This window comes from Polyodon spathula, chromosome 18, assembly GCF_017654505.1.
Source record: "Polyodon spathula isolate WHYD16114869_AA chromosome 18, ASM1765450v1, whole genome shotgun sequence".
Taxonomy (NCBI): Eukaryota; Metazoa; Chordata; class Actinopteri; order Acipenseriformes; family Polyodontidae; genus Polyodon; species Polyodon spathula.
Window position 1 is genome coordinate 15,266,573 of NC_054551.1, and position 144,179 is coordinate 15,410,751.

Sequence of the window (144,179 nt, forward strand, 5' to 3'; positions counted from 1 at the left end):
ACGACGTAAAACATTGTCAATTAAAAAATTGTCAAAAAAAAAAATAGTTTCCAGCAAGTGTACTCAAACTTTTGACTGGTACTATATATATTGTCTGTTTAGACAGTGTTATGCTTATTATTACTTTATTTTATAATGGTATCAATAAAACGTAACTTTTTAACATGAAAACGTTATCTATGCTGTTAATTATATATTTTGCCACGACTGTGTTATACATGCAATTATATTAAAACATTGTACTTGTTTCCGATAGCGTTGCTTCTTTTACACTGAATAAAACCAGTCACTTTAGTGAATACGTGTAGTATAAACTCCATTTTCGCGATTGATTAACTTTCACTTGCGGCAAAAAAAAAAGAAATCCTTCGATAGAACCGGAAGTTGGGATGGGAAAATTTGTACGGTGGGAAATATTGTGTACGACACCGGGGTACCACGTTCAGCCTCACATGTAAAATAATTGTTCTTAACTATATAACACAATTTTTGTTCCTGGGTAGGAAGTGTTATTTCCTAATTGCTTATGCCTCAAAAGTGTAGAAAATGGCTATTATTCCCCACAAACTTTGCTTTTGTGACCAGGACAGTGATATTTCAAAATATCTCTATTTCCAATGGGAAAACGGGCAAATGTGTGTCTTTTCGTTCACATAAAGCCAGAAAAAAACAACATATGAATCCAAATTAACATGTAGTTATACTAAAGTAATACACCAATGACTACAAACGATTTAGAAGTGAGTAGTTTTTCGAGATTTACAATTATACTGTAAATACAAAAAAATAAATAAACAAATAATTGTTACACGGTGTCTCGGGTATTGGGAACTAAAGTTTAGGCGGAACTATTTTGCCGATGGCCAAAGAAGGGAGTGCTGTGTGTGTAACTCACGCAGGAAAAACCGATTGCTTTTGTTTGACAGAGGGTTGGACTTGGTGAGTAGCAACTCGCAAATCCATGCATTGAATTTAATTTCTAACATATTGTATTTCTTATCAGAACCACATTATTTGGTTGTCTTTTTAGCACGAAGTATGTCCGATTGTTGAGGCTGTCAAGTCATTGTTTACACACTGTGGAGAGAAGGGGAACGCCCCGTTGTCAGGAAAGGTGTTCGAGTCTGGGCTTGAAATGAAATGCCACTGGTTTATTCAGTGCAGGTTTGTGTTCACACGGCAAATGGTCATTTTTTAAAATATATCTTAATGTGTGCAGAGATCATGAAACACAGCGTACCCAATATAAGCCGCGCGTACACTAAATAAATAAATAAAGCCTGTACTTTGTTGTGAGCCGGTTAACCCCATCATATTAAATTTAACATCAACTCGGCCTGCTTACTTCTAAAAGTGAGCTGTGGCAAGTGTGTTGCATTTCCCTATATATAATATAGGTTTGCTTCATAAAGTCAGCTGAAACATACGTTAACATATTGAATTACATACTGTTTTGTAGTTTTCCATGTACAAAAATGGAAAGGTGACATTCAAAATCTAACATGAAATCATTCTGTAGTTTCTTTGATTAAATAATGTTTTATTATATATATATATAATATATATATATATCTATATATATATATATATATATTATATTATATTATAGAGCTAGCAGACGATCGTAAAATTCTTGGTGATGCGAAGCTTTTGGCCATGTGTATGGCTTTTTATTTATGGCATGTCATTTTGGTATTGACACCATTAACATGTATTGGAATAGCCAGATACACATGTCATGCCCCTGCAACTCGATTAAAACCATTGCACATGGTTATGTAAATTGGATTGGTAGTTTGTAAATACAATTGAAAACTTACCGACCATGAAGAAGCTATTTTTATTTTTTATTAACATTGTCCAGTTTTGTATTTTTCCTGTCTGATAAGGATTTTTCTGGAATCCATTTATGTATAAATAGAAAATAAACTCTGAAAATAAACTCTTTTGATAATTTTTTTTTAACAACTAAACATTTTGTAAACTCGTCTTAGGCCAATGTGATCCGATATATTTATCAATCGTATCGTTGCAATTGGTCTTTTATCATTATATTTGTATTATTGTTATGCTTCCAGGTCCATATGGCTGGGAAGCCTGTAGATGGTTTTCGATGATGTCATAAATCACCTAGCAACCGTTCTTAACAGGACCCGCCATGTTGATGGGCTCATTTGTGAATTTTACCAATACACGGCAGCATTTAGTGGCAAGCCGTTTTAACATTTAATCCTAAATTGCTGATAACAGCACTTTTAATACTGATATCAGTAATGTATTGCTGATATCAGCAATTCTCAATGTTATTTTTTGATATCAAAAATAGATTGTTGATATCAAAAATACAATTTTTGATATTAGAAATACAATTGTTGATAACAAAAATGCTATGGCCGGATAGTGTTGATAATGTTTCTGCTGTATTAAGGCGTGTTTTTAGATCTGTAGAACAGGCCAGAATGTACATGTCTAACAATGACGAAGTATCAGAGTTAGTGACTTTACATGCAGGTCTTTTTAAAGACGAAGAAAAAGTGATTTAACAAATTGTTGTATGGTCATAACCTATAATGTATAACCTATATAAAAAAAAAAAAAAAAAAAAGTTCTGCATTCAGAATGCTTTAGCTGAACATTACTACATCTGTCTTAAGTATTTGAAACTATATAAGCCTTGCGAGTTCCAGTCCTGCATGGAAGTGCATTTTCTAGGAATTGCTTGTAAAACATTGTCCATGCTATGAGAATTCTCAGACATTTTGCCAAACACAAAAGACATACAGACCGGGTATAATGCATCCCTTAATTAGTATGCATTTATGATATAAAGAATTCAAACCGGATGCTCATTAGTATGCATTTTTAATATCAAGAATAGCAGAAGCCTCTCGTGCTCTTACCCAAAAACTGATCGTTCTCAAACAAAAAACAAAGGATATGTTTTACACTAATGTTATGAGACTAAGGTTGTGTATGGCAAGAACTATGTCGTTAGTCCTAATTTAAAAGTTTTACTTAATGATATCGTGATAGCAAGAGTTGCGTTTTTGATATAAAAAATGTGATTACAATACTGATATCAAAAATACCGTTCTTGATATCAGCAATTGAGGATTAAATGTTAAAATGAATTGCCATAGACTGAGAATAGAAAATAAAGTCTTGATATCAGCATTGAGGGTTAAGAGAGTCAAAATCCTGTTACTCGAGCTTTTCATCTGAAAAAGACTCAGAAAAGATTATATTATATATATATATATATATATACACACACACACACACACACACACACACACACACACAGTCAAAAGTTTGAGTACACTTGCTAGAAACTAGTTTTTTTCATAATTGACAATGTTTTACGTCGTATACATTTCTGTAAACACTTGAAAATGAAAACACATGTTACAATATATAAAACAAAATCATAAGGAGTATCAAAGCAATGTTCAAGAAAATTGAAAATTGTCTCTAAATCTTGGATTCCTCAAAATAGCCACCCTTTGCCTTAATAACAGCTTCACAAACACGAGGCATTCGGTTAACAAGTTTCAGCAAGAAATCACCTGACATGTCTTCCCAGCTCTTCTGCAGCAATTCACAGAGATGTAGGGCACTTGTGGGTGGCTTTGCTTTGACTCTTCTGTCCAGTTCGTCCCATACACAAGTTCTGTGGGATTGAGGTCTGGAGACTGGGCAGACCAGGTCATTAGATTGAGTTGTCCTTCACTTTCCTTCTTTGCCAGATAGTTCTTGCACAACTTTGAGGTGTGTTTCGAGTCATTATCTTTCTGAAGAATGAAGGATTGCCTAACTAGCCGTAATCCTGATGGAATGGCATGCCTCTGAAGTATGCTACGATAGCCATGCTGGTTGAGCTTGCCATGGACTTGGTAAAGATCACCAACTCTGTCACCAGCAAAGGAACCAGAGACCACGACACTGCCTCCTCCATGCTTGACAGTGGGACCCACACTTGCAGAACTCATGCGCTCACCCTCTTTGTGTCTTACAAATACTCGGTGGTTGGACCCAAATATTTCAAATTTTGACTCATCGTTTTTTTGTTTGCTTAACTGAGCATATTTTGCCATTTTCTGCTCCCTTACATTCAGGAATGACAAACTTGTGCCTATGCTACCTATATTTATAGTAATTATGGACCCTCACCTGTTAACAATAATTGGTGACAAAAGGTTAATTAGGTAACATGCAAGTTAACTCAGCGAACATCTAACAAAGACACTTTTATACTTAGGCCAGTGTTCTAATACCGTAATATACACATTTCAGACTTTTAACTGACTTGGCTTCAGACTGAAAGCACCTTGCTTTTGGTGACCATTTCATTGAAATTGACTAGATTTACATTTTCATTTAAAAATTAAATTTATGAAATATTAAGTGTTTATAGACAAGTTTATACAGTTAAAAGCATAGATAATCATGAAAAACCTGGTTTCAAGCAGGTGTACTCAAACTTTTGACTGGTACTGTATATACCGTAGACCGTATTACTTCAATTTGGCACTGCAGCGTTTATTTTAAATTGATCAAAATGACTGCGGCCCTTAAACGAGGGCGGCAATTATACGAGGGTGCCTTTAACCACCTAATAACTTCAGAAGGACTGCTGTTCTGTACGTAGTTTATCTTGGATTTTCTTTTAGAACTGTACCATAAAATAAAATGTGCTTACTATGTGTGTGTGCATTAGTTTGCAATGTACATGCTAAATTGAGGCTCCCGTCTCTTCAGGTGCGTTACATGTACATAGTCAGTGTTGTGCGTTTACTTGTTTAGTGTGTGAGTGTTTTTTTAGTAGTGGGATAAAAAAATACCTTAATGTTTCTTTATTGATAGCGGTGTTTATTCGAGGACGGCCTCTATTATAAAGCTGATCTATGACTGCGGCGTCAATACGAGGGTGTCTTTAATTCGAGGGTGGCGCCAAATTGACGTAATACGGTATATATAATATGTAATTGGTAATCAAGATCCGTATGCTGTTTCTGAGCAAAGATGGAGCCAGGATGTGCAATTATTGCAAAGCGTTTGTTTTCCCCGACATAATAAATTCTATGATTAATACACCTAGCCCATACACCCTCGAAGATTTGAGATACTACAAAGGACTGGAATTATACAACCAGTTTATCTGTGGATGGGTAAGAGAGGTGAAGATGTGCATCATAAACAACCTCTGTGTCATTAAAACTTTTACCTATGTTGTTTTTTTTTTTTTATTACCTTATTTGTGATGTTACATTTACACAAGACCCAAACACTATAATAAAACAAATAAAAAGTTTACAAATGTTTCTTTTCCCTTTTGACTTTTTGCTAAGACATGAAACATATACAGTACTGTGCAAAAGTTTTAGGCAGGTGTGAAAAAATGCTGTAAAGTAAGAATGCTTTCAAAAATAGACATGTTAATAGATTATATTTATCAATTAACTAAATGCAAAGTGAGTGAACAGAAGAAAAATCTACATCAAATCAATATTTGGTGTGACCACCCTTTGCCTTCAAAACAGCATCAATTCTTCTAGGTACACTTGCACAAAGTCAGGGATTTTGTAGGCATATAGTCAGGTGTATGATTAAACAATTATACCAAACAGGTGCTAATGATCATAATCATAATCATCAATTCAATATGTAGGTTGAAACACAATCATTAACTGAAACAGAAACAGCTGTGTAGGAGGAATAAAACTGGGTGAGGAACAGCCAAACTCAACTAACAAGGTGAAGTTGCTGAAGACAGTTTACTATCAAAAGTCATACACCATGGCAAGACAGCAACAAGACACAAGATAGCTATACTGCATCAGCAAGGTCTCTCCCAGGCAGAAATTTCAAGGCAGACAGGGGTTTCCAGATGTGCTGTCCAAGCTCTTTTGAAGAAGCACAAAGAAACGGGCAACGTTGAGGACTGTAGACGCGGTGGTCGGCCAAGGAAACTTACTGCAGCAGATGAAAGACACATCATGCTTACTTCCCTTTGCATTCGGAAGATGTCCAGCAGTGCCATCAGCTCAGAATTGGCAGAAAACAGTGGGACCCTCGTACACCCATCTACTGTCCGGAGAAGTCTTGTCAGAAGTGGCCTTCATGAAAGACTTGCGGCCAGAAAGCCATACCTCCAATGTGGAAGGCCAAGCGACAACTATGCACGAAAACACAGGAACTGGGGTTCAGAAAAATGGCAGCAGGTGCTCTGGACTGATGAGTCAAAATTTGAAATATTTGGCTGTAGCAGAAGGCAGTTTGTTCGCCGAAGAGCTGGAGAGCGGTACACAAATGAGTGTCTGCAGGCACCAGTGAAGCATGGTGGAGGTTCCTTGCAAGTTTGAGGCTGCATTTCTGCAAATGGAGTTGGGGATTTGATCAGAATTAATGGTCTCCTCAATGCTGAGAAGTACAGGCAGATGCTTATCCATCATGCAATACCATCAGGGAGGCATCTGATTGGCCCCAAATTTATTCTGCAGCATGACAACGACCCCAAACATATAGCAAAAGTCATTAAGAACTATCTTCAGCGTGAAGAACAACAAGGAGTCCTGGAAGTGATGGTATGGCCCCCACAGAGCCCTGATCTCAACATCATCGAGTCTGTCTGGGATTACATGAAGAGAGAGAAGCAATTGAGGCTGCCTAAATCCACAGAAGAACTGTGGTTAGTTCTCCAAGATGTTTGGGCCAACCTACCTGCCGAGTTCCTTCAAAAACTGTGTGCAAGTGTACCTAGAAGAATTGATGCTGTTTTGAAGGCAAAGGGTGGTCACACCAAATATTGACTTCTTATAAATATTTTCTTCTGTTCACTCACTTTGCATTTTGTTAATTAATAAATATAAACTATTAACATGTCTATTTTTGAAAGCATTTTTACTTTACAGCATTTTTTCACACCTGCCTAAAACTTTTGCACAGTACTGTGTGTGTGTGTGTGTGTGTGTGTGTGTGTGTATATATATATATATATATATATATATATATATATATATATATATATATATAAAATACAGGAATTATCTCTTTTCTAATCCTCTTTGTGATAACGCTGCATTCTGCTTGTTACAAAGTCAAACATAATTCTTAGTATATTGAGGTATTTATACAAAAAAACTACATTGAGGTATTTAATCATTCAAAAATATATGTTGCTCAATTTATATTCTTATATTACTGTAACTTATTTTTATTATATTTTTGGAACAGTACATTTCAAGTAACTTCTATTAACTACTATTCAGTAATGCGGTAAAAGTAACAAACCTAAAATGAAATGTCGTGAACATACTCTTGAGGACAAGTAGCTACACTCCTTCAGGTCTACCCTTGATAATATTAGCTAGCCACTTGCCCAATCTTCATTGCATTATAGCTTTTATTTTTTCTCCCTGCAATTGTATAACCCTTGGCCACCTATAAAATGAAACGTATTCCCATCTGTGCCTACTGCAACAGCCAATAACTACACAAGCGTTCACCATTTTTTTGTAAAAGCAAACTAAACTCTTAAGGTTTAAAACCACTTTAAGTGAATCAGAGATACGGCTTGCCTGCCCACCAGCTGAAGACACGAGAAGGATCATGTGACTTGAAACGTCATTCGAAAACTGTTGTTGTTGCTTTGATTACGCTATGTAACACAATTTTTGTTTCTGGGTAGTAAGTGTTATTTCCTAATTGCTTATGCCTCAAAAGTATAGAAAATGGCTATTATTCCCCACAAACTTTGCTTTTGTGACCAGGACAGTGATATTTCAAAATATCACTATATAAAAGTCAGAATAAACAACATATGAATCCAAATTAACATGTATTTATACTAAAGTAATACAAAAATGACGACAAAAGATTTAGAAGTGAGTAGTTTTTTTAGATTTACGATTATACTGTAAATTCATACATATGTGTCCTATCAAAAACACTCATTGCCCGTGACCTTTGACCTCACATGATAGGATTATCACTGTTGCTATTTCTTATCATCTACCAAGGACTTTAACAACCCATAAAACAAAAACCTTTTCACTAAAGGTTTGGTATGGTGGTACTGGTACTGGCTAGTTGGCCCTGAAATAAAATGGAGTGAATAGGTCACATGGTTTGTCAGCCATGTTGGATTTTGTATTTTTGGTAACTCTTTTGGAAGACACTAAAACAACAAAAACCATTGCTGCTATTGCACTCAAACTTTTTACATATGTTGAGGAAGGGTGTGCAATTACACATATCACGTGACGTGACACATAGCAATTTTTGGATTCTGCATTTTAGCTTTAAAATGGAACTCCTCCAGAACCACTGGACCGATTGAGCTGAAACTTTCCAGAGATCTTGTTAAACATGAGAGCATAAAAGTTATTAAAATGGTGAGTTTCGTCAATCCAAGATGGCCGACATGGACCAATCTTGCTTATAACTCCTTACAGAGTGCAGATAGGGTCATCGTTACTATGTAATACATATAGTAAGCCACTTCTCCAACCTGATCAATTAACCGCCTAACTAAATAAATAAATATTAGAAGTAGGCTACGAAAGTAATGACATTGGCAACAATTGCAGAATCTGCAATGGAAACAGAAAGCAAGCGTTGTAGCCTTTTGGAGCGTTCCCTTTGAGAGAGGCGAGCTGTGTGGCAGTGACAATTCAATACACCAGTTAAAGGATTTTGCATTAACGTTTGTTTAGTTTTGAAGCAAATGATGTCCCCTTGCTCAAAGCAGCTTGCGTGTTTTTATTCACTAACATTTTATTCACTATTCATTTATTCTATTTATGCAGCATGTGTAAATGACATTTTCTAAATGGAGGAAGAACAGAAACAGTATAAAAGCTTGTCTATTTTTTGTCTGATTAAGTGTCTCTTTAAAAACCATGAGCATTAAGCTCAGACTCTGAGAAAAACATCTTAAACATAAGACATTAAAAACTCTCCAACATAACAGCTTAAAAGCAAGAGAGAATAGTGGTAACTTTATCTTCCATCACTAAAACTAGTGAGTCCAGATTGTATCATGACTTAATGTTTGTCAGGGCTGGGGGGGGGGGGCCTCTATCTAAGTGTAGATTTTCCATAGCGGTGGGTAAAATTAAGCCCACAATGCAATACTACGTTATGCAAATTCTCTTTCACAGACATGGCATGGGGCCATGTCAAATTGTTTTCTTTTTTCATTTAGTTTTTTATTATTTCTAAAACTGTAGAAAATATCTTATTTAAAAATCGAAATGTTTTAGTGTAATTAAATATAAATGTTTGTTAAGTTGTTATAAGTAAAAGAGTTTAAATGGACACCTGTATTGCATTACACCACGCAATATGCAAAGCATGGTCACATGGTTTGGCCGCCATATTGGATTGAAAAAGGGGCATTCCACAGTATCCTGAGCGTAAAAATTGTAATTTATTATTTATAATTGTATTTTTAATAAACATCAACTTAGTTGACTATATGAACAGTAAACAAAAATTCATTATTATTATTATTATTATTATTATTATTATTATTATTATTATTATTATTGTTATTGTTATTATTTTTAAACAGGCAAGTTTTTATTAGTGTCACAGAGGGGACAACAGAAAAAAAGGCCTTTTAAAATTTCAAACTACAATTAAAGTCTGTGAACTTACAATAAACATATAACTTTTGTCTTGTTTTATTAAGATAATGTATATACTTTTAAATAATATAATTCATGCAAGTAAATATGTACAACTATTTAAATAAATTAAAGTATAAGTAAGCTAATGCCATTGCAGAGGAGACAAACTTGTCCTGTCCTGAGTGCTAGTGTTTTTTGTTAATTACATTGTCCTTTTTTTTTTAATGTTGTTTTTATTAAGAATCATGTTAAATGAACATCGTAAAGCTTTTCTTCTTGAAAATGCTGGATAATCTCAGTGTTTCTGACTTCTGCTATGTAATGTTTCTTTGCTATCTAATTTGCAGCATTTGAATTGTGCTTATTTAAATTATGGCAAATGGAAATTAAATTTTATTTTTAAACTGCCTACTCTGTCACATTAACAGATCTAGATGATTGAATCCTTCCTCTTCCATCAATATGACAGTCCACTTTCTCAACAGTTTGATCTATAGATATCCAACTGAAATCCCCCTCTTTATAACTGAACACCTTTCCACATATGTCTTTTTTCTCATAAATTGCACATAAAGTTCTTCTTGGCGATTCTGGAAAGTTTCAGTGTTTTTGACTTCTGCTAGGTAACGTTTTTCTGTCTTATTCACAAAATATTTGATAGTGACAAAGTCTCCAGCTTTAATCACCATTGCTGGGGCCTGTTTATGATTTGCTGTTTGTTCTTCTTTCTCGGGCTCACTTGGGGGCACAGTTATGCCACTGTCATTACCATTACTTTGGAGCTCAAGGAGCTGGTTGTTAGTACAGATATCTTGCAGCATAAAACATTAATTTCTTGCTACTGAGATAGTAGTGCTGTTTGCTTTTTCAACAAAGTGCACAGAGTGAGTATGTGGGATGATGTGAACAAGGTGGCTTTGTCTTGGTGATGTCAGACCAGAAACACCATCCACAACAAGGACTGGCAGGTGAAAACTGAGCCATGGCACTCAGTATATTTATTAAATGAAGTAAACATTTTAAACAAAACAAAAGGCGCATTGGCTAAACAAATAGTAAACAGAACAAGACAAGTATCCTGCTGGTTTTTAGCAAGCACATATAGCAATTCTCAGACTTGCGTCTCTCCTCTGACACTCTCAACCTTGAGCGCAGATAGCTGCAGGCTTTTATATTCTGGCCGAGGGGTTAACTAGCTATCAATTAATTATTTTATTACCCCTCGACCATAGTCTGCACAAGATTAATAAGAATGCCTGACTGAGCTAGTTATATAATCAGTAGCTGATCAGTCACGCGTTCCTCACAAGGTTTTTAAAAATCAAATACAAAACACAGCTTTTCGCTGTCACATTTATACATAGAAATCATAATACAAAATAATAATAAATAAAGGGGAGGGACACTACGTCACAGATGGCCTTTACTCTCTGCCATCTCATTTGCAGCATTTCCATTGTGTCTATCTGCAGTCTGGAATAATAGCGGACATGGATCTTCTTGCACTCAGCCTGTGCAACCTTTGCAAAATCTTCTGCATTCTGGACAACCGCACGGTTCTGTAAGATGGCTCTCCACACAGAACGCTTGACTTCTCCACCAACATCATCAACTGGACCTTTCCCATGTGATGTTTCAAAGAAGCTCCATGTAACTGATGATCCGAAATCTGATTCATGGTATAACATGTTACTTTTACTTTAGATTGTACCGATTTTTAAATAGGGAACCAGCCCCATCACTCCAGTAGGGCACTTTGTTCACAGTAGTTTCTTGCTGTATATTTCTAATAATTGCCTTGTTAAAGGCAAACATGTATTTGTCATCGGACAATTCATCTGAAACAACTGCAAATGACTTGTGTAATAATTCACTGTCATTTATGTAGTAAATTACTGCAGTAAATATGGTTAGTTTCATTTGACCAATGTTCAGACATGATCTCTCGCTGATGTCTCAGTTTGAAGTTTTCAGAAAAGTCTTCCTGCAGAATTTTTTATCCTAGTTTCAGAACTTACTTTAGATATCTTAGCTCCTTATGTTTTCTTCCAGCATTAAAAACATTTCGTGCAAAAGGCTCAAGCTGCCCTGTCAGGTCATCTTTGGACTCTTCTGTGGAGGCATCCACCAGTATCTTTACCCTTCCATCCTCTACTGTCTGACACTGGTAATAAGATACAGCCTTATCTTCACTTAAATTATATGGATGAACCACTGCTGCGTCTGCTCCACAGTTTTTACAAGTTCTGTCAACATATTAACTAGATTCCATGCTGCAGACAGTGAGACACTCTTTAGCTGATTTGGGCAGTGAAGTAATGACTTTTCCAACACCTTCAATGAGCAGTTGTACATTTTCATGGTATTTGCACAGGCATACTTCATGATCTCTGCTTGTCATAGGTAACACATGAGGTGGCCTAGAACACAAAATTTTGATTTCCCAATTTTAATTTTGCCTTTGTATTCATCACTGAAAAGCTTGTATGCCTCAAGGATATTGGTCAAGAGTAGCCGTTTTTGACGATACTCTCGTCCCTCATTTGTTTTAACAGAGATCACATCTTTCCAGGAAGCATTCTCTTAAGAAAAAATTGCGCAACAAGTTGATGTCCTCTTCACTTAGTGCATCATTCCGCTGTTTACGCTCTTGATTGAGAAAATTTACTTTATTTGGCTTTTTCTTTAACAAATACAAGACCTTATTTTGCCTTTCTGGTGTCAGATTTCCTACTATAAATGACAAAACTTTGGCTGCTTTAGTGGGAGATCTTGGAAGTGTCATGTTCACCCTAGAAACAGTTTTACCAAGACTGAGGTGTAATATAAGGAGGTGGTGTTTTAGATGTATAAGCCAGGTTTTCTGTCACGAGTGATATTTTGTGCTTTTGTCGCTGCTTCCTCCTCTTCTCAGCTGCTTTTGTTCTCAGTTTAGTTTTTTGCTCATTGTTTAATCCATCTTTACTTTTGTCATATTTTTTTCTTTTTCTCTCTATTCGTTTTTAGCTTTGCTCTGTATTTTCTTGACCTTTCCATGCTGTTTGACATCTGATAAAGGAGAACCATTAATATGTTAGTGATAATAATAATAATAATAATAATAATAATAATAATAATAATAATAATAATTTATTTTTATATAGCGCCTTTCATAGTGGACCACCATCACAAAGTGCTTTACAAGATACAAGACTAGGGTGTGTGAACGATGCATCAGCTGCAGAGTCACAACAACGTTTCACCCGAAAGACGGAGCACAAGGAAGTTAAGTGACTTGCTCAGGGTCACACAATGAGTCAGTGGCTGAGATGGGATTTGAATAACATATACAAGTTATTTTTGGTTGTGTAATAAATAGGGAAACAGGCTTTAGAAGTTTGTTGAAATTGTTGTTCAAAAAATAATTGATTAAAAGAAGCTGCAACAGCCTAACTATAGGTGTAAATAATGAATGTTATTAGTTAGTGAGTGTATGACACCTAATTTAAGGTATTTTTAATTTTATCAATTAATCATGAGGTCAAATAGCAATCAAATCTAGCAACTTTTTATATTATACAAAATGTGAGGTTCATTTTGTTTTTTACTGGTACTGTAGTGAAAAAGATTAAGCTGACAAATGGTTTTTAATTCAAAAACACTTTATATACAAGAAAGGTATACCTCCAATACAATCATATAAGCACGAGATTTAAACTGACTTCGGAGAAGGCCTCAGTACAGCTCAGTGCATACGTTTGTTTCAGAAAGCACGGATATCCATGGAGTCAATTCGAAAGAGATGAAAAGACTGACAACACTTTACCATTTTGGGTATTTATACCTTTGTAAAGAACTGTTGACTCCACTCCCATTTGTTTTACTTCTGTCCAATGATAGGGGTTTCACCTCTATCGTTGCACCTTCCCTCTGCGGGGGAAAACGGGGGGCTGCATATCACGCTGTACCTAGCAGGGCGCATCCATCTTGTCTTTCAGTTCCCCTCCCCCATCTCACACTATCTCTGCTAATCTCCTGCCTTTTGGCGTTTAGCTCAGACACCCATCTGTGACTTTCAGTCGTGTTAGGCTATGCAAAACTGCATGTGGCTGGTTTTGCCAAATGGTAAATGAAAGAACTCAAAACTTACACAATACTGTATAGAACCTTAATATAAAAGCATATGAAAGCAACTGAATTAGTAAGCACATTAAAACGACTATAAAAACACATTTACACAATTTAAACAATGATTAAAAAGAACCTAACTATAAAAGACACACATACAATTTAAAACTTACAATGAATAACATCATTAATGCAGAAAGCCATCACTACAGTGAATGCCTAAAAGATAATTGCACTCTTATACTTTACACATACATTAGAGAGAGAGAGAGAGAGAGATGCTAATACACACCTTAGTGTTACTATCGTGTCTGAATTATGAATACATCTATGTTGTATTGATAACTCAGACAAGATGGTAACATTTAATTGAATTTTCAGAAACTTAGGTGTTTCTGTTATGAATACTTATTATAATATTTAATAAACCAGGTCAGGACTCTACATTTAAATTTTTTACAACTGACCCCTTGGGCCACTGAGGTAGAGTTTTTACTGGCCCCGATACAATTTTAACTGTTCCAATGAAAAATATAAAACTGGGTGCATTGTTTTATTCACTACTGCAAATGTGTTGGTGAGCTGGAAGTACATCCACCGGTGACTGGATTAAAACAACAGTTTGGTGACATTAAATGTGGCAGCTAGTACTAGAATTGTTCAAATGTTCTGTCGGCCAGGGTGTCCTCAGCTCACCAAGCACCCTTGTAGTCTGGCCGGGCGCCTGCGGGCTTGCCTTTAAGCTGCCCAGAGCTGCATTGTCCTCTGACACTGTAGTTCTGAGGTGGGTGCATGGTGGGCCTGCAGTATGAAAAGAAGCTGACGGCACACGCTTCAGAGGACAGTGTGTGTTTGTCTTCGCCGCTCCCGAGTCAGCGTGGGGGTGGTAGCGGTGAGCTGAGACTAAAAAATAACTGGGTATTCCAAATTGGGAGAAAAAATTATAAAAACAGTTGGCAACCACTAAAAAAAAAAAAATTCCTATCAACTTAAAACGTTTACTTTTATAATTTGAATACTTAATTTAAAGGTTGAAAAGTTCCTAAATTAATGGGATTTGGTAGGGCTTTATTACTTCACAATTTACAGTATTCTTGTCCACTATATTATTTAACTTAGTCTGCCTATAGTCCACATTGACAGATTCCATGGGGGGCATCTATGTTGTCTATACATTGTTTACGGTGAATCTCACCGGCTTTTTTTCTCAGTGAGTCTGGTGGCTGACTTTAATAACAGTTCGGTGAGCACATAGGCTCACCTTTGGAGCAACCGGTGAATAAAACAATGCGCCCACTGTACCACCCTACTGGGCAAGTTGATAGCAGAGTAATGTATTAGGTTGTGTGTTAGCGCCATTCAAAAAAATAAAGTGAACTCTTATGGATTATTTGTTTAACCATTCTGATTATGTGTATACGTTTAGATTTTTAACTACTGGCCCCTCAGGCCACTGAGCTAGTGTTTATACTGGCCCGGATGCAGTTTTATCTGCCGCCTGCAAAATTCTAGAGCCCAGAGATGGTCTAGTTCGGTTTATCACATCAAGGTGGTAAAAACACACAAATGTCTGACTACCTGTCCGTGTAGCAGCATTGCATAACTCATCTAAGGAGGCGCCATGAAGGAAAGCCCACGAAGTTGCCTGGCCCCTGGTAGAATGGGCCTTAATGTCGCCCATTAACGGGGAGTCCATCTGTTCATACGCCAAGCGTGTTGCATCTGTCACCCAGTTCGCTAGACGTTGCTTCGATATGACCTGACAGTACCAGTTCTAGATCCCACTTGGGGACCATACTTTTCATGGGAGGATGAAGCCTCCGAGCCCCTTTAAGAAATTGCACTGCCAGGAATTGTGCCCCAGTGGACACAGAGTCAATTTTGTCATGGCGCACTGATATTGCTGCCAGGTATACCTTCAAAGTGGACACTGATTTTCCTGCATGAAACAGGTGTTGTAAGAAGGTTAACCCTTTGCAGTCAATTTATTCTGCGGCTGTCAGGCTGGTCCGGTCCAATTCATTTTTGTGAACAAAATAACATTTCAGACCACGTGCTGTTCAAATTGAAATAAAGTGACTTTGTTTGCTTTAAAAAAGTAACAAAGCAGTGCAAGTCCAAAGGGCACCCTATACAAAGACAACAGTACCAAATATATATAAATAAATAATCAGGCAAACATTGAAGAAAAAGCTACAATGTCACACAATTTGAGTTTTTGCTTGATTTATATTAATATACTTTATATTATATTTAGAATAATCATACAGGTACAAAACTTTTTACAAATCAATTTCACACTACTACAAACAAAATAACTAAAAACTATTTTTCATCAGTGTTATAACTATTTACACCAGACGAGGTTTGCAAACAAAAAAGGCATTTAGTGACAGAAATTATCTGTATGTGACCATGGTATGGTATCTTTCAAAACAGTCACCTGGGTGTAACCCTGGCTGCCTTCAGCATGTTTTGCAGAAGCATACAGTCTCTCTCCTCCCCCCTTTTGTCTTACTGTCACTGCACACTGCACAGTCTTTGGTGCTCTTCGATTCATTTTTGTAAATGAAATGTGGCTTTCTATTCCATTTCAGTTCTTGATGAAAATGGCATGTCAGGTCTCAACATGGTCTGTTGTTGGGCTACCAAAGTAAGGAACAGTAGCAGAGAAATAACCAGTTTCACAGTCAGCTAAAACAAAAACACACATCCCCCACTCGGTAGGCTTCTGAGGATTGTAGCACTTGAAGATAATCCTTCCTTTGAAGCCAACGGTGCTCTCATCTACTAACTTTTTGTCCTCTGCTAACAAAAGCAGCCTGGGGCACCTGAGTGGGGGGATGGCAAAGGTGTAGCATCCAAAAGATCTGCAAGAAACGTGATCTCCTGAATACATCTTTCAAAAACTGCATTCTGTTAGCCCGTTCCTCTGAGAAATATTCTTTTATGTCCGTTTTTACATTCAGACCCATATTCAGCAGAACACCAAAAAATGCCTTCATCTCTGGTAACGTACCAGGTTTCCAGGAGTTCCAAATAGAATTATGACGCAGCGGTCCCGTTAGTTTTGCACTTGCATATCTATTGGTTTCATTTACAATTTCAGTAAGCAAACCGTTCGTGAAAAAAAGGGGTGAAAAAACTCCAGTGCAGTTCTCAAAGTAGTACTCCCTTGATATGCCCTATTTACCACAGTAAATTGGAGTTTTGTGGAAGCATCTGCACTTACTGATGCGCGTCTCCATTTGCTCTCCGGCTACAAGTCTGGTTCTTGGTCACTTTCCTCAGAGTAAGAGAAATATTTACTTCCTTGTCACTAAATTTATCAAAATCATCATCCAAACTGCTTTTGTCTGTACTTTCTGCCTCACCCATCATTTGTGCAAGTTCTTTAGGCTGCCTTGACTTTCTCTATCTTCTCTGCGCCATTATCACTCTGTGTGTCTCAGTCTCCATCTGTTCAATTCGGCTTTGCTCAGTCTGTAGATGGTCTATTCGGCTGTCTCCGCCTTCTTTCCGATCAGAGACGATTAGGGATCACCTCGGCTTTTTCTGTCTTAAACGCAACACGTGCTGTGTTAGATCATTGTTTTTGGCAATGTCGGACAGAGCCTGACAATGAACCGGAAAGGGATTTTCGCGATGTCGGACCAGGTCCGACATAGGACCGCAAAGGGTTAATATCGTCTCAATCGGGCAAGCCACCGGATTGTGACCTTCGGCAAGGCACCAGTCTTGGAAAACTTTCCATTTGTATGAGTACTGGGCTCTATTGCTCGGCGCCCTAACAGACTCTAGTGTTTCTACTACTGCATCTGGCAAACCTTGTCTGAATAGACGGCTCCGTTCAACAGCCAGACCCAAAACTGGAGCTTGGCTGGGTTCGGGTGCCATAATAGCCCCTCCACTTGGCTGAGGAGGTCCTTGTGCAGCGGGAGCTGCCACAGCTGATCCGACAACATGTCTGAGAGGAGAGCAAACCAGGGGCGTCTCGACCATCTGGGTGCAACCAGCAAAACCTGTGCTTTCTCCACCTTGAGCCTCTCTAGTGTCAGGGGTATTAATGGTAGCAGAGGTAATGCAACAATAGCCCCTGTGGCCAGGGGTGGGCTAGTGCGTCTACTCCCAGGGGGCCCCCGCCTCTCTCCATGGAGAACCATAGGGGGCAATGAGTGGACTCGGCTGTGGCAAAGAGGTCGAATCATGCCAGTTGAAACCTCTCCCAAATCTGTTTCACCACTTGAGGATGCAGCCTCCACTCCAAGCTGTGTGGAGGTTCTCTGGACAGGAGGTCTGCTGCCTTGTTGTCCATACCGGGGAGGTGAACTACCCTGATGGAACACAAGTTTCTGTGCATCCAGGACAGGAGTCTATGCGCTGCGTGGTGAAGGCCCGGTGAGCACAGGCCGCCTTGGTGATTTATGTAGGCTACCACTGTGGTGTTATCCACTCGGACCAGCACGTTTGTTTAATTGCAGGCGAAAATGTGATAACGCCAGGCTCACTGCTTGCAGCTCTTGCGCATTGCTGCTAATGTTTCTTCCACTGACCTCTTATTCCTCTCCCGTTCCAGACCACTCCCCAGCCCAGACTGGAGGCGTCTGTAGTGATCACCTCCCTTCTGGGAGGGGATCAGAGGGGAGATCCAAGGCGCAGATTGCTGGGACGGAGCCACCACTCCAGTGTCTTCTGGCATTGCCTGGACACTCGCACCAGCCGGTACCGATCTTGGACCAGGTGCACCTTGAGCATATTCACCCAGGCTTGAAGCTGGCACATTCTCAGCAGCCCTAGTGGAAGGATTCTCGAGGCGGCTGCCATCAGCCCCAACAACCTTTGATATAGTTTGACCTGTAGGAGAGCATATTGTCTGAATAGGGAGAGTGTGGTCTTCTACGACCGAATCCTGTCTTCCGACAGTGAGGCAAGCATGCTCACAGAGTTCAGTTTGATCCCCAGTAACACTGTGGACTGAGATGGTACGAAGTTGCTCTTCTGTTGATGTATTGAGAGCCCTAACTTCACCACATGATCTATGACCTGTTTTGTTTTCGCCTCTGCGTGTGCTTTTGACTGCGAGCAAACCAACCAATCGTCCAGATAGTTTAGGATCCAAATACCCCGCGGCCTGAGTGGAGCCAGTGCTGCATCCTTGCACTTTGAAAATGTGTGGGGTACCAGTGAGAGGCCAAATGGCAGCATGCAGATTTCGTACACATTAACTTGAATAGTTACAGAAATCGCTTTGTTTATAATGTTTATTAACATTCTAATATTTTGTACGTATATACTCTAAAACAATAAAGTCTTATCTATAAAAATGTGTTGATTACAAACTTGAATTTGAAAAAATGCAAATTGTCAGCATTACCATGGACTGACCCAAAAACATATTATCTAAATGTAAAAAAATCAGCTTTTGAAAACAACTTATTGCAGAATGCTGAAAGTTGGTATAGTTGTTGAAGGATAGTCTAAGATTTACTGGTGTTCTTAAGAAGCTGATTGTGTGGTTGTGTGGTATGGCGGCCATGCTGCATGACGTCAAAATTGTCTGGTACAGATGTCATAATCACAAACTACTACCAGTACTGTTACTGGGACTGGCATTTTGCACTATTTGGTAAAGTGTTTAGTACTGGTACTGGCATTCTGCACTATTTGCTAAAGTGTTTGGTACTGCCATTCTGTACTATTTGCTAAGCTGTTTAGTACTTGTACTGGCATTTTACATTTTTTGCTAAGGTGTTTGGCACTGGCATTCTGCACTGTTTGCTAAAGTGTTTGGTACTGGTACTGGCATTCTGCACTATTTGCTAAAGTGTTTGGTACTGCTCCTGGCACTTTACATCATTTGCTGAAATGTTTGCTACTGGTACTGTTACTGGTATTGGTACTGGAAGCCATAAAGTTGCTAGCAACTCGTTATTGTTGTTGTTGCTATTGTTATTGTCTGAGATTGGTTGTACCTGTCTGAAGAGATGTTTGTAAAAAGGGCTTATAAAAAATTGTACTAGGTTTATGTTAGTGGAGACTAATTTCTCTGCAAGCAACAGCCTCTCGCTGATAATGTACCATAGTTATAGTTGTACTTAAAATTCTGCACTATCCTCCAACTTATTTTTATTATAAAATTGACATAACTTTATGATCTAATTAAATATTGTATGCCTCAGTGTGTTACTTTCTAATATTTTGCATATAACCATACCACATTACTAATAACACAGATTAAATGATTCACATAGCTTGTTTCATATACAGCAAACTAACTGCAGCCCTGGCCAGCAATTGGCATCCTTAAAGCACAAGGAGAAATAGACACTTTTACCATTATCAGTGATTGGTACTGAAAACAACACATAGATTGAATGTAAAAGATGAATGTCATCTTATAATTAAATGTTTTGAATCGGTACCTCCTTGTTTTAAATTATATCTGACAGTCTAAAATGTGTTTAAAGGGAGGAATATTTTGACCACCACTGAGATATTTCATTGACTAATATGCATGGTTTAGCAAACAATATTTATTACACTTAATAAATTAGTGAATAACCTTGTTTCATATACAGGCTGTCAATACGTATGTCTGTGAACGCGGTACCCCATGCAAGTTCGCCATTTTTGACATTGGCCCAAATACATAAAGCAAAACCAAAAAAAAAAAAATGTGTTAACACTTAAGATGTATATTTTGATTGTCAATTTCATGCAATGTTGTGTGGTGTAAGTACAAAATTAGTACACACATGTCCCTTTTACACAGACTTACATGTCTGGAATAAGCACGAGTCGTGTAAATGATATAAAAAATGCATAATGTATTACATGTCATTATTGTTTACATGTATTTGTTTATATATTTATTTTATATACAGTACCTAGCAAAATAGACAGCTGATAATATCTTAGTTATAGCTGTATTATTTGGTATCCCCTGTGCAATTCATACAGTGTGGCTCCTAGAAATGTCCTAGAAAGGTGCTGAGTCTCTGTAGTGCTTTTTCTAGTTTGCACACATAGCCATTTTTGTTTAGCTGGAACCAGGAATATTCTTGTGACATAATATGAACGAGAGACCAGGGTACAATGATACCCACTACCCAGGGGTACTGCGTGGTGTCTCTTATATATTGCATACATACATAGGTCGTGCTAGCTTTTCTGTTCAGAATGGAGTGTGGTAACCAGTGGTGTACCACAGGGATCAGTATTAGGTCCTCTGCTATTCCTAATCTACATTAATGATTTAGATTCTGGTATAGTAAGCAAACTTGTTAAATTTGCAGACGACACAAAAGTAGGAGGAGTGGCAAACACTGTTGTAGCAGCAAAGGTCATTCAAAATGATCTAGACAAGATTCAGAACTGGGCAGACACATGGCAAATGACTTTTAATAGAGAAAAGTGTAAGGTACTGCACGCAGGAAATAAAAATGTACCTTATAAATATCATATGGGAGATACTGAAATTGGAGAAGGAATCTATGAAAAAGACCTAGGAGTTTTTGTTGACTCAGAAATGTCTTCATCTAGACAATGTGGGGAAGCTATAAAAAAGGCTAACTTGATGCTCGGATACATTATGAAAAGTGTTGAATTTAAATCAAGGGAAGTAATGTTAAAACTGTACAATGCACTAGTAAGACCTCATCTTGAATATTGTGTGCAGTTCTGGTCACCTCGCTATAAAAAAGATATTGCTGCTCTAGAAAGGGTGCAAAGAAGAGCGACCAGAATTATTCCAGGCTTAAAAGGCATGTCATATGCAGACAGGCTAAGAGAATTTAATCTGTTCAGTCTTGAACAAAGAAGACTACGCAGCAACCTAATTCAAGCATTCAAAATTCTAAAAGGTATTGACAATGTCGACCCAAGGGACTTTTTTGACCTGAAAAAAGAAACAAGGACCAGGGGTCACAAATGGATATTAGACAAAGGGGCATTCAGAACAGAAAATAGGAGGCACTTTTTTACACAGAGAATTGGGAGGGTCTGGAATCAACTCCCCAGTAATGTTGTTGAAGCTGACACCCTGGGATCCTTCAAGAAGCTGCTTGATGAGATTCTGGGATCAATAAGCTACTAACAACCAAACGAGCAAGATGGGCCGAATGGCTTCCTCTCGTTTGTAAACTTTCTTATGTTCTTATGTTCCTGAAACGTACATGCTCAAAATGTTGTCACATCCATAAAATACTAAATTATTGTTAACACAAAGGCTAATAAACCCCAGGGATGTGCATTTTGGTACATTTTTTTTATGAACGTTTAAACTCTATTCCATATAGTAGTTTAAACAATCTCTGTGTATATGAACCCAGAAACACTTTTTTTCTTTCCTAAACTAACAGTAGACTGTACTGCAATATAGGTACAGTATCTCAGGCTTCATACACTTTTTCAACATCAAAATTACAGACTTTTTCCAGACTTCCATTTATTTTTCCCAGACTTGTGTTTTAGTTAGTTTCTACTAGTTTTTTGATAGTTATCCACATAGGCGGGCAGACGCAGAACATTATAGCTTTTTGAGCTGGTTTTCTAAAAGTATTTGTCAGAATCTGGAGGTGCATATCTAGCAAGAGACAATGCAGGTATGCAAAATAGAAGTAAGATGTCCAATATTTGAGAACTATGTTGCATTATTTACAAAAATAATATACAAAGTTGTATACTGCAAGTATACTTGTGTCAAAATAGGATAGTATAATGCTACCGATAGTATACTAAAACCAGACAATTTTGGCACAAGTATACTTGCAGTATGTTACTTTTTTGTAAGGGATTATATTGGATTCTTGATCCAAACTTCTTTATACCCCCTGTTAAATGTTGAACACTATGGGAGGTGAAAGATAACAAAAATGAAATAAGAAATGTGCACGCATTATAAATTAAAACGTGCAAGTGTTGTATATTAAGCATATAAGTCAAATACTTAATACACTACACCCTCCCTATAACAACCCTGTTTGGGTCCAAAACCTTTTGTTCGCTATTGTAAAAAGACAATCCAAAACGAATAATATAAGCTGCTTGAGTAACTTAAGGAAGTCACCTTGGATAAAGGCACTAGCTAAATTATTAATAATATTAGTTTTATTCTTTGATTGTCTTTATTATTACAGTATTTGTCACTAATAGCACTAATAATAATAATAATAATAGCAACAAGATTGTGAATGAAAGTAGAATTACAAGTACAGTACCTATTTGTGGCATGCTGCATCCAGTACTCTGGCTATATCCTATTCACTGAAGAACACAGTACAACAGGGTTGCCAGATTTCTACAGTGTTTACAGTCCAAAGTCACTTCAAAACTAGCCCTTTTTTTATTTTTTTAAATTTTTTTATTTTTTTTTACTGAAACCAAGCTTATTGCTATTAACATGTAGCCCTATGCATAAAAAAATCTAAAGTTTTTGTAAGAAAAGATATCTAGTATAGATGTGATAAAAATGAAAACAAAAAAAAAAAAAAAAAAATCATACGAAACACTGAAGGCACAATCAACATTCATACCAGCAACCGGATTACAGTGTGATTCCTTTAATGCTGTTACTGTTTCCCAAAGAAGAAAACAGTTCAATCTTTTAAAGTTATACCGCCAATCTAATTAGATGATCACATCAATTAAATCAATTAAACATCCACGTCAATTAAATGCACCTTAACAAATTGCAAAAAAGAGCCAACAGCTTGCCTTTTTTAAAAAATAAACACAAAAAAGTTAACAGTTAATTGAAAGTATGCCCCATACATTGAAATATAACACATAAAAACATTTTTAACTTCTTACCTTCAATCTCCTTGTGCAAGGGCCAGCTGTTATCATCATACAGGTGTATCTCAAGTCCATTTAAAATATGTACAAAGAAAAAAGTCCAAAAGAAAAAAGTATTTACAAAATAAAACATTTTTACTTTGTTGGGTTTTTTTTTCTTATATTTGTTTGATTTTCAAAAAAGCTCCTCTGAGTCACCATCTTCTGCATTATTTGATTCATAGATGTCGTCTGTAAACAGTGACAGCATTGCTCTGGATGGCTGCAATTGGTTGCAGCACATTTTATTATGCTGCATATATATGCTCTGACCCTAAGAATGTTTTCCAACAATTTCTCTTGCATTCGGTTCCTTAGCTTGGTTTTGATTGGGGCCATTTGTGATAAAGCTTGTTCCGCTGATGCATTGCTAAATGGTAGGGCTAAAAGAGATACGGCAAAATGATCAAGTTCATTGAAATCTTTATCACCAGCTACATCGGTGTGTTTCGCCACTTCAACCCCAAATTCTTCTTCAGTGTGCACAGAACGGTAAGTGACTCAAGTTGCTGGATATTGGGAAGCAATCTTTGTTTTATCTCTTTCAGAAACTCAAACATTTAATCTCTGCATCTGCGTTTGACGTCCTCTGCTTTCTGAGGTTCGATTTTTGATTCTGACAGTTCTAACTGGAACTTGATCCCGAAGTCCACTGCTGAAAGTGGCAAGCTGTTTCTGTCAAAATTATGTTTGTGTGGTCTGAATACATCTGGCACAGTAGTTCAGCATTATAGTTCCTCTCAGTGTCCTTTGTAAGCTGAAAGTGCAACTTCAGCTCTTTGTATTGAGAAAGCACTCTATCAACACACTGGCTAATTGCGAGCCATCTTGTATCAGAAAGCTGCAAAATCTTCAGCGGGGCTTCTCTAACATTACTGGTGGCATAGAGATTGCGGTATTTATTTTGACGCTGAGTGCTGTGGTAAAACCACAAGTACGTCTGTGATACCATGTACGCAATGTTTCGAGGAAGTACGTCCATTGCTTTAGATGCACAGAGCTGCAGTGAATGGCAAACACACTTAATGTACACAATTTTTGGATTCACCTCCCTTAACTTTGTTAGTACCGAATTATTTTTCCCACACATTGTACTGCAACTGTTGCTGTACTGTTGCCAGACCAATGCATCCTTTCACTTCCAATTGGTTTTCCTTTAAGAATTTGAATAAGGCTGCTGCAATGCTTTGAGAATCACCGGCAGGCAAGATAACAATCCTGGTAAACGATGTCACGATACGTTCAAGTTTTCTGCTGAAGTACCTTAACACCACACAGAGTTGCTTGTTTGCACTGATGTCTGTACTTTCGTCTACAATTAGAGAGTATGGCTCTTTGCCGATGTCTTCAAGCATCTCCTGATGAACGACGGGCCCGATGACAGACTTTATACATTCTGAGCATTTTGTTCTGTGAAGACTACTATCCTTCTGTGCAACTTCCCTGACTCTGCATCCCAAATGATCTACTGTGAGGATGCTGGAATGGCAATGTGGGCTGCCAGCTTCAACTCACATATTTTAACAGAATTGTCAACTTGTTTCTTAAATCCTGTGTTATATAAGCTTCTTGCATTTGAAAATGGAGCTGCATTTCTAGTGTGTTTCTCTGTCTTACAGTGAACTAACAGATCGCTGTGATGTGCTCGGACTTCACATTTACAGTACACTGGTAATCACCAGGCACACTGCTAATCCACTCTTTTAACCCTTTTTCTTTCTTCCAGTCTTTGCAGTATTTTTTTCTGTATTTAGCCCATTTACCCAGTGGCCTCTCTAGTTGTTTACTTTTCCTGCTTTTTAGCGGTTTCGATATTTCTACGTCTCTCCTGTCCACTTCCATGGTTATATTATTTTATAGGCAAACACAGTTTTACACAGTTTGTGTGCACTGCAGCGGGTAGGCTGCTAAAGTTTATTCATTTTAATAGTTATTATTTTATATATACAGTACCAGTCAAATGTTTGAGTACACCTGCTTGAAACCAGGTTTTTCATGATTATCTATGCTTTTAACTGTATAAACTTGTCTATAAACACTTAATATTTATTATATAATACGTGTACTTATATAAGCTGATAATCATAAGTGAATTGCATTCAAAAATTACATTTTTAAATGAAAATGTAAATCTTGTCAATTTCAATGAAGTGGTCACCCAAAGCAAGGGGATTTCAGTCTGAAGCCCAAGTCAGTTAAAAGTCTGAAATGTGTATAACACGGTGTTTGAACACCTGCCTAAGTATAAAAGTGTCTTTGTTAGATGTTCTCTGAGTTAACTAGCATGTTACCTAATTAACCTTTTGTCACCAGTTATTGTTAACAGGCGAGGGTCCATAATTACTATAAATATAGGTAGCATAGGCACAAGTTTGTCATTCTTGAATGTAAGGGAGCAGAAAATGGCAAAATACTCTCAGTTAAGCAAAGAAAAAAGACAGTCTGTAATTACTTTAAGAAATGAAGGTCAATCTTTAAGACAAATCGCAAGAACTTTGCAAGTATCTGCAAGTGCTGTGGCCAAGACCATCAAATGTTTTGAAGAAACTGGCACTTGTGAGGACCGAACAAGGTCAGGCAGGCCAAGGGTGACCTCAGAATCAGAGAAGTTCATTCGAGTCACAAGTCTGCGAAACCGGTGATTAACTGCCCCTGAAATACAAGCTCAGCTAAATGCTACTAGAAGTACAGATATTTCAACATCAACTGTTCAGAGGAGATTGTGTGAAGCTGGCCTAACTGGAAGAATTGCTGCAGACAATTAACTGGTGTCATGTGACACCAGTGCGCTGACTAGATAGGATTGCTTGAGTTGTCAGGGGTGTTACACGGGGGAATTCTCGCGGGATTTGGTCACAAGTAATGTGTACACCACGTCACCCCGGAAATCACTCAAGCGTTACCAATGAAAAACATTGACCCCTTTAAACGTCTTTTACCTGTGAGCGGAGTCTCGATTTCAGAAACGCTGTTTGATTAAAGCACAGAACGTTGTCTTAGAGTAAAAAATCAGATTGCCCGTTGGGCAAGCAGCCAAAAAAAAACACGTTGTCCGACAGATTTTTTTGGTTGTCCCGGAACATCGAGCTAGCGATTTTGCGAGCCCTGCAGCCAGCTAATGAAATTCAACATTACATTTCGCTTGCTTATTTTTGGACCAGCCAGCAGCGAATCAAATATCTCTGTATTTAATTTGCCTTCAGTTCAGGCTTTGATCTTCTGGATCTGCGTTATGTGATCAGTCTTGTGTTCGTTCAAAATAAACAGGTTATTAACTTAAGTTATGTAAACAGAAAACAAGCTGTAAAAAAATGTGGGCAAGTGAAGTACTTTGTTAATAAACAGTTGTTTGCTGGTTATATTCCTGGATATTAAGAGTTAAGACATTTTACAGTCGACTTGAGAAAACAGCAATGTTTATTGTGTAACACATTTCTTTCATTATATTCTCAATCATGTAACGATTCATGATTTAATTGTTCAGGGTTTTATTTTCTTTGTTATATCCAAAAGAAGCATGTAGAAGTTGCACGTGTTTAATTTGTTGTATTACTGTGAAATGTGCATCCCTATGACAACAGTGTTCCACTGCTTAATGATAGTGTTCATACGTAAGGCTACGATTTTGGCAGAGGTCACAGGTCGTGAATTGAAAACAAGTCTGTAAAATCTTGAAAATGGATATGAAACCAGTTTGGAATAGGCGGTTCCTTTATTTGCTTTAAAACATGCATTATCATGCACTGCAAATAGAATTCTACGAGTATCGGAGACAGTTTGGAGAACAGTTTTACTTGTTTGCTGCTCATAGTAATTCAGTAAGAGTATTCATTTTAGCAAATATGTAGGAGCCAATTTACACACTCACTTCATGAAAGTATGACCAACAGCTACGATAACTTTGCTGCTTCAAAAAGTCTGCGAACTCGGGGATGCTTCAATCCTTGTGGTGTATCCATGTCTGCAGCTCACGTACGGCTTTTGTCTGCGCGAGAAGTATAAACCAGCCTTTAGTCATAGTAATTGATCACTAGGAGAGGATTTTTTTCTGCAAATCTTCTGTTTTAAAACAGAGTAGTGATGCAATAAGAAACATGTAGGTTATGGTAAGTGCTTTGAAGAGGTGTTTGTCACAAAAATGTTTTTTTGGTATTGCCTTTCAAAAACAGTACACCCTCGCTATAACAAACCTGTCTGGGCCCAAGCCTTTATTTGGTTATATGGAGGGGTTTGTTATAGCGAAAGGACAATCAAAATGAATGACAGACTGTAAGTTAATGAGATGAGCTTGTGAATACAAGTAGAATTACATGTACCTGTTTGTCTCATGTATGCAGTATTCTGCCTTTGCTTTATCCTATTCATTTAGAATAGGATAAAGCAAATATCCCGAATTTTAAGCTTTTATTCAAAATCAATCTGACACGAATTGTTTCAAAGTGCACCAAATCTTAATCCAACATGCCGGAATACCAACCTGATATTTTATTCCAAATCAAGCCGACATGAAAAGTTAATCAGCTCCTCGAGTTTTTTTTTCCTTTAATTTTCATTTGCTTTGCCACATGGTTGCTCAACAAGCCCAAAAACAGAGTGCATTTTGACAACCTGTATTCAGAAATATGCCCGTGTTACTCCTTTTTTCAGATGATCAATATAGTTTCCAGCTTTGTTGCAACGTAAAATTATTTTTGTTTTGGATGCATAGTTACACAGTGTGCGCTTTTTATTAAACAAAAGAGTTGACTTCACTGCGGAGGTGGCATCCCATTTGTACAACCGGGATGTTGACAGTGTATGTTTTATATTGTTTTTTTTAATGTTTTTTTATTTGGGGTTCAAGGGCTGGTTACATTATAATGAAGGGTGTTGTAGCGAGGGTGTACTGTATACGGCAGATGTGTAGAGCCCTGGGAATTTTTTTATTCAGTTAAAAACACCACAAAGTTGAAAGGTGGAACAGAACGGAGAAAAAATCAAGTGGCATATTTGATTAAGCCATGATCTCGATTCGCTGCAGTTTATTTCAAATAAACATCACATTAAGTTATTATACTGAATGTAAGTCTGCTCACCCATCGAGATTGTTGGGAAGTGTTGCTGTTTTTAATTGTTTTAAAAAATAAAAAAAAGTTGTAAACTCAAACTCGGGCAAAAGAAAGTTGCAACAGAGAAAAGAAAAAAAATCAATGGAATGCTGTCATTTTCTTTTAAGGACTGCGACAAAGGCATTGTTGTTTCTATAGAAAGGAAGTTGGTGCATTTATTGATACAGAAGTATAACTTGTCAGGCCGTTTTCTTTTTGAGTTTTCTGTATTAAATGCTTTTGTTTAATTCAAGAAAATAAAGACCTATGAACACCAATACAATAGCCTACTTAACTAAAAAAAATTGAACCAGTATTTCACTTTCTTCGAACCAGAACGGAAGATAATCCATTTAGGGTTCAGGTTAGCACCTCTACCAATTTTTAAGATACATACACTGCGGTAAATTAAGAATTTTTCTTATTTGCAGTTTACTGTGCCACTGGAATGAATACTGAACCGAAGCAAGGACAGGGTCTAACTATGCATGGACTTCAGAGAAACCCACATGGAATATTGAGGTAAACGTTTTTGGGGAAAAAAAAAAAAAATTGTTCCCTCTCCAGTGGAATGACAACCATTACCAAATGGGAAGAGCCCTCTCTGACCTTCACTCACTAAGCAGATATAAAAAAGCTGCCCTGTCAGGGCCCTGCTGTAAGGAGGAAGTCCCTCCCACCTCCTGTTGAAGAGGGTCGTCCTCGCAGCAGCATATTGCCGTTTTCTGTCTCAGTCCACTGAGTCAGGTCACAGATTGCCTTGTTCGTCTTTGCTCTGGAAATTGGCTGATTTGTTGGTTTATTGAGCCTACAAATTATTTTTCATATGGTAAGCTACATCTGAGTGTGTTTTGAGATTGCCTTTGCCAAAGTCTTGCGTCAGTTTTACTGATTAGAGTTGGTTTCGACCCCTCTTTTGAGATTGGCAAGTGGCCATTACTCTCTTTACTACCTCGTGTAGTTGCGAATTACCATTGGTTGAGCGACAGACTCGGCGGAGATAGACTCGGCACCGACCGCTCTTTCTTGGCGCTGAAGCCGATACACTCGGCACCGATTGCCAGCCCACTGGTAGAGACACTACAGTCTGCTAGGGCACCGAGCACAAGAGCCCAGTATTCATATAAATGTTTTGCAAGACTGGTGCATTGCTGAAGGTCACGATCCGGTGACCTGCCCTATTGAAACAATCCTAACCTTCTTACAACGCCTGTTTGATGCGGGAAAATCTGCGTCCACTCTGAAGGTATACCTGGCAGCAATATCAGTGTGCCACGATAAAATTGACTCTATGTGTCCCCTGGGGCACACTTCCTGGCAGTGCAATTTCTTAAAGGGGCTCGGAGGGTTCGTCCTCTCATGAAAAGCATGGTCCCTAAGTGGGATCTGGAACTGGTACTGTGGGTGTATATATATATATATATATATATATATATATATATATATATATATATATATATATATATATATATATATATATATATGCTTCAGTGATTGACGGTCAGAGAGGCTCTTCCCATTCGGTAATGGTTGTCATTCTTTTCAGGGAGCCAGGGTTATGGTACTAACCTAATGTTCTTTAATATTTAATTTTCAGGCTCAAATTATTTGTTATAGATAAATAAATAAATAGACAAGGTCGTTGCATCAGAAATTGCATTGATTTACTACAGTATTACTCATCACCACAGCTACTTGTCTCAGGTAAGGTTAGCCTGTAACCTACCGTGATATAGCTACTATTTTTCTGGCTTGCAAGTTAAATTGCTAGAAATATCAAGAGCACAATACTACGTGCTGCATGATTATTGATTTGTACCGAGATCTAGTGGTATTGTGTTAAACTGTATTACAGCTGCTGTTTTGATAGAGCTAGGCTGACTGAGAAATATGTCTGGGTTTGGTCTGTGGAAAAGGTGGCAACCCTGCTTGTGTGTGTGTCAGTATATGTATATGTACATTTCTGTCTATGCCATCATGTCCACAAGGTTATTTTAAGTAAACAAGGATTACGGCAGAATAGCTGCTCAGCTCTAATGATACTAAAAATGTACACTTTTTTGGGGGGATTCTCTATGTATTACTGAGCGATCTTCATTGGTACAATTGTATTTCATAGCCCAAGCAATTCTGGAGAGTTCTGTCTATACTTTTTGTTACGTAAAATAATTAGTTCAATGAAAGATAGGCTCCCAAAGATTCAGGATTTGTGATTATTGTTTTACCACAGTTCTGTCATAAAAATTATTTATTAAATTAATTATTTAAACAAACTGTATTCATGTGACCTGTAAAGCGCATGTATTATACATTTTATTGTTTCATGGCGCACTTTTTTTTTGAGTGGCTTCTGTTCAACTGCAACAGCGTTTTAATAAAAACAAAACAAAAAAAAACAAAACTCAGTTTAAAGAACATTTCTGTACAGCCCGAGATCATAGTAAGTTTTTCTAATGCTTACAGTGTGTGTGTGTGTACAGTTCTGTATGCCAGCATTTCCACAATGTTATTTTAAGACAAACAAAATCATGGCTCATGTATTATACATTTAATTGTTTTGATTGTCTTCTGGTTTAAATAGTCTCCCAAACCCCCCCCCCCCCCCCACACACACACACACACACACACACACACACACAATCGGCAAAGGGTTCTAAGGAGTTGACGTTTATTTGTCTAATTGTTTATCTATTGTTAATAGACATGGCAATCAGAAAGCCTATAAATGCCTCCAATGTTTGTTTACAAACACACTTTCCCTTGATAAAGGTATGTTAAACATACCGAAATGTTGGGAAGTTGGCTTTATATATATATATATATATATATATATATATATATATATATATATATATATATATATATATATATATATATATATATATATATATATATATATATATATATATATATATATATATAAAAATCATGTACATCAGATTATAAAGAAACATTAAAAGGAGAGCAATACATTAAAACTGGTAAAACGAAAAAGAAAAAACGGCTATCTATTTATATGAAATAAAATGCTCTCACAAAAGGAGACTAAGAAATATATAGTATTTGAGTATAAAAACTAGCAACTTTAGTAAAATTACAGTCATAGCAGCGAGTTTCTACAGACACTGCATGCTTCCTGATTCCTCTGTCCACAACAAAAAAGGCAGGCTGTCTCCACCTCTTCTACACTCCCATTGAATCACAGCTGTCTCAACTCCCATTGGCCAGGCAGCGTTTCAGCAGCCTGTTCTGAAGCCTTTAGTACAGTGTCAGTATTGCCAGCAATGGAATACAGAAAAAAACATTGTTTCCTCTACTCCCGCTTAAATTCTGGGAGCGTCTGGCCAGCTCATTGCACAATGGGATATGTCTAGGATCAAGTAGAGTTTACGTTCAAACAACCAATACCTTTTCTTTAATGATTTACAGTTTAATAAATGCGACATATTAGCTACTCATTTCAAGCTTGCATCGCGGTACACAAAGGTGTGTAGTGTCATGTTGTAAAGTGTCGCGATACACGATGAGTCGTCTAACCCCTACTGTACATTATCTAATTAAATTTTTTTCTAAAACTACAAACTTTAGGTCACCAATGGTGTGTCTGTTCCTTGTAAAGTGCTGAACTCTTGGTTCATTTTATTTTAAATTTCTTATATTTGATAAGTGGTTCTGTATTCTTTTCTATAATGATGTACCTCTCTCTCCTACGTGTTTTATGCAAAATAGACCATATACAAGGTTGCTATCTTTATATGATGGATTTAAGACTGAATATTTATTTTCTTTATTTGCGATTTATCTGCACACTTTACATGTGCTTTTACAGGTTTCAGTGTCCCTTCGTGTATGTATGACCCCTTTGTTTACTGTGGACTAAAATGTCAGCTAAATTTGGATTTAAATTATTAATGGTACTCTCTTCCCCTCTCTTCCCTTTTCTCATAATCAAGTAATTCATTCCTATTGAGTTTGTCAGCTTTTCTCAATAATCTGTTCTGTGTGTCCTCTTTTTTTAAGATTTATTTTTAATTCCTTTCTCTGATACCTCGGTGACTACATCCAGGGACATTCCTACCCAGAAGTCAGCACACATCTATACCACTCATTAGCATATTGTGTTACTGTATACTTGGTTATGCCATCTCTTTTTCCTAAATACTGGTTGTGTGCCTTTACCTTTACATTTGGTGTTGGGGCAGAGAGCTCGTGTCCTAATCCTGCTCAGTTGCAGGGAATCCATAATTCCCTCTGGTCACTCCCAGTTTGGCCTATTGTCGACAACCCAAAGAGTGCACTTTGCAACTATCTCTTCATATCAGGTGTGGGCTGGTTTGCTGACGATGGCACGGGAGATGGGAGACCTGACCATTTGTCCCTGTCCAGTGTGGCAGCCCTACCTCAACTGTGAAGTTTAGAAAGGAACATGTATTTTCAGCTTAAAATATGATTACTTTTTAACAGTTGAAGTAACTTACAAAAAATAGATGGTGAGTAAGTAGATTCAAGAAAATGCACAGAGTCCTTGTCTTCAATCAGTTGCCAGGTTTATTGAAATATGCAGGGAGTCTGGTCCCAGGTACAGGACAAACAACACTCAACATTACAATGTTTGCGTGACATTAAATACCCTTCTGTATAGATGGTCCACCTCCCCTTTCTCTGACACTTAACCAATTGCAAAGGTACAACACATTATTCTGTTAATTTAGTATGTGTGTGTGTGTGTGTGTGTGTAGTCTTGTGTGACAACCTCTGAACTCAGTGCATTCTTCACACTCCTGGAGAAAAAAGGTCCATAAATCTGCCCCTTTGATCCCAGTGGCATTATCTCTTTCGATCTCTCTGAGAACCTCTGGGTCCAATGCCAGTCCCTGGGAGCCTTTTAGCCCCTTTATGCTTTGCATTCCAAGTCTTACAGCCTGGCCCCTTCTGGTCCACAGCATTGTTATCTTTTTAGCTTGCAGTCAATGCTGGGCAAGAAACTTGTAGACGCAATGTCTCTATCAATTGTAAGCAGTACATGCAATTTGAACCAAACAGTCTGCTATCTGCAATATTAGTCTCTTTTCAGAAAAGAACACCAGTATAGCTCTGCCAGTCCACATGCGTAGCAAACTGCTAATCAATTCTCAATCCATGTTTTCCAACAACAGTGAACAACAAATATTACCTACCTGTAAATTTGTATATAGAAGCACACACATTGACCTTTCCATGAATGTTTTCAGATTTCTATTTTTACACCAAGGTCAGAGTTCAAAAACAATGGTTAACTTGTTTGTTTTCTAATGCCACACAAATAGTTTTTGAGTACAATTTTGACCTTTTGAAACAGTGTAGCAGGGAAACTGGGTGAGATATTTGTTCTGAATTTGCACAAAATGGTGACTGCCCTAATGGTATACCTGTCTTAGCAGTCACAATTATGGGGACTAACCTTGTATTGCTGAATAGTTGTATTCTCACACACCATATGTAGATCTAGAGGATCACATCATGCAATGCATCACTGTAGATTGAAGCAATGGTAACAAATTGTGTTCTGTTTTTAGGGAATAATACTAAAGAGCAAATGGCCACTCTCAATGAAAGTCAAGAATCCAAGATGGAATGTGTATACATTAAAGAGCGGCGACCTGAAGCTTCTGAGCAGGGAAGTCTCAATATTAAAGAGGAGGACCCTGAAATAGTTACTGTCTACATTAAAGATGAGGACATTGAACTGGAACCTTTTCACAGTGAATCACATGTATCCAAACATGAAAATGTATTAAATAAAGGAGAGCTAGCTGAAGACATAACAATTAATGAAGAGAGGACAGAACTGGATTCCTTGCAGCAGACACTTCACATTTCTCATCTTGAGGATATCCAAATGCATACCTCTTCAACATATAAACTAAGGTTTCCTTTACCCTCTGTAACAGCAGTTCATTCAGGATCTACGTCTGGAAACCATCAAGTAAACACCTTGAATGGCTCATATGACTGCACTGACTGCGAGAAGAGTTTTAATCAGTTAAGATCCCTAAAAAAACACAGACTAATTCACACAGTGCAGAAACCACATCACTGTGTCGAATGTGGGAAGTGTTTCAGTCGGGTTGATCACCTGAAAATACATCAGCGGATTCACACTGGAGTGAAACCACATCACTGTACACAATGTAAAAAATGTTTTAATCAGTTAGGGTCCCTTAAAAAACATCAACGTATTCACACAGGAGATAAACCACATCACTGTAACGAATGTGGGAAGAATTTCGGTGAACTGGCAACCCTTAAAACACACCAGCGCATTCACACAGGGTTGAAACCATATCACTGTTTTGAATGTGGAAAAAGTTTCATTACATTAGGACAACTTAAAACACACCAGACCACTCACACTGGAGTGAAACCACATCAGTGTAGTGAATGTGGGAGGAGTTTCATTTCTTTAGGAATACTTAAAAAACACCAAGGAATTCACACAGGAGAGAAACCATATAAGTGCATTGAATGTGGGAAGAGTTTCACTGAATTAGGAACCCTTAAGAAACACAAGCGAATTCACTCAGGAGAAAGACCATATCATTGTAATGAATGTGGGAAGAGTTTTGTTGAATTAGGAAACCTAAAAACACACCAGAGAATTCACACAGGAGATAAACCATATTGCTGTAATGAATGTGGGAAAACATTCAGGCAATTAGCATCTGTTAAAAAACACCAGCAAATTCACACAAGAGAAAAAGTGTATCACTGTCCTGAATGTGGGCAATGCATTACTCAAACTCATATGATAAAAACTCATAAATGCAACTTTTAAAAATGTAGGTCCCATGCAGATAACACATATGTTTTACAAACTGTCAATGCAATACACTTTCTTAAAGATTATGACCTACAGGTACTTTTTACAGTACTCATTAAGTGAATTTAGAATGTATTCTGCAGTCAAATATGCTGTTTTATGTGTCTTTGTAATGGTTATCTGGAAACTGTTAACACAATAGGTAGACACTCAGCTCTGCCTTTAAAATAACAGCATTAATACCTAATTGGGATGGGCACTGTAGATTATATATCAGCTTCCAGATCTAGCGGGCTTCTATTTTGCATAGATGCCCGCTGGAACGTTGAAGTGCTTAACTGTGAATTCAATTTGAAATCAATCTGCAAGTACATACCGGCTTTTTCCCTTAACATTCTAATCTACAACTAATCTGCTAACATAAAAAGCTACTTAAACATACTTTCTGATGCTGGGCTAGAGACAAGTGAAATTATGTCTGTGACAAGACATCATAATGAAGGCTTAATTTGCAGCTACTGGACAGCAAATGAACAGGGAAGACAATTCTGTCATCGGCTGGACCAAACAAAACTCTTCCTCAAAACCAGCCAGTCAAGCTGCTAACCCTGTTTTAGTTCTTTCCACACCAGCCAATCCACTCCCTGTCTGCTTGAATTAAACCCCGCCTCCAACAAGTTCTGAATCCAACTCAATACTACATGGACTATTCAACAATTGTACATGTCCAGATAAATTATAATAAGAAAGAGTAAGACCACAATAAATAAATATGTTGGCAATAATAATAATGTTTTCTCTACGTGTGTCGTTTTTTCTATTCTGATTATGTTAGGGACTATTTTCCTCGGCGGAATGTTACCTGGTGAAATATCAGATGTTCAAGGTAAATCTAGGTTTTAAAGATTTTTTTTTGTTTTTAAAAAAAAAAAAAAAAAAAGAAAGAAATAATGATGAGAGCTCTATCGTGTGGTAGATGACCTTGACTTTCGTTAGCGCCCTTGTCTACGGCTCGAGACGCATAACTCCAGTCGCGGTCATCTACCACATCGTAGAGCCCTCATCGACAGGCTCTGTCACTTAATTAATAATCTGACAGTAACACCTTCCCTGGAACAGACACATACTGAACAGAATGGAGAGAGACACCTAGTCTGGTGGTTGATCTCACAGTAACACCTGCACACTGAACAGAATGATGATCCCTCGCTCAGAGTGCTAATCAGGGAGAGACACTTAGTCTGGTGGTTGATCTCTCACAGTAACAGCTACACTGGAACAGATGCACACTGAACAAAGGCAAACCAACCTCAAAAAATGGCGATTCCAGGCTTGGACTACTAATCAGACAAAGTAGGCAGAGGGTTAGCAAGAATAACAAGCTACATTGAATGCTTATGAGAATAGATATAGAGAACCAAAAATTGGGAATATTTTGACATCTTGATTTAAATCACTACAAGTATGAAATTAATTTCTTTGGGGGAACGTAACAGATTTAAAATAAAATGTAAAACACATAGCAAGACTGATGTACTTTTAAAGGTTTTTCTATATATTCCGTATAAGTATATCATTAGGGATATACTTAAATCGTGGTAAATGTACATATTTTTTACGGGTAGGTTGTGGAATAAAATTAGGATCTCACGGACCTGTTTAAATAGTGTGGAAATCGATTAGAAACAGCCCCAAAACTTGTTTACTCAAAGGCATCTGGCATACTTTAATAAAGGCAATGTATGCAGCACGTTCATTGTCATGTTATTTGTCCCATCCAATAATTTATTTTATTAGTACTGAATCAAAACAAAAAAAACGTGGCTATTTGGTCTAAAATTCCAACTGCGAAAAAGTAAGCAGGTTGAAGCAAGGTGGTTGTACTAGATTGTTTTAGTACTGATTTAACTTGCCAACAGGAATACTTTTTGTCTGGGCTCACTTTCCAGTTTGGTTTCTGAAAGCTGTTTATTTTACGTTCTGTAGTAGCCTTCTGTTTAATGTGTGATTCTGAAGCTAAATAGCGTTCGATTGTATTTTCTCCAGACACATTGATATGCAAAAACAATTACCTCCATCTGCATGTACAGTTTCTTTAGGAAATATCTTGACACAATCAATCACCGAAATACACTTTGCTTTTTTTGCTTTGTCGTCCATTTCTACTATTTTACCTCCAATGCTGAAAACTAGATTTTAGCAACCTAAATCAAAACAATGCAGCACTAACTTTTTCCACACCCTACTGCACAGTACAGGTCACAGAAAAGCAGTAAAGACGCACTGATAGGCTGATTAAAACTTTGTTGTCATTTGAATAGTAAACAAGAACGTTAACCTCTTTGGAGAATTTTTTTGTAAATGTTATTTGTAGACGTTTTTGTTTGTTTTTTGCTTAAGTGCAATGCACACAGGACGACGAAGGCATAAACAAGGGCTATCTACAGAAGGAAGATATGTAGTTTGCATCGCTAGCATTGTGCAGTAGTTCATTTAAACAAGGTTTCTTTTTTTTCCCTCCCTGTACTTGTTCAGTATGCATTGACCCCTAAAAGAGGTGAATTTCGTGGTGACCCCTCAATTTCACGATTTCCGCAAAATCATGATTTAGGTAAACCTAACTATCGTGAGTCTAAATTCTGGAAGATGAGGTGGGGCAAACGGCAGACGCAATGTCTAAACAATAAGAATGCACCATGGGAAACTTCAATATTTTCTTTCTTTGAAATAGTATGAAAACCACAACTCCACAAGTACAATATGCACAGAATTAATCTACTAAGATTGCTCCAGCCCTGATGTGAGAAGAAAATATAATTCTTAATTCCTCTCTCCGTTAGGGCATCTAGGTTATCGTGGGTTTGGCGTGATTTGTGCATGCTTTTTTGTAACTTCAGTGTACACTAAGGCTAAATTAATTAACATTTGATTGATTTCGTGAGACGGAGAAAAGGTTTATATATTAAAATAGTGACTTTATTATTGTAATAATAATTAGTACCATAAAATACCATGCGGCCCATTTAAGAACAATAATAATATCAAACAATATTACTCACAGCAGAAAATAGTTAATTGTATAATCTGTCTTGTATTGCAAATGACCTGAACCCATTAATAACGCTAAGCCTGCCATTGCAGCACAATACGTATTACTATAGATAAATATTAAATAAATCATGATATCTTTCTATGGCTGTACGTTACTGACGATCCTGACCGATATAAAAATAAGCGTTATTAAAAGTGCAGGGTGATACCAATACTGTAGCTATGGGAAATAGAGGTGGTTGGAATGCATCTTTGCACGTAAATAAAACTATATTTAATTATTCAATTTAATTAATACAGGAGGCTACAAAATAGAGGTATTTTTCCAAAAGAGCTCATACAATACGGTATTGTCTGCAGTCATGGTAAATTACTTAAACCGCTGTGGTTATTATTAATAAGCAAACCTATTCCAAACGGAAGGTGATCGAGATTACAGCCATGTAACTTTTTAAAAATTCCAGTCTGACTTTGGGGGGAAAAAAAAATAATAATAATGTTTTATTTCGGGATATTTTATCAAAGTAGACACTGAAACAATTCATGCTTTGCAGTAGACACTAAAACAGTTCACACTTTGCAGTAGAAGACGTGAGCTGTGTGAACAGCATAGGGGCAATGTTAAAGCTGTGTGATCCGCATGGGGGCAATGTTAATCCACTTACCTGCAGAGAGAGGCCCAGCTGCAAGCCTTGGGCTCTGTTGACTGAGAGTATGCCTGGAACAAGCAGCAGAAGTACACAGAACAGCTTGCTATACGAATAACAAACCGTGAATGGCTGGAATTATTGCTAAAGACACATTGTAGTTTTAATTTGTTCCATTACATACACTCCACTGTTCATTCACTAATATCTATGTTTTTATTTTGCCTTTAATTGTTTTTTTGGAAAACATGCAGAAGTTGGGCTAAACATATTGTACTTGTATTCTACTTCGTGTTAATAAAAAGAGCTACGTATTAAAGCAATGTCAAACTGTACCGTGGTTGTTCTTGCTTTTTTTATGTATTAATTTAATTTTGTTATTATGTAAGCACCAGTGGTACATTGATGAAAAGTATAATAGTGGAATTGTTTAATCGTTTGATTAAAGGATGTATATACGATCATTAAACTATACAGAAATGCCCATCCGTAATACCAAATTTAACAAAATAAAATGTAAAATCATATTTTTTGTTATGTATTTGTACTGTTTCTTCAGTTGTTATAGGTACACAATTAACACATCAAGAGTGACCCCTATGGTTACATGCCAGTCAGTATAGCTCAAGGGGAAGTGTTTGTAATGGATTCTCTCTTTTATCGTTGCAGTGATGTAGTCATGCAGTCAGTATAGCTCAAGGGGAAGTGTTTGTAATGGATTCTGTCTTTCATCATTGCAGTGATAGTCATGCAGCCAGTCTAGCTTAAGGGGAAGTGTTTGTAATGGATTCTCTTTCATCATCGCAGTCAGTCTAGCTCAAGGGGAAGTGTTTGTAATGGATTCTCACCCAAAACAGGACTTTTTCATGCATTCAGGGTATGTTGAAAACAGCATACTGCCGTGAATGGGAAGAATATAAAATGATTCTGCGATGAGATCCCCCCGCCCCTGTACGTAGCTTTTGTGTTTTATGTTGTATGTGGTATGTATGTATTGGTCCATGGGGTGAGCGTTATATAGCATGGGCGATTTAAAATGTATATTTGTATTTAGGCACAGGGATTGCACAATCGCTTCATATGCAGGTTACATAGGTATATTGGTATGTGAGCATGGAGATGAGTGTGTGTGTATGTGTAGAATAATGGGTGGCAGGGAGGCAGTTAAAATCCTCCCTGCAAAAACATGTGGGAAATGTGGCTGAAGCTATAACAAGTTGTGGTAGTGTCTCTGTAAATCTAAGATATATATTGAGTTAAAGAAAGTTTATTGAATTCAATTTAAGAGGACAACTGACTCATTGCTAGTTAGTTGTCTTAAATTACCTAGTGTCAATAAAAACAAATTTTGTAATGTTACCTTTTATTTATACATTTATAAATGTATTTAATATATTACACTTTAACACTAGAACCGCCAAGATTCCAGACTACATACAACCACCGCACCGCAAAATGTGAGGCTCCATTTTAAAACAGCTTCGATATAAAAATGAAAAACAAACAATCGGATACAGCTTAATATTTTTTTTTTTATTTATGAACATCATCATAACATTTTCAGAGCAGAAACTCTGTATTTACATTGAAAGTTAAACTATTTCCTTATTTTGTTCAAAACACATAAACATGAAAAACTGAAATAAATAAACTACGCAATAAACCTCTGTGTAAACAAGTAAATAACTAGTTATAAAAATAGCATAAAAAAAATATAACATAACTTATGCAATGTGAATGACAACCATTACCAAATGGGAAAGCTGTACCAAAGCTGTTGGGGCTTCAGATTACCGATAGTACAGCCCCACGGCGATAGCAACAGAGCCCACATGACGCCTAAGGGCATGCCACCTGCAAAACTCTAGAGCCCAAAGAGGGTCTCGTTCAGTTTGTAACATCAAGGCGGTAAAAACGCATAAATGTCTGACTACCTGCCCATGTAGCAGCATTGCATAACTCATCTAAGAAGGGAGTCCATCTGTTCATACTCCAAGCGTATCGCATCTGTCACCCAGTGCGCTAGACGTTGCTTCGATAGGGCCTGACCTCTACAGCGGGACCCACAGCAGACAAACAACTGGTTAGACTGTCTCCAGGATGCCATCCTATCCAAATAACAGCGCAGAGCCCGAACTGGTTGTCTACGTTCCTCCTCTGACTCGTGCGGGGGAGGTCTGAAAGTTTCAAAAACCACTGATTGGTTAATATAGAATGAGGATACCACCTTTGGCAAAGGATGGATTTGTTCTTAATGTCACATGCGAGCCACTTCCAGTGAAAGCCATACATGTGTCATCAATGGACAGCGCATGAAGCTAACTTACTTGTCTGGCAGACATAATGTCGTGCAGGTTGAAACCTCTCCCAAATCTGTTTCACCACTTGAGGATTCAGCCTCCACTCCGAGCTGTCTGGAGCTCTTCTGGACAGGAGGTCTGCTTCCTTGTTGTCCATACTGGGGAGGTGAACTGTCCTGATGGAATGCAAGTTTCTGTGCGTCCAGGACAGGAGTCTGTGTGGGATAATGGGATAATGCCAGGCTCATTTTCTGTGCACAGGATGGATCGGGACATGGAAGTAGGCGTCCTGCAGGTCGATCGATGTGAACCAGTCGCCCGGTTGGACTGACGGGAGGATACGTTGTACTGTCAACACGTTGAACTTCCTCTGTTTGTGGAACAAGTTGAGGACCCTGTGGTCCACAATCGGTCTGAAACCGGCATCCATTTTGGGCACCAGGAAATACCTGGAGTAAAAGCTGCTGATGGCACCGCTTAGACTTACCAAGCATACAGCGTTCTTCCTTCGAAGATTTGAGATCTCCTGTTGAAGGAGTATCGCCCTCGCTGGTTTGACAGTGGTGAGAAGCACACCCTTGAAGGGTGGCGGACCTATGCGGAATTGTAGAGCGTATCCATGTCTCATAGTCGATAGAACCCAGAAGTCCTGGGTACAGCCTTGCCATGGGTCGTTGCTGTTGGTCAGTCCGGTTGTGGGGGGGTTTAGTGGCAGCCGGGGCCCCTCAGGGGTGGTCTCCCTTGGGCTTGGGAGGGGGCGGATCTTTCTTAGGCCCCGGCCTCGGTCTCCAGACAGAGAACCGGTTACACCTGGCCTGAGATGGTCCCCTGCCCCTGCCTCTACCTGCTTGCCTACTCTGGGGTGTAGGTGTTCAGACCCTTTTACCCCAGCAGGCTGCGCATGCCACCTTGGGTGCTGAATGTAAGCCAGAAGGAGCGAAAACATTGAGGCGACCTCCGTGGCCTTGTGGGACTTCTCAAGGCTCACATAAACGGTCGCCGAAAGTCTGTCCCGGTGTAATGGGGGCATCCAGCAGTGCCACCTTCTCGGTCTCTACGACCTTGGCTTGCTTCAGCCACAAATGCCGGCGAGCGACCACCATCGCCGCCAGTGACCTCCTTGATGCCTGATTGATGGTCAGAGAGGCTCTTCCCATTCGGTAATGGTTGTCATTTGAACTAAAAGGGAACAGACTTTTCAACTGTACCTGTGCATTGCCACAGTCTCAGACATCAAAAGACTGAAGTTGAGGGGTATTTGCCAGCTGGCTTTCATGTCTTTTTATCAAAATGTTTCTGCTGTAGCTCCAGGGCTAGCTGCAAAATGAAATCCCTCTGAGTTATTGTATTGCCGTTGCACTACTTGTACAAAACCAAAGCACTAATGGCTGCCAGTTCCAAAACATTATAAAAAAACAGCCACAGACCACCTGCGAGTACCACCTTTGACAGAATACAGCCATGCCATTTGATCCAGTATATCCACCCCGTACTTTGTTGCGTTGTAAAATGCAACAGTCTCTAGCTTTTGTTTAGAATCAGTCCCGATGATCACTGATTTGTACAGAGATCTTAAACATTCGGGGTGGCACAGACGTTCTGCCTGAGGAGTGTAGTGGAATACATGGGGGGGGAGCTTGTATGGCTTGAGCTGTTGGTTAAAACTATTCAGAGGACAGGCAGATGAGAAAAAAATAGCGAAGCTATATCACACTGTATTGTGATTCAATGTGTATATTTTGTGACAACTGCTAATAAAATAAATAATAATACTATATGATATGTAAAATGACTTTCATTAGTGTTTTGGAACTTGACAGTATGTAATATGTTCTTTCACATTGACTTTGATTTTATTACAAAGCCCAGACTATGTTGTATTGATTTCAATATGTCGCATAAACTGCGGGTCTGGTGGTTGAAGAAGCAAGTGCTTATAACTTATTCATTTTTATGATTCTGCAGCCGAAACACTGCAAGGGTATTCAATTCAAATATTTAGTGACACTTAAGAACGGACATGCACAAGATATTCACATATGCAGAGATTTTTAAATTTGAATTGCAAAAGCCATTCAAAATGCGGCTATGGCGGTGCTAGTGTTAAGAAATATGTTTAGTTTTTGGTAAACAATTGTTCGATTTTTAGTGATGTATTTTCTATTGCTGAACAAAAAATTAGCCTTTTGAGCTCTTTTCAGTGCCAATTGCTGCTTTTCCGTATAACTTGCGTGATATTTCATGCAAACTCTTGAAATAAAATGTGGGGATCTAGAAGCATTGCATTGAAATAACAGATCTATTGAAATGTCTAATAATAAAATACCTTTAAAAAAAATCAATTTCACTTGTACCATAATGTGTGTGTCTTTTGTAATGGAAAGTTTGAGACTGGTATCTATCTATATAACAGTAGAGAACCTTTTTGACCACTATTGGGATATGAAAAGTAAGGATCTTTGCGGCAAAGTGGTTTGCAGTGTGCAGAGGTGATGCACTCCTCAAGAATGATTTAAAACAACACAGTTCATGGTTAAACAGCTCTGTTGGCTGATAAATAATAACTGACTCTACACATCAGTGTGTATCGCTCAGTTATACCACAGGGTTCAGTCCTGAAATAATAAGACATTAAACAAGATACACACAAATACAGACACGATCACTCAATCCAGTAGTGTGCTCTTTGTGCAGGCATGTGACAGGCTGGCGAGTGGATAGAGGCCAATAGACAAACGGCAGTTCAAAAATAATACTTTTATTAACAAACAAACACAAAATAAAAGGGCAGAAGGGCCAAAACGAAGGTATTTAAACACAAATAACAAAACACAAAGCAAAACTTACAAAAAAAAGGTTTCCAGGCTGGGTGATGCCTTCACTGGACTAGAAAATACAAAAAGCTAACCAAAAAACAGCAAGCATAAACATCAGCTAACATCAGCTTGCTTCCCCAGCTCCCTCCTCTCCCTAATAGGAAGCTGAGGCCTCTTTTTATGTCAGGTGGCTGGGTGCTGATTGATTGTTAATTACTCCAATCAATCCCCAGCCACCTGAACACAATAAACACAGGCAGGTAAGGGAATTTAACCCCATCCCTGCCAATCTATACAGGACAGAACTCTGCTCTGCTACAAGGCAATACAAGTTTATAGTGAACAATGGTGCAGTGCAGTCTGGGTTTAATACTGGCTTTGTAGTGGCAGCTCCTGGATAGTTTTTACGTCTAATAATGACAAACAAATATTAGTTAATACGACAAAACAAAACACTTACGGTTCTTTTTCACTTCACTCCTTTACAGGTCCTTATACCCTTAGTTAAATCCCCTCCGATAGCTAGTTCAATCACCTCTCCTCCAATCCATGACTGACACATCGCTTACCGTACTAGGGCGATGACTTCTGATATTGTAACTTCCGATTGACCCTGGAATGAACTGCCGAACCATCCAGTACGAGGCACACTGTTTCTGTTATACAGTGCCCTCACAGGTCAGGAGGGAGATTGTTGACTAGGATTCATTTGCACTCTGTCACAAGGATTTACAACTGGCATGACTAGGAGAGTCGTCTAATTGAATGACAATAATATGAAAGATACACCTATTCTCAAATGTTATAAAAAAAACATGCTTGCTACATGGAAAATCAGTCTCTCAATCGAAAAACAAGCTCTCTATCAATTCTCAACAACTTCTCCAAGCTCTCTTTCAAAGGAAATATCTCTAAGTGTGTACAGTTGGACTGAATTGCTGAAGACTCAACAGCAACTCTCAACATTCTAACTTCAAGGAACAAAAACTACTTCTTGAAGAAAATATCTTAATTCAAAAGATCATTAAAATGACTTTATTGCTATAAAATCTAAAAGTATGCTAAAATAAACAAATTGGTGCTTCCTTGCTACAAGCAGCATATTAAGCACACAGGAAGTGTGCCTTTGTTGTTTCATGGGATATGGAGTCCTGAAAACAAGATGGCTTTTTTCTTCAGAAATCCTTTAACTTAAGAGGACTACTAACGAAGACAAGTTTCTCAATTGAAACGTTTTGACCAAGCTGAAAAAGCCTATATAATTCTTCCTTGCAGTGTTTCAACTTTCATCACATATAAGAAGTAATTAAACAACTTATGAATTTCTATGGTGCATACATCGATTTGTATGATTAATTCTGTTTAAATTGAGTATGCATTAATATTAACTTATATTCAATTACATGATCAAATATGAATGCATTGTTGAATATTGAATATATTTAGAATCTTAATTCCACTGAGTATATGGTTAATTTGTCTTGAACATACTAAATGAATTACTACAATCTAATACAATCTACTCTCATTTTTGTAACTTTAATAAAAGGCATTTACTTTCAACAAAATTTGTTTTGTTTTTACATACTCTTCAAAAAAAGAAATGTATAGGTGTTTTTAATATACTTTTTATAGCATTAGTATGGCAGTTTGCGTAGTGAAATAGACAGTTCCAAAGAACCTTAACCTGTACATAAATCATTAAGACATTCAATAAACTCTTAAATTAAGGATAGTTCATACACTAGTACAGCCAGGGTGGTCCGTCAGCCCCCTCGACTCACTCATATGTGTTTGTGGGTTGCTTTGAGCTCCCTATGAGATATTCGGCTACGAATATGCCCCGTATGAAGCTAATTTGATACAAATCATATGCAGAGTTTGAAATGTACACGTCTTCAGTACCAACCAATATTATTGAGAAAGCATCTTCAAATTCAATTAGATAACTTCTCTGAGCACTTTATTTATTAAATTTTTTACTTTGGTCAAGTTATGCGATTAATAAGGACAATTAAATGGTATTCCTTTCTGAATGTATATTATCTCTTTTCATCTGCTATCGGCAACACAATGGGGGAAAAACATCTTGTTTATTTACTTATATATCTTTTTTAATATAATTTTGTTTGGAGCTGGGGAGAGGAGCGGGAATCACATTCTCTGAACAAAACACAGGCCCTCGCTGTTAAAATATATTGGGCCTAATCTTCGAAAGGTTTGCGCACCGTGCAGAGGGGTATGCGCGTCGCTAATGGCCGTTGTGTCGAAATTGTGCCAAGTTGCCATATTCGAAATGTTCTTTCTGCGCTGTGCAGAAATAAAAAGTATATCTAGCACAATATGGGGGGAGTGGCCGACAATATGCGTGATCCTGGTATATTCAAAGGTATGTACCATTGTCACAAAGACGGCTGAGTGGTGACGTCAGAACCAGGAAATGAATACACAGAGACAGGACAGATGAGGTGAAATAATGAAGATGTTTGCTTGCACCGGTTTATTGAAAATAAAAGGTTTAAACAAACAGAAGACAGGACGTGGCACTTTACGCCAAAATAAACAGACAAACAAAAACGGACTAACACTTAACAAACGGTGAGCAGATAGACATACTAACAAACACGGTGAGTTTAAATAAACAAGTGGCGTGCTGGTCCCATCAGCACGTAATAGCAGTGATCTCAAACTCCAACTTGGTTTCTCCTCTTCTCTCCCGTTCCCTACTCACCGAACACCAAAAAACCCTGAGTGAGTAAAACGTGCATCTATATATAATGTTGTGCTGGGATTCAATTACCAATTAATTATTCACTTGAATCCCAGCACGTGAATTAATTATGGGCAACCTCAAGCTCACATATTAACTACTTTAAATGCACGTGAAGTGATGTACAATCCCGTGCCTAAATACAATTATACATTTCTAAACACACGTGAAACACAGACCCGTTTATATCCTGTGTACCAATGCCTATATACCAACATTTAACACACCACATGCAACATATAACAGAAAATACACACAGGGGGTGGGCACTTTGTCACAGCCACGCACAAAACCAGGTTTGTGACGTGCAGAATAAGGATTGTAAAAGGACTGCGTTAACTCCGTGCACACTACCATTCCAGCACTGACTACCAACAGGCAACATTGGGAAACGCGGGTAGCATGCAGCATGTCCGTCGACATGTGGATGTGAATGATGCAAGGCACACCCAGCAACAGCAACCCCGACATAGGCGAAGATAGACTGAAAGGGTGTACCGGCTTTGGCACACATATGAGGAGCTCAGCAATGAGCAAGTCACGTCCAGGTATCGTCTCAACTGAGACATGCTGACTCATCTATGTCACATGCTGCATGATGACCTGGCCAGAACAAACCTGCGCAGTCAAGCCTTGTCTGAGCAATTGGTAATGTCTTTCTGTATGTGTATCCTGGCTACCGGGACCTTCCAGAAGGTAGCAGTTGATACAGTGGGGATCACCCAGTCAGCCGTGTCCGCCACCTCGACCGGTTCATAACCACATTGTAGCACCGTGCTGAGGAACATATTAAATTCCCCAGTACCAGAGCAAACAGGGAGGAGATAATGCAGGGTTTTTATGAGGTTGTGCACCGGCCGCGCGTGGTAGGTGCAATTCATTGCATCCATATTGCTATCCAGGCATCTGCAGGGGTGGAAGCAACAGCCTTTATGAACCACAGGGGCTACTACTCCCTCAATATGCAGGTTGTCTCTGATGCATTATCAATGTCCTGGCACAGTACTCGGGAGGTGGTGGGGGAGGGGGTTGCTCACGATGCGTACATCTGGCATCAGTCCAAACTCTGCAGTGCATTGAGCCTGGACACATCCCGAATGCATTCCTCCTTGGTAAGCAGGCTACACTGTTCTATTTTAATCATCAGTCACTGCGTTTACATGCAGGTAGGATTCCAGTTGTATTCAGAATAGTACGACATTTGAATAGCTATTCCATGCCATATAAACAGGGTATTGCGAATGAATCCATCCGTATTATGGATACCAGTATTCCGAAAATGTGACACCGACTACACACTTAGTATTAGGATACTATTGGAATACTAGCCATTCTAGACACCTTATTCAGAAAACCAGTTTTTTTTAGACACACAAGTCGTCGTTTTACAATCTATAATATGATGACGGCTTGTGTGCCCAACAAATCATGTTCATATCATAGTGGCGTTTATAGCATATTCCCATGCCCAACAGACAAGTGTGGAAACATGCACTCACCTCTCTCCAGCACACTGCCTTCCTTGTTGTGCAGAGGCCTGTTCTGTTCCTTTAATACGGTCCTATTCGCATATGGTAGTGCATCAGTAATTAGAAACATGTGATGCAAATGTATTCTAGGTGGGCATTCAATATGCACATAGCGCAATCAAATTTGAATTGGGCGAAAGCTATAATTCGTCTGAATATACCAATATCTGCGATGTTGATAATTGCGACGTGCTAGTTCCAATAACTGCGCACCGCTGGCTCAAATAGTGTCAGTGTAACAGTCCATTCTGGAGTTGGGTACCTATACAAAGTATGGGGGGTGTAGAAGCAATGTTTTACACGGAGACCTTGGTACCATGTGCAGTACAATTGCTTAGTGTTTAGGTGTCATCATAATTGGTAATGAGAATATGGCAAACCACAGCCAGACACAGATGGAGCCTGCATTACAGGGAGGGGGATGAATAGTAAGCTGTGCTTAATACGCTACAGCGTTTTTCTGATCAACTGCTTGTTCATGTTATGTTACGATATTGATGATATTTGTATCAACTGCGATGTAATGTTGAACGTGCAATAGTACAGAACCCTAACACACCACCCCCCCCACCCAATCCGCACACACTGGATGGGCGGATCAGTTATGTATTTTATAACTGAGTATTGTATTGATATGATGGACAGCTGTAGTGTATTTATATTTAGTTATATGTTGGAGAACTAACTTTTATAAAGATCCATTCAAATTTGATAACAAGATATTCACCAGTGAGAAAAATGGCACACTAAAATCATCTAAGTTTGAGCTGGAGAGATATTTGGAGGAAACGCATACAGATTCAAAAAGGCAGGAGCCTATGACAATTCCTTCAGACATCCCACCTATCAATCCACCCAGCAAAGAAAGTTGTGGAAGACGCTAAGGCTGCCCTTTGAATCTGAGATATTTTGAGGCAAGTTCAGCATGGAAAAGGAGGTCTTGGTCTCAGTTCAGCTCCTCCTACATGGCACAAGGCAACCCCAGCTCAACGGAGGAAGCTGGTAGTCAACATCGTGCAAAAGCAGGAGATGATCAGGTGTGTAAAGGCCATTTCCCAGGCCAAGTAGGGAGAATGGATGAGATGAGAGTGTGTGGAACAACGCAAGATCGGGTATGGACAACAGAGCAGGATCAGTTTCCTCATCAGATCAGCATTTGATGTTCTCTCATCACCACAGAACCGAACCCTCTGGGTGGGTGAGGATCCCTCATGTCCTTTGTGTTCATCACCTGCAACATTAAGGCACATTTTGACTGGATGCAAGGTGAGTCTTAGCCAAGGACGGTTTACTTGGCGCCATGACCAGGTACTGCAATGTTTGGCTTTAGCATTGGAAGACAAGCGTAACCTGACCAATAAGTTTCCACCAGTTCTATCAAAGCATTACACACAAAAGACAATACTCCTCCATCCAGGAATCCAGGAGAGCAACCACCAAGAAAAGGTGTTAAAACCAAGCCTCGCCCAGGACAACTGGAAGCTGCTAGAGACTGGAAGATGCTGGCAGATGTTGGTCAACGGCTTATTTTTCTACCTGAGATTGCCACCACTAACCTTCGACCAGACATTGTCTTGTGGTCTGGATCAGCATGCCTTGTTCATCTGGTAGAGTTAACAGTTCTATGAGAGGAAGAAACTTCGGTATGCTCAACTAGCTGCTGAAGCAGAACAGCGAGGATGGTGAGTCTGAGTTTACCCAGTGGAGGTGGGTTGTTGAGGATTTGTGGCACACTCTACAATGCGGTTTCTCAGAGATGTCGGGTTCAGTGACCAAGAGTTGCGTGGCACAGTGAAGAACTTATCTGAAGCAGCAGAAAGGAGCAGCAACTGGCCGTGGTTGAGAGGGAAAGATTCTAGATGGGAATCTCAAGCACAATAGAAAGAAACAGTGCTGATGTACGGGTAAGTAAGCTGGGCTGAGCTGAGTGGGGGATGCAGGGGGGTGATGCTGGGATGCCAGAATCACTGTTGAGCCCTATTGAGGTGTCGTGGGCTAGTCAACAAAACACTGAGGACGGAAGGTGTCCACTTGAAGACCCCAGAGATGTACCCTACTTAGCTCAATCCAGATAGTTGTCATGCTGATGCGCTGGGGAGACCGCACTGGGTTGATCCCTGGAGCCAGCGTCACAGCTGTTGTGTGTAATGCGCTGGGGAGGCAAAATAAGCTGATCCCTGGAGCCAGCATTACACTTCAGCAATCAATACCAGATAGAATGATATCTACATCATCAAATGGAAAGCAACATGCAAATCGATGGAGATGCAGATGGATCACATTAGTTTACTGTAAAGCAACATCTTAGTTGGTGCTTATCTTGGCAAGAGCAGAGTTCAAATCAGCATGAAGTTTAACATCTACTTTCATGTAATGGAAATCATCATGTTTTTCACTGCTCCACAGGCATATCGGCATCCAACGTGTACCATCAAAGTATGGAAATGAAGATTGAGAGAAGAATGAAGAGGGGAGGGGGGTCTTGCCTGTTAATTTTGCAATGTGTTGTCACACATCTGTAAATGAATTGTATAAATACGTCACATACCCATCTTGTGGCCATTGCTTTACTTGGCTATTAGATAGGTTGCTGTGTATTACAGGCATAGGGGTGGGCAGCTGCAGTTTGAAGAGCCAAACACCGACTCTTGCTGTGAAAGGCATGCTAACGTTTTCCAAAAGTTAGACCAGTGATACGATCAACCAATCAAAGACCTGTATTTTCTCTGCAGCAGTCCAATCATAAGTTAGCTGAGACGGGACAAACAGTTCTGTTAACTGTAATTTCTGGCAGTTTTTATGCAGCTGTCCAGTCTGCTGAATCTCGATGTTGCCAATTATACAGACTGTTCATTTATTAAGAAATCATAGTAGGCTACAATTAACATTTTAGGAGCGTATTTAGAATTGATTATTATTCTTACAAAAAAAATGTCATAACGAAAAAAATCCATTCCGGCGACACTCAAAACCTTCAAACTGGGCTTAATCATGATGTTAAACTGGGTGAGTAGAATGAATAACAACGCATTTCTGTGTATTGTTTATATAAAAATGCTTGATTGATGTGTACTTTGCAGGTGAAACTCGTTACATTTACAAATCAGAGTGTGCTACCACAGTAGACTGTCACGGCATGACTTGTATAAAAAAAATCATTCAGAAAAAAAAAAGACAGTATAGACTTTGTTTTACTTCAAAAACATACAGCTATGTCGGATCAGCTGGCCTTTAAAGAAACCTATATAGTATTTCCTTGTGATACAATACTGTCCGTATTCAATAAAACAGTGGCGCTATCAGTTCAATCATTTGAACACTCAGCGCCTAGCTATCAAGCCAATTGTGTATTTGAATGGTTCGTAAGTATGTGTGCACGATATATTGTGTGGTCTCGTCTGCTGTCATATCGGTACATACTGTGGCAACAACAATGTTAGCAGCTTGTCGGGGTAATGCCATTACTAATGGTGACTGTCCATCATTCTGCATTCTCACTTGGCTGTCGTTGCCCAAATTCAGAGTGGGTAAATGCGGTTTAGTTGAGGGGGGTTGGGTTCTCCAAGGGGGCCCCTGAAATGTCAATAGCCCCAAGCCTCCAAATACCTCAATACGGGCCTGGCTGTAAGTGAGGAAGCACTAATGTCTTGTTGTATTTTTTTTTTTTTTTTTTTTTTTTTTTTTTTACATGAAACATACTTTTTGTATAGGTATACAAATGTCAATTGCTCTGGATAAAAGCATCAGCCAAATCAATTAACACTAGAAGGACCAGAGATATACTCATAACTAGAAGCCCTGCAGCTGTCTTTCTGACGGCTGTATTCAAAACACTGTAAACAGTAGAACAAAAGGAGAAACAGGTCGGTTTTTTATGCCAAAAACATCTGAACAATCAAAGCATATTATATATATATATATATATATATATATATATATATATATATATATATATATATATATATATATATATACACACACACACACACACACACACACATTTATTTTACAAATCCAAACAACTAAATACAAATAAACATCTGAAATAAAACTGAAACGACAGCAATACATTTTTTACTTTTCAAAAGCAATCGGTTTATTATCAGATGAGCAAAAGCAACTGAACAACATGGATAAATAAACATTTTACAGAAGTGCATAGCACAAGTTATAACAAAAAGTGTAATTTACTTTTCTTTTTTTCTACAAAACGGTATTCCTTTACCTTGAATCAACACACAACCAACATAGATAATGTGCTTCTCCACGCCGTCTTTCTGCACAGGGCACAGCTGTCCAAAGTTTTATTTTTATTGCACTTGCCAATCTGGCATTGGCGTCTCTTGCGGCTCTCAATGGGGTTGCCAGCTTCAGCTGTGGGTACATGCTTGGCAGTCTCCCTCTGTTTCAAATGCTTCTTGTGAAGTTCCTGTGCTAACTGTAAAATTTATTCTCTTTTGGTAAATTCTTCTTCGTGCATTCTGTGTATAGTAGGTCCAATACATTAGCTAGGTCCAATACATTGTAAAACACCTGAACAGAATACTTCCGTGCCATCTGATCCAAAACATCCACTCCATATTTTGTGGCGTAGTAAAACTCCACGGTCTCTGGTATTTATTTTCACTAGTCCTGATGCTAATCGAAGCGCAGCTGGCAGCCTTCAAAGGCTGATTGAAAACAACAGACTGTCAGTCGTCACTCAGACAGAGAGTAGAGACTCATCTGATTACAGCTAAACACACTGCTGACTGGTAAATAAAAATAATAAAAGTAGAATACCGTTCTGTATAATCACAATACAATTGTTTTCTGTGTGGTCGTCAATGCTCCCGGGGCTTTCAGGTATAATCTAATAAATCTCCTTTACTTCTGCACTCCCACGTTTCATGCTTTGTGTGAATATTTAATACATACGGACAAAAAGGCACATGAACGCACAGCCTCGTGTTATACTACTGTATAAAATTACATTTTAAAACCAAATACCACCAAAATTACTGCTGCGGGGCTTCGTGTTAATATGACATTTTTCTGACTTGCTATTTATTAATTTATTTATACATTTATAATATAAATATTAATTTATACATTTATTTATTTAAAACAGTTTTTTTCTAAATATATTTATTCCTCTATGCATTTAAGCATTTATTTATTTCTACCTAATAAATTATTCCTTTATTTAATTTTTAATTAAACAAGGAACTGCAATTTATCAGAGATCAGAGATTTAGACAAGGAAGCTACATGATTCTCTTGTGTACAATTCCATTCTATGGTATCCAAACAGGAAACTAGATATTTTCAAAACAGGAAATAGAGCATTTCTAGAATCGAGCAGAACCTTCAAGTTTTCAGCAAAAGCTGGTCAGGCATGTTTGTAAGCTTACAAAATTAACGCATTTCAACAACTGCCCTGTGACACAGTGGGCTATGGCCGTGTGCTCTTCAAGGACCTCATGCATTCAAAATTCTAAAAGGTATTGACAGTGTCGACCCAAGGGACTTTTTCAGCCTGAAAAAAGAAACAAGGACCAGCGGTCACAAATGGAGTTTAGAAAAAGGGGCATTCAGAACAGAAAATAGGAGACACTTTTTTACACAGAGAATTGTGAGGGTCTGGAATCAACTCCCCAGTAATGTTGTTGAAGCTGACACCCTGGGATCCTTCAAGAAGCTGCTTGATGAGATTTTGGGATCAATAAGCTACTAACAACCAAACGAGCAAGATGGGCCGAATGGCCTCCTCTCGTTTGTAAACTTTCTTATGTTCTTATGTTGCAAGTTCAAACCATGGTATTTTTTTTTTGTGTGATATGTGGTGGTTTAAAACATAAAAACATTGTTTAATATACACTGAACAAAAATATAAACGCAACATGCAACAATTTCAAAGATTTTACTGAGTTACAGTTCATATAAGGAAATCAGTCAATTAAAATAAATTGATTAGGCCCAAATCTATGGATTTCACATGACTGGGAATACAGATATGCATCTGTTGGTCACAGGTACCTTAAAAAAAGGTAGGGGTCGTAGATCAGAAAACCAGTCAGTATCTGGTGTGACCACCATTTGCCTCATGCAGCGCGACACATCTACTTCGCACAGAGTTGATCAGGCTGTTGATTGTGGTCTGTGGAATGTTGTCCCACTCCTCTTCAATGGGTGTGCGAAGTTGCTGGATATTGGCTGGAACTGGAACACGCTGTCGTACACGTCGATCCAGAGCATCCCAAACATGCTCAATAGGTGACATGTCTAGTGAGTATGCAGTCCATGGAAGAACTGGGACATTTTCAGCTTCCAGGAATTGTGTACAGATCCTTGCGACATGGGGCCGTGCATTATCATGCAGAAACATGAGGTGATGGCGGCGGATGAATGTCACGACAATGGGCCTCAGGATCTCGTCATGGTATCTCTGTGCATTCAAATTGCCACCGATAAAATGCAATTGTGTTTGTTGTCCGTAGCTTATGTCTGCCCATAACATAACCCCACCGCCATTATGGGACACAACGTTGACATCAGTAAACCGCTCACCCACACGACGCCATACACGCTATCTGCCATCTGTCCGGTACAGTTGAAACTGGGATTCATCCGTGAAGAGCACACTTCTCCAGTGTGCCAGTGGCCATCGAAGATGAGCATTTGCCCACTGAAGTCGGTTATGACGCTGAACTGCAGTCAGGTCAAGACCCTGGTGAGGATGACGAGCATGCAGATGAGCTTCCCTGAGATGGTGTCTGACAGTTTGTGCAGAAATCTTCAGTTGTGCAAACTCACAGTTTCATCAGCTGTCTGGGTGCTGGTCTCAGACGATACCGCAGGTGAAGAAGCCGGATGTGGAGGTCCTGGGCTGGCGGTTACACATGTTCTGCGGTTGTGAGGCCATTTGGACGTACTGTCAAATTCTCTAAAACGACGTTGGAAGCGGCTTATGGTAGAGAAATTAACATTCAATTCTCTGGCAACAGCTCTGGTGGACATTCCTGCAGTAAGCATGCCAATTGCACGCTCCCTCAAAACTTGAGACATCTGTGGCATTGTGTTGTGTGATAAAACTGCACATTTTAGAGTGGCCTTTTATTGTCCCCAGTACAAAATGCACCTGTGCAATGATCATGCTGTTTAATCAGCTTCTTGATATGCCACACCTGTCAGGTGGATGGATTATCTTGGCAAAGGAGAAATGCTCACTAACAGGGATGTAAACAAATTTGTGCACAAAATTTGAGAGAAATAAGCTTTTTGTGCATATGGAAAATTTCTGGGATCTTATTTCAGCTCATGAAACATGGAACCAACACTTTATATGTTGCGTTTATATTTTTGTTCAGTGTAAATGGTCTGGATATCAAACTGCTTGCGATCCCTGGTGTATTTTGACGTTGACAAACATGTGGAATCACATTATTGGTAGATGTCCAGTTATTTTTCACCTTTTACTTTTTCACCTTCACCATACCATTGGAATATACAGTGGCTCTCAAAAGTATTCATCCCCCCTTGGACTTTTCCACATTTTATTGTGTTACAACATGGAATCAAAATGGATTTAATTAGGATTTAATGGATTTTTTGCCACTGATCAACACAAAAAAAGTCCATAAAGTCAAAATATTTATTTTTCAAATATTTATTTAATTTTTTACAATTTTTTGAGGTTGCATGTTATGTAATCTCTGTATATCAACACATTTCTGTAAATAAACTGATAATTTGAACAATGTTTTGGTTGTGTTTGTGCTTTATATGACGTTCCTGAATAAAACAATGCCTTGGAAATGTTCTTATATCCTACCCCTGATTGGTGCTTTTGAAGAACCTTTTTGCGAATTTTCTTTGAATGTTCCTTTGTCTTCATGATGTAGTTTTTGTTTGGAAATGTACTAACCAACTGTGGGACCTTCCAGAGACAGGTGTATTTAACCTGAAATCATGTGAAACACCTTAATTGCATACAGGTGGACTCCATTCAACTAATTATGTGACTTATTTAGATGTGTCATAGCAAAGGGGGTGAATACATATGCAATCAATTATTTTCTGTTTTATATTTGTAATTAATTTAGAACAATTAATTGTTAGATTTTGTTTTTCACTTTTTGTGTTGATCAGTGGCAAAAACTCCTAATTAAATCCATTTTGATTCCATGTTGTAACACAATACAATGTGGAAAAGTCCAAGGGGGGGGTGAATACTTTTGAGAGCCACTGTATGTTAGACTGGTGTAAAACATTGAGAATAAGGCTCTAAATATTTCTAGACATTCCACATAATCATATAGTCAGGAACAAATATATCTTCAGGAAAGATGTCAAACTTTTTAATGTTTAAATCTATTAGTGCTTTCCACAGGCTTATGCAACTTCTATACTCAGCATTTTGTAAAGCATGTTTAATAAATAAAGATTTGCTTTGGAAATAAAGTGGTATGTTTTTTTGGTGATGGGTTTCAAGAGTGAACCTTTCTTGTTTTTCTTCATGTACAATAAAGATATTTATGCAACACTTGAATTTTTAGACATTCCAAGGTGCTACTCAAAAAGCCTTAATTAAAAAGAGTTATGTAAAGAATATTTTTTTCAAAAAGTTCACTCCCTATACAAAGTTTGGTGCAGTTTAATGCCGCAGTTACATGCTAAGAGGGACGCACAGTGCAAAATCGAGCATGGCCAATGGTGGCTTCTCAAAGACTACTAGAGGAATTGACAGTGTATCATGAAGTGTAAAAGATGAAGGCTCAGTTGAGTGGTTTGCTCTCTTTATGCATCTCGGCAATGGAGTCACACCTGGAACAATACAGAAATGGAACAAAGAGGCTCTGGTTAGTAAAGCACATGGGTGAGAAGAGTACAATGGAAACAGTTTAGTTTTTGTTTGCTAACTTTGTTTTATATTCTCAAACTATCAAGAAGCAACTCAAAATAAAAATAAAATTAGTGATACCTGCACCTATGCTACAGGTACACTGTTTTGAATTGCTGCTGCCTGCACCTATGCTACAGGTACACTGTTTTATCCTAGGAGGTAAAACAGTTTTTACTCTGCTGCAAACATTATTAAAATTGCACCCAGTAACTTTCAAGCTGTGATGGGATTATAACAGATGAGACCAGTCAGAAGTGTCCAATATATATATATAGCCCTCAATAACACATCCCTGTATAAAGCTGTACAATAGCAGTGGCCACAACAGGCTAGATGAAAGTATGCCTCGTTTCCACTGCGGAACGGGGCTGGTGCTGGCCGGCCCTGACTGACTCAGGCCAACTGTGTTTCTTCCTAACGTGGCCAAATTAGGAAGTTCTTGTCCTGCATCATCAGGTCACTGGGGGACTGTGGGAAGGTATTGTGCTGCATTTTAAATAAACCTGTAGTGGTAGAAATACAGGGGAAAAAACTGCCTGAGCCGTGAATGCCGCAATTGAAAAAAGTTTTGTCGTTATTTTTATTTTTGTGCTATACACTATTGTAAACAGCATTCTCAAAACCCAATTTTCCAAGCCAAAAAGAAGATAGATTGAAAGTGAATCAGTTATATGTAAATCTAGCACCACTAGCAAATAAAATATTTCAAAATGGGGCAACAGCAGCCAAAACAAACAGCTAGGTTTTGTCGTTGTCGCATTTCGCCTGGGCAAAAAAGTATTGTGATCTCGCCCTTAACCAGTAACAACTCCCAAGACACGTTTTATTCTAGAATCACTGTAGTGCTCTGAATGTTTACCGAAGCATGATTACTGTTAGCAGACACAGAGAGAACAGTAAAGCTTATATATACTTATCTATAGAAATTTCACATGTATGTTTTATCTACAAGAAAGAAAAACAGCTTATATAAGCTTCTGGTTTACTAAAGCTTTATAAATGCAATTTTTTTTTTAAATGATAATATGTGAAGCCCTACCTGTAGAGTACTGTTCCATCATGGCATTCTCCACACAGGTACTGTTCAAAAGACACTACAACTCATTCCTGGGCCAGCGCCCTAAAACACTGTCAATTTGTTCATAAAGCAAAAAACATTTTGGTTGTTCGCGCTCTGATTGCACCGTGTAACAATTTTTTAATTTTTTTTTTGGTTCCTGGGTAGTAAGTGTTATTTCCTAATTGCTTATGCCTCAAAAGTATAGAAAATGGCTATTATTCTCCAAAAACTTTGCTTTTGTGACCAAAACAGCGATAGTTTGAAATTTACCTATTTTCCAGAACATTCCTGATAGATTCAGTGCTGAGTAAACTTGGAGTAACTTCTAGAACTTTCTAGAACTTTCCAGTAATAGAAATAGTAGTATAAATACAGGGGCCTTAAGCCCACCAGTTCAGTTTAGTTCCAGCTGCCTAAGTGGATACATCTCTGCATTTTTCTGGGAGGTCATAGGAGACATAAAATGGTGGCATTCCTGATGGGTCTCCAAGGCGGTTTTACCAAGTTTCCTTGCTATCTTTGCCTTTGGGACAGCAGGGACACCAAGGAGCACTACCACAGGCGGGACTGGCGACAGCGGACCGAGTTCTCTGTGGGGAGGAACAACGTCAAGTGGAAGCCACTGGTGGACCCCCGGAAGGTGCTGATGCCACCACTGCACATCAAATTGGGCCTTGTGAAACAATTTGTCAGAGCTCTAGATAAGGAGTCGGCAGCCTTCAAGTACCTTCAAGACTTCTTCCCTAAGCTGTCTGAGGCAAAGGTCAAAGCCGGTGTCTTCGTCGGACCACAGATAAAGAAGATCCTGGAGTGCAATGAATTCCCCAAGAAGCTCACTAGTAAAGAGAAAGCGGCTTGGAACAGCTTTGTGGCAGTGGTTCCGGCTTCCTGGGCAATCACAAGGCCGAAAACTATGTGGAGCTGGTTGAGACTCTGGTGAAGAACTACGGCACAATGGGCTGTAGGATGTCCCTCAAAGTCCATATCCTTGATGCTCATCTTGATAAATTCAAGGAGAACATGGGAGCGTACTTGGAGGAGCAAGGCGAGCACTTCCACCAGGATATACTGGACTTTGAACGCCGCTACCAAGGACAGTATAACGAGAACATGATGGGAGACTACATTTGGGGGCTGATTCGTGAAAGTGATTTACAGTATAATCGTAAATCTCGAAAAACTACTCACTTCTAAATCTTTTGTAGTCATTTTTGTATAACTTTAGTATAAATACATGTTAATTTGGATTCATATGTTGTTTTTTTCTGACTTTATGTGAACGAAAAGACACAAATTCGCCCGTTTTCCCATTGGAAATAGGTAAATTTCTAAATATCACTGTCCTGATCACAAAAGCAAAGTTTGTGGGGAATAATAGCCATTTGCTATACTTTTGAGGCATAAGCAATTAGGAAATAACACTTACTACCCAGGAACAAAAATTGTGTTACATAGTTGTTGCTGTCTTAAATTTTTCTGCAGTCAACCGGCAGTTTGTTTATTTTGTCTGTCAGTACTGTTGTGTGTTTGTGTGTTCGTGTGAATCCGTTATCTGCAAGGACTTCTATTTTTGCATAGACATGAATATTCTGCACAGTGCCCATTAATTGTTTTTGTATTTCCGAGTCATCTCATACGGATAACAAAAATGTTGTCTCCTCATTTTCCCACATGCCATCAGAATTTTGTTTGATTGCAGCCACTGTAAAGGGTTAAATGCTTTTCTGTTCCCCTCTCTGCTTCCTATACAAGCACATGCCTCCCTGCTATGTGACTACAGAGTTCATTTGTCAGCAGTCTGGCCACATTAGGTACAATAAAGCAAAGTGGGCCAGAAAAACTGGCCACAGCCGGCCAGGGCTGTTGTTGCTGTGGCCATGGCCGGCAGTGGAAACGAGGCATAAGAAAGGAATTCTCCCAGTTCTATGAACCAACTCAGCACTGAGTGCAGCAGGAAATGTGAGAAGCAGGAGCGCTCTCAGGCTCTCCTCTGAACTCTACCCTCCGTGTTGGTGTGCTGTGCTCTGTCCTATCAAGACAATGCTGGAGTATCAGTGAGAATCAAGAGCGCTCTCAGGCTCTTCTCTGAACTCTACCCTCCTTTGTTGGTGTGCTGTCCTCTGTCCTAGTCTATAGTATATATCTTAGTTCTTTTAAGAGAATACTGCAAGTTTAATTACAGAACTTTAAAAATTCCTACATTTAATTTAGCAAAAAGACAAAAATATTTTGAAATGTAAGCAGTGGTGTGTTTAATACAACTTTTTGGGGTTTTAATTGATTGATAAAAAGAGTAAAACACAAATACTTGTGTAAAGTGAAGAAAATGTATATTTACCTCAGTCATTGTTGATGGAGTTGGGTGATGCATCACTTTGTTCCTTTGCTGAAATAATAAAAAAAACAATGAAACCAGGTACCAGGTATGAAGAGATCTTTTACGGAAAAACAGAGCCTTAAAGAACGTCTCACTTCAATAGCACATGTGGCATTAGAAAAAAATTCACTCCTAAAGCAGTGTAAACCAGTTAAAGACAGCTATTGAGAAAACAAATATTAATACTCAGAACCACAGAGAATGATTAGAAAAGACATTAAGAAGGTATAGGCAATTTCTACAAATCTGTTTTTATATGTAGCTTAAGTTAAATTTCTCACAAGAACGGTATTTAAAAGAACTGCATTCCCAACCACTGTAAAAATTCAAATTAGTCTTTTATTTAATTATTATTTAATTCACAGCTGTTTGTTGTTTTTCTCCAGTCTTAATCTTCAACAAATCAAAGTGTTTCATTTTAAAATTAAGTTACTTAAATCTATACAATTAAAACACATCTAAAAAACTCACTCTGCGCTGGTGTGTAGTCAGGTCTCTTGGCACCTAGGATTGAATTACAAAACTCAGGATTAAAATATTTACAAATTTGCTTCATATCATTGAGAAATGTATTATTATTATTATTATTATTATTATTATTATTATTATTATTATTATTATTTTATTATTATTATTATTAGTATTATTATTATTATTATTATTATTATTATTATTATTATTATTATTATTCCACACACTGCAAAAATCATGTTATTTGTGCACACATGCCAGAGCTGGACACAATCACTTTTCCAGCACCAGTACTGTTTTTTAGAACTATAGTACCTTGTTGAGATTCATTATTACAAGCACTCCCTAAAAATCACCCAAAAATTGTTGACCCATTTTTGGCAGCCAAGAGCATGAAAACCATAGCAGATGTTTTTCTGAAGATTCTATCAGTTACGTCTCTTTAATGCACATGTTTTTTCACGCATTAAGAATAAAAATAGTAGCCAAAAAAATGACTGAGGGCAACCAGGGTGACCCGTCCAGCCTTGAACAAGACTGCCCTGAAATTGTGGGTCCGTGTCCCTATCCAGGGCATCCCAAAATATCCTGGTTTCCCAGCACTGATTTTTGGATTCTTATTGTAAAAGCACTTCCAAAATATGAATGTCCTTTTTAACACCTGTAAGAATCCTGTTGGAATTATAAGCACACATTATTTACATGTTGTTTTCTGAGAGTACAGAATGTGTGTTGAACTCATGTTGGGTAACGTTTCCAGTGCTCTACAAAACTGGTGTGTCATTTGTAGTTAAAGAAACATACAGACTCCTTGGGCAGCTGTTTCAGGAGTTAGGGCTCTATCCCATCCTCAGTAGTGGCAGTAGTTTTTTTCAGAACCTAAACTTTAAGGCCAGCTGAAAGCTGAGCCTGGAGACGACTGGCAGACAGCTCTTCAGATTCCTACAAATCGAGGAATCAGCAGCCCAGTGCAAAGACTAGTACACGTACCCTACAGACAGTTACTGCACGAGAGACCAAGCGTGTTAAAAGACAAGATATGCTAGAAATGGGGGCTTGTTCATGTTAATCTTAGCACACACATTTCTATTTAATTTCTCCATCAAAACTTGTCAACTATTCTGTATATACAGTATACCATTCATAAGAGAATTAGAAATGTAGCATTAGCTCTCTCACCTGATGCTCTTTTCTTCCAGATAAGAACTCCTATGATTACTGCGATCAGAACCAGGGCAGCCAGCACACCACCAGCAACAAACCACATGTTCAGACCAGCCTCTGGAACTGCAAACACACAGACTATTTAGCAAAAGGAATCAGTAAAGATAATGACCAACATCTCTGCAGCAGGCATTATGCTCCATTTAAAGCACAATAACAGTGGTGCGTGCGTGGTGCATTTACAGTAAAACCCGTCTAATCCAGGCCCTCTACTTATCAGCATTCTGTAGAACTCGGCATGATTTTTGGGTCCCGACCAAATCCCTATTGAAATGAATAGTGAGATGCCCTCTACAATCTAGAACCAGTCTATTCTGGAATTTAGCATGATTTTAGGTCTCTTCTGCCTAAATCAATGTAGATCTAGCTGTGCAGGCACTGGGTCATGTAGCTATTCTGAATTGTGCAGTTGTTGAACAGGATGTAAACACAATGAACTCTTTCTTGAATGAAGTTCAGCTTTTTTGATAAGCACAAATTGTTTACCAAAACTAACACAAACATAACTTGAAAAATTCAAAGCTCAAGGCACATACTGTACTTTTAAAAGAAAACATGCCTACTTAAAAGCAAACCTGAATCCCAGCAACAAGTGACTGTTTCCCTGTACAAACGAGTGAATGTCTTTCTATGGGAAATAGTTAAAGTGTTCAAAATAGTTATATTTTGTTGACATTTTCTGTGCTTTGTCATGCTTGCCTGTGTTTCTACACTTAGCTAGTACACAGGTATACCACAATGGTTCCCAGCCTGTGGTCTGTGAGTAAACTCCAGATGGTTTGCAAACAACTCCCAAAATTCCTGTTACACAATTCTTGCAAAAAACCATTTCTACACAATATGTATTCAAAATGGATTCAATTAGGAGTTTTTCACATGATTTCAGGTTAAATACACCTGTCTCTGGGAGGCCCCACAGTTGGTTAGTACATTTCCTAACAAAAACTACGTCATGAAGATGAAGGAACATTCAAAGCAAATCCGGAATAAGGTCCTTCAAAAGCACCAAATCAGGGGCAGGATATAAGAACATTTCCAAGGCATTGAATATCCCCCGGAGCACAGTAAAGTCCATTATTAAGAAATGGAGAGAATATGGCACAAATGTGAATCTGCCTAGAACAGGCCATCCTCAAAAACTGAGTATCCGGGGAAGAAGGGCACTAGTCAGGGAGGCCACCAAGAGGCTTATGGCAACTGTAAAGGAGTTACAGTCCACCATGGCTGAGCTGGGATACACTGTGCATACGGCAACAATAGCCCGGGTGCTTCACAAAACTGGCCTTTATGGGACAGTGGCAAAAAGAAAGCCATTGCTGAAAAAAACTTGCATCAAATCTTGGCTAGAGTTTGCCAGAAGGCATGTGGGAGACACAGACCAAGTGAAAGAAGATTCTATGGTCTGATGAGACCAAAATATAACTTTTTGGCCTCAATGCTAAGCTCTATGTTGGGCGCAAGCGTAACGCCACACATCATCCTGAGAACACGATCCCTTCTGCGAAGCATGCTGGTAGCAGCATCATGCTATGGATAAGCTTCTCTGCGTCAGGGCCAAAATGGATGCAGCAAAGTACAGAGAAATCCTGAAGGAAAACCTGATGAAGTCTGCAAGAGACCTGGGACTTGAGAAGATTCATCTTGCAGCAGGACAATGACCCCAAACATACAGCCAAAGCCGCACTGGAGTGGCTTAAAAACAAAAAGGTCAATGTCCAGGAGTGGCCCAGTCAAAGCCTGGACCTCAATACAATTGAGAATATGTGGAAAGAGTTGAAGAGTGTTTTTTTTGTGTTGATCAGTGGCAAAAACTCCTAATTAAATCAATTTTGATTCCATGTTGTAACACAATAAAATGTGGAAAAGTCCAAGGGGGGGGGGGGGGGGGGGGGGGGGTGAATACTTACTCTCGGTGACATACATCAGACGTAAAAAGGGGAAATAGACAAAAGAAAATAATAGCTGTGTTTATATATATATATATATATATATATATATATATATATATATATAATTACAGCTCCCTTTGATGCAATACTAAGCATCACCTTCATTAACTGAAACAGCCTTCTAATGTGAAACAACTACCAACTAAAACAACTGTTACACATTATGAAGGTGCAGACTTTTTGTTTATTTGGCCAGCATTACTTAACACTAGAACAGCCATTTATAGTGTTTACAAGCATACCTAGAACCACCATGAGCGGTCAATTTGACTGGGGTATTAAAAATAACAAATATTATAATGAAATGACAAATAATTGAATTTAAGTCATAGTTTTATTCCGGAACGTCATATAAAGCACAAACACAACCGAAACTGATAATCTGAACAGAAATGTGTTGATATACAGATAACACGCAACCTCAAAAACTTGTAAAAAATTAAATAAATATTTGAAAAATAAATTGTGTACATACAGGTATATCATATACACACAAAACTGTACAACTGAAACAATGTAAGTATCAAATACATTTAAAATAAATGTGTTTTTGCCTACATAACAAAGCGCATATATGCAACCGAAGCTATGCGTTTATACTCAGACATACTATAATCCAAATTACATGAATAAATAAACACTTGAACAGAATGGGCTTCATTTAGAATGTCTAAGTGCTGGCACAAAAATCACACAGATCCTGCACTTTTCAACATATGCAGCACACTTATCACTGACTGTGTTTGTGCACTTGGCACAGCTATCAACAGCAACCCAGGCTTCTGGCACCAAATGCTCCACATGCATATACTAGTGCAATGACCGGGATCATCTTGTAGCTATCGGTGGACTTCTGCTTCAGTGCAACGTTGTATGTGGGGAAGCGTATGCATGTCAATCAGTAAGCGATAAACACTCAATGCGCTCTCAATGTTGTGTTTTGCATATGGCACGGGCCCTGGAAATTACCACAAAATATTATGTTCACCCCTTCTACCTGCAGCTTCAACACCAGGATTTATAGTGTTCCAAACAGTGCCATCATTACCAGCCTCTTGAATGCCAGGTGGTGCTGGAGAAGCGGCTGCCTGAGGTGAAGTTGCTGGTGGAACAGGTGCAGGGGCTGATGCAGGTGAAGTGACTGGTATCCTTGCAGGGGCTGCCACAGGACTGCTTCTCCCACAGGAACATCTGCACCCTCTGTGTCACTGCTGCTGGAAGATTAATCTTAGCAAACCCAGTCTGCTTCAGAGCCAGATTCATAATTCTCTGTCTCTGCTGCATCAGAATTGTTTGGTAAAATTTGCAGGAATTACAAACACTGCTTTGCTGTCCTGCATCTTCCGCAATCCATTTTCAATGTGTATTGGGATAACAATTAATTTCTTAGAAAAACAAGTGACTTATATAGTAACCAGAGTGCAGACAAACAGCCTGGCGCCATGAGCTGTCAAGGCTGATTGATGAGATATCAGGAGGCTCATTGAAACAATAGAAAAGTCAGAAGACCGCTCACTTGAGGAATGCAGACTGACATGACCAAACTTCAACACATGATCGACTGATAAATACAAATAATACCGCAAGATTTAATTCTTATAATATGTTTTATACGTATCGGTCAATTTGACCGCGCCTGGTCGGAATAGGTATGACAGTATTTTATCTCTTTTATCAGGGTAATTAGTACATATATTTAAGAAGTCAGGAAAGCTCAGCTCTGTATCTTAACACTGCCGAGATTTCGGACTACATACAACCGCCGTACCCACAAAATGTGCGGCTCCATTTTAAAACAGCTTCGATATGAAAATGAAAAACAGATACAACTTAATATTTTTATTTATGAACATTTTCAGAGCAGAAAAACCATATTTACATTGAACCTTTTTCTTATTTTTTCAAAAAGCACATATACATAAACATGAAAAACTATAATAAAAAACCAACTTCTGCAATAAACTTGTGTAAACAGGTGTAGAAAGTTGTACGCACATATAAAATTATAAAACATAAATAACTAGTGATAAAAATAGCATAAAACAAAAATATAACAACTTATGCAACATGAAAGCGCTTTAAGTTAAACAGAGTTCAAAAGGCTCTGTCTGTCTGTTCATAGTTATATTACAGCTTTCTAAGTACAGATGATCCTCGACTTACGACTGTTTGATTTATGACTCTTTTGCATTATTGCCGTGCTTCGACTTTACGATATCGATACGGCACAGCGAGACACGAGCCATGTGTCATGTGCACATGCTCAGTGTCTGAACTGCAGTAGCTGCTGTGGTCACCCTGACTCAGTCTAGCGTTTTTTTTTTTTATGCATGTAACTTAAGAGTAATGGACTCAAAATGAAACCTAAGCTATGAATTCTGTCACATGATGAGAGGCTTAACTTCAGAAGATCGTAGTTCCAGCTATAGGAGTACCGCATACACATAATGAATACGTCATTGGAAAGCCCCTAGTCTGTACTTTTAAACAGGCAAGTAGGCGTCTCAGTAATATGCTCGTAACCACCGGGCTGAGATGCAAATATTTATTTAAATCTTTACAGAGTACAATATAACGGGTCATTTTTGTAAAACTATCTTATCTGGCCAAAGAGTCAGGAACGTAACCCCAATTTATAACATTGTGCCTATGGGAAAATGTGCTTCGACTTGTGACGCTTTGACTTACATTGCGACTTTCAGGAACCAACTGTATCATAAGTGAGAGGACTGCCTGTACAACTGATGCAGAAAACACGCTTTTCAACTGTACCAGTGCATTGCCACAGACTGCCTTTTCACAACGGGCACAAACATCAAAAGTTATTTTTTTATTGCACTTAGCAACCTGGCATTGTGTTTTACTCCATGTGCCAGTGGGCGCAACACTGGCTGAAGGTTGAGGGGCATTTGCCAGCCGGCTTTCGTGTCTCTTATCAAAATGTTTCTGCCATAGCTCCAGGGCTAGCTGTAAAATGAAATCCCTCCGAGTGATTGTGTTGCCGGTGCACTCCTACAAAACCAAAGCATTGATGGCTGCCAGGTCCAAAACATTATAGAAAACAGCCACAGGCCACCTGCCAGTACCACCACCTACCACAGCCGTGCGAGTGTAGTGGAGTGCAGGGGGGCTCGCACGGCTTGAGCTGTTGGTGGTAACTCTATTCAGAGGACAGGCAAATGAGAAATAAGTAGCGTAGCTATATCAAACTATTGTGATTCAATGTGTAGATTTTGTTACAACTGCTAATATAATAATAACAATAATAATGATAATAATAATAATAGGATGTGTAGAATGACTTTCATTAGTGTATCAGCACTCGACAGGAGTATAAAATATGTTCTTTCACAATGACTGATTTTATTACGAAGCCCAGACTAAATTGTTGGCTACGTTGTATTGATTTCAATATGCCGCATAAACTGCGGGTTTGGCGGTTGAAGCAGCAAGTGCTTTTAATTTATTCATTTTTACGATTCTGCAGCTGAAACACCGTATGAGTATTTAATTCAAATATTTTGTAACACTTAAGAATGGACATACACAAGATAGTCACATACGCAGAGATATTTAAATTTGAACTGCGAAAGCCGTTGAAAAAGCGTCTATAGCGGTGATCGTGTTAAATACAGGCAGAGCAATTTAAATTGCAAAAACAGTCAAAATGACCACCTTGGTTGTTCTAGTGTTAAAACAATCTATATCCAGCATTCACGTAAATGCACATCTTTCTAATCTGTGCTCATTCAAAAATAAAGTTATCTGGCTGTCCCAGCATTTACCCTCTGCATAAAAGTAATGCACTGCATTGAATATTCCTAACTCGGTTAGAATGAATTAAACAAAAATAAAAAACATTAAAACCACAGTTTTGGTACTTTTTTATTTTTTAACAATATAAATATGTGCTACAGAAATATCCTTATTCCGATATTATATGTTTTTGGAGATGTTAACTGCAAATAGTAACGGAAGTTAATGGTTCATTTGTGAAATGTATCGTAGCCTGAATGATCGATTCCAGCTCTGTGTTATTATAGGGTTTATTCAGCGAGGTTTAATATCTCAAGACAATATGCCAAAAGGAAACACTACTTCTGGAAATGTATACAGTCTGTTCTTGATGCTGTCATATTTAAGCAAAAAGCCTACAAATCCTATCGACTGTGTGCCACCAATCCCGTGTAATTTGCGCATCACAGCTCACCAGAAGTGGTAAGTACTCTACAATCTACAATGATTTTTTAATTTTTCAAATTGCTTCCCACCCACCTCGTCTTCGTATTCCAGTGTTTTTTATATGTACATTGAGCGAAGTCTGCAACTCAGTGAGTGCAATAGACTACGTTGTGTTAGAAATGGATAGATCAATTTGCTACAGGAGGTAACAGTTGCGGGGACCAGCAGTGGTATTTACATGTACCTGATTACCAAATGCCCCAGTGTGTCCTTTGTCAGGAAGTTTTGTCAAACAAAACCTGTAAACCTTTAAAGTTGAGAAGCCATTTATCTACAAAGCATTCAGAATGCAAAAAAAAAATAAACAAAAGAAACAGGAACTTTGCCATCAGCAACTTTCAATGTGCAAAATGACTTTCTACATGTACTTATACATACATATAAAAATGCGTTTCAAAATGATGTGAAAAAAATGCATGGCAAGTGGTTATGTGGGAAAAATTAAAAACACCAAGGTGGTCCCTACATTAAAAAAGGTTGGGAAGCATCTGTTTTTAAAGCAGACCCCTTTGTGAAATGGTATCAGCAGGTAACTGCAGCTGGGAAATCCCTGTTGCAATAAAGCTTTTGAACTGAAGAGAATGGCTGCAGTGTTTCTGATTGCTCATTTGTCCTGGACTAAACAAGTATTTTAATTTTACACAGCCTCCCTCCCCTTTTCGCTCTATGTATTTCAGTACCAGGGTCTGTGTGTCTCTCTCTCTCTCTCTCTCTCTCTCTCTTTTACCCCATTTCACATCCATCTTCTCATCCAGACTGGCGTGATCCACCTGGCAGGAGTAGCTGTGTTTTTCCTGCTCCTCAGGACTCACTGTCAGGGTCTTTCTCAGCTGGTAGGTTCTGTCCCCGTTGGGTAGCACCTCCCCGCTCCACACCCCCTCCTCCAGCAGATGTTCTCCATCTCTGACCCAGTTCACCTCAACTTCTCGAGGGTAGAACCCCGTCACGTGGCAAATGACATCTGTTCCTGCAGATTTAGGTGCTTTCCTCTGTATTAGCATCACTTCAGGACAGACTGGTGAAGGACAATATCAAAACTGTTACAGTTAGAACCCAGTAATGTTTTATACAGTATTCAATCACACTGTAGAAATATCCTCCACTTTGATTGGCTGTATAAATGAGAACTAATGCATGGCTGATCTGAGTGTAACTCTAGAACACTGGTCAGATTGAAATGAAACTGCTCCTATTAAAACTGATCAGCTCAGTAATGTCTTAGTTGACAGCAGAGCAAACAGGCATTGCCATTTTACAGGTACTTTTGTGTTTATAGTAATTAAATATAGTAATTACAGCCTGTGAATTCTGTCATCTCAGGATAGCAAAACATGTATTTACTGTTTCTATAGAGGGTTTGTTCTCATATTTCAGTATGCTCTCTGATCTTAGCTAAAACACATACAAAAAATAATAGGACCTGTAACAGGGGAGATCTGTGCTGACTGTTTGGCGCATGCATGGTTTTGCAGGAAGAGGGCAGCAACCCGTAAGATCCCCCTGTCAGTCATGGCACTGACACAGACAGGTGAGACGAGGGTGTGTGGTCTCTCCCTCTCTCTGAATGGTTGGGAGGCGGGCCTTGGGTGATTGCTGGGCCTATAAAATAACGCTCTTTTTTTTTCCTCAAGTCGGCCCCTATAGGATGATAAACGAGCGAGTGAAAGCTCTACTGCCGGTCCGTGAATGGCCAGAGAACGAAAACAAAATAAAATAAAATAAATGCAGGTGTGGATAAATAAATTGGTAAAATAAATACATGGTGGAGTGTAGTAAAGACCCGGACCGTGCGGGTAGTGACGGTCGGGGAAACACTACAGAGTGCAGCACCTTTTGTTTTGTGGTTTTGTTAGTAGTGTTTTCTTTTCCCTTTTTCTTTGTGTCTTTTGTTTTCATCATTATTTTGAGCAATTGTATGTGCACTGGACAGTATACCGGTATTGGTAACCCTGTTGACCTGATTACTGGTGTCGGTATGAATACGGACATGGACAACAGCGCCCTCTGCGGGTAAAAATAAAGCAGTGCGCCTGAGTGGCGTTACAAATAAAGTTTTGTCTCCTGTGTATCAGTGAATTGCCCACCACACTTCCACAGGACCATTGTGTGATTAATATATGTTGGGCTTTATGTATCATTTTGTTTGCTGTGATTTGTTCATTTCATACATTGTAAATTTAGGGTTTAAACAAACAAGGTCTCACTTCAGCATGATCATCTGCAGGTTCATTTATTTATTAATGCAGCATCTGCAATTTGAATTTGAGCAGCAAGTAATCATAGGCTGTAGTGTAAGCTTCACATATACTGAGGGTCAGTTAAGCTTCAATGCGACTTTATATATGGACTTAATTATATTAAGAACACGAAAATTATATTATGAACATGCAAAATACGCAAATATTCCATTCACATTTTACTGTAGGCTACATAGTTCATAACTCCTACACACAATCTTGCAAAAGAATGGTGTTTCACACCCACTTCATGCTAATGAGTAAATTAAGTCATGTCCCATTGATTTGCAAGGTATTAATCTCGATTTATGAACACCCAAAATATGCATTAATATTACCCTTACATTGTACAGTAGGCTTTGTCATATATTAGTGCATAACTCCTACAAGAAAACAATACAAGAATGTGATTTCATCCAATGAATGATGTAATGCCAATGAATACATTAAGTCATGTCTCAATGATTTGCTGTAGTTATAAACACGAACAAATCTGCACACATATTCCTTTCACATTTTACTGTATAGGCTACATCACAACAGTTCAAAACTAAAACATACAAACTCGCAAGGAGTAAATTAAGTAATGTTTCAATGATTTGCGAGTTATGGATCTGGATCACGCAAAATGAAAAAGTGTAATGGGTGAAAGCCGGACCAACACAAAAGTGTCCGGACTTGACACTTAACTAGTGCCGATCGTATTAAATTTCTACAGTCTACATATTAAAAACAACTATCACTACAGTAATTGGTATATGTTCTAATTAATGAAAATGTTTCCGGACCAACATAAAATGGCCTGTATGGTGCCCATTCATTATAGTTTGCTCTTTAATGTGCAAGCAATGCAAAGGTTGCCTCATTTGCATTTATTTGTATTGATTGTATTATTAGAATGTAAGGTGACGTATATCACTAGGAACATAAGAAAGTTTACAAACAAGAGAAGGCCATTTGGCCCATCTTGCTCATTTGGTCGTTTGTAGCTTATTGATCCCAGAATCTCATCAAGCACCTTCTTGAAAGATCCCAGGGTGTCAGCTTCAATAACATTACTGGGGAGTTGGTTCCAGACTCCCAGTTTCTCACAGTCTGAAGTGCTTAGACCGATATTTTTCTAAAAACAGGTTAGGCTCGTGGGCTCCCAGAAGAGATCACTGGAAGAATATACAAGCAGAAACAGTACGTCTGAGAAGATGATGTGTCTGAAATTGTTTTTCCTTTAAAAAAAACTACAAACAAAAGATCTGTATTTGTACTGTGTTAGTATCTGATGAGTTAAAAACAAGGAATACTATGAGATTGCTACTTTACCTTTCCTCAGCACAGTCTCCATACCATACTGGATGTACCACTTCAGTGACTGGAAACACTCCTGTTGATAAAAGCCTACATCAGTCTGTTGGAAGGCTGTGTCAGCTTCCCGCTTGTGTTTATAGAAGACAGCCTGTTGCACTGCAGCGACCCAGGTCATGGTCTCTCCATCAAGACTAATAAAATCCTTCCCATCATACGCGTGAACTGAATATGCTCGCCCGGTCCCGTCATCATCCAGCTCACAGCCCCCCGTGTCCTGGTAGGTGTGAACTGAAGTAAACACACAAAGACAAAAAACAAACTACACATTAGTGTCTGTTAAAAATAAAGCTTTCTGAATGTGTTATAGAAGTTAGCACTGGCATTCCAAAGAACACTAAAGAGGTAGTCATTAGGCAGCCCCAGGGGCCAAATGTGGCATGAAAATACTTTGTGAGAGGCCCCACAACTGACCCATGATTATTAGATTAATATATTATTAAAGTATCAACAGACTCCTTATAGAATATACTCTTGCAATGTGGTTAGTCTTGGGTGCAGACATGCAGTTGTAATATAGTATATGCAACATTTGCAGTCCACATGTTGCCCATCAAGAAATCTACTTCATTCACTGCTATAGTCACTGCCGCAGCTTTCAAGGGCAATTTCGAGAGTGCTTTTCTTCTCTTGCATGTCTGAGCATTGAATGTGAAAACATGGAGACAAAGTAGCACTGCAGTACTTTTAGTAAACATTTACAAGTCAATTTATCAGTTGTTAAAATCTACTTTGTTATTAGCATAACAACCTTTTCACTGGCCCCTTTGTAGCACTACCAACAGTTCCCTATTCATAAAATATTTTTCACTGTACTGTTTAAGGAGTGACCTATTGGAATAAGTGAATTATACAATAAATGTTACAACTGCACTGGCTGTGACATCAGCAGTGTCAGATTTTCCGCTTAACATGTCACTGTATGTAATAAAAACCACTTGTTTTTCCACAATATTTGGACTTGTGAATCTGACAGCTTTAGTTCCACCATTGATTGAAAAAAGACAGTGTCCCGAGTTTAAAGATACTAAATATTTACACCTTTTACACAGCTTTCCAAGGCGTTTACATGCCCTAGACCAGTGTTCTTCAATTGGTGGCCCGTTGAGCGTCAACTGTCCTTCACAAAACAAGAAATTGCTGATACGCAAGACTGAAAGGTCACCGCCATATCCAGCATTTTTTTGGGGGGGGAACCCAACACAGGAACAAGTCAGCTGATTGGCCGAGCTTTCATTCTGATGAGATTTCATTTTGGCATGAGTCACAAATCTCCGCCCATTTAGCTTAGTGTCAGTGCCTCATTGGTTGAGCAATGGCAGAAGGCTTTAGTAGTGCGATATGAAAACAGCGGTATGGAGTAATATTGTTTTCTTTAGTGCGGAGAAATCTGAATATTTTTACAAACATTGTTGCACATTAATCCATGTCTGTGTCTAAAATGGCAAGGGATGTGTGGGATTAACATAAAAAACAAGAACAACAAAGTGATGCTTCAGATTTGGCAAGTGAGTCAGAAAATCAGGGGACAAAATCAGAGACATCACTCAAAAATGCTTCACACTTTCCAGACACCGGCCAAACTTGCAAGGTAAAAGTTACGAGGTGATCAACTTTGTTTCGTTGTGATCCTATATTCTGTTATGAGGAAAGTGATAAACGAAATTTCTTTGTACAACATCCCAACCCTTTTCCACATTTATTTTTTGAAGAGTTTAAGTTAAATTTGACAGTTTTCACTTGAGTGCACAGCTAAAAAGAAAGCACAAGTAAACCCCAGTAATGCTATTACTTTATGAAAATAAGTCATTTGCCACTTTGTTTATTGCGAAAAATCTATAATGGCAGGGATAAAATAAATAAATAAATAAATAAATAAGCGATGTCTACTTTTGTACTGTTTCTGCCTGAAATACACACGTAAAGTATATAATTTTAAGTTTGACATCGTCTGCTTTATAGTTAATTCAGTCGAGCAAAGTAAAGCCTTCACAGCCTATTCTAGAATAGTACAGTTTTACATGTAATGTTAGGATAAATAGTATTGGAAATCACTTTAGTTTGGATAGATTTAGCTGGGAAATGTGCAGCATGTAATTGGAACATGAAAGTGAAAGTAGTTTTTGAATTTATTTAATTTAAATACGTTAGCAATTCACTTTAGCTTAGGTATTGTATTAAGTTATATGATTGATTAACCTATTACACTTGACCTGTTGTCAGAGAAATACTTTTTTTATTTTTTGTTTAAATCTTGCAAAACACCTGATTTTTGTCTCCAGTTTAATAAGGTTTGGGAAGTTGTTGAGAGGGGCTGCTGTGTTTTTAAATGAGAAACAGTCTGGTTTTATTATAGAAATGTATGAAAAACTGTGCATATGTCTATATCTTCTTTATTTTTAGGAAAAATTAGCAATACGGCCACCAGTAAGTGTTCAGGCACAGAAAATTGGCCTAAGAAACCAAGCCTGTCAAATATCTTTTTATTTTGGCTTAGAAAAAAAAAATTTTTTTTTAGAAATTTAAAAATGATTTACATTTAAAACACACTGGAGTTAGAACATGCATACTTAGACACAGTGCTACACTTTTAATCAGGCGCTTAATAAGATGCTTACACAACATAAATAAATAAAGCGATCAGTAACTGATGTGCTTTTGTTAGTTAACTTGAATGCCTGCTGAGCAGAAATTTTCAGAAATATTTCCAGTTTTAATATAAAGTTAAAATGAATAACATGCTGTCTTAATAGCATTACACTGGGATTTGTATTGCAAGATGTTGTTTGAGTTATCAGTAATTATTTGTGACATCTATTAGTTGATTGGTGCAAGTGTAGTGGTGCAACGTTCTGTTACTGTATGTAAATTGTGACCCACTGCAATTTACGCCACCAAAGAACGATATATCATGTTAGATAGTATGGAAGAGAGTTATTGAGGCACGTAGGACCCAGAATAATGCGCAAGTAACTGGGAAAAGGAATCCTGATCATTTAAGTAGGGAGACCAATACTAAAATTTACCAGAATGCCTCTGGGGTCAGTGGCCAGGTATTAATAGGCTACTTGCAGCTCACAACCTCACGTTTCAGCTATACCGGTATCTCAGCTCTGGCGAGCGAGTGTCGTATTCGAAATCCAGTTTACATTTTGTCTGATGTTGTGTTCAATGATTTACAAAGATTTATTACTTTATTTTCACTTGCTGAGAGAATGAGAGGAGTTGTACTTCAGGCACAACTGTGAAAACTTTTAATTATCAGCGAGGAGAAGGAAATGGTAGTGATCATTGCAGTAGTGTCCTCCAATGCTTCACTTCAGCACGGCACAATTCATCAGTAAGTTTTCATGCATTTCCAAACGCCCCAAAGTTTGCAGCAAACATTTTGTTAAGACGGACCTAATTGAACCAACACCAGGAGGCCATCAGAGGCTGCATCAAGGAGCTGTTCCAGTTCTGCTTGACTGGAATCCATACTGCTTGCCAGACTAAAGGCTCGGTATGTGGGACCGTAAAGAAAAGCCAGTAGAGTCCAGAAGAAGAAATGCATTATACTTCTGCAATGCTGTCACGATTATTGTCGACACCTCAGCCATCAGCCCTTGATTTGTCAATTTATAAAAACAAGGAATTGTTAAATGTTAGCACTCTATTTAAATACAATCAGAAAAATTCTGTTCAATGCTTCCCATATGCTAGAATTTTTGATATTTTAGAAAACCCTGAACAAGTGTCCACTGTAATTGTTTTTGTCAGCACTAAATGACAGATTCAGAGAATCTGAGCGTCTCAAGATCCATTTTAAATGACTCTGTCCATAAAGTAAAAAAATTAGGCAAGAATATCATTCTTTCAGGCCCTCTACCTGTCGTTCGGAGGGGATGTGAAGCTTTTAGTTGACTGCTTTCTCTCAATAACTGGCTAGCAGATTGGTGTGCCTCAGAGAATCTGGGTTTCACTGATAACTGGGATAGTGTTTGGGAGAGGCCTGGCTTCTTTAGGAAAGATGGTCTGTACCCAAACAGGAGGGGTTCGATCAAATTGTTGGAAAACATTGAGAATTGTGGAAATCTGTGACAATGTATTACTAAGAGAAGTTATTCACAAATTTGAGCCATATGATCAAACCTCCCAATTGAATTGTTCTATTCAGGTTGCGTCTGTCCCCCGCTTTCTATTTCCAGCTGCTTCCTGGGGCTCATATTCTGAGAATTTAATTAAAATCAAGACAGAATCACTCTGTGACAATTTAAGTAGCATCTACTTGTTCAGTGGTCTCCCAGTTCGTAGCCTGTCATCGACAAGTGTGTGTCTGGTTGTACGGTCTCGCTAGGTTTGAAATTGTTGGCTGTGAGCACCCAAGATGGCGAGCCACAGTACGCTGCCCTAGTATAGCCTCCAACATGCTGATTGCATGAAGGTGCTGCTCTCTTGACAGACATGGCATTTTTTCTTTATTGCTTTTATTCAAGCTTGCAATTCAACAGCTGAAATCACTCTACATCCAGTGTCCAATCAACTATCTCAATAATTAGGTGATTAAGTGCATATACTTCGGTCATAGTCAAGGAAGAATGATCAATTGATTAAAAAGAAACCAAAAACTTTGTCAATGTCCATCATTTATATATCTTATTTTTTTCGAAAATAAATGTGTTATAATAGTGATAAGTTTCTTTTGATGCTCAGTATAATAAGATGCGACCTAGAGGAAGAGACGTGGTATTACTGCCATTTTTGGTATTTGCCATCATTTGAAATTTTTGTATTTTGTGGTTTGTAGCCAAATTCCTATTCAGGTTGTGGTTATTTATCGTCCTCCAAAACTTCATTGTCTTTTTTATCTGAATTTGGTGAACTTGAATCGACACTTGCTGTTAACCATGATAAGATTGTGGTGTTAAGTGATTTTAATGTACATGTTGATGTAGAAAGAGATCCCTTTGGAAGAGATGTTATGATATCGCTCGAGTCCCTTGGTTTCACTCAACATGTTACTGGCCCTACTCTAGATTTAGTTATCTCTCGTGGCCTAAACATTCAGAACTTGGCAATCATTGATCTTACAGTTTCAGGTCACCCTGCTATTATTTTTGAAGTATTAATACCTGGCTCGATGCATTGAAACCCGATCTCGCAATTCATCCACTACTGACAAGTTCTTGGAAGCACTGTCAGCTTCATCTATTACTTAATCAGGATCGGCTGAAGAGCTGGTAGAAAATTAGAATGATATTCTAATAAACACCTTAGATTCTACTGCAGCTTGTAAAATTAAAGTGGGTATAAAAAAAATATTCTCCACATGGTTTAACATACAACTATGACACAATGGCTTGTGTGGTGTCAGACCTGGAAGAAACACACAGACAGCAATGGGGTAAATGAAGCGCACGTTTAATAAATGAACAAATAAGACATTTAAACAAAACACTAGAAAACAAATGACACATTGGCCAAAATAAGTAGACAGACAAGACAGTGGACGAACCCAAAGAACTATAATTGTTATATTTTATTTCTTCCTCCTCTCTCTCTATCCAGTTCTCTACTGCGAAAGACCCATCCCCCGTGTGCATAAAACACTGACTCTTATGCAGCTATACTGAGAATAGACTGCTAATCAATCATTCAATTGAATCTCATATGAACTACTTTGACACATCCGTGCCCAAATACAAATGCACACGTTATCTGCATGTGAAGCGATTGTGCAATTGCCATGCCTAAATACAAATATACATTTTAAATCCCTGTACTACACAGCCCAATTTATACATGCACCAATACATAATAACACACCACATAAAACACAAAATACGAACCGGGGCGGGGCACCTCGCCACTAACACGTATGAACAAACACACGTTGTAAACTAGAACGTAGATGGAGAGCTACTACACTTCAGGTCCATTATTTAAATTTGGAAAGATAATATTTAAAAATATAGGGCTGCACTATCCTCAGCAAGATCAACTTATTATTCAAATATCACTGAAATAAACAAGAATAATCCTAAATTTCTATTTCAGTCTATAGCCAAGTTAACTAATCCTCCTCCAAAGTCTGTACAATCAAACACTCTCTCATCATTAAGCTGTAATGACTTCATGAACCACTTTAACAAAAAAGTTACTGACATTAGGAATCAGATATTCAACAGCGTACCAAATTTAGATGTGCATCAAACTATGCTACTTGCAGTACACCAATCCACATTTTGGAGCATTTTTCTTCGATTAGTCAAATGGATCTGGCTAATACAGTTAAGAAGATGAAATCCACTGCATGTGCGTTAGATCCCATCCCTACTCCACTTTTTAAAGAAGTATTCTCCAAAATAAATACCACAGCATTAAATATTGTTAATAGCTCCCTTTTATCAGACATTGTTCCCAACTCTTTCAAGATTGCAATAGTAAAACCACTGCTCAAGAAATCTACCTTCGATCACAATGTTCTTAATAACTACAGGCCTATTTCAAATCTTCCATTTCTGTATAAAGTTTTAGAAAAGTAGTTGTCGAGCAACTTGACACATTTCTTGCAGTTCATAACATGAGAAATTTCAGTCTGGGTTTTGGCCTTGTCATAGCACAGAGACAGCACTTAGAGTGGTTAATGATGTGCTGTTATCCTCTGACACAGGCAGACCTTCAGTTCTTATACCATTAGATTTAAGTGCTGCCTTTGACATTATTGATCATTCAGTTTTAATTAATTGCCTTGAAAATCTGGTAGGATTGTCAGGTTGTGTTCTGTCTTGGTTTCGATCCTATCTCTCGAACAGGTTGCAATTTGTTAAAATAGAGGAGGGGACCTCTTTCTTGTTAAAGGTTACATGCAGGATCCCACAGGGCTCAATTAATGGCCTAACCCCGTTTTCTTTGTATATGCTGCCTATGGGCAATATTATTTGTAGCTATGGGGTTCATTTTCATTGTTACACTGATAATACACAACTATATTTATCCCTGAAACAGGGTGACACCTCGGCTGTAAATATTTTAAGCACCTGTCTTGCTAACATAAAAAATGGATGCTTGAAAACTTTAATTCTAAGTGATGATTCTGGGATCTCAGAAGCAACAAATATGTCTGATTTACTCCTTGGTGGCTTCTCTTATGAACTTGCCGATGCAAGGAGAAATGTGGGTGTAATCTTCAACCCACTCTTTCTTTTGAGACATACATCAGGAATATTATTAAAATTGATTTTTAGCATTAAGAAATATTGCCAAATTTAGAAGTATTCTTTCCCACTCAGATAGTGAGAGATTGATGCATGCTTTTGTATCTTCTAGAATTGATTATTGTAATGCCCTATTCTCTGGTACTCAGTCATGTTACAGCTCGACTGCAACTTATACAAAATGATGCAGCTAGAATTTTAACCAGGACTAAGAGACAAGATCCTGTGCTAGCATCTCTGCACTGGCTTCAGGTCTAATTCAGGATAGATTTTAAAGTGTTGCTGTTAACTTAAAAGCATTAAATGGCCCTGCACCATCGTATTTAAATGTTCTTTTCATACCATGTTCCTAGATGCCACTCAGATCACAGAATGCTAGAAATAAAAAAAATAAATAAATAAACACACACACAGATGGTAGAGCATTCAGTTTCCTTTCAGTGGAATGACAACCATTACCGAATGGGAAGAGCCCTCTCTGACGGTCAAACATTGAGCATATATTAAAAAGCTGCCCTATCAGGGCCCTGCTGTGTGAAGGAAGTCCCTCCCACCTCCTATTGAAGAGGGTCATCCTCACAGTAGCATTTTTCGCCATTTTCTCTCTCAGTCCACTGAGTCAGGTCACAGATTGCCTCGTGCTCTAGGAATTGGCTGATTTGTCGTTTTTTCTAAACCCCCAAATTTATTAAAATCACACGGCAAGCCACTCGAGTGTTTTTAGAGATTGCTATTGCCTTAGTCCTGTGTCAGTTTTACTGATTAGAGTTGGTTTCGACCCCTCTTATTGAGATTGGCAAGTGGCCATTGTTCTCTGTATTACCTCGTGTGAGATTTAACTACCCTTGGTTGAGCTATTGTGGTGCTGTAGAGTGACCCCGCGGGCTCGCGACATCGTTCTCTACGCCGATTTATTCGGCCTCAGCTACCTTACAGCTTGGGCCTACGTGCCCCTATCAAGCCTCTGGCTTTCCTAGCGTGGCTGCACTTCCTATCGACGCCAACGCCGATTCACTCTGCTACATCAGCACGGGACCGTGCTCTTCTCGGCAACGACCCCGACGGCGTATTAAATCGGCACCAGCTTGAACAGCTCCTCACGCCAACCCCGATGCCAATTGTCCGGTATGGGTGAAAAAACATCTTTGACGCCATCCTCAACGGTGAATTAACTCGGCTCCGTTCAGAGCATCGCCGATAGCCTTGGCACCAACAGTCTCTGCACCGACTGCTCAGCACCGACCGCGTGTTCGAAGCCTAAGCTGATATACTCTATGCCTATTATCAGCCTGGCTTCGTCCGCCCTGTCTGGGTACCGACACAGATTACTCGGCGCTAGTTAACACCACTCTGCACCGACACGTCGCTCGACACAGACGTCCTGCGCCATGTCAGTGCGCTCCACTGGGTCCTCCACCAAGTTCCCCAGTGTGATCAGTGCGCGGAAAAGCTCCCCAGGCAGGACAAACATTCGTCCTGCGCCAGATGCCCAGGGCCGGACAACACGGCCAGGGCACTGGTGGGCGAGCTGGACTGATTTCCCTGCTGCAAGTTCACCAGAAGAACTAAGCGCAGGAGGGCAGCCCTCTCCCCAGAGCAGGGGAGAATGAGATCAGTGGTTCAGGGCCCCACCCAAGGGTCCTCAAGAATCCCACCTGCCAAGGTGACCAGGGACCTCCCTCACACTCCTGGATCACCTTCACCCTCTGCGCCACTGGTGCAGAGGCGGAGACATCCGTCCATAGAGGCGAGATGGTCGTGGCCCAGACGACACCGCTCAAGGGGATGTTCCCCAGGAGGCAGGCGGTCACCCAAGAGGTACTGCTCCCCTTCTCCACGGAGGTGCAGGCGCTCTCCGTTGGGGTCACCACAGAAGTGCCATAGCCCGGCTGAGCGGCGTTTCCATGAGCCCCCTACCACCGGACAGCACCAACTTTACCTACTCCCGCTCCCCATCCTTGGCTCCACATAGGCCCCCCAAGCCCAGATAAGCTGTCCTCTGATTTAGAAAGAAAATGGCGATATGCTACTGTGATGACGACCCTCTTCAACAGGAGGTGGGAGGGACTTCTGTCTCACAACAGGGCCCTGATAGGGCAGCTTTTGTATATATGCTCAGTTATTGACGGTCAGAGAGGGCTCTTCCCAATCAGTAATGGTTGTCATTCTTTTTCAGGGAACCAGGGTTATCGTAATAACCTAACGTTATACAGCCTCAAGACTCTGGAGCTGCCTTACTCTGCAAGGGAAGCCAGTGTCGCTGCTTTTAAAACAAGATTAAAAACACGCTTTTATAATATAGCGTTTTTATGCTAAAATGATGTTCCTTTTATTCTGCCTTGTTCTACTGTTCTGAGTTTGTTTTTATTGCTTTTCTTGCATTCTTTTATTAATATTTGACAATAAGCGCTTCGCTGCAATTTTTACTGTGAAAGGCCCTTTATTAATTACGTTATTATTATCATCATCATCAAGGTTTGCAGGCACATTTGTGTATTGGGCGTTAGCTATTTAAATTCGTAGCATACAAATATTAACAAATGCTCTCAGCAGTTTTTTATTTATTTATTTTTTTAAGATAATGTGGTGAAACTGTGTAATTTTGTGTTCTCACATACAAAACAGATTTGCAAGCTACACGCACCTGATAGCCTTTTGGAGCCTGATTAAACCAGCTACTGGAAAAAGCGTACGTTACACAGGCATTGGCTGCTAAAAGATGTGGATGACTTCACCCTACCAACATGCAAATAAATGGCAAGTTTTTATTAATGTTATTATGACCTGTAACAGGGCAAGGAGCCCTGTACAGTTTATGTTTGAGAACGGAGTCTCCCCCTTCGCCCGTGTTACTTTGTGTTTGTGTTATGATTTATTTGTTTGTATATTGGTGACGCTGTACATTTGTTATTGTTTTTATGATGCCGTAGCTTTGCATCTTTTATATTTTTATGTTGAAACATGTTCTCGCAGAGGAGAGGTTAGCAAACTCATTCTCTGCCAGGAATGATTAAAAACCTTGTGCAAAAGGTGGCTATCTCCTGAATTAATTATGTAATTGTTGCTAATCAGGACATGGCCACCTGTATATAAACCCACAGCTCTCTGCACTCCGCGTGAAGGTGTTCAGAAGTGGAGAACGGGAGACTGAGAAGAGAGACAAAAATAAAATAAAAACGGATCAGTGAAGGCCCAGCCTGACCGGTTTATTTGTGTTTGAGATTTGTTTTTGTTAATGTCTTATTTGTGCTCTGTGAGCAAGTGTTTTCTGTTTAAATATTTTATTTATTTTTGTTTGTGTTTGAATAAACGGCACTCCACACATCTTTTGCCTGAAACAAGCAGCGGTTTTAATCTGTGTGCTGGCTTCCCTGCACTAATCTTTCTTAGTTTTTTTTTTTTTTTTTGTCTATTTCAGACTCTAAATACCAATAAAATCTGAATAGATAGGATTTAAACCAGCTCTAATGTTATGAGTATCTAAATATTACTTTAAAAACTTTTAGTTTTGACATTTAAATGAAAACGTAGCCCTGTTTTTTTCTTTCTTTTTATTTAAGAGTTTTACAAATTTCTTTAAAATCTACCGATACAGTCATTGCAGACCTTGGATGATTTGTGTTTATTTATGGGCCATCGCTTTAACATCCACAGATCTACAATAAGTCAGATCATTAACCTGATCCAACTTTCTGTACACATTGTTAGGTTCAATCAGCATATGGATGATGTCTCCAGAAGGCGTGAAAGTCAATTTACCAGATGTATTCATAAAGTATCCAGACACTCAGGTCATCACTGACTACACTGAAACACCTTCTCCAAAGTGAGATGTCCCACAGTCCCATGACAGGTATGCTGGGTATGGCTCCACATGGTGTAGTGACATTTGTGTCCTCTTTGTTTAAATATCTCCTTGTTACTTGCAGAACCAAATCTGGCCTCGCTCCTATACTAAAACCAAAAATGGCCATAATGGTAGTCAAAGGGTTTATTGTGGATGATTTGGTTCCTTGCAAAATCTACAGACCAGCCTTTCAGGAGACCACTTCAATTGCCCGATTTGAGGATTCACACTGAGTGCCTGAACAGAAGGATCAAAAGAACACAAATTCTAACACCATCATTCCTCTTTCCTGGGAACATCAACCAGACATTTACTGTAGCATGCTTACTGTCAATCTACCAGTGAAAGCCCCTAGTCAAGGCTTGGATTATTTAAGTAAAAAGGACACTTTCAGTCTGATGTAAATTAATAAAACGTAGAACTTATTCATACAATATAAACATTGTTCAGTTAAAAAAAGCCGGTAAAACATGTAGTTATTACAATTTTACAAGGCTTACGTTTGGACATTATATAACAACTCTATTATATAACCAGACATAACATTACACACGTCACAGTTTATATGGTCATTGACAGACATACATAAAAGTAGTCCGTTTTAATTTTGATCTCTTTAATAACAGCAGGATCACAGTAAATGTAGTCATCCCTCCAACCCTGTGACAAGCAGGGATCCTAGGAATCCGTTTGCTGTGGAGTAACAAGTGAAAACATGGATTTTCTACGTTGTTTGAGATTTTTTGTTTTACACTTGGGGAAGGGCAAAAAACGTGCAAGGCCATTTTTGATTGTTTAATAACCAAATCAATACACATACCACATATAAACATTAACACAGGCAACTTTGCTTTAAATTTACATAAACATACCTATCTAATAAAACTACTTCTAGTAGTCAAGTTCAGTTTACTTCAGTCATGTAAAATCTTATACTGTAAAAGGGTTTATATAAAAACTCATAAGAGCAGAGGATTTTTTTTAAATCAATTTCTGTCTTTTCTTATTCATGTGTGTCAGGGGTGTGTGCAGTTTTGACAGTGTCTATTCTGAACTTACTGTCAGGGGCATGGATAAGCAGAGACAGAATCTCACAGAAACCCATAACACAGGTGAAAACATATGGTGCAAGGACTAAAAAAACATTCATGCATCATGCCATCCCGTCTTCCATTCTCACGGTATACTATATGCTTCTTCTTATAATAACATTTGAGAGCTACACATGTAGAAATTAAACTACTTATTAACAACCATGCATGGACATTGTTTGTTCTTCAAATGCTGCACGTCTTGTGCTTGAGGGATGAAACTTCTGTATAAAAAGGACGACGCAACCCAGCGTCCCGGGCTCAGGTGTCCATTCTACAGAGATGTTTATGTCCTATTACTACAATAAACTAGACCTTATTTTTACTACCTGTAAATGTTACTGGTGTGTGTTTTTCTTACAGTTTGGCGAGCCGGCATGGAGAGGATTTTTCCGGACTGGAAAGAGACCGTGGCGAGTATCAGTATTTTTTTTAACTTTTCTAACTCCTGTTAGACAAAAGGACAGCAGAGGGGAGGTACATCCCTCTTGCAAACCCATTCTTTTGTTTTTAAGGTATAAATAGTTATTGTGTAAAACTGATCATTTCATATAGGAGCTGTAATAATATGAATATAGGATTGTATGTCCCCACTACACTGGGGCACAGAAGGTTGCTATAGCATACCGGCAGCTGTCAGATGAGCACACAAATAAGTCTTGGGTAGGAACTTTCAAATTAGTATAGAAGACTGTTTTGGGTAAGGCAGAGAGTAAATGACAACTGTTTGAACAAACTATTAGCAAAGAGGAATTTACTGAGGCATATGTTGTTAAACATGTTCCAATGGGCAGTGTCTGAGGGATTACAACACAAAGCTGACCCGTGGGGTTGGGTGATATTGTTGGGTTTGCAGATAAGCAATTCAATATATCAAAAGACAGCTGAACTAGTACAGGGCAACATTAGAATACTTAAGGAGGTAGTTCAACAGGAGGAGACAATAAAGGAGATGTCTGGCAGGCTAAATAAAGGCATGTCTGACGCTACACTCAGCTCTGAGGTACAGCTTAGGCACAGGAGAGAACACAGCACAGATAGAGCAAATCAGAGTTACACAGGAAACGCAAGAACATGTATGAAAAACTGCAGAAAGTTCAGGGTGCATGGGATTGCTTGGTCAGAAAGTAGGGAAAGAACACAACCAGGAGTTGTGAAGTAAGAGATGATCAGGGTATCATATCTAAGATCCACTTTGAAACAGCTCTAATGCTTACATTAGATCAAATGTATCTCACTGTAACATTTGAGACAATTCACAAGTTTCTAAAAATGTATAATGCAGGACTACAAGAAAAGCAAACTGGAAACTTTCAAGCTTCTTCTTAAGCCCCAGCGCTTCATATGCATCTTTTTCTTGAAGAATGATCCTCATCAGTGCTTTCAGTAGCGAAAACACAAGGCTATCTATCAGAGACTCCTAACAGGATGACCAACGCGTTGGACAGTCTTTTCAGGTGCACCCCTGACTCACTCGTGAAAGAGGAAAGAATTGCTCAAAGTGTTTAACACTGTCAGCAAAAAATGTATGGAGTCTTTGCAGCACATCAATAAAACATGAAACTTCATGGAGGTTCACAACTGCATCATTTAGCACCAAATTCAGATTGCGTGCTGCACAATGTACATAAAGTGCATTCGGCTCTTGCAGAGATTCAAGCTTGTACACTACTGTAAACACCACTCATTGCTCCTGCTCCATCAAAGCATTGTCCCTGACATAATTCCAAACCTTTGCTCTTTATGCACTTTAGAATTTCAGATTGAATTCCTGAAATACTTTGATCCTGAATTAACAAAACTTAAAAAAAAAAAAAAAAAAAGTAAATTATCTTTACAGCAGTTGGTCTGTCATTTTCATATTCACTACTGACAGCGAAAAATTTGGCTTGTTTGGTCAACCTTACCAATGTCTTTAGTAGTATCCATTACAATTGAAAAGAATGTTACTTGCTTTATTTCACTGACAATATAATTTTCAATACTTTTAGACAGACTCTTGATAACTTCGTTTTGAATTCTGGGGGCTTAGGTATTTAATTGTGTTGCTTGGTAATTGTATTAGCCATTTCAGCACGGGATCGTACTCAGCTAAGAGCTCAATTACAGACAGGAAATTAGCTGAATATCCATCAACGAGAGTCTCCCTGTGTTTAAAAGGCAAGCTGCACGTAACTAAAGTTAAATGTCACATTAACTAGTCACTTCAGAACTTGTCTCCAAAAGTTCTGTTCTTTCTGTATTTGTGCTTCATTGTGTGCATCCACTGTCTCCAGTGATTGTATACTACACATGCATCTTTAAGCGTTTGAGAAGTTTAGTGTGCCTGTATTTTGGTTGATAAACCTTTCCAATTACTGATTCCTTTTGCTCAAGCTGGTGCAAATCCTAATTTGCTATAGTCCCCAAATAACCAACAGGGCACACAGTACACATAATCAAGTTCAGGTGAATAGCATAGCCATGTTATACACAAATCAGACACTTGCTTTTGTTGTAAGATTATTATAATGTTCAGAAAAGCATCTCCCACCTTGCTCTTCACTTGGTAATCGCTAACATTAAATAGGAAAGTTAGCCCTATCTGTTGGATATTCTGCTCCTTTAGGTAAGTTAACAAATCACAACTTCAGCACTGTCATTTTCTACTAGTACTCTTTCAGCTGTTGCTTGTTTGTCATTCTGTTTACATGTCCTTTTTTTCACAGCTACTTGCAATTGTATCGGGCCTAGACCGTTCTGTATGTCTCATCGCTTTGTTTTGGTTTTTCGGTACTGTGACATACATGTTTAAAAAGAAAAGAAAAAAATTAGGATGCTTCTGAATTTTTAAATCCGTTTTCTTTTTTCTCTTCTGAGCTCCACTTTGGTGATACTGAGACATATTGCCTGCTGCCTGTCTGTTTTGAATACTGTTTCCAGTTTCTTGATTTTATTGACCAATCAGTTAATTGAGAACTTTTTTTTTAAAAAAGAGATTTCGCTTCACATCATACCAGCATGATCACCCTGCTCCCTAGATTCCCTGTATTTCCAGTTTTAGAACTACACCACTGCTCATGATATGGTTCCGTAACATCAGCAATAGGTTTTGCAGAACAAAAACAGTGACCCAAGATGTTGAACATTTTATGACTAAAGAATTGTGAAGTACAAAATATAACTATGTACCGTTTTTGCCGCCCCCTTCAATGTGCCGCCCTAGGAGGCGGCCTATTCTGCATATATGATTGCGCCGGCCCTGCTTTTGTGGGTATTAAATCTAATTTGAGAAAGACCCTAGCACACCAACAGCAAAAACAAAAAAGGGGGGACAGTAGCTACCACACTGCTGGGCATGCACGCAAGTCAAAGTTCAGATTTAAAAAGTAAACAGTGTCAAAACAGTGTGCACAAGCTTAAACAAAATAATCTGTCTGAAGCAGAATTAAATGATGACACTCAATTGGCATTTAAATAAAAAGGTGGCGAAAGCAATACGCAAAAATTTAAGTTCGGATTGAGTTGGAAGAAAAAAAGTTTATGGCCGGACAAAGATTTGTCAGTGTTGAGAGTAGCAGTAACTACTGCTGCGTCTTATGGGTTTGATAACAAAATGACTGAACAAGAAAATGCTGAAATTAAGAGACAGATCGCTCAGCCGAAGCAACAATTCATTGCTGATAACAAAAAGAACGTGTATCACACACAGTGCAAGGCAAAAATAGCAATAACACAGTTTATTTTACTTTCTTTCTGAGAACAGTAGTGACTGTTCACTAAAACCACTGGATTAGAATCTCTTAGTACAACCTGTGAAATAAATACATATATTAATATACACATACAACACAAACTTCAGGACAACCATGAACATTATTATTTACTATGAATACATTCTTAAATAGAAGTAGTATTAATAGTGGAGTTAGAGTTTAGTGTTTGTATTAGTCGCATCAGGGGTCATGCTAAAAGTAAGGTTGGGATGATTGGATGACTGGGATAATTGCATGCAATTACCCTGACTGACACTAGAGGTCACTACAATAATGTCAAAACTTACTATGTTACTGTTTGGTAGAGCCCTCTTGTAAATAGATCTTTAATTGTGAAATATTGTTATTAACAGTCTGCAGTGGGGAAAAAGGCAAAAAACACAAACGACTATTTACTGTCAATTCTTACCGTTATGATGGGTATTAAAATATTTGAATAATATGGCAAACACCAGTTACAGAAATCACTGTTCTCTAGCTATTTTTAGTGGGACGATGGCTATAACAAGTTTTATTAGGGAAGATGGCCAAGAATCCCTGGCTCTGTATCGCCGTTCGCATCAAATTCAAAACTTGTACTCTCCTATCGCTGCCTCTACCTTTCTGCTCCCTCCTATCTCTAAACTAGTATTTCTCCCTACGCCCCCTCCACCACCAGCAGATCAGCTGTACCCCCCCCCCCTCCGCTCCCAGATCCTACTCTTCCTCCACCCTGCCCCTCAGTGGTTGAACAACTTGCCCACAGCTATCAACACTGATCAGTTCCTGACCACCTACTTGCATCAGCTTGTACTTGCACTGAACTGCTCCATATTTTGCCATATTCTACAACTGCCCTTAATTATAACTATTTTCTATATCTTGTACTAGATTTTACTCTGAAAAGTATTTGTATTCACATTTTTTGTAATTGCTCTTATTTGAAATCATTAACCATTTTCAGTACTTGTGCTTTTAATGGAATTTACTCTTATAAGCAAAGCTTTTTATTAAAGTTTACTGCTTAGTCAAATTCACTCTTAAATTATTTACTATATTTATTGTGCTTGTATTTGACTTTGATCTTACTTTCTACCTTTTACTGTACTTTATAACTGCTCTTATCTGTAATGTGATTTCGCAATGTGATAGTGTATTGTGATATCATGCAATGTGATATATACTCTGTATTGTGATATTTTGTAACAACTGTAAGTCAGCCTGCATAAGGGTGTCTGCCAATAAATAAATAAAATAGTAGTAGCTATTTTTAGTGGGAACGTAGCTATTACAGTTGCATGTACCAACTACCATAGGGACATGCAGTCTGTATTCTCAACTATTGAAACTCACCTTCAGCCTAAAGTGAACAGAGAAACAAGTACCACTTTGGCACCAGTATGTACATTTACTAATGCACTTATTTTTATTTTGATGCACAGAGGACCAAAGAAAATCTCTCAAATGTTACTTGTCTATTTACAAACCTTTACTTAAAATGTGGCAATTTCTAAATCACACATTTTTTTTTTAGGATTTAACACCAACATTATTTTTTTTTGTATTGAGGCATGCTAAATCAAAAATGTGAATAATTATACAATTTGCTGAATTATATCTGGATTACTAAAATAAATGTATTGAAATCTTCCACATTACATTTTGGTTTATTGAATTGCACATTAATTAATTTTACCCTGATGGGATCATACTTAAATCAATTCCACTTTTACTTGACCGCTGTATTTGTAATAAACTGTAAGAGTTATGCCTTACGTCACACCACCCCCCACCCATAGGGACTGTCGTGGTCAGCGCTATGACAATGCTTTATGTTCTATACTATGCGCATTCACCAAGTTTGGTTGGTTCTTGTGCTGCAGAATGGGGACGGGTCAGTATACCAGTTCTTCACACGGTTCTTCTAAATCAAGCAATGGTACTTGTAGTCTTAGAAAAGTGTCTGAGAAAGATCTTTTTGTGAACAGATACTGTATTTTAATAATGGTTTTGAAGGAAACCATCAATGACACAGAATACACATATCAATTGCTGTGTTCCGTTACCTAGAGCTTGCTGTGCCCGCTGCTGTCGGCTGCTGTCTTTCTGATGTTACACGCAGCTTTTAGAGAAACACCTTCTCCAAACCTTGCAGCAGAGCATACATTTCAGCGTCCTATATTTACATTTGTCTGGATTATCAACAGTCAGTTTAATGTAACAGATTAACATTAACTATTGTAAAATTATACATCACGGATTTAGTACATTGTTTTTTAAATAATTGATTTATATATTTAATATTGCGTTGACAAGGCTGTTCACGGCTTCATTGTATAATGATAAAATGTCGTTCGCCTCCACTAACATGGTGGCAGCAGTAGTTTTAGTGGTTATTTGCATTACAATTAGCAGGTCACTTGTGATCTTTGCATCGTCCCTTTGGTTGACAGCCACAGCCAGCCTCCAGCAATAACATTTCAAAGCTGCGCTGGGCAGAATCTGCACATATTTCTGTGGATTTTGAGTGACGTCTACAGCGCATTTTCAAGATTCTGTGCAGCACTGGAAATCTGTGCTATAAGAACACAACCAATGTCTCAAATAACACTACCACAGACCCACGACTGCAGCAGTTTTTCTTTAAACAATCTGTAACAGTGTTCCAATTTTTCTTACGTAAGTGAAATCCCCCCCCCACCCCAGTGCACGAACAGTCCACTACAAGAGTCCAAAACATCTGTGTCCACCTAAAACATCTCCCGAGTTTAACACTGGAGCTACCAGGCGGACATACATACCTAGAATAACTGCAGCAGTCTTTTTTACGTTCTATTAAAATGCATATAAAATGACTGCAGAGTTGCATGCTACGAAACTGTTCTGTGTTAAATGTAGTCAAAATAGTGAGTTTATTTCAACATACCAAACATAGTGCTTAACTTTAATTCAGATTTCCTCACTTGTATTTTCCCATAATTTCTTTGTAAATCAGATGGTTTGATGTGATTGTTTGGTTTTCCTTCAGGATATTGTCTGTGACAGTTTTTGCAGTCTGCTTGTTGCATGTGAGGGAAACCTGTTACAACACAAGCACTGACACAAGACTTGGGGGTGTTGTTGGAAGGGGACTTATGATTGCAAATGCTGGGTGGTTTTAGCAGTTCAGAGGCTACTTTTGACATGCAGCGGGAGCTTATGACAAGGCCATATGAAGCAGCAGGAGTTGTGGTATGAATACCGGCTTATAAGTTGGTTAGTTTAAGGGATAGTGATCCCATGTATGTGTAGCGAGGGTTACGTAGTGTGGCCGGTTCCTGAAGCGGGGCACCTTTTATTTGTAGTTTTTGAAGTGTTATATTTTGCCTTTTGTACAGTTTACTGTATGTGTCCTCTGTGCATTACCATCGCTGGTAGCATCACATGACCCATTTATTTATTTTGTGTTAATAAATCCTGTGCTAGAGTTTGATAAAGTTTACAAACGAGAGGAGGCCATTCGGCCCATCTTGCTCGTTTGGTTGTTAGTAGCTTATTGATCCAAGAATCTCATCAAGCAGCTTCTTGAAGGATCCCAGGGTGTCAGCTTCAACAACATTACTGGGGAGTTGATTCCAGACCCTCACAATTCTCTGTGTAAAAAAGTGCCTCCTATTTTCTGTTCTGAATGCCCCTTGTCTAATCTCCATTTGTGACCCCTGGTCCTTGTTTCTTTTTTCAGGTCGAAAAAGTCCCTTGGGTTGACATTGTCAATACCTTTTAGAATTTTGAATGCTTGAATTAGGTTGCAGCGTAGTCTTCTTTGTTCAAGACTGAATAGATAAAATTCTTTTAGCCTGTCTGCATATGACATGCCTTTTAAACCTGGAATAATTCTGGGCGCTCTTCTTGGCACTCTTTCTAGAGCAGCAATATCCTTTTTGTAGCAAGGTGACCAGAACTGAACACAATATTCAACTCCACATCCCATGTCTCTCTGTATTGCCCAAGCAGCGGTTACTCACACACGTGACACGAGCACCCTGTCACAGTATGTTACACTTCATTTAATTTCTTTAGTATTAATAAAGCTTTTAATGTGTCTGAAGTTATGGTATAATACGTTTGCATGTTACCGCAATAACAATGTAATACATCACTCATCACAGACACGTAGTCTCAGAAAACAATAAAACATAACATTTATAATGTTGCAATACATTCAATTTTTTTTTTTGTCTGTGCTTACACCTTCCTGAAGTATCTGCTCTAATAAGTGGACCCTATGTTTATCTCCTCTCTACCAGAAAATAATCCATAAAAGCATTTGAAAATGGAATTACAGCATTATCAGAATATAGGTGGCGTGTTGTTCCTATTTGCTTACATTAATTATTGTAATATGTCAATAGTTTATGTAACTCTTGAAGCGCTTAACACAGAAAACCCGCCCCTTCAACTGTGATTGGTTAAATGTTATGTCAAGACGAAACACAGCTGTCATGTGGTTCCAAGATTTTATTTTTTTTTTCACCTAGCAACACGCAAGTGATCTAGTCTGCTTGAAGCACAATCAATTCTTATTGTTAAAGGCACAGTAGCAGGTGCTTGTGACGGAAAGATGAGTTCTGGTGATGAATCTTCCTCCCAACCTGTGAGGGCGCTAAAGAACGGGAGGAGAAGCATCTGGAAGGGCTGGCCTGACAGTTCGTTTCCGGGTCAGGGAAGTGGGTCAGCCTGGAAAGAAGCGCGACTCTGTTGTAAGACCGTATTGATTTGAAAGGTAAACGAGAGGCAGCTGCAAGTAATAAGGCAGCTGCAACCGTTTATCTCGATATCATGCGGGATTACATATAGGGGCCAGGGTAACGCTGGTCTTCTCCTTCGTTTGGGTAAACGTTCGGAGAGAGAAGGAGCGAGAGAGGAGCTCTCGTTGTTGCAGAGAATTACGTGTTGTGTATTGTTGTGTTTGTTTTGTAATTGTCTGCGTTTTGCACCACCAGACAGTTAACTCACCTATCCGGAGCTGTCGACCAGGGTCAGCACAATCCGGATCACCACTGCACGGAACCGTCACGAAATACAGTGTCTTCACCCACCACAAGCACGTCTGCACTCACCCAGGACTGGTGACCGTGTGTTCGTTTTGTTCGGGACTGTGCCCTGTTATTGCTATCCCCGTGCTTTACACATTGTTGTGTATAGCCGGGGATTTATTATTTAACGGTCACCAGACCTGGATTATAAATAAAAGCACCTTTTCACTGGAAACTGTTGTCTGCCTGTCACTCCTGCATCGCATCACCGTTTTACCTGTTCCCCTCCACTAGCCACTTTGCCACACGTGGTGTCAGAACACGGGACTATGGACCGCAACGCGCTGGCGGAGTTGCTGCAGGCACTGGAGACCAGACGGGATGCAGAGGAGAGACGGAGGGAGGAGCGCTATACGGCGCTCATTGAACGGGTAGGGCTGATCGTTGCTGCAGGAGCGACCCCTACCGGAACATCATTGATGTCGGCCCCGAAGGCACGGGCCATGAAAATGACGGCGGAGGATGATCCGGAGGCATTTTTGGTGGCGTTCGAGCGGCTGGCAACCGCGGCGGGATGGCCTCGGGAGTTCTGGGCAAGCCAGCTAGGACCTTGCCTGATCGGGGAAGCGCAGGCAGCTTACCAAGCCCTGAGCGACCAGTACGCCACTGACTATGACCTAGTCAAGCAGGCTATCCTCCGTCGTCTCAACATCACCGCGGAGACCCACCGGACGCGGTTCCGCGAGTACCGGAGAGCCCCGGAGACACGCCCCAGGGTGGTGGCACAGCGGTTGTGCGACCACATGGTCCATTGGCTGACCCCAGAGAAGAAGACCGCTCAACAAATGGGGGAAGCCATTGTGGTGGAACAATTCTGCCATGTGGTCGGCGCCGAAACTCAGGCGTGGGTACGGCGCCACAACCCTGACACCCTGGAGGAGGCGGTCAAATTGGCCGAAGATTTTGAGGACTCTTTGACGTCAGCCCGGGTCGGGATCCTGTCAGCCCCTGCCCTGCTCAGGAACCAACCTCTCCCTCCCTCTCCTCCAACACCACCACCATCACCCTCGGTCCCGGCACCCAGACCTCCCAGACCGCCGACCCCGTTGGGCCCCCTTGCCTCCCCCCCATGGAGACCGAGGATGGCCCCCAGCTGGGGTAGAGGTGTTGCCCCTGCCCCGTTGCCCTACCAGCAGCGGGACAGATATTTAACCTATGCCCCCTCTGTCCCTCCACTCTGTTTTAGGTGTAACCAGCCAGGACATAGGGCCAGGTCATGCCCCGCTGCTATGGAGTGTGACGTGGCTGCATGCAACTGGACACCTGGAACGGGTAAGCAGGGGGAAAACGGTTGGGAGGGGCCCTGTCTGATTGACGTGGTTTTAGGGAATGTGAAAACCCACGCGTTAGTGGACACAGGGTGTGAGCAAACCTTGATCAGGACAGCTCTCTTGGGCGGTATGTCGTGGCGGCCACAAGGTCAGGTGGCCATCTCCTGTATCCATGGAGACACGGCGGCATACCCCACCCTAAAAGTATATTTATCGGTAGGACCGATAAAACGTCACCTTGTAGTCGGGGTGGCGGAAAGGTTGCCGCACCCAGTTATTCTGGGCCGAGACTGGCCAAAATTCAAAGAATTGGTGCAAATAATGGCAGTCTCAGCCACACACGTAAACGTGGCAGAAAAAGGGAAAAAGGAACGGATTGGTGATGTGTTTCCTTTTCATCCTGAAATGTTTTCCCCTCTGTTCCGTCCTAGAAAAACAAATAAGGAGAGACGGACCGCGAAATGGGAGGGAGCGTCTTTGAGACAAGGCTGGGGTCTGGTGGGAGAGTGCTGTAATGGTAACAAACGCCAGTCGAAGGGAGTGGGAACGCAGTGCGACCGAGAGAGCGAGGTTACTGGGCCGACTAGGGCAGAGGTTATTCCAGCCCCTCTCAATATACCGGACCCGTGGTACTCAAGCGCGGACCTAGTGTGGGGCCAAAAGAACGACCCGTCACTGGTGCACGCTTGGGGGCAGGTCCGGTCCATTGAAGGTAAGGATGTTGATGGCGCTGGGCCGCTAGTATATCCACATTTCAGTATAAAGGGGCAATTACTATATAGGGTAAACCTAGCCGCGGGCACAGGACAGCCTGTAACACAATTATTGGTTCCCCCGTCTTGTCGGACCGAGGTCATGAGGCTGGCGCATGATATCCCTTTTGCGGGGCACCTCGGAGCCGAGAAGACGAGGGAGCGAATATTGGCTCGATTCTATTGGCTCGGTCTTCATACTGATGTGTCGAAATATGTAGCCACATGCCCAGACTGCCAGCGAGTAGCGCCGGGTCGAGTGCGCCCCGCTCCTTTGGTCCCACTGCCGATTATTTCCACTCCGTTCGAGCGCATTGCAATGGACATAATGGGCCCGTTGCTACCTTCTGACTCTGGGTATACGCATATATTAGTAGTGGTGGATTATGCAACGCGATACCCAGAGGCAGTTCCATTGAGGTCCACTAGTGCAGCTGCAATAGCCACCGAGTTAGCGCACATTATGGCTAGAGTAGGGATCCCCAAGGAGATTTTGACTGATCACGGAACCAATTTTTTGTCCAATACGTTACAGCAGGTGTACAAAATATTAAAAATACGTCCCATCAGGACGTCCGTTTATCATCCACAATCGGACGGTTTGGTTGAACGTTTTAATCAGACCTTAAAGTCGATGCTGAGGCGATTTGTAACACAGGAGCAGAAACATTGGGCATCGCTTCTTCCCTACCTCCTTTTTGCGGTGAGAGAAGTGCCGCAGAGTTCAACGGGGTTCTCCCCCTTTGAGCTCCTGTACGGCCGGCAGCCTCGCGGCATTCTCGACCTGCTGAGGGAGGGGTGGGAGGAGCACAAAGGCTCGTCTAAAAATGTAGTGAAGTATGTGCTCCTACTACGAGATCGCCTGGATTTGGTCGGTCGTTTGGCCCAAGACAACCTCAGATCGGCTCAGCACCGACAACAGCAGCATTACAACAAAAATGCACGGATTCGAACCTTTCGACCAGGGGACAAGGTAATGCTGCTACTTCCCTCATCTGAATCGAAACTGTGTGCTAAATGGCAGGGGCCATATGAGGTGATTCGGGCTATAGGGAAAGTAAATTATGAAATTAGACAGCCCGATCGCCGAAATGAACGTGAAATTTATCATGTCAATTTATTAAAGCCCTGGCAGGCAAGGGAGGTCTTATTTATAGCCCCAGGCAATATGGAGGATGATTTAGGTCCCTGTTCAGAGACCCCGAGCACAAGAGCGATTTCTATGGGGGAACAATTGGTTCCGGATCAGCAAAGAGAGCTGCGTAAGCTTATTGAGGAGTTCAGCGATGTTTTTTCTGACGTGCCCGGCAGGACAAACTTAGTTGAATATGACATTATCTCTCCACCAGGTGTCACAGTGCGAGAGAGACCGTACCGGATCCCGGAAAGTCGACGAAGTGGCGTTCGCAAAGAGGTATGTGATATGCTCGAGCTTGGGGTGATTGAGCCTTCCAGGAGCGAGTGGTGCAGTCCGATCGTCATAGTGGCTAAGAAAGACGGCACCAACCGCTTCTGTGTGGATTTCAGAAAGGTGAACGCTATTGCTAAGTTCGATGCATATCCCATGCCTCGGGTCGACGAACTTTTAGACAGACTGGGAAAAGCGAGGTTTATTTCCACTCTGGACCTGACGAAGGGATATTGGCAAATCCCTTTAACCCGCAGCTCCAGAGAGAAAACCGCATTTTCAACACCAGAAGGGCTGTTCCACTTTAAAACCATGCCGTTTGGGCTACATGGTGCGCCCGCTGCCTTTCAGAGACTGATGGATCAGGTTTTACGCCCACATCATGAATATGCAGCAGCGTATATTGATGATGTGGTGATATACAGCTCCACCTGGCGAGAGCATTTGGCTAGGGTTGCAGCCGTTCTTCAGTCTCTAAGGGCAGCCCGGCTGACAGCTAACTTGAGGAAATGTGCGTTTGCCAAAACAGAGACTCAATATTTGGGATTTTTAATGGGGAATGGAAGGGTGAGACCTGTAGTCACCAAAATCCAGGCTTTGGTTGATGCAGCGATCCCCAAAACCAAGACTCAGGTGAGGTCACTACTGGGCTTAGCCGGTTATTACCGCCGCTTCATCCCCGAGTACGCCACAGTGGTTAACCCGTTAGTCGACCTCACCAAAAAGAGTGCTCCAAATTTAATTAAATGGTCAGCTGAGTGTCAGGGAGCGTTTGATACTATTAAGCGTACACTTTGCCAGGCCCCCACTCTTATTACTCCAGATTTCACCAAGAGATTCATCCTCCACACCGACGCATCGAATGTAGGTTTGGGTGCAGTCTTGTCCCAAAAAGTAGCTGGAGTAGAGCACCCGATATTATACCTCAGTAAAAAAATGTTACCTCGGGAACGCAACTACTCCGTAGTCGAAAAAGAGTGTTTGGCCATTAAATGGGCTACTCACTCTTTACGATACTACCTGCTGGGACACTCATTTGATCTGGTCACAGACCACGCCCCACTCAAGTGGTTAAGCACAATGAAGGACAGCAATGCCCGGATAACTCGGTGGTATCTGGCATTGCAGCCCTTCATGTACCACATGGTACACCGTGCGGGGAAAGACCACCAAAATGCGGATTATTTTTCCCGGGAGGGGGGAGTAATGGGGAAGGTAGATTTAGCCGAGTGTTCCTTCGGCTCCACTCTGAGCGGTGGGATATGTGACGGAAAGATGAGTTCTGGTGATGAATCTTCCTCCCAACCTGTGAGGGCGCTAAAGAACGGGAGGAGAAGTATCTGGAAGGGCTGGCCTGACAGTTCGTTTCCGGGTCAGGGAAGTGGGTCAGCCTGGATGGAAGCGCGACTCTGTTGTAAGACCGTATTGATTTGAGAGATAAACGAGAGGCAGCTGCAAGTAATAAGGCAGCTGCAACCGTTTATCTTGATATCATGCGGGATTACATATAGGGGCCAGGGTAACGCTGGTCTTCTCCTTCGTTTGGGTAAATGTGCGGAGAGAGAAGGATCGAGAGAGGAGCTCTCGTTGTTGCAGAGAATTACGTGTTGTGTATTGTTGTGTTTGTTTTGTAATTGTCTGCGTTTTGCACCACCAGACAGTTAACTCACCTATCCGGAGCTGTCGACCAGGGTCAGCACAATCCGGATCACCACTGCACGGAACCGTCACGAAATACAGTGTCTTCACCCACCACAAGCACGTCTGCACTCACCCAGGACTGGTGACCGTGTGTTCGTTTTGTTCGGGACTGTGTCTGTATTATTGCTATCCCCGTGCTTTACACATTGTTGTGTATAGCCGGGGATTTATTATTTAACGGTCACCAGACCTGGATTATAAATAAAAGCACCTTTTCACTGGAAACTGTTGTCTGCCTGTCACTCCTGCATCGCATCACCGTTTTACCTGTTCCCCTCCACTAGCCACTTTGCCACAAAGGCACAGTAGCATCTGAAACATGGTGGATCAGGTTTTTTCAGCCGGGTGGCGACAGCCACTTTGCCAAGCTGATGAAAAGAACCCTGCAGTTCTGTGCATAGAAATATTGCACTTAAGGATTTTATATTCAGGATTGTTTTCTGGAGGAGAGGAGTAAAACGCTAGAGCCCCATGTAGCAGCGGAGGCTGTCATCATGAAGCAGGTACTTCAATAAAATGTAAGCGCACAAAATGTGAGAAGTATTTTTAAATCATGTTTCCGTGGCTTGGCTCCACAGCCTCCCCTTCTACAAGTTTACCACAGTATTTCTGCACAATATTTTAACAGTTTTAGCATGCTTTTCCATGGTTATACTATACATTTACCATGGTCAGTGTGTTGTGTGCGCAATATGCGCATTTTTACATATTACATTTGTTTTTCAGTTTGTCAAGTAAATAAAGGGGGACATGATTTTTTATTTTTCTTACCCAAGGGAGGCTCGCTATCACAGAGTCTGAGAACCGCTGCCCTAGACAATGATCTCAACAACAGGGAGGGACTATGGCATTATATTTCAAAGGCCTAACAATGAAAGGAATATGGACGAAACGATTTTGATATCGGGTACGATATCGGGATTACAAATATTCGTGATAATCATATCGTTAGCTTTTTTTATATTATTCAATAATCGTAGAAAACGATAGTCACATACTCGCTAAAACGTGGCTGGAAACAGAACAGACGCTTTTCTCTCCAAATATGGGTACAACCACCGGTGTGTACTAGGGCTGCCACGATTAAATAAAAATTAAATTTTTCGATCGATTCCATTCCTCGTTATATACATGGATATAAATACTGGATAATCAATTCAATATTTACATTTATGTAACACGCATAGTTAATACAATTATTTAAGTTTATCAACAAAACTGCGCCAGACGCCCTACCTTGCTATTACAGTATTTCTACCAGACAAAGACTTCTAATTTCTGCTCGTTAACTAGCATCTGATTTGCTGGTCCCATCCTACCAGCGAATCAATTTTGAAAATTCTTTGTAAGTACGCCCCTCTGTGTATTCAATGTGCAAAAAAAAAAAAAAAAAAAAGTAAGGATTTTGAAGTAAGGATCAGCTATTAGCTGGTATGCAATTTGTGCTAACTTTCCGCATTGTGTTTCACAGATAGTGAAGGTTAGGTGGTACAGTATTAACTAAATGCAATGCCTGATGAGGCAGCTGTCGCTAAATTAAAACACACACAAAAAAAAAAGTTTCATAAACTCGTCTAGTTTATATAGCTTACATTCCAAAGTACTTCAGTAACACTGATGTATGTTAAACTTGCTAGGCTTGTTGCGAATGTTGTGTTTTGTTTTTCTTTCTTTTGATGGTGGAATTAAAAAACATCAGCTGTCAACAAGCAAGTTCACGTTAATAACATACTTTCCACCCCCCCAGTGCGACTCCCTCCCTATAATGTCCTCTGTTCCATTCTCAATTATCAGTATAGAATTTCAATATGTTCATCAAAATGTAAACGTTATAGGCTATTATGCCACCAGATAAACAGGCTACCTCTGGCAAAGTTGATAACGGTATTGAAATGTGCTTTCTTAAATTTATAAAGGAAATAACGACAAAAAAATGGAATATGCAAAAAGAATCATGCCCCTACTGCTCTATTCCACACTTGCAGGTTGTATAGTACAAAATCATTTGTTTATTTTGCAGACTATTTGAAAAAGAATTGCAGAACAGTTAGCAGTATGTGTATTAACAAGTGCTTTAAATGTATTGAGATGCTTCATATTTTGTAATTATATACCATTTTTAAAATACATAAATAAAATGTGTAAATAAAAGCAGGAGGAAAAAAGCTTGCAGTCCCATTGACAGACTTAAATAAAAGGGAACATGTTTTGCAACTATTAGATGGTAATAAAAGGACCAGTTCATTAAGATTATTTTTCTTCCACCTGTGTGCTAGTAATTTTTTTCATTCTTGTTAGAATCTTGCTCTTTTTTAAAGTCTCTAGCTTCCTTGTGTTGCAGATCAAATTCCACAGTGAAGAGACAACGTGTTATTTTTTCTTTTTATTCAAATAAAAAAGCAATTGAAAAATAACCGCTACTATCGTGATAATCTGTGTATCATGAAAGAGTGGGCTCTCAACTACTTGTATGGCAGAAATCCTAGAATCATCCCTAGAAAGGAATACAGTTTGGCACACAGGTCGGTTAAGCACAGCAATCAATTCCTTCAAAGCTATTAATTCAGAATGGACCTGGCTGTCAACACTGCACAGTCCAGAGTGATTTAAAACAAAACTTAAATAGTGAAATACCTTCATATTGTTTACATAATTATGCATTTTATGTCATGTAGGCTGAATTTCCTCCATTTTATGCAGCATTCCATGACAGTAATCAAATTGTGTCCCTGTGTCTAGCAGTGATAGAAGAGGCCAAGTGTGTGTCTGTACTCATCCTACAGTTCCTGTCTCTAGCAATGCTGATAGAAGAGGCTTTGTGTGTGTGTGTTTGTACTCACCCCCAGTATGGTTAAAGTGCTGGACTGTATTTCTCAAACTCCATTTTATGGCATCATGACCATAGAGAATATACAGAGTACGTCTGGCCCAGAACTCACGACCCCCAGTCTTATTCAACCAGTCGAACAGGAGGATGGGTGTTTTCATGGTGCTGTCATAGTACGAGTATTGCATATCATCCACCATATTCACAGCTACATACTCTGGTATATCGGTCCCTTCTGAGGTCGCCATCGCAAAATACTGCAGTGAATGAGTTCCTGGAAGAGGAATACAAATGAGAATTTATTATAGATTTCAATAACCGCAGAGTAAAATAGTGTCAGTGTGTAGCAATTGCTCCAGATGTGCTTGTGGGTTATGTAGCACAGGTGATGTAAAGTATATACTTGTATTTAGACACAGGGATTGCACAATCACTCCACGTGCAGATTAAAGTAGGTATTAGGACGGAAGCTCAGGGAGAACAATTAGTTCACGTGCAGATGTTGCGATGTGAGATTACAACTGAACGATTGATTAGCAATCAAGTCTCGGTGCAGCTGCATAAATAGTCAGTTTTCATGCACTCTGGGTTGTGTGTTCGAGAGTGGCGATAGAGAGGAGAGTTAAACGAATAACAAATGCTACTTGTGCTGGACAACTCGCACAATACTTGTTTTGGGGTTTGTCCATGGTCTGTTTCGTCTTTGTTTTGGCCACCGCGCCATTGTTTTGTTCAACCTTTTATTTTCTGTGTTACAATAAACAGGCGCATCAGCACATTTCATTCACAATTCACTCACCACTCTGTGTCAAATAAACAGCGCAAGCAGAGTGTAGTGAATTAGGGATACAATTTATTTATATATAAATAAATTAGACTCTAGGCGCACAGTTTAAGAACGTCCAAATGTTAATAACTGAGACATACCATAATAGTTCGGTGAGATCATGTAGAACTCTGATTCCCTTGACAATAACCGGCATTCACACATCAGAATTATAAAACAATTGTTTATTTAAGAAAAAAAAGGGGTGCACAACTAATGTAATATTATAGAAAGGAAAGGCTGTTGGTTAGAGATATCCATCAGTGTATAGTTCATTGATTCCATAGTCAAACGATTACAACGACCTTAACATCATTAGCATACGTGGTTAATATATTAATATTGAATATGTCTTATCACACAGTGTCTACTTTGCATTAGTATTCAATACCCATTTCTCGTTGTAATCGATCTTGTCAATATGCACAAGAATTACTTCCCAGTCAGAACGGAATCCAACATTCCAGTACCTAATTTAGCTTTACCATGTTAACTTTGTTTAGACGTGATGTACCAAACTAATAAAATGTTATCAACCTTAGTTGATTGTATATTCAAATTAACTCATTTACAAGGCAACTCCTTTGAGTTGCACATTTCAACAAATAAAATACATTTCTTACACATTTCTTTTAATAGTAGACATGTTGAATTTTTATCGATTTCCACATAAAGAAGTCAATCTGTGTCGATGAATACTGCAGCTCTCTGGATCTGAAGTTCCAATGAAGACGGTACTTTGCTGTACGCATTGTACTGCATAGAATTGCAATAAAACAAATAATTCAAATGGAGATCAGCTTGAACATTATCTTTGTTGTCAACAGTTTTCCCAGCTGGGAATAGTTCCGTTGATCAGGCGTAACTCAGTTCAGCTAATGCGTTGCAATTGAAAAGTTATATCATTTGTAGAAATATTGCAATTCTCTCGGGATCTTCCAAACGTATAACTGATAGCTTTGCTTCAGTTAGTTTCGTACAGATACGTGGAAACAAAGATCCGCTTTCAGATTAATGCAGCATCCCGTTTACTGATTCAGTCTCACCATAGGACAGATGGCAGGGCCTTCCTCAGAAGATGATTTTAGCCATTATTCAGAACATTGGTTCTTCCTTCCTCCCTTGGTTCTTTCGTGAATTCGAGCTAGTATGCTCCCATGACTCAAACTTCTTTCAGAGCAGTTTAGCTTCCATTTCATTCCTCCGAACTCCGAGCCACTTCGAGGTGTGCTCCAGGAGTGTTCACCCGCTAGTTTGTGGAGAGCACACTTAGGCACTCATGGGCAATAGCACACACTTCAAGTACCTTTCATTTGTCCAGAGCACACTAGAATTACTTTGAAAGTCACACGGCTGTTTTTTGCTGTCCTGACTTCCACCGTGATTGGTTAATTTGGTTATTTTGGGCTTTGCCAGAGTCCATGTGGGGTGTTTCCCATTGGTCGTTCTCGTTCAGAGACAGCCCATTGTTCTCAATTGGTCCATGGTTTCGACCCCCAATGGCGCTATTTACGGAGGGGTACCGTTCACTGTCCGAGGTGTCAAAGCATAGTTAAAACTGTCTGACTTGCCCTCTGCAAGATACTGCTGGCACCTAAATGATTCATTCAATGAATGGTAAAGATAAAACAGTTGTCCATCAGTTAGTTTACGACTCTTTCTAAAAGCATTTTGTCAGTGGGGGAGTTTGTGACCAGAAATCAAGAAGACACAGAGAATGGCTTAAGGCCCCCCCTCTCCCTTTGTATATTGCAATTATGTTATTTTCATACACAGAAAGATATTATGACCCCTCTGATGCTACAAGCACATTCATCAAATCACCTCACAGTCCTGTGTTTCTTCTGGGTCTGACTTCACCGTTCAGGCCAGGTAGCCATAGTGCTGCAATAAACGCAGCATCTGCCTTATTCTTAAATGAATGGCAGTAAGCCTGGCTAGGACAATTTATCCAATTTGTTTAAAAATTAAAGCTCTCAAAATGTATTATATGATTAAATCTAACTAGATTACTGCCTAGTTTTACAAAGAAACTTTCAATTTTTAATAATTTGCTTGCCATATCGTGCTAGTTTTTAGTACATTTCTATATGTCTTGCTGCTACACATTTTTGTACTTTTACACCTTCTGCTATTCATAGTTGGGGCGATGCTCTCTTTCTCTTTGCTTGTTGCCAGCTAGTTGTTAAATGGAAACAGACAGATTAACAGTCTTGCATTCTGAAGCCCCGTTTCATTACAAAAAAGCTGTAGATGATGTCTGCATTGTCTTTCTGCTGCGTTTACATGGCATATCTCGAACTTCCTATGTAACTCTGCTTAAATGCTGGCGGTGCTGATCGCATTTCATGTAGGCCTACACGACTTTCTTGAAGTGTATCATTAAAAATACATGGAGGGAAGCATGCATTTTTTACTTCTAGGGCCTAGGTTTACTCTGATGTATACATTAAATATCCTGACTGTGTCTGATAGCCAGAATCGCAAAAATGATAAAGTTCAACCTAGAACTGCCAAGCAGGTCAAAGTGACCCATGCATTACAATACATGTCTTTTATAAAATATAAAACACAAGATATTCTATTATTTTTGTAAATGTGGCAAACAAGACATGCCCACTTCTAGCACACGTGATTTATTTTTTTTTATTTCAAACTTTTGTTTGTAGGCAGACTACGAGACAGAGATTGCTATGATAGTGGACTTGTCAAGATGTCAGCTTAGTGAAAGCCTAGTTGCTTATTACTCAGTGTACCTGGGAGACGACAATCCTTCGTTTTGTTCCACAAATGCAACTGGGAATATATCAGTAGGAAATATTTAATCTTGAAAGTAGTCATTTTGATTGGAATACGGCGAGCTACACTCAGATGCATACAGCAAAACAAAATGACAGGTAGGATAACAACTTATGTGCCTAATGTGAAACATTTTATATAATCTTTTTTTATATTTTAGAAAAAAACATTTCAGTTTTGCAGGTTTGTATGTACCAGTTTACACATGTTTACACAATAGTGTTCAACGGAACCGCGTCTGTTTACAGCACAGCTCCTGGATGCAGGCTCAGTCAGCTGGCAGACGCGTACGCTCCTCCATAGAGTACAATGCAGCCGTCATACCGGAAGTAGTGTTAAACTTTATTGTTTATGTAGTATTAGAAACAATGATTTCGGTTTTATAGTTTGTGTGTACATATACCCGTTTACACAAGTATATGTACATACCATTTTTTTTGAAATGTGCATTTTATTATATTTCTCTGTTTGTAGTCATGCTGTATATGCACTCATTAAAAAATAAAGCATTTTTGTTTAATTTTATATTTAAATAGTGTTTATGCAATGCAAATGTTAGATATGATGTTCATGAATACAACTTTTCAGTTGTACCCGATAGTATGTCATTTTCATAACGAAGCAGTTTAAAAATGTATTGGTCAAAGTGACCCGCGTGGTGGTTCTAGTGTTAAACCGATTTTACTTTGAATAAAATAACTTTTAAACAGTGCGTGTGAAATAAACAAAAACTGAACTGGATGCGCCTGACAGGCGCGGAATAAATGGACTGCAAAGGGTTGTTGTGCTATCAGAATATCAGTGTACAACTTTGCTGGTTATTGCAGTGTATGCTGGGTATCAAGAGGCTGTCACTTTTAGAAAAGGCTGTCATTTTTAAAAAAAGGTCAACACTTATACAAAAGGTCGTCAAAAAGGCCATCAAAGTTACAAAAAAAAAAAAAAAAAAAAGGTGTGCTCCTAACCAGTGGACCACCAAGCCTCCTAATCAGGGAAGCACAATCTTTCTGCATTCTTTACAAGTACAGTATAAAACAATGGTAAATAGAATTATTAATCATTATACTCATACTTCAATGTTTTTGGTTTTATTTACTAGGCACGGCTGCATTTTAGCTAGAGAAAGTTGAATTTGTTTTCACTGTTTGATGAAAGGGATATATTACTTGCAAAACAAAGGAAGAAAACAAGATTCTACAGAGTGCAAAGCGACAGTTATACTGAATCCCTTTGGATATTTTTTATGTTGGCTTTAATAAAAACATTTATCAATGTTAGTAGTTATTATAGTTTTATCTTGAGGTAAACATTTTAAATGGCACACAATAAATGCAGAGATGGGAAGTAAATGTTGTAATCAAAAGTTTTAAGAATTAAGCCTACTGTTTGTTATTCTGTCCAAACTTATAACAAATAAATAACAGGGGGGGGGGGGGGTCATCAGATTATTCTCCATTTTATTGCAACCGGGGTACCGTTCAGTTGAGCGATAATTGTAAAGGGGTACTTCAGCTAAAACCTCCAGACAGAAAGGATACACCTTCAAGAGAATGCTGACAACCCCTGGCCTACAGTATAAACTATCACGAATAGATAAGGAAAATGTTAACTAATACAATACAAAAAGATTTATTTGAGGTTGTTGAAGGGCACTGGACTCTTAAACCCAGAAGGTCTGACAAACCCCGTCCTACTCTGGCATGACTGCCTGCTGACCAAGGGTTCCCCGCTCTCGCTCTCTCTCTCGGCTGATTCCCGGTCCCGATGGACAGCTTCCGCACTCTTAGCATCTAAGTGGGCAGACCTGAGGAAATAGAGATTATTTTTTTTTTTTTTTTTTTTGGAATACCATGTTCCTTCTCAAATGTGTTTTAATATTAGCTTTTAATAAAGGAAAATGACTGCTTTAATTGATTTTCATGTATATTTCAGTGCAATGTCGTTTCTTCATTGTAATTTTTTTTTTTTTTTTTTTTAACATTTACGTTTTATTTCAATTTCTTCATAAAACAAACAATGTTTTCTGGGGAGAGTAAAAATACATTAACTTTGATTCATGCACTAAGGGTTACCCTTCAATTAATTCACTGTCCAGCATATGGTAAACTGTGCATGCATGACTTAAACTCAGGTGTCAGCTAAGCAGAATATCCCAAAACTGGGCTGAGTTTACGGTTTTTGTATCGACCTGGTGTACCGACCCCGGTATGCCGGCTCTAGCGGTATCGGCGGTTTGTTACAAAGATCCCCTCTCAAATTTAGTGCCGCAGTAAACCATTGATAGACCTAAGTCACGAGGTTGTATTTCCACAATGGGAAAGTTTACATTACGCGCCAGTCGCAACAGCGTCCTGCAGTAGTAACGCCGATTTGACTCACGCTACGGATAGCTGATCATACGAGAAGTACCCACGTGACGAACTTCGTCGTATACAAATTGCTAAGTTTTTGGACGTTATCTAAAAAAATGAAGAGGCCCACAATTTCGTCATTGGGCTGTCTTTATCAGAGCGGTCCAGAATTTGAGACGTTTATCATAAAAACCAAAGCGGCCCATTATTTGGGACAAATGAAAACTGGGGCAATCTATATGTAAAACTGATTACATCAGAGATAAACTAATGCATCCTGTAACAAAACTAATAGTGCGGAAGATATATATTTGATATTAAAATATATTGCACAAATGATTATAGATGCTATTTGAAAGAAATGTACATCACCAAAGAAAGCCAATTCTTACATTCGTGCAGAACATGATAATTAACATAAGACTAAAATCACCCATAGTTTGTTATATTAATACAGCAAAATTCCACAATATATTTTAATTGAAGGGTTGTGGAAAGCAGATTCCTAGCTCTCTCTCTCTCTGATCGCAATGTTAAAAATGCCTGCAAGCTTTCCCACTCGTATGGCAACCTATTCATGTGACAGACATGAACCAATTATGCGGGTCTATCCCAAAATCAAGTGTCATGGGAAACTGGTAGACCGTGAAATAAGTAGGCCATCGCCTTACTGCACATGTGCGAATTTTTTAATTTAAAAAAGGGAGGATACATGCCAGCAATTTATGTCTGTGAACTTTAACATTTGAACACCATGTCTATTTATTTATTTAAAAACCCTGTCTTTATTTTAATTGTTGAACCATCGCCGTCTATTTTAAATGTGTTACCATTAAATCGTAAAATACAATAAACTGTTTTAAACTTAAAAAAACAAAATCTTTATTAAAACCTGCATTTTATGTGCCGAATATTTCGCCAATGTACACTACAGACATCGTATATGATATAGTCAAATGATACTTTATACTGTTTTTTTTATTTTTATTTTTTTTAAATCATTCAACTCATAGTGGTTAACTTTATCTTACCAACCTGTTTACTAAGACATGGTAAACTCTCACAGAATAACCCAAGAGAAACGCTGATGGCAAAAGTTTAAAAAAAAATAAAATTAAAAAAAAGTTACTATTTTACTTGTCCAAAGGCCAGGAACTCTGTGTGTGTGTGTGTGTGTGTGTCTGTATGTGTACATTGGTGACACACCGGGGTACGTGTCACTTGCAGGACAGTCTTCATTGTCTTTCATTGGAGTAAAATACTCACAGGACCACAGAAATTAAATAAAACAGTACAGTGCCTGTATATTTATTTATTTGTACAAAACAAAACACCCAAAACACACTCACTTCACTCTTCCCCTTTATTTTCCACTGGGTAGCTAAGCTACTTACCAGTTTTAAACTTGTTCCACCGTATTTATTTATTTATTTATTTATTTTACTTTTCTCCCCCAGCTCAACCCTGAAAAAAGATCATTTCCTTTTATTGTCAACCAGTCCAGCCACTTACAAAACTAACACCTCTTAAAAACACCAGCAGCTGTGCTGGTTTACATTTCAATTACACCCTATGCACTCCTGGCCCTTGTAGTTTCTTTAGTAACTGCCATTTTTGTAGGCCCTATTAACTACAACTCCCGCATTGTCTCTTGGGAGATGTAGTCTTTCCCTGCTCAATCCGGTACTTTCCAGTGTCCCGGTCCTGTATAACGTAATATGCTAGGACCCACATATTTGACATCCGTGACCAGCCCACATTTATGGTCACATAATATATAGGGTAAGTGTACCCATTAAGCCCACCACCACTTACGATCAACAGTTTAAAAAAGAAAAATCCTAATTTTGTGTGTGTTTTTTTTTCCCAATCTTGATGAATCGAGTGGGTTGGTCTACTTATCTTACTTTTATTTGAAGCCAATCAGAGTTTTTGTTCTTAAGATATAGATAGAGATATGAGTGAGAGAGAGAGATAGATAGATACACACTTCTCTCCATACTTCCTGGCGGCCAAGTTGAAAGGCACAATAAAACTTCAGGTCTCCAAGTAACCAAAGAAAACTATTTTACATATTTTTTTTTTCTGGCTTTAAAAAGGTAAGTATTAATGCTTTTTGTAAATTTAAGAGATTAATGTTCTGAACTGTAGTTAGAAAATCTGTGTAATTAGTACTTTTATAAGTAATACTATCACCTACAAAGCTGGGTTATCTGAAATTTTAGAAATTAAACATGTGATAGGCTTCAGGATTAGTCATATGGTATTATACTTAAAAGAAAAAAGCCTAAAATTCTGCATATCCCATACCTTCTGCTGAATTTCTTACTTTATCATAAAATGAAAAAGACATTAGCAATATTTTATATGCTTTTCTGCAATTTTATGTTTTATCAAGGTGGGCTTAAAAGGTATATGAACACTTCAGATCACAATACCACTGCACATTTCATTGTGCTCTGTACTCAATTTAATAATTTATCCCTCAATGACCATAAATAAATACAATTATATCTGAAGTAAGATGTCTTGTATTTGTATTTTAGATTTAATTAGAAGAGTAAACTAAATTATATAATTCTACCTTATAATTAATAAATGGTGTTGCACCCATTAAGCCCATTTAGGTAAATCCAAACTAAACCCATTTTAAAGCCACGTATTTTACTTTAAGGTACTAAAACTAATCAAAATCACCTGCAATGTATATATTTTTTTAATTTCTAAATTTACATGCCCTTCAATGTTGGAGGCGTGTTGCACCAACCTATCACTGCTAGCCAGGAAGTAACAGTGTAGGTTAAGTGCTTGATTGAAATATCCAACTCATTTGCCAATTCATATTTCTAGAAATATTAGTTTAGTTTATAGTTCTTTTTAAATCATGTAGGTACTACAGTAGCTCATTGGGTTTGGGGGCTTACTAAAGATGACCTTCTAGATCTGTAGCCAACAACACTGAAACTTTGTTTACCAACCAGAGACACGGAAGGAAGTGGTACGCCAGGTTCATGAGAGATCATCCAGAGTGATCTCTCTCATGAAACACTGGAGCACTGGTTTAATGAAATCCTTACAAATGCACTGAATGAAAACAATGTCCATGACAAACCTCAAAACATATTTAATATATATGATACTGGCTTAATCATAGACCCTGCATCTGCATATTATGTCAGAATGGTCCAGAATTAGCAAAGTATGCTGTGTCTGATCATGGCTGGATGGTGAAGTCACTGAAGAGTCCTCCAAGGTCTCAGATATGAAGTTTTCTATTTTTCCAGTCCTCCCTCTAAAACTAGCTCTAAAAGCAAAGGAACAAAATGTGCTCCTCTTGAGGCTCCCATCTCTTCTAAATCATCTTACAACCCCTGGACAAAGCTGTGTCTGGAGAGGTAAAACAGGGGAGGATGAAGCTATGATGTCATGCACGTGTCAGCTGTGACAAGATCAGAAAGATTTTCCATCGACGCTGAAGGACGTGTGTGACGTGGCTTTAAAGTCGCACAATTTGGTAAATGAAATCGGTTTGTATTTATTTTTAAAAAAACCTGTAGTAATGAGCAGTGTGTAAAGGGAAATAATTTATTCATCTAAATAGGTTTTCATATTTTAAAAAGCTAATTCTGAATCGCAACCTTTACAAAAAGGAAACAGTAAACACTGGGCTTAAAAGGAACATACGTGGGCTTAAAAGGTACATGGTCCCTATTAAGACCAGTCCATATTTAGCTCATATTTTGAAAGTTATTTTTTTGTCAAAAATAATATTAGTTTATAGTCATGAAGCAGAAAATCAATTAATCTTTAAATTTACACCACTCTTAACCATCAGGAAGAGCTAAATATCTAAAAAAAAAAAAAAAAAAGGGTTCAAACTAGATTTGGTGGTCTTAAAAGGTACGCTTACCCTAATTGTCCATAAATCCAAGATTACTGAATTGTAGGACATTTTCCCTGAATATAATAATACAAGAACATGTATAAATGATATAACTGGACTAAATTAATGAAACTGCTGTATCTTAGGAAAAAAGACCCCTTGATTCCTGGCAGAAATACTGAACTGAAGATGACCAGGGCTAGGAGGGAGGCATCTGGACTGGGAGAGGCTGAAAGGAAAGTGAAGAGACTGAGAAACTGCAAACACAAGCGGTTTGGTGAAAGGAAGACAAAGTATAGATGTCAACCAGTCCCAACTGCAACAACAAGCTGCTGGATAAAAGGAAGCAGATAAAGGATGAATCTCTAAGATTCGTGAGTTGAAAAGGCAAGATACACAAATGATCTCATGAATGTGGCTACTCAGCAGAGTGAAAAGACAAAAAATCAAAGCGAAATTGAACTGAACTTGGTGCTGTCACTCTGCTAAGCAAAGCTGCAACTCCGGGACTCTGCTTGGACGGACCCAAGACGAGGAATCAAGCTGCAAGCGCGTCAACGACCACAAGCAATGAGACCGAGGCCCGGCAAGAAGACTGCCGTAAAACTTGTGTCTGCTGTACACATAAGCCCCACAGTATCCAAAGAAACTGCCCTGCTACCTGCTAGCGAAAGATTCAACGAAGTGCATAGAGCAGACAGGCGCTGTTGTGGATCCTATACCGAGGACTAGAGACTTTGTTGCAGCTGTTTGTTGATTCTATCGAGAATTGAAACCTTGTTGCTAAGTTTCGATCCAAACGTGGGATTGAAGACTTCGTTGCTGAGGAGAGTTTGTACTGGACACTTCAACAGATTGAGTTTCCAAACCAGTGGACCAAAAGTCTAAGCTTCAAGGAACCCCTGAGTATAATTCCAGTTGCATTTTCCTTTCATAGAACTAAATTGATTGTAACACATTCATATAGAATTGAACTATTAATTATTTAGTTTGCACACTTTGCGTGCAAAATAACTTAGTGAAACTTGATGAAATAACTATAAGTAATCTACCTCACTGTTATATGAAGAATTTCTTAAAGTAAACTTGCCATATACTTAATCTATGTAACACTAATAAGCTTACTGTGATATATTCTTAAGATTGTCAGTATTATCTCAGATGTACTCTGTGCATTGGATGTGGGTGTGTTTGTGAGCGAGTGACTAGCTACCTCACAGCCTGCTTGCTGCTGCTGATGTGTTAGGAGACAGGCGATGTCATATTTCAACTGCCTTCAGTCAAGCACGAATGTAGTGAAAGTTTTTTAATTGTGTTTTGTGTTTGGAGACTAAGATTTACTTTGACTTTTCTGATTTCTGTTTATTACTTGTGTACTTAATAAAATACTACTATTGATTAACCATTCCTTGTGTCTGCATGTGAATGCGTTCATAGTAAATCCTCGATCTCTGAAACATGTCAATTTAAAATATTATTGAGAGAACTAATCAACCCAGACATTATATTATCAATTATTGAATTATTCCTACAGAATATTCACAAAAATCAACTTAACTATGACATGAAAAAAGTCAAATGTGTCCAACCAACAAGAAGCCGACTTCAAATCATTATTTTAAACTTTTGGTAAACAAAGAGAGATTGGTGCAAAAGTTCCCTACGATCGATTGATAGTAGTATTGTGGGAAATAAAATACTAAAATTTCCAGTCACCAGTTCTGGCCTATGATCTAACTGTGACCGTTGTACATAATGTACATTTTTATTTCCTGCGTGCAGTACCTTACACTTTTCTCTATTAAATGTCATTTGCCATGTGTCTGCCCAGTTCTCAATCTTGTCTAGATCATTTTGAATGACCTTTGCTGCTGCAACAGTGTTTGCCACTCCTCCTACTTTTGTGTCGTCTGCAAATTTAACAAGTTTGCTTACTATACCAGAATCTAAATCATTAATGTAGATTAGGAATAGCAGAGGACCTAATACTGATCCCTGTGGTACACCGCTGGTTACCACACTCCATTCTGAGGTTTTTCCTCTAATCAGTACTTTCTGTTTTCTACATGTTAACCACTCCCTAATCCATGTACATGTGTTTCCTTGAATCCCAACTGCATTCAGTTTGAGAATTAATCTTTTGTGCGGGACTTTGTCAAAAGCTTTCTGGAAATCTAAATAAACCATGTCATATGCTTTGCAATTATCCATTATCGATGTTGCATCCTCAAAAAAATCAAGCAAGTTAGTTAGGCACGATCTCCCTTTCCTAAAACCATGTTGACTGTCTCCCAGTACCCTGTTACCATATAGGTAATTTTCCATTTTGGATCTTATTATAGTTTCCATAAGTTTGCATATAATAGAAGTCAGGCTTACTGGTCTGTAGTTACCTGGTTCAGTTTTGTTTCCCTTTTTGTGGATCGGTATTACGTTTGCAATTTTCCAGTCTGTCGGTACCACCCCTGTGTCAAGAGACTGCTGCATGATCTTGGTTAGCGGTTTGTAAATTACTTCTTTCATTTCTTTGAGTACTACTGGGAGGATCTCATCCGGCCCAGGGGATTTGTTTATTTTAAGAGCTCCTAGTCCCTTTAACACTTCTGCCTCAGTTATGCTAAAGTTATTTAAAACTGGATAGGAACTGGATGACATGTGGGGCATGTTGTCAGTATCTTCCTTTGTAAAAACTTGTGAAAAGTAATCATTTAACATATTTGCTATTTTTTTTTCTTCCTCTACGATTTTGCCATTTGTATCTCTTAAACATTTAATCTCCTCTTTGAATGTTCTCTTGCTGTTGTAATATTGGAAAAACATTTTGGAATTGGTTTTAGCTCCCTTAGCAATGTTCATTTCTATTTCTCTCTTGGCCTTTCTAACTTCCTTTTTGACTTGCGTTTGCAGTTCTGTGTACTCTTTCTGCGTACTTTCTTTTTGGTCCTTTTTTAATGCTCTGTAAAGTGCCTTTTTTCGCTGAATATTTTTTTTAATTGATCTATTAAACCATTTTGGCAATTTAGTTTTACATTTAGATTTGTCTACTTTAGGGATGTAATTGTTTTGCGCCTCTAGTACTACATTTTTGAAGAACAACCATCCTTCTTCTGTGGGTGTTTTCTCTATTTTACTCCAATCTACTTCTGTTAGTCTCTGTTTCATGCCTTCATAGTTTGCTTTTCTAAAATTGTAAACCTTAACTTTAGTCATTACTTTTGGGGATTTAAAAAACACTTCAAATGAGACCATGTTATGGTCTGAGTTTGCCAGTGGTTCTCTGACCTCTGTTTTAGTTATTCTATCTTCGTTATTTGAAAAGACTAAATCAAGGCATGCCTCCCCTCTAGTGGGTGCCTTCACAAATTGTGTTAGGAAGCAGTCATTTGTCATTTCCACCATTTCTATTTCATCCTTCGCGCTACCCATTTTATTTGGGGGAAGTTGAAATCCCCCATTAGTATGGCTTCTCCTTTGCTACACACATTTCTAATGTCATTGTATAACAGATTATTGTGCTCACCGTCTGAATCTGGCGGTCTATAGCATGCTCCTATTATTATGCCTTTTGAATTTTTGTCTGTTATTCTGACCCATATTGATTCGGTTTTATTTTCTTTGTCCAGGTTTAACACCTGGGCTTCAAGACTGTTTCTTATGTATAGCGCTACCCCTCCTCCTCTTCTGTCCTGCCTGTCTTTCCTATACAGTGTATACCCACAAATATTATATTCGTCCCCATCACTCTCAGATAACCACGTTTCTGTAACACCTATCACATCATAGTTACCTGTTAGTGCAGTAGCTTCAAGTTCTAGAATTTTGTTTCTGATGCTTCTAGCATTTAGATAAATACATTTAATGGTTGTCTTACCTGAGTTGTTGTTCTTGTTTTGATGCGGTCTCCCTTCTGTTTTTTTGTTGATTTCTCCCCCCTTCCTTTCTAGTTTAAATGCTTCCGAACCTGCTCGAGGATCTTTTCTCCGAGTAGACTAGTTCCCTTGTTATTTAAATGCAGTCCATCCCGTCTATACAGATACTCCTCGTTGTAGAATGTGGTCCAATGATCAAGATAGGTGAAGCCTTCCCGTGTGCACCACGTCTTCAGCCATTGGTTTTGATTTATTATTTCCAGCTGTCCATATGGTCCTTTGCAAGGTGCGGGTAGTATACCAGAAAATACCACAGTTTTGGTTTTCTCTTTTAATTTCCTTCCTAGCTCTCTGAATTTGTTTTGCAGGGATTTTGGTCTGTCTCTTCCAATGTTGTTTGTACCGATGTGGACGACTACTACCGGGTCGTCTCCTGTTCGTTCTAGGAGCCTGTCCACGTTTTCAGTGATGTGCTTGACCGAGGCTCCCGGAAGGCAGCACACTGTTGTAGTAAGGGGGTCCAAACTGCGAACTGAACTTGCTGTGTTTCTCAATATGGAGTCCCCAACAATCATGACCTCCCTTCTTTTTGCTGTCTGGTCACCACTGTCAATGGGGTCCTGGATGTTGTTCCTTTCATTCTCTTGTTGTTGGTTTTGCTCATCAAAATTCTGAAGTGACTCAAATTTGTTGGTTGTTTTGATTTCTGGTGGTTGTGTTTGACGAAGTTTCTTTTTTTCCCTGCTTCTGCCTACCTGAACCCAGCTGTTCTGACCTTCTATCTCCCTGGTGGCTTTCAGTCTGTTAGGGGTGATGCAGACTTCCATGAATTGTGGGTGTGCCAGTTCCTCAAGATCCTGTTGCTGTCTCACTTCTTCCAGCTCCATTTCTAGCATACTTACTAGTTTATGCAAATCCTGGATCGCGCGGCACTTTACGCACACTTGGTTTAGCTCCGCTGGGTTTTCTCGGATTTCCCACATCAAGCAGGTGTCACAGATTACTGGCTTGAAGACCATGTTGAGTTTTTTTTTTTTTTTTTTAAGTTTAGTTTCATCTGCAGCCGTCAACCTGCTTTCAAACTGCTTCGAAACTGCTCTGTACTTTTCCACGCCTGTACTTCCCCCACTCGCTGTCGCTTCCACTCGCTGTCGCTGGGAAGTCTGCCTCGTTTAACTGCGTTGTTCTGCTGTGCTGTTGGCTCCTCCCCTCGCCCGTGTCTCAAAACGGCGCTGAATTTGAATCAGCTGCTCCGAGTTTCAGCTTGTTTGTTATCAGAAAAACACACGCGGCTGTTTGACTTTGAGCTGCTGCTGTGTTTCCCCAATGTCCTCTGTTTTCTGATTAAAGCAATTCAAGATGCAATTTCTCCTTTCTGCTTCGCAACTGCTCTGTACTTTTCCACGCCTGTACTTCTCCCACTCGCTGTCGCTTCCACTCGCTGTCGCTGGGAAGACTGCCTCGTTTAACTGCGTTGTTCTGCTGTGCTGTTACACCTTCATGTTATTTATGATGAGTCAAGGCTTTTGGAAATTCATATTGACCAGGCACAATACTTACTAAGTCAAGAATATCTCTTTATGATGGGCTACAGAGTTGTGTCCTGTTCCAGTCTTTTTCTGATAGGCACAGTCACAAGACCTTTGTCCAAATTTTAAATATACAGGACAACCACTTGATAACAGTTTCAAATATATAACTGCAAGCCCTGATGCTTTATTCTATGTATGGAGCAGAGACGGGAGGACACTAAACTAGCTAATGGTTAAGTAACTGACACTTTCATTGTATTTAGTAATTGCTTCAAATGTAACACTGTGTTCTCACTGGTTTGGTGACGCTGCCCGTTTGACTTTTTAAAGTACATTCACTATGAATATATGAAAGTACATTTATTTTCTGTCTACTTAATACATTTTAAATGGTTTACATGGGAGATAGTGGTTGGGTGTGTTCCGTCTATAGCATTTTTCAGTCTTAAAAATATTTGGGGGAACTAAAAAAAATGTGTGTGTGTTTGGAATGTGTCGTGTAGGCGGGCATTGCCAATATTTATAAAGTTGCTTTCAGCTTCTTTCAATTTACTGTGAATAGGCCTTTTTTTTTTTCTTTACAGTTTTTCACACTGAAATCATACTTATCAGCGCCGTGCATTTGGTTACTATGGCAACGCGATCAAACAAATACCGACTTCATGATTGGTGTTTGAGTCATACTACTGTACAATGACCTAGCGAGCCAGCGATATGTATGATGTTATAATTTATTAATAGTTTGAAGGCATCCGTGGTTTTAAAACTTCATAATTATTCCTACATATTAAAGCAATACAGAAACTTGTGTTTTGTCTAAGGTTTGCCGTTAACTTTTCTCCCGTGTATAAGATTTTGAAATTGCTTCATTAGCGTGTCAATATAATTGAAAGTCTTACAAAACTTGAAAAATGTTGCTTAATGTCACTCAGGGCTGTTTTAATATATATATTTTTGTCTGCTTGTTACGTTTTTTGCAGCCAACGCAATATCTTTGTTTAGCTGTACACGAGAATGCAGTGAAAATGAAAGCAGACATATTTAGCTGGAAACAAGGTATTCTCAGCACAGCTAAGATTTTAGTTTTGGTTTGAAGGCAGCACGAGCTTAGCTTGATTTTTAATTTTTGCTTGTCAGACGCCCTTATGCAGGGCGAGTTACAGAGGTAAAAAATTATTACAATACAGTTTGTTTGGGGATTTTTTTAGTTTCTGTTTATATGAAACGGTTTTTGCAGTTATTGTGCAGTGTGTTTGTTTCTGTAGGTTGTATGCACATGTGCTTTGTATTTGTAGTGTATTCGTGCAACAACGGTTATAAACTGCAAAATACGTTTGCCTTGCTTCACTCTGCGCCATACATTCTCTTTCTTGGCTACTTTGTTCTGCTCAAACCCCGGGGGATATTTGATGTATTCATAGTTTTAATTGATTTAAATCATGTTTGTAATATAAACAATTTCCTATGACGTCAGACCTTAGGTACTTGCCCATCCACCCGATGTTGGGGCCATCCCAAATTTCCATTCCTGGCTAGGCCCCTGCTTAGAACATGTTGATGTTAATTTGCAAATGGGAAGCAGTGACTGAGGCTTGTTAGCCATAGCCAATGCTCTTGCTCTTTGCAAAAAGGAAGATACAATGATTTATACTTGGATCCAGCACCAGAGGAGGGAACGTTTATTGCTTTAAATTTGGAAGGCTAGAAATGTTCCCACATGTTAAAAAGAGAAGCAAATGTTAGTTAGTTATTTCGTTTATTCCTTTAAGGAAACTCTTTGTAGGAAGATCCAGTCTGCATTATGGGGTCTGGCTTAACATTGCAAGGGTTGGTTCAGTTATTTAACTTGTATTATTAATTTACTAATGCATTTGTAATTCATGCACACTATAGCTGAACATTATTTTACAAACAAAACTGCAATTTTCAAAACACCGTCCTTTGAGTTATGTGAGATGTCTTTGTTCAAGTAAAGTTCACATTTTATTCCCCCCATTTGAACAAAAAAGAAAGGATTTGTGTTACTCAATATTAACATCCCACTCTGATGGCGAATACCTTGACGTGGTGATTGGGCTTTTCACACAAGCTGGCCTTTTAATCCACTTGCAAATAATGTATTTAAGTTTTGTATTTCTTGTTTTTATAACTGATGTAATTTATTACACTGCTAGGGGATCACAAAATATCTTACAATCCTTAGTATTGCATTGCAGCGCATATAAAACTTACTCATTAACATTAAAAGGTGTATTATGAAGCCAGCCCTTCCGTCGTGTTTTACCGGTCAGCTAATTAACTTTCTTTTACTCAACTTGAGCTACACCATAAGCGAACAGCCACAGAACTATATTACAACACTAGAACCGTCACGGCCCTGATGCTTGTGTGCTGGAATGCGTGTGTTGTAATGTGTGGTTTATTTATTGCAACAAATAACTTAATACAGTATATAGTTCTGTGCGCACAGCCCTTAACAGCGTCGCCTCTCCCAGCCCACTGCAAGCAGTTTGAGTGGCAAGTTTCGAAACGACTGTGTTTGTTGGGGAGGTGAGTAGACCTTATCCGTCTGTATAAAAATCATATTATTTAAGTAATTTATTTACTACAAACCCTGTCATGAAATTAACATGTTTGTTTAAATCACAAATGCGTACTACTATAAGCAGAACACGTGTTTTATCCATCAAACATGTATACAATATGATTATATACATATCCGTATTTTTTCTACATTCAGTCAAAAACTTTTTTCAGTGCGTGTGTGGTTTATTTATTGCAACCAATCGTCTTTGTATTACCCCTTCTTAATATAGTTTAGTGGAAATTCTCTATCAATAAAAGTCCATGTCAATATTGAAGAATATATATTTTTTTTTATATCGGCAAATGTATATTAAAGCGCTTTGTGATGGACGTCCACTATGAAGGGCGCTATATAAAATAAAGCTTGATTGCTTTATGTATTAAACGTGTTTTATCAATTACAATCAAATGATCGTATTGTTATCGTGAATTTAAAACAAACATACGTGCAAATGATATAAAATCACGTTTCATCTGCAGTGCTACTCACCCCTACTGAATTATTATTATTCCCTGAACACTAATAATAACACTTATTAGTACAGCTCTTATAAACGTTTACTATAGAACAACACATTGCAAACTTAATGCTGCATATTGAAAACAAACTAATTTAAAACAATTGTTAAAAACAGTTTAATAAATATTAGTCATTGAATAATCGTTCAACTATGTTTCAAACAAATATTTACAATTCACCCTTGCGGAATTATTATTTGCTGAACCAAAAACACGACAACACTTCAGCTCTGTTTACCATATAAAATGCATTGCAAACTTGTGTTAATGATGCATTATTTAAACCACTACGATACAACATACTTAAAAAGTGTTAAATGCACAGTATAACTATTTGAAAAATACAATAAAACTATCCATGTAGTTAGCGGTAAAATTTCTATTCCTGCGCACGCCCGTCTGCCGTGTACTTAGTTCAAGAAACTAAATATTTATGAAAAGCTCACCTGCGGCAGCTACATGAACCCAGCAGAGAATCCTGAGTACAATCATTTGGATCATCTTTGGTACCTTAGCCTTCAGCAGAAAGCAATGATCTTAAATCCTATACTCGGTTATAAACAGTGTAGTGTGGTATGTACACGCGAAATATTCCACTTTTTGCCAACCAGGAACTGAATAATCTGCTTTTAACGCAGTCTAGAATTTTGTGATTGGCTACACAAACGTGGTTCTGCCAATAAGAAGTGAGCATCTGGGTAAAACGTTTGTCAGGTTTGTGTCTCTGAAGTGAAACAAACTACTATACCATCGATATACATAGAAGGGGTACTCGGACACGCCCACGTAAACGCCAAGAAGCACTATGCAAACCGGACGGCCATATTGCCTGGGAAAGGAACTTCTTTCAAGGGCCCTACCAAATTCACGATACGTTTTCGTAAATTTCAGTCCTAACATTTTAAAAATGTAAAATTTCAAGGCTTAAGCTGTTTAATTTTTAAATTTTACGGTGGTGTAACAGAGTATGAACATGTAGTTAAAACGGCAAAATGTAAACATTTAAGCTCTGAAGTTAACAAAAGCATGAGATTAAAGTAGAAGTGCTAAAACTGAAATCCAGAGGATCTCTCGATGATTGTTGCGTTTCTGTTATTGTTGTTTTTTTTGTTTTTAACTGTTCTGGTTATAAAAGTCGTTGTATGCAACAGTAACTCAAAAACTATTCTGAAATGCTGTTTGTCTTCATTCCCTGTCTATAGTGTAAATACCTGTATGTATTTAGACACAGCTGTCTGCATCCACGCAGTTTGTTGGAGTTCACACATCCAGGAGCTGAGGACGGGTCTCTAGTTGGACAATATATCTAACACAAACATTGTCATTATAAAAAAAACAAGTTAGAAAAACGTAACAGCCGTTTAAAGGGGTGACATCAAACACAAAAGACCAAGTTAGGAGAAGCAATTAGGCTAATCTTGTTAAGCATCAATCAAATAGGCACAATTGGAAAGGTGGTGGGGCCCAACATTCACACAATTCTTGCTTCTAACTTGGTGCCTTTTTTTGATCACTCCACTGCCAGTGCTCTTTGTATGACTTGAAGTGATTGACACACACACAAACTGACATACACACTTAGAATCACACACACACTACAACACACAGTGTGTGTGACTCAGTCATTTCAAGTCATACAAAGAGCATTTCAAGTGTAGCGAAGCGATCAAAAAAAGGTGCCAAGTTAGAAACAAGAATTGTGTGAATGTTGGGCCCCAGCACCTTTCCAATTGTGCCTATTTGCTTGATGTTTGACAAGATTGCCCTAATTGCTTCTCCTAACTTGGGCTTTTGTGTTTGGTATCACCACTTTAAACTGCTGTTGCATTTTTCTAGCTTGTTTTTTTACACTGGCAATGTTTTTGTTATATATATCACTTCTTTTTTTACTTGATCAAATAATGAATAAAGCGAGGGAAAGCTATTCAAGGATGTGTAAGGTAAATAGACAGACAAGACGAGAGTAATAAGTAGAGTAATAAGAGAAAAGATTTGAAAGTAAAATAATGGTAGATGGGATTTTGACAATATTGAAAGTGTAAATCTTGTATTGTTTTAGTTGCAAATGTACATCTAAGAGTGGTGAAAACAATGTCTGTTTTGAGAGGTATTGATATTTTTTTTATTTACATAGGTACAAAACAATAATGTTATGAATGGTTAAAAAGGTACAAATGCATGTCAGTGCTAAAGGGTAGCATACTAACATTTTAATGCTGAAAAAAAAACGTTGTTCACCTTGTTATACAGGTGTTATGAAGTTAGGCCAATGTAAGGCACTTGTAAAGCATTCGATCTCTTGATAAAAGGCCATGTCCATGTCCTTTGCATTTGTTGGCCATGGTTTGAATTCAATGAGTGCACCCATTTTCCAGTAGCACCCACAGCAAGAAGAGACACAGTGTCCTGAAGTAAAACCCTGTCCTTGATGTATGATAATGAAAGATAACTGGTCGTTCCTGTTGTCCACAGTAATTTTGCTCTTCTGCATAGCAGTAAACTTGGCATTGTGCAACTTTGTAATGGCACTGTCTGGTTTGCACTGCAATCATTCTTCCTGTTGACTGAATAAGTTCACTTATTGTGACTGAAACCGTGCGAGATACTTCAGGACACATTTTAGACAATTTGGTGAGAAACTGCAACATCTTGCTGCTCACCTCTATTGAAGGGTTCTTCTAAGAAGTGACAAATATCCCCCAGTAGTTAGAGATGCAGTGGATGGCAAGTGATCATAGTGGTAAACAAAGCTCCTGCTAGCCTCTTGTTGACTGTGTTTTAATGAATCCTTCAGAATCTGCAAGTGAAGAAGGAACTGTAATTTTGCATTTGCATAGCATGAGGTGAAATTGGGGTTGCTGAAACCTCTGAATGGATGTGTAAGTGCAGGTGTTCTCTTAGAAGATTGAGGCTTTTGCTGTTCCTGAACATTAGTGATGGCTCAGTAAATGAAATGAACTCAATCTTTTACCTTGTGTCCCTTGTGCCCCTTGTGGGTGTTGGTCTCCTTCAAGCTTATCAACTTAGGGCAGTGTAGCAGGGGGAGATCTGTGCTGACTCTGCTGGCATGTTCATAGTACTGCAGGAAGAGGGCGGCAGTCATCCAACAACCGCCTGTGAGTCATGGCAGTGACACAGGGAGGTGGGAAAGTGGGTGTGTGGACTTTCCCTCTCTCTGAATGGCTGAGAGGCGAGTCTTGGGAGATTGCTAGCCCTATAAAAAAATGCTCTGCTGTTTCCTCAGGTCTGCCCTTTTAAACGCGGAGAGTGCGGAAGCGCTGGTCCACAACAGAGAACCAGTCGGAGAGAACGGAACGGAGGTTCAGAGACAGTGAGGGCGGGGAACCCTTGTGCAGACCCCTTAAAAGTATAGCTGAGCTGGCTAGTTAGCCGGCAGCATAGGATGGTGATCCGGGTCGCACTGGCAGCGGCGACCGGGATATTGCTGCAGAGTGCAGCACCTTTTCTTTATAGCTTTGTTACTGTTTTATTTCCCCCCCCGTTTCTTTGTGCCTTCTGTTTTGAATTATTGTTTCGAAGCACCTGCAAGGGCGCCGTTATTGTGTACCCTCGCTTGGTATGCCTGTGGTTCTGTTTACCATCGTTGGTAAATCAGACCACGGACCCACAGCGCCATCTGCGGGCTAAAAAAAAAAAAAGGCACCCTTCAAAATAAAACTGGGCACCTGTGTGGTGTTTTCAAGTACACCTGTCTGTCTTCTGGTCAGTGAATTACCCACAACCCTTCCACAGGCAGTAGTTCCCTCTGAGGCTACTGCACTCTGCAACTGCAGTTTGAGGTGACTTAATGCAGGTGGAGTCAAAAAGTTGACTCCACCTGCCCTATCTACCCTATAATTTGACAGAAAAGGTGATTTACTTGCACTGTGCAGGATCTTATTTTCTCCCATTAGTGCTTGAGCCTCGCAGCATTCACAGAATCGCCGCCTGTGCACCTCTCTATTATCAGTGATTAAAGGCTGTTTTTTAAACAAACTGATTATCGCTCACCAGTACTGTATTGTACTGTAATACTTTAACACTGAACAACAAAAAGTAGGCACTGTGAGATGAATGATCCTCCTTTTAGCTCAGTTTTAGTGCAAATAGCGTATATCGCATCTAAACTCTTCACATATTAGGCCCACCCAAATCTGCGTCTGTGAATGCCAAGTTTAAGTACATTTATAAAAAAAGTAAATAATAAACGTCAATTGTGTGCCCCAAAGGTGGGTGTTTAAGTTTAGGTCAAATAGACTATTTTTTTTAAAATATGCTGGCTTTAGCCAATCAAATCAAAGTAGTAATTGTGATGCAATATTGGGGTTGGATCTTCCTGTCACACAAACAATCATGTGCAAGTCACGTTTGACTGACAGCTTGCAAGGCAGTTGGGGCGGATCGGTTCAAAAGTCACAGACATATATTTTAATGTGCATTGTTAAAGTAAGTTAGTAGCAGTGCGGCTGTGAACATGGCACAATAAATAAACACAATTTTAAGAGTTTATTTTAGTAGAAAGTCTTGAGTGAACAGAATTAAGACAGCAGGCCGAATGCTACCAAATACCTTAAAAATGCTGTCCTTTGAAGAGATATGTGCGATTTTCTGGGGTATCATGACTATATATAACTGCAAGCCCCGACGCTTTATTCTGTGTATGGAGCAGAGACGGGAGGATACTATCTTGGCAATGGTAAATAACTGATTGACTTTCATTGTATTTAGGAATTGCTTTGGTGACGCTGCCCCTTTGACTTTCAATACGAATATATGCAAGTACATTTATTTCTATCTACTTAAAACATGTTAAATGGTTTACATGGAAGATAGTGGTTGGGAGTGTTCCGTCTATTGACAGTTTTCCGTCTTAAATATTTTGGGAACTAAAAAAAAAAGTGTGTGTTTGGAATGTGTACTGTAGGCGGGCATTGACAAAAAAAAAAGTTGCTTTCAGCATCTTTCAATTTACCGTAAGAAAATAGGCTTTTTTCCCCCTTACAGTTTTTCACACTGAATTCATACTTATCAGCGCCGTGCATTTGGTTACTATGGCAACGCGGTCAAACAAATACCGACTTCATGATAAGTGTTTGAGTCATACTACTGTACAATGACCTAGCGAGTCAGCGATATGTATGATGTGTACAATATATATATATATATATATATATATATATATATATATATATTATACACACACACACACACATATACATACATACACACACCAAATTCCATTTTGTCTGGAGCAGAGGAGCAGAGCGGAATGAAAGAAAGAGCGGAGCAGAGCGGTGGATATTATTATGAGTGGTGAACGGAATTGTCACCGCTTTGCTCCGCTCACATTCTCTAAACACAACACAAACGCTCGCCGTTAAAATACATTGTCTTTAACACAGGATTTGCACATCACATGAGATTATAAGTGAGTAAACTTTGTATCCCTTATAAGAGAAGTGGGTAAACGATATATTGCCCAAATTCAAAGTTGGTAAACTCTGTTTAGTATTATATATTATATATTATATATATATATATATATATTATATATATATATATATATATATATATATATATACATACATACATATATACATACACACACACACATAATACACATACATACAGTGGCTTGCGAAAGTATTGACCCCCCTTGGCATTTTTCCTTTTTTGTTGCCTTACAACCTGGAATTAAAATTGATTTTTTGGGGGTTTGTATCATTTGATTTGCACAACATGCCTACCACTTTGAAGATGCAAAACGTTTTTTTTATTGTGAAACAAGAAATGACAAAAACAGAAAACTTGAGCGTGCATAAGTATTCACCCCCCCCCCCCCCCCCCCCCCCCCAAAGTCAATACTTTGTAGAGCCACCTTTTGCAGCAATTACAGCTGCAAGTCTCTTGGGGTATGTATCTATAAGCTTGGCACATCTAGCCAATGGGATTTTTGCCCATTCAAGGCAAAACTACTCCAACTCCTTCAAGTTGGATGGGTTCCGCTGGTGTACAGCAATCTAAGTCATACCACAGATTCTCAATTGGATTGAGGTCTGGGCTTTGACTAGGCCATTCCAAGACATTTAAATGTTTCCCCTTAACCCACTCGAGTGTTGCTTTAGCAGTATGCTTAGGGTCATTGTCCTGCTGGAAGGTGAACCTCCGTCCCAGTCTCAAATCTCTGGAAGACTGAAACAGGTTTCCCTCAAGAATTTCCCTGTATTTAGCGCCATCCATCATTCCTTCAATTCTGACCAGTTTCCCAGTCCCTGTTGGTGAAAAACATCCCCACAGCATGATGATGCCACCACCATGCTTCACTGTGGGGATGGTGTTCTCGGAGTGATGAAAGGCGTTGGGTTTGTGCCAGACATAACGTTTTCCTTGATGGCCAAAAAGCTCAATTTTAGTCTCATCTGACCAGAGCACCTTCTTCCATATGTTTGGGGAGTCTCCCACATGCCTTTTGGCAAACACCAAATGTGTTTGCTTATTTTTTTCTTTAAGCAATGGCTTTTTTCTGGCCACTCTTCCGTAAAGCCCAGCTCTGTGGAGTGTAAGGCTTAAAGTGGTCCTATGGACAGATACTCCAATCTCCACTGTGGAGCTTTGCAGCTCCTTCAGGGTTATCTTTGGTCTCTCTGTTGCCTCTTTGATTAATGCCCTCCTTGCCTGGTCCGTGAGTTTTGGTGGGCGGCCCTCTTGCCAGGTTTGTTGTGGTGCCATATTCTTTCCATTTTTTAATAAAGGCTTTAATGGTGCTCCGTTCGATGTTCAAAGTTTCGGATATTTTTTTATAACCCAACCCTGATCTGTACTTCTCCACAACTTTGTCCCTGCCCTGCTTGGAGAGCTTGGAGAGCAGCTTGCTTGATGGTGCCCCTTGCTTAGTGGTGTTGCAGACTCTGGGGCCTTTCAGAACAGGTGTGTATATATACTGAGATCATGTGACACTTAGATTGCACACAGGTGGACTTTGTGACTTCTGAAGGTAATTGGTTGCACCAGATCTTATTTAGAGGCTTAATGGGAAAGGGGGTGAATACATATCACTTAAGCTTTTGACAAAGTCCCGCACAAAAGATTAATTCTCAAACTGAACGCAGTTGGGATTCAAGGAAACACATGTACATGGATTAGGGAGTGGTTAACATGTAGAAAACAGAAAGTACTGATTAGAGGAAAAACCTCAGAATGGAGTGTGGTAACCAGCGGTGTACCACAGGGATCAGTATTAGGTCCTCTGCTATTCCTAATCTACATTAATGATTTAGATTCTGGTATAGTAAGCAAACTTGTTAAATTTGCAGACGACACAAAAGTAGGAGGAGTGGCAAACACTGTTGCAGCAGCAAAGGTCATTCAAAATGATCTAGACAAGATTCAGAACTGGGCAGACACATGGCAAATGACATTTAATAGAGAAAAGTGTAAGGTACTGCACGCAGGAAATAAAAATGTACATTATAAATATCATATGGGAGATATTGAAATTGGAGAAGGAATCTATGAAAAAGACCTAGGAGTTTTTGTTGACTCAGAAATGTCTTCATCTAGACAATGTGGGGAAGCTATAAAAAAGGCTAACAAGATGCTCGGATACATTGTGAAAAGTGTTGAATTTAAATCAAGGGAAGTAATGTTAAAACTGTACAATGCACTAGTAAGACCTCATCTTGAATATTGTGTGCAGTTCTGGTCACCTCGCTATAAAAAAGATATTGCTGCTCTAGAAAGAGTGCAAAGAAGAGCTGGAACACAGTATGAGATTACAAAACAAAAGGTGCTGCACTCTGCAGCATGTACCCTGACCGTCGCTCCCTGCACAGCCCGGGTCTCTGTCCTACACTCATACATTCCCTCACTACCCTATACAATAAATCGGGGTCTGCCCAAGTTTTCCCTGGTGCTAAAAATAATCTTGTTATATTATGGTTCTCCAGCCACGCTTGGTCCATCCATAGAGCTTCTGCTAGCTCATATTTGTCTTTATAGGGCCAGCAATCCCCCCCCCAAAGGCCAGAGAGAGAGAGAAAGCCATGCACCCTTTTCCCTCCTCTCAGTGTCACTGCTATGCCTGACAGGCGGATCTATGAGACTGCTGCCCCTTAACTGCAGTACCAAGCATGCACCAGTCAGTACAGTTCTCCCCTGTTACAAGCCTTTTGAACTGCTGAAAAACAGACTGGTATACAGTAGCTAACTAGTTAAACCAAATAAATATTCTTACTCTTATCCTCCATACTACTGCAAGAGCTGCAGAATTCATCATTGGACAGAAGGGATAACACTTCCTACACCCTGGCAAGATGCTGCAAGTTCTGAGAAACAAACAAACAAAATCTTATATAATTTTTTTTTTTAAAAAACATTCAAATCATATCACAAAAAAGACACATTATACTAAAATACTATTTATTAAAGAGATTATGTTGTAAACTGGGCTTTACTCTCTGCGGTTCATTGCCCCTTTAAAAGCAGACCCAGACACACAGAATTGCAGTTTAAGCGCTTGCGCACATTTAATACCACAGAACAAAATTTAATAAAACAAAAACAAACACCTAGCTCCTATTTGGAGCACTAACTACACACAATATCCACCCTCACTAACCCGGGACAGCTAAGCTGTTTTCCCCCTCATAAAAACAAAACACAATATAACACAGGAAAAAAAAAGTTTCACTCTACTTTTTTTTCTCCCCTAACAGTTGAAAACACCATCAACTGGGCTCTCCACACAGGAGCCCTGAAAAGACTGGCTGCTTTCTTTAAATACCCTGCATCTGGCTCTAATTTACCATAATCACCAGGTGCAGGGGATAATTAATAATAAAACAATTAACAATTTTAATTCGTTTACACGTAAAAGTGTAAAAAAAAAAAGAGTCGTCCCTCCTTAATTGGGGAGGGGTGAGGGACTCCCTTCTATATAATATATGATATATATATATATATATGATATATATATATCGTATGTTAGTATATTTTTATATCACATATATCGTCAAACAAATTGTTGTTGATAAAAATTGTCAAACAAATTAAATTAAACAAATCAGGTGCTCATCCATACAGCGGTCTCACCAAAGTATTGGTACCCTCTTACATATTTACAGTGTTTGTCCATTAATGCATGGTTATTTATTTATTTTATTTTAAGAGACTACAAGTTTGTTGCCTAGTATGTAAATTAAGAGGGTGCTAATATTTTTGGTAACCACTGTATATATCCAGCACTGCAATTTTCTCCACCAGCTAACTAACTGTCTCTCTCTCTCTCTCTCTCTCTCTCTCTCTCTAGAAATAAGGAAATGACTGGTTGAAATCATAGTCAGACAGTACAAATATAAACCCTTTTACAAAAATAGGCAGTGCACACATAATGTTCTCTAATAACATAGTGTGCAAATTAGGTAGGTTATACGCGAATCAGCGTATTTTAATTACCTTTTTCAGTTTTTTTTTTTTTTTTGAGCCTCTCATTCCCTGTCTGTTCTTTCTTCTTCCTCTGAAGAAAACACAATTCTTTTTCTTTTTTTTTTTCTTTGTCCCCGTCCTTTAGGGGATGCCTCGTGTTTAAGTGCACCGTGAAAAATGAAGTCCAGTTCTTTTTTTTTTTTTTTTCAGAGCGCTTTTTTTAAAAATCTGCATTAAAACATCGATACTGCTGTTACCGTGTGATAGATACATAAACAGTTTGACGCTATAAACTACAGTTTACGTATTGTCTGCTATACGGGGAATTCGGTAATTTTTTTCTTAGATTCTCTTTAAACAACATATTTTAATGATAACAATATGCATTATAGAAAATATTAATAAAGATAAACCAACCGTCTGTTGCCAAAACTTTTCTATATGACTTCGAGTCTTGTGTGGGTTCTTTCTTATGATCCTGAACCCACTTAACTTTCCCAAAAGATCAGGATCTTTTAACATCAATGAGTTTGACACGGCTGGAGCAGGTACAACCGATATCTCATCTGAATGCACAAGGGCTTACATTGTTCCTGTAACAGAAAAGCCACATTTGTTGCCATGTTTACACGTTTTTGATACTGAACACCTCCAATAAGTCATCTGTTACAAAAATAACAGACCTGGTAACAACAATAAAATGGGATTTGTAAGCATTCTCACTGTTTATTAAATTAAACCAATAATAATAATAATAATAATAATAATAATAATAATAATAGGACTATTTGATAAAGTATCAATGACTGTTCCCTTTCAATTCAAATGACAACCATTACTGAATGGGAAAGAGCCTCTCTGACCATCAATCTCTGAGCAAATATACAAAAACTGCCCTATCCGAGCCCTGCTGTGAGGGGGAAGTCCCGCTCACCTCCTGCTGAATAGGGAGGTCCTCACAGTAACAGATCGCAATTTTCTCTCTCATATCTCTGAGACAAGTTGTAAATTGCTTTTGCGTTTGTGTTCCGAATTTGGTTGATTTATTTGCTATTCCAGATAAATTATAAAAAATCCACAGTATCAAGTTTTTGAGCGTTAGTAACACTGTTCTCGTAAAATTCCCATGTCAGTTTTCTGGCAAGAGCTGGTTTTTGTGGACTCGCGGGGTCGTCCTCTGCGCTGATTTAATCGGTCTCAGCAAACCAAAAAAAAAAAAAAACCATCCCGGGCCTAGCGCCCTTCTCATGCCTCGGACTATCCTAGCGTGGCTGCTCTTGCCCTCGGCGACCACGGCGATTGAATTGGCTGCATACCTCGGCACCGACCATGGTTTTCCCACCGACTTGCGAGGCTGTGAGAAACAGCGCCCACCCGGTCCCGGTTGACCCAGAGCCGACGTGAACATCTTCGCCGCCACCTACAGCTCGGCCCCGACCGTGCCTACCATCTGCACCAGCCTTGGAACAGGTCCACCTGGTACCGACTGTTCGGCACCAACATTGCGTTCTCTCGAAGCCCACCTCGACACCAATTACCTCAGCACCTGGGACCATCTTCGAGGCCGTCTACAGCCTGGCACCAACCATGCTACACGTCGGCATCGACCTCGGCGCCGATCGACTCAGCAGTGAGTCGTCACTGGCGCACGTAGTGTTACAACATGACCTCGTCACCGTAGCGAACGGAGATACGGTTAGGTCGTGGCTGACTGACCAGCACGGTTTAAAAAAAAAAAAAAAAAAAAAAAAAAAAAAAAAAAAAAAAAAAAAAACAACAACAACTGCAAACATGTCGGTGCAGTCAATGGGATCAACAGGCTTCCACCAGTGTGACCGATGCTCAGCTAAGCTGCCCAGGCAGGATGAACACAGATCCTGCGCCAGGTACCTCGGACCAGAACACACGGCCAAGGCACTGGCAGGTGAGCTGGACTGCTGTCCCCGCCGGAAGTTCTCAAGGAGAACAAGGCGACAGATAGCAGCCCTATCCCCAGCAGAGTCTCTCTCCGCAGAGGTCGTCCAGGACCCCCCCATGCTACAGTGACCAGGGAACTCTCCCGCATAACCGGGTCACCCTCCCCTTCTTCTCCACCACTACACAGGCGCAGGCACCTCTCAGGGGAGGCGAGGCGGTACCACTCTAGGGGATGCTCACCATGGGACAGACGGTTGCTGCAAAGGTACTGCTCCCCTTCCCCAAGGGACAGGAGGTCGCCACTCAGGCACCGCTGTCACCTCGGAGGTGCCCAAGCTGGCAGAGACCGTGAGGGCTCAGCAAACTCTGCTGGAGACCCTATTAAAATCCCAGGGCAGGATGCCTCCTACCACGGGGCAGCCCCAGCCCCCACAGTCTCTTTCCTCATCCCCTCTGTCTAGACCACTTAGCCCAGACGAGCTGTCCTTCACGGGGTCCGGTTCGGACATGTCGGACCCAGCTACGTCCGTTGGGCAGGCCACAATGGGGAGCACCCTGCTGCCCTTGCCACACATGTCCCAGAGGGAGGAGTTCCAGGCGCTAATGCAGCAGGCAGCTGCAGCCACAGATGTCACATGGCCGGCGGAACAGGAGGGAAAAGGGAACAGCTTCCTCCAGCAGAGAGGGCATCCACAGCATGCCCTCCCCTTATGCCAGCACTTCCTGGATTTGGTGCGCTCCTCCTGGGGCAACCCAGCATCTGCACCCTCAACCTCCATAACAGCGGAGTCTCTGCTGCAGGAGCCCAAGAAGCGGGCCTAGATGCATTCCCCACCATGGCGGACAAGGTCACGATGCTGGTGCAAGGTTCCACCTTCACCAAGGGGGATAAGGACCCAACATGCCCGTCAAAGCCCTGCAGAACAACTGGTGCGATGCTAAAAAAAGGCATATGCGTCGGCACCATTGTCCATGCGAGCAGCAAATGTCATGGCCATACTGGTGCTCTACCAGAGCCAGTTGGCGGAGAGGCTACAGGACAGAACCACAGAGGCAGACACGGGGGAGCTCCAGGCGGTGGCTAAGATGATGACTGACCTAATAACCACCGCAGGCCAGGGGTAACCGGTTCTCCGGCTGGAGACCGAGGCCGGGGCCTAAGAAAGATCCGCCCCCTCCCAAGCCCAAGGGAGACCGCCCCTGAGGGGCCCCGGCTGCCACCAAACCCCCCCACAACCGGACTGACCAACAGCAACGACCCATGGCAAGGCTGTACCCAGGACTCCTGGGTGCTATCGACAATGAGACATGTATACACTATAATTCCACATAGGTCCATCACCCTTCAAGGGTGTGCTCCTCACCACCATCGAACCAGCGAGGGCGATTCTCCTTCAACAAGAGATTGCCAATCTTCAAAGGAACAACGCTGTATGCTTGGTAAGTCCAAATGATGCACTCAGCGGTTTTTATTCCAGGTACTTTCTGGTGCCGGGACGGCGGTTTCATACAAATTCTGGACCTCAGGGTCCTCAACTTGTTCCTCAAGCAGAGGAAGTTCAACATGTTGACAGCACAGCGTATCCTCCAGTCCATCCAACTGGGCGACTGGTTCACATAGATCGACCTGCAAACGCATATTTTCATGTTCCAATCCATCCCGCACACAGAAAACATCTGCGCTTCGCCTTTCAAGGCAACGCGTACAAATTCTGCATGCTGCCATTTAGCCTCTGCCTGGTGCCCCACACATTTTCAAAGTGCAAGGATGCAGGACTGGCTCCACTCAGGCTGCGGGGTATTCGGATCCTAAACTATCTGGATGATTGGTTGGTTTATGCGCAGTCAAAAGCACACGTAGAGGCGAAAACAAAACAGGTCATAGATCATGTGGCGAAGTTAGGGCTCTCGATACATCCAGAAGAACAACTTCGTACCATCTCAGTCCACAGTGTTCCTGGGGATCAAACTGAACTCTGTGAGCATGCTTGCCTCACTGTTGGAAGACAGGATTTGGTCGTTGGAGACCACACTCTCCCTATTCAGAGAGGACGCTCTCCTACAGGTCAAACTATATCAAAGGTTGTACGCTAAAGGTGCACCCGGTCTGAGATCGGTACCGGCTGGTGCAAGTGTCCAGACAATGCCGGAAGACACTGGAGTGGTGGCTCCGTCCCGGCAATCTGTGCCTCGGATCTCCCCTCAGATCTCCTTACAGAAGGGAAGTGATCACTACAGATACCTCCAGTCTGGGTTGGGGAGTGGTCTGGAACGGGAAAGTAATAAGAGGTCAGTGGAAAGGACATTGGCAGCAAGCACACATAAATGCGCAAGAGCTGCAAGCAATGAGCCTGGCGTTATCACATTTTCGGCAGCAATTAGTGCACAAATGTGCTGGTCCGAACGGACAACACCACAGTGGTAGCCTACATAAACCACCAAGGCGGCCTGCGCTCACCAGGCCTTCACTACGCAGCACACAGACTCCTGTCCTGGACGCACAGAAAGTTATGTTCCATCAGGGCAGTTCACCTCCCCAGTGTGGACAACAAGGCAGCAGACCTCATGTCCAGAGGAGCTCCAGATAGCTCGGAGTGGAGGCTGCATCCTCAAGTGGTGAAACAGAATTGGGAGAGGTTTCGACCGGCACTAGTCGACCAGTTTGCCACAGCCGAGTTCACTCATTGCCCCCAATCAGCCTGGAATTCAGGCTCAGTCTCAACCTCCATATCCAGAGGGAAAGCGGACTCCCCCCACGAGGCGGCGATAGAAAGCGTGTCCTTATCTGAGCAGAGAGCCTGGTCGATCCGCTTGCCCTGCACTCCCCCGGAGGGGTCAGGGGGTGGCACAGAGACTGCGCTTGGCTCAGGGGGTGGAGGGGACGCCACACGGGGGCCCATTCTCTCCAGGTGGCTCGCAAGCACACGAGGCTGAAAAGCTACGCAGATGTCGCAGGCGCCTTTCAGGGCTTTAGCGGCATGATCGGGCCCTAGACACCACGCACACATGTTGTGCCTGTCCTCCCATAGCGCCGGGTTGAAAACCACTGTGCGCTCTAAACACCGTGTGCGCCAATTGCACCGAGCACCATGGGGTCCGAGGGGAGGGGGCCTATCGGCAGCTTTGATAGAAAGAGCTCAGTGACACCTACCAATAGGCAGATGTGTATTTCATAACAATGTTTGGTGGCCATCTTCGAATTGAAAGGGAATTGAATTCTTGGTTTGAATTTATTTTTATTTTGCTTCATTTAAAAAAATAAAATAAAATAAAACAACCCTTTACATTCTGTAAAAAAATATATATTATATTGCAATTGTGAAAAGGACTTGGCTTTGACATTTCTTGTGGTTGTTGTTTTTTATTGTTATGATCTCCTCTCCCCTCACAACACATATAATTGCATAGGATATAAAAAGCAAAAGTAAGTATTCAAATAAATTCAAAACTCGCTATTCTGATCGCTCTGTTCCTTCTCCCTGAACTACGGTGTTTCCCTGTCCCATTTTAAAATAGTTTAAAAAATATCTCTGAAACTAAACAAAATATTTTACTAAACTAAACAAAAACAAAGAGACTTTAGGATTAAAAGATGTTTTGTTGCTGTTGCTGCCGCTGTCCGTTCTTCGGTCTGCCTGCCTGCTGCCACTGGACCCACAGTTGACAATTCCTGCCATACCTTTTAAATGTGTCCAGTTATGATGGTATCATGTTTTCTGCTGTGTCCTGCATTGTTTAAAATTGTTTCTTAACACTGGCCCAGTAGTTCTCAATGTTACCAAGCTGTAAATTGCAGTCAGATTGTAAGTAAGCGGGTATTCCATGCAAATAACGTCTTTCTTGCCACTGTGAAGCTGTAGCACAAATCTGTTATGGATACCTCCTGTTACTACCCCGGATAACAAAGGATTATTAAAAAAGAAACAAAACAAAAAAAAAAAATGCACTCTCACCTGATACTATTACAAATCTTGTGAGGAAGGGTCCGTGTGATTTAAAGTAAAGGCAATCTTATTTGTGCTGCATGATTTAAAGGCAGACTCATCTGTGCTGTGTCATGATGAAAATGGGCAGTAATATTTTACTTTAAAAGTAAAGAATAAACCAAGAATTACAAGAAGAATTACAAAACTGCACTTTCAATGGCAATATTCAATTCAACATCTGAAATTATTTTTCAATTAATGCATCTTTGGTTTTATTTTTTTTATGTTTTAAGGGACTATTTTTTCTAAGCTCAGGCAGAGGTGGAATGATATTTAATAAAAATTACTTTTTCTGTTAATTAAAACATGTTTTTACGTTTTTTAGGGGGGTGTGACGGGGAACTCCCTGTCTATATGAATATGTTTGGAACTGGCAGGGAGGGGGTTAAATTTCTCCCTGCCAGAAAAACATGTGAGAATGTGGCTGGAGCTCTAATTGAATAATTATTGATTAATTGGGCTCCAGCCACAGGGGATAAAAGCCAGGGGAGAGGCCCTGGCTGAGAGTGTGTTTTCTGTTTGGGAGTTTGCTTTTGTGTTGGAGAGTTTTGTGTTTTAAGAAGACAGGAGTATCTTGTTAAAGACCTGGAACTTGACCATTTGTTTTTGTAAGTTCACTTTGATTATTTATTTTTGAACCTCTTTCTGTTGGCCCTTGTGCCTATTTATTTTTGTTTAAATAAAGAATGTTATTTTTGACTACATTGTCTCTGAGCCTCAGCCCTCTGTCATCCTGCCACAGAGGGATTTTTGTAATGCTAGTTGATCCATTTTATAAGCGCAATAAGGCACTTCGCCTCGTGACTTAAAAAACACCCGGGGCATATGGATATTGGAGTATATCCCACACCCTGTTGTATGTTATTGCTTATATATAAATTGCACACATACAGCTCTGGAAGAAATTGAGACCACTGCAAAATGATCAGTTTCTCTGGTTTTACTATTTATAGGTATGTGTTTTTGGGTAAACTGAACATTTTTGTTTTATTCTATAAACTACTGACAACATTTCTCCAAATAAATATTGTCGTTTAGAGCATTTATTTGCAGAAAACGACAACCGGTCAAAATAACAAAAGATGCAGTGTTGTCAGACCTCAAATAAAGCAAAGAAAAGAAGCTTATTCATTTTTAAACACAATACTAATGTTTTAACTTGGGAAGAGTTCAGAAATCAAACTTGTCTGTAAACACTTTATTTCATTATAGGATGCATGTACTTATGTAAGGTGATAATCATAAGTGAATTGCGTTCAAAAAATTTAATTTTTAAATGAAAATGTAAATCTTGTCAATTTCAATGAAATGGTCACCCAAAGCAAGGGGATTTCAGTTTAAGTCAGTTAAATATCTAGAACACTGGCCTAAGTATAAGTGTCTTTGTTAAATGTTCTCAGTTAATTAGCATGTTACCTAATGAACCTTTTGTCACCAATTATTGTTAACAGGTGAGGGTCCATGATTACTATAAATATAGGTAGCATAGGCACAAGTTTGCCCTTCCTGAATGTAAGGGAGCAGAAAATGGCAAAATTCACTCAGTTAAACAAATTACTTTAAGAAATGAAGGTCAATCTTTAAGACAAATCGCAAGAACTTTGCAAGTGTTTGCAACTGCTGTGGCCAAGACCATCAAACTATTTGAAGAAACTGGCAGTCATGAGGATTGAACAAGGTCAGGCAGGCCAAGGGTTACCTCTTCATTCAAGTCACAAGTCTGCAAAACTGGCAATTAACTGCCCCTGAAATACAAGCTCAGCTAAATGCTACTAGAAGTACAGATGTTTCAACATCAGCTGTTCAGAGGAGATTGCGTGAAGCTGGCTTAACTGGAAGAATTGCTGCAAATAAACCATTGTTAAGAGTGCAGAATAAGAGGAAGAGACTTGCCTGGGCTAAAAAACACAGAAATTGGACATTTGAGGAGTGGAAGTCGGTCTTATGGACCGATGAGTCAAAATTTGAAATATTTGGGTCCAACCACCGAGTATTTGTAAGACGCAGAAAGGGTGAGCGCATGAGTTCTGCATGTGTGGTTCCCACTGTCAAGCATGGAGGAGGCATTGTCATGGTCTGGGGTTGCTTTGCTGGTGACAGAGTTGGTGATCTTTACCAAGTCCATGGCAAGCTCAACCAGCATAGCTCTCATAGCATACTTCAGAGGCATGCCATTCCATCAGGATTATGCCTAGTTGGGCAGTCCTTCATTCTTCAGCAAGATAATAACCCGAAACACACCTCAAAGTTGTGCAAGAAGGAAAGTGGAGGACAACTCAATCTAACGACCTAGCCTGCCCAGTCTCCAGACCTTAGTCCCATGAACTTGTACGGGGCGAACTAAGCAGGAGACACAAAACAAAGCTACCCACAATTGCCCTACATCTCTGTGAATTGCTGCAGAAGAGCTGGGAAGACATGTTGGTGCTTTCCTGCTGAAACTTGTTAACTGAATGCCTTGTGTTTGTGAGGCTATTATTAAGGCAAAGGGTGGCTATTTTGAGGAATCCAAGATTGAGACAATTTTCTTAAACATTGCTTTGCTACTCCTTACGTCTTGTTTTGTATATTGTAACATGTGTTTTCATTTTCAAGTATTTACAGAAACATATACGACGTAAAATATTGTCAATTATGAAAAAAAACCTAGTTTCCAGCAAGTGTACTCAAACTTTTTGGACTGGTACTGTGTGTGTATGTATATATATATATATATATATATATATATATATATATATATATATATATATATATACACACACATACAGTGCCTTGCAAAAGTATTCAGACCCCTGACCAATTCTCTCATATTACTGATTACAAATGGTACATTGAAATTTCGTTCTGTTCTATATTTTATTTTAAAACATTTAAACTCAAAATCAATTATTGTAAGGTGACATGGGTTTTATGTTGGGAAATATTTTTAAGAAAAATAAAAAACTAAAACATCTTGCTTGCATAAGTATTCAACCCCCACACATTAATATTTGGTAGAGCCACTTTTCGCTGCAATAACAGCTTTAAGTCTTTTCGGGTAAGTATGTACCAGCTTTACACACGGTGTCAGAGTGATTTTGGCCCATTATTCTTGGCAGATTTGCTCCAGGTTGTTCAGGTTGGTTGGATGATGCTTGTGGACCAAACAGTGCCACAGATTCTCAATGGGATTGAGATCAGGACTTTGACTAGGCCACTGTAGGACATTCACCTTTTTGTTCTTGAGCCACTCCAATGTTGCTTTGGCCATGTTGATCATTGTCCTGCTGAAAGGTGAATTTCCTCCCAAGCTTCAGTTTTTTAGCAGACTGAAGCAGATTCTCTTGCAGTATTTTCCTGTATTTTGCTCCATCCATTCTTCCTTCAATTGTAACAAGATGCCCAGTCCCTGCTGATGAGAAGCATCCCCACAGCATGATACTGCCACCACCATACTTCACTGTAGGGATGGTGTGTCTTGAGGCATAGGCAGTGTTAGGTTAGCGCTTTGAGTTTTGGCCAAAAAGCTCTATCTTGGTTCTGACCACAAAACCTTTTCCCACATCACAGCTGGGTCACTCTCATGCTTTCTGGCAAACTCCAGACATGCTTTCAGATGGTACTTTTTGAGTAACGGCTTCTTTCTTGCCACCCTCCAACACAGGCCAGTGTTATGCAGAGCTCTTGATATGGTTTACTGGTGCACCATTACTTCACTCCCAGCCATTGTACGCTGTAGCTCCTTCAAAGTGATTGTTGGTCTCTCTGTGGCTTCTCTCACAAGTCTCCTTCTTGTTTGAGTGTTGAGTTTTGAGGGACAGCCTTTTCTTGGCAGTGCCTGGGTCGTGTGATGCAGCTTCCACTTCCTGATTATTGATCCAACTGTGCTCCCTGGGATATCCAAGAAGAAGAATGTAGAATGCTCTTTGGTCTTAATTTTCCTTCGGATTCACAGTCTTACAAATGATCCTTCAACAGTGGGGTTTTTATCCAGAAAATGTGACACCAACTTCAATGTTTCACAGGTGGAGGCCAATGGTAAGGTAATTGTGTCCTCGTTAGGGCAATTTCTTTCATCGGTGCAAACTGGGAGCTTCCACAGCACAGGGGTTGAATACTTATGCAAGCAGATATTTCAGTTTTTTATTTTTCTTAAAAATATTTCCCAACAGAAAACCAATGTCACCTTACAAAAATTGATTCTGAGTTTCAGTGTTTATAAAATATCAAACAGAATGAAATTTCAATGTACCATTTGTAATTCAGTAATATGAGAAAATTGGTCAGGGGTCTGAATACTTTTGCAAGCCAATGTATATAAATAAATTGTGATAAACGAGTTGGCTTCAAAATGTATTTGTGTTTTTTATTGAATTATCCTCTCAACACACATTGCATTTGTATAAGGTATAATTTTATTATTGCATTTTTTAATGTATATTTTTATTTGTATTGGGCAGTGGAGGTTTTAAATAGCAAGGCGGTGGCTCAGTGCAGAGGCTGTTGTTAATCTCCAAATGGAGTTACGCGGAGGCTGATTTTGTGCCTGATGACTCTGGTAATCAGTATGTGCCAAGTGACTCTTCCTCCAGTGAGTTATCCAACAGTGGTGAGGAAGAGGAGCCAATGGACATTGAGCCTGAGCTCCTACCAGAACAAGATACAGTAGGTGGTCCTGAACCAAGGGGTGGTTCAGCCACTCTACTTCTGGACTCCCCTAACAACATCCAGCCTCAAAATCCTCCTTTTTATGGCATACCAGGCCCCAGGCTGAATACAACTGGATTTACCCAAATTAACTTTTTCCAGTTGTTCCTCACTGCTGAACTTTTTTGAGTATTTGGTTATCAAAACCAATTTGTATGCCCAACAATACATGGCACAACATGCAGTCAACCTGGCGCCACATTTAATAGAAATGAAAAAATGATGGGGTTTATGGGACTGGGGGATAAACCTAGATTAGGGTTATATTGGTCCCCCAACCCAATCCATGCTTGCCCAATTTTCCTTTCTACCATGAGCTGGGACCAATTCCAATAAATTTTTACATTTACACGTTACAATGGTAATATGGAAATCCTGAAGGGTCATCCCCAATTTGACAGAGTATTCAAATTATGACCACTTCTCATACAAACTCTGTGCGAGCACCACTGGGTACACTCGTTGGTTCAGAGCGTACACAGGGAAGGACTCTCAGATTGAGCCGCCCGGTTGCCCTCCATAGTTACAGACCCCCCCCCCCCCCCCCCCCCCCCCCCCCCCAAACCTGGCCTACCATTTATATGTACATAATTTTGCATGCAGGAATACCTCTGTTTAGGGCCTTGTAAACATCTCAAACAATGGCTTGTGGCACACTAAGACCAAACAGGAAGGGATTTCCTCATCCATTGGTAGCCAAGAAACAGAGGCATATTGAAATCAGCACTGCACTGTGAGGAACTGCTGGCAGTTAAATACACAGATAAAAACAATGTGTACCTCCTGACTACCATCCATGATGAGGCAACAATAGCAGTTCCTGTGTGAGGTACGGGCAAGCACACAAACAAGCCAAAGTGTGTTGTGTATTACAATAAAAACATGGGTGGCGTGGATAAGTCGGACCAGATGCTGGAGCTGTACAATGCTGCTAGGAAGAACATGGCATGGTACAAAAAATTTGGCGTGTACATGGTCCAGATTTCTTTGTACAACAGCCATGTAGTATACAGCACGGCACAAAAGAATCGACTCACTTTTCTGGATTTTCAGACCTCTGTGATCTCAAGCCTCCAGTTTGATGCACAACAAATGCCAGAAACTGAAAGAGTGGAAACAGTAGCAAGACTTAGTGAACAACATTTTATACAGATACTGCCACAGTCCGAGGAAAAAGCCAAGCCACAGAAAAGGTGCCATGTGTGTTTCTGCAAGGGCATGCGGAGGGATACACCGTATTACTGTCCCTGCTGTCCCTTCTCAGCCAGGTCTCTATTTGGAGGAGTGTTTTGAAAAATACCACACAGTACATGAGTACTGGAAAGACTAAGTAAACCCTTCACTTGCTTTTATGTCATGCAGCAACATTACCTTTGGCTCCAGTAGGATTATGCCACAGTCTAGGGTCTGTAAACGCCTGAAAAACTAAACAACAGTGCACATATTTGGTATTTTTGAATTCGGGATACTAAGGGCAATTCAAAACCACTGTCCTCTTAACAGTGGAACAAAAGCTGTCAGATTCACAGGTCCAAAATATAAGGAAAAACAAGTGACTTTTGCTATATACAGTGGCATTATCTCAAATTGCAGAAGGATTATGGGTAACACACCATTGAGATGCAAGGTCATGTTACATATTTGTAAAATCCTTATTTTGTACAGTTTTAAAAAATGTATACTTATGCCAGGGTATCTCATTCTTTAGCAGTGTACTGGGCACATGAAATTGGGGTGGGTGCTATGGACCGTGGGACACATATTTCGAAGTGGAAAAGTCAAAGTTGTCTGGTGTCTGTCTAGAGCAAGTAAACCCCCCAAAACCAACGAAAAGATGTACACACAGGCACAGGCACATCCAGCAGCTTAAACGTTTCCACATTCTTACCCAAACATTAGCATTTTAGGGACTAAGGGCTCTATTCATAAAAGTTCTTGCTGACTGCTGTAATAAAATTAATTACGTTTAAAACTAACGAAAGTCGTCCACATTGCTATTCATAAAATGATCTGAAAACACGGGAGACTGTCGCAAAGCACTTTATGAATGGGTATACAGTTGTTCAAGAACGAAAATCAGCCTCTTTTTGATGACATCATCGGCTTATTTTTTGGAGAGTCGCGGTTGGAATTTGCATAAACGCCCATACTCTAACATGGGTTGCGCTTGGTTTGGTCTTGTTTGGGCTTGTTTTGAAGAATGAGATCACTATTTTTCTGTCAGAAATCTGGCAACCCTGGTTGTCGTCAACAGCTATTGCAAAAAGAAAAACGGAATCCACTGACAGTATTACCGAAACCCAAGTCTGCAGCTGCCAGTCACGGGCAGTTTGCAAAATCTAATTCTGATGCTCCTGTCATGTCTGCCAAAAATTCAGGACGTTTCATAATACTTTGCATTTTCGTTTTGTTTGGCAACGCTGGTAAACACATTTCCATGCGCACACATAAGATTTCCATTCTTAACAGCAGGACCAAAAAATTAATAAAATAAAACTAAACAAAAAGCACTGTAGAAGGATGTTTGAATAATACTGTAATTCTAATTACAGAGCTGACAGCGACCCCTGGTGAAGCAGTTCCAGCGATCCCAGGTGATGCTGCGCAACAGGCAGCCCCAGGCAATGCGGATCGGCTGGCAACCCCAGGTGATGTGGAGTGGCATCCTTGGGCGATGCGAGGCAGGCGTCCTTGGGCGGTGCGAGGCAGGCATCCTTGCGAGGTGCGAGGCAGGCATCCTTGGGCGGTGGAAGCGGAACCAGCAGGAATTCACCCTCTGCTGGTGGAGTACCAGTCCTCCTATTGTGGTGAAGGAAGCAGAGGCAGCTCCTGCTGCTCTGCTCCTGGCGGTGGAGGTGGCGGAGGCAGAGGCAGCTCCTGCTGCTCTGCTCCTGGCGGTGGAGGTGGCGGAGGCAGAGGCAGCTCCCGCTGCTCTGCTCCTGGCAGTGTGTAGTCTCCTGACGACGGAGGTGGGAGCGGCATGTAGTATCCTGGCAACGCAGGTGGGAATGGCATGTAGTCTCCCCCTGTTGCAGGGGACTGGTGTGGCTCCCTCACTTGCAGGGGACTGGTGCGGCTCTCCCTCACTTGCAGGGGACAGTTGCTGCTCTCCCTCACTTGCAGGCGACTGGTGCGGCTCTCCCTCACTTGCAGGGTATTGGTGCTTCTTCTCCTCTTCTTCCTGGAGAATGGGGCAGTTGACCACGAAGTGGCCCCACTCCCCGCAGGCAGTGCACCAGTTCATGGCCCCAAGAGCGCCGAGGTAAGCTTCCCAGCTGTCCTTCGGTCGTCCTTCCTCCTCCTGTCCGGGGCAGGGGCAGTTGATGATGGAGTGGCCCACCTTCCCGCAGGAATGGCACCAACTCAAGGACTCAACCAAGCGAAAGTAGCCATCCCAGCCACCACTCTTGGGCTGTGGACGCTCTGCCTCTTCCCTCTTGGACTGTGCACACGCCAGCTTTTTCGTCCCTCTTGGCACCGCCCCTCCTTCGGGACTGGTAGTTCCATCTCCTGCCATGGAGGGGGTTGGTCGGGTGATTTGTGCCCGACCTCGCCGACGGCAAAGCACCACTCCTCCCCTTTGAGGCAGGGGAGGCAGGTTTCCTGATCCACCTGTGGCGATAGTACGGCCTTCAGGTGACTCCACTCCTCCGTGTCTCCACCTCACCCTGATCGAAGGCCTGCACAAAAAGGGGGTCTTCATATGGGCACACATCAGGGAGGTGCCCATACTCCAGTCAGGCGAGGCACCATGTAGCCCCTCCTTCCTTTAACTCCCTCTGGTGCTCATGCCACCTCTTCATATACTCCTCCACTTTATCCATTTCTTTTTTTTTTCAAACAAAAAAAACACTCCTGGTCTGATGCTAGGAGGCACTGTTGTCCCTTTTCTGACACCAACTGTGACCAGGATGGCTTTGCAGGGGTGACGTCCGACCAGATGAAGGACGAAGAACAACAAAGGTAGGGCGGTGAATCTGTGATGCTACGGCGTCCAGAGTTTTAGTGCAAATAATAAACAAAAAGGTTTAAACAAAACAGGACACGGCACTTGAGGCCAAAATAAAAAGGTAAACAAAACGGACAACACTAAACAAGACAGTGGACGAACAGACAAACAAGTACCGTGCTGGCACTTCCAGCACACTGTAGCAATTGCTCTCAAAACCTCCCAAAAAACTCCTCCTCTCTCCTGTTCTCCACTCATGAACACACAACCCTGAGTGAGTGAAAACATGCAGCTTTTATACCGAGACTCGATTGCTACTCAATCATTCAATTGGAGTCTCGGTACAACTGCACGTGAATTAATAAAAGTGCAATTCCCCATGCTCACATATTATTTTACTTGCACGTGAAGTGCTGTGCAATCCTCATGCCTAAATACAAATATACATTTTAAACACTTGTGCTCGCAACCCATATTTATATCCCGTGTATTTTATACATAAACACCAACATTAAACACACTACAGAAAACACTTATAAACTTAAACGGGTGGGACACTCCGCCACACATTCCTTC

General features: G+C 39.7%; 2 protein-coding genes across 5 annotated transcripts; one reads left to right on the plus strand and one right to left on the minus strand.

The window, feature by feature from the left end:
- Positions 1-868: 868 nt before the first annotated feature.
- LOC121330533 (zinc finger protein 660-like) lies at positions 869-35,807 on the plus strand. Of its 3 annotated transcripts, XM_041277116.1 has the most exons (3): positions 891-939; positions 29,092-29,182; positions 34,216-35,807. In XM_041277116.1, exon 3 carries the CDS (start codon positions 34,236-34,238, stop codon positions 35,472-35,474), a length of 1,239 nt encoding a protein of 412 aa, XP_041133050.1. In that variant the 5' UTR covers positions 891-939; positions 29,092-29,182; positions 34,216-34,235; the 3' UTR covers positions 35,475-35,807. The 3 variants fall into 3 exon arrangements, 2 of the variants coding, with proteins under 2 accessions (XP_041133050.1, XP_041133052.1); XR_005951871.1 differs by lacking the exons at positions 29,092-29,182; positions 34,216-35,807 and adding an exon at positions 18,316-18,474 and having other exon boundaries at positions 869-939; XM_041277118.1 differs by lacking the exon at positions 29,092-29,182.
- A 20,945-nt stretch (positions 35,808-56,752) lies between these two features.
- On the minus strand, positions 56,753-120,350 carry LOC121294141 (major histocompatibility complex class I-related gene protein-like). 2 transcript variants are annotated; one of them, XM_041217730.1, is made up of 8 exons: positions 120,089-120,350; positions 101,291-101,551; positions 72,334-72,606; positions 69,507-69,794; positions 62,544-62,651; positions 61,365-61,397; positions 60,855-60,902; positions 56,753-57,377 (listed from the first exon to the last, which is right to left on the minus strand). In XM_041217730.1, exons 1-7 carry the CDS (start codon positions 120,141-120,143, stop codon positions 60,856-60,858), a joined length of 1,065 nt encoding a protein of 354 aa, XP_041073664.1. In that variant the 5' UTR covers positions 120,144-120,350; the 3' UTR covers positions 56,753-57,377; position 60,855. The 2 variants fall into 2 exon arrangements, with proteins under 2 accessions (XP_041073664.1, XP_041073666.1); XM_041217732.1 differs by lacking the exon at positions 101,291-101,551.
- Positions 120,351-144,179: the final 23,829 nt, after the last annotated feature.

Bases quoted from the DNA above. Each gene is read 5' to 3' on its own strand.
- LOC121294141 (XM_041217730.1), bottom strand. From the start codon at position 120,143: ATGATCCAAATGATTGTACTCAGGATTCTCTGCTGGGTTCATGTAGCT. The intron at 62,652-69,506 runs GTAAAAGAGAGA...GTGTGTTTGCAG, and splicing joins GAAGATGGATGTGAAATGGG to TTCCAGAGGCTGGTCTGAAC. The intron at 61,398-62,543 runs GTGAGAGAGCTA...ATTCAATCCTAG, and splicing joins CTGGAAGAAAAGAGCATCAG to GTGCCAAGAGACCTGACTAC.
- LOC121330533 (XM_041277116.1), top strand. From the start codon at position 34,236: ATGGCCACTCTCAATGAAAGTCAAGAATCCAAGATGGAATGTGTATAC.